Source organism: Chionomys nivalis, chromosome 11 (genome assembly GCF_950005125.1).
Source record: "Chionomys nivalis chromosome 11, mChiNiv1.1, whole genome shotgun sequence".
In the NCBI taxonomy this organism is placed as follows: Eukaryota; Metazoa; Chordata; class Mammalia; order Rodentia; family Cricetidae; genus Chionomys; species Chionomys nivalis.
In genome coordinates, this window is record NC_080096.1 from 10,983 (window position 1) to 113,062 (window position 102,080).

The window sequence follows — 102,080 nt, forward strand, 5'->3', positions numbered from 1 at the left end:
TAATTTCTAGAGTTTTGGATCTCTTGTTTATATATCATTCTAGAGACTTTGAAGGAGTTTAAGAACAAATAGTTATAGTTTTCCTTAATTATGACAAACGGTAAAATAGAGATAAATATTGTAACTATAATTCTTGCTTGATAACTGGTTTGCAACATGTAATCTTACTATATTAAAGTGAAAGCCTTTCTTTTTTGTTTAAACAGAAAAGGGGGAAATGATGGAGGTTGGTCTTGTAGTAATCTGTTGCTTTCATTCGTTAATTAATAAAGAAACTCCCTACGCCCATTTTATAGGCAAACCCTTAGGTGGGTAGAATAAACAGAACAGAAGGCTGGGAGAAAGAAGCCGAGTTAGGGAGTAGCCAAGATTATCACACTCAGGAAAAACGCAGGTTAAAATCTTTCCTGATAAGCCAGCACGTGGTACTACACAGAATATCAGAACTGCGTTACATCAATCTGTAAGAGCTACCCAATAGGAGGCTGGAACTAAGAGGCCAGGCAGTGATGAAAAGAACAGTTTCCATGTAATTATTTTTGGTAAAGCCATGCGGACAGCCGTGTGCCGGGGAAGCAGCCCCGATGCTTGTTATTACAATGAAAATTAATAAAGAAAGACATTAAAGACTTCCTAAAATCAAACTACGAAATGACACTAACATCCAAAACTCTGGAACACCATGGAAACAGTGCTAAGAGGAAAAATCGTGGCATATACAGACAGCTAACACTAGCTACTTAACAATACATATGAATAACCTAGAAGACAAAAAGCGGACATGCACAGAAGTATTAAAGAACAGGAAATTATCTAAATGAGGGCTGAAGTTAATTAAATTAAAGAAAATAAAAAAATGCAATGAATCAATGAGACAAAGAGCAGGTTCTTAGTGAAAAATAACTAAATTGAGAAACCAGTATGCCAAATAATAAAAAGCCAAACGAAAATATACAAACTAACACTCCAAAAATAGAAATGGATACATGACAGCAGACACTAAGGAAATACAGAGAATTCTTAGATCATACCACAAATACCTGCACTACACAAGTTTTGGGGAAAAAAAGAAACGGACAATTTTCCAGTCAGGGACCATATCCCTAAATTAAATCAAGACCAGGTGAGAAATTTAAATAGGCATATACTCTTTAAGGAAATAGAAGGTATCATCAAAAGCAAGAAAAATATCCCAGGACCAAATGGTTTTAATGAAGAATTCTATCAGAACTTCACATACTCCTCAAAGTATTGCACAGAATATAACCAAAAGGAACATAGGCAAACTCTTTTTATGATACTACAGTTAGATTGATACAAAAAACCACAGGAAGACTCATCGAAGAAAGAGAATTAATAACTAATCACACTACTGAACATGAATCCAAAATAACTCAATTAAATACTCAAACCAAATTCAAAAATACACAAAAAATTCTTTCATAATCAAGTCACCTTCAAAACAGAGGTGCAGGGATGGTACTACAGTCATCAATTAACTTAATCCATAATATAAATAAACCTAAAGAAAAAATACACATGACCAATTTACATCTCATACTTGTCTTCAAAGACTGTCCACCTAATGCATTAATCAGACCTAAGATAATATTAATGAAAACTATGAATTAGAATGACCTCTATGTCCAGATTTAAGATCTTTTCTTAAAATTTCCGACATATGGAAAAACCTTTTTGAGCCAGTTTGGCAAAATAATTCAAAATAAATTGATAAATGGGTTACATATGGACACTGAGACAACACCGACTTTTCATCACGACTTGGCAACAGCGCCACCTGCTGGACAATAGGTAATATGGCAGTTTTCATTTCCAACAAGAATGTTACGTTTTTGCTTACCAAAACAATGGGTTATGCCATGCAAGGTTTAGATAACTATGGGGATAACTTAATTTACTGGTTACTAGCTTTCAGTATCCTTTTTAATATTCTATCATTTAAGAAAAATATGGCACTCCTAAGAACCATACAATCTCTACTAGAAACTCATTCAGGTCAGGAAATTCAGGATTAAAAAGCTTGGGAATCAAAGGTGCATAATGGGGACAAAAAAATTGATACCTCAGTGAAATCACTAGAAACTCATGTAAGTCAGGAGATTCAGAATTTAAGAGAGACAATGAAAAAGACTTGAAATGATTGAAGAAATTATTGGAGCTGGTGAACAGAGTAAGAAGGCACAAGGACAGGATACAATGCCACCACCAGCTATTAGAACTGGCTTACCCAGGGTTTTAGCGACATACCCTGTAATTCATTCTAACGAAGCATCAACTTCTAAAGGCTCAAAGGGAGTCACAGAAGCTAGATCTACGCCAATATCAATAAATGATCTAAAAGAAATTAAGCAAGCTATTGTTACCTTTGGCTTGCACTATGCATATGTTAAGGAAATGATAAGGACTTGGGCTTCTTATGCTAGAGCCACGATTTCCATCAGTTAGTGTCTGCAGTTTTAGATAATGGACCTTGCTTGGTGTTTGGAATTGTTTTCAGCGAAGAATCCAAACATATGGAACAGCAAGGAAGAGCAAAAGGTGTGGAGGTTTCTCAAGTTCAAATTCTTGGGGTAGGAGAATATGATGATCCACTGGTCCAAGCTCTTTATGATGATGAAGTACTGTGTTTATGTCACCAAGCAGCTTTAAATGCTTTGAATAGGCTACAAGATCCAGCAAAAAGGGTTGAATCATATACCAGAATTAGGCAGGGACAGAGAGAACCCATTATTGACTTTTTTCAAAGATTAATTAAGGCTCTGTACATTGGTGTTAACAGACCCAGAAGCTAGATGACTACTTCTTGAATCTCTAGCTTTTGAGAATGCAAACATAGAATGCAAAAAGATAATTGGGCCCTAAAAGTTTAGATCAGCACCTATGGATGAACGGATTCAGCATACAATGAACGTTGAGATGTTTAGCTATAATGATGAATCCTGGGTAGGAGAAGCGATTTCCAAAGCAATGAGGAGACATCAAACTGCAAGGTGTTTAAATTGTGATAAATCAGGACATCTGAAAAGGGATTGCAGGCAAAGGATTTCTAGGTATATCCCTTCTGAGAATGAAAAACATAGGAGACCTCGGCCTTCAGGTATATGTAGGAGATGCGTTAAAGGCCGACATTGGTCCAACGAACGCAGGTCAACAACAGAAAGACAAGGCAACCCGATACTGTCGGGAAACTCCTTGAGGAGCCTCTCGCATGCCCCCAAGCCAACAGTGGCCAAGTCATTCACAATAATAGAGAACATGCCTCACCAAGAAAATTAAAAGCTCTATTTTAAGCAAAAAAAAATAGTACTGGTATAAATGATGAATTACGCACAGAGGATGAGTCAAAAAACCCACTGGGACAAAGTAAACATATTTTGGCAGACTTCTATTAATGATCAAAGACCAAAGCTAAGAGTCTGTATAAATAGCACTTTTATTGAAGGCTTCTCAGACACATGTGCGGTTGTAAGTATCATAAACGCCAGAATTTTGGCATCCGAATTGGCCTCTTCAAGAGGTAGATGTTCAGTTCCTGGGAATTGGAACCCTATCTCGTGAAAAACAAAGTACAAGTAGGGTTGAATGCACAGGGCTTGAAGGGCAAATAAAACCATATATTGCCAACATTCCACTAAATTTATGGGGCCGTGACCTGCTACATCAATGGAATACCCAGATCAACATTACTGTAGTTCCAGGAACGCATAAATCTGGAAACGATATGAGATATTATGGGAAAAGGTCATCAGCCATTCATGCTGTATAAGAACATACAGCAAATACCAAACCTTTAGAGGTAACAACAGCCCTACATTTAAAATGGCTAACTGAGAAGCCAATAAGGATCAAACATTGGCCTCTACATGAAGATAAATTACAGGCATTGGAACAGCTGGTGCAGGAGCAACTAGATTCTCACCATATTGAAGAGTCACCAGCCCTTGAAATTCTCCTGTGTTTGTTGTAAAAAAGAACTCCAATAAATGGAGAATGGTGGCAGATAAGAGCTGTCAACAAGGTAATTCAACCTATGGGCCCACTACAATCTGGAATTCCTTTGCCTTCTCTATAACGAATAGAATGGCATCTTATAGTTATTTATTTGAAAGATTGTTATTTAACCATACCGTTACAGGAAAAGGATAGAGTAAAATTTGCCTTCACAATGCATACTTATAATAATTTTCAGCCTAATAGGAGATATTAATGGACTGTCCTCCCACAGGGTATGCTCAATAGTCCAACATTGTGACAATATTTTGTAAGTAGGCGGTTGGAAATAATTCATAAACAATTCCCAATGTCCATAATTTATCATAACATGGATGATATCTTGTTATGTGATTCAAATAAAGATACTTTAGAGTTTCTGTCTCATGTAAAGAGCCATGATAGGGGACAGAAAAAAATATGAGTTTAGAAAACATCCTTGCTTTTCTTCAAATATATCACACTTTTCATTAAATATATGTATCATGCCTTTCATTGAATATATAAACATGTGTGTGTATATGTCTGTATGATTAATGTTTAAGTTTTTCACAGTGAACAATGAGTTTTTCCTGAAGTGACATTTAAAGTTTCCAGGAAGAAGATGGGGACCCATAACATGGACTACTCCTGGTTGACACGACGTCATGATAGCGATAGCACTACGACCAGACCTGTTTTGGGGACCAGCTGCACAAGACAATCCCAACTTACGTAGCTGAAATGGTGCACATCTTATACAACACTCTGGCCAGACCTGCACCAAATACTCAGAGGCTATTTGCAATTTTAAAAGACATTGATCTTGAAATTTAATGATCATTTTACTTTCACAGGTTCACCCAGAAAGAACGTCACCAACATGACAGCTGGAAGTAACTCTAGAGGATGACGTGCCCTCTCCCAGTAAAGTTTGAACTTGGGTTTAGGGACATCATTTATGGCTTGATTATAATTGGTATATGGCTGAGGGCTGGGGAAGGGATTTTATAAGCTCAGGGATCATTAAAAAAAGGGGGATAATTATTTGGTACTTGTTTGTATATGTGAGTTATTGTTTTGAGACAAATGTTTTGGTATCGATTGTTATATATTGACACAAAGTGAAATTATATTGACTATTGTATGCATGCATGTTTCTACCTCAGTTTAAAAACATTTTTATGCATTGACATATATTGCATTTATACATATATATTGTATATACTTAACATATTGCATTGTACATTTCTACCTCTGATTAAGATACTTACATATTGCTTGTATATTGATTTATATTTACCACACTGCAATGTATATTTGTACATTGCTTATATTTGGAGGTCATTGTCCTCGTTTGTTTCACAGTTGTGTATTGTCTTACTCCTTAAGTTAGATAGGTATTGAGAATTATATAGATCAATAGTATTCTAAGCTTGTCATTTATAATTTGACTAATCAGGTTCTTCAGATACATAGAGATTATACTCAGTATCGATAGATAATGTTCAACATCTTCAAAGAGATATTGAAAATGTCCTTTAATCTACCTCAGAGTTTTGTGGCAGTGAACAACAATTGCTCCTGGCAACACAGCGAGAATGTTGAGCACCAAAGACACTCTACCTAGAGCCTTTCTTCTTTGATGAAGTTGCCTTTGGGTAAAGAAATGCCCATACCTCAACCACTGACAGAAATACAGAGTCTCTGTGAATGGAAAAAACAGGACTGTCATATCCTGCAAAGACAGGGTAAGATAGTTTTGAGAAGTTTCTTGACTTTGAAAATGGTATGTCAGTTAATTTAGGCCTTAGCCAAAGTTGGTTGCTTATACGCTGCAAACGTGACCTTGGGTGACTGGACAGATAGCTAGTTGTCTCTGTAATTTGTTGCATGTTTTCGAAGTTGTTTGATTGCACTTAATAATTACTCAGGTAGCATTATTTCCCTTCTCAAATCTTCGATGGGGTTGAAGACTATATAAATGTAGTTAATTTTGACTCATGACTTAGCCAAGCTAATAATTATATAAGACCTAAGCTAGTTAAAATAGGATATTTGAACTTATTGTATATAACTTCATAGTATGTGTAGAACTCTCTTACTTAAACAAAAGGGGGAGGTGTTGTGGGGGGTATTTCTGCTCCTCCAGTCAATAGCCACTGAGATACCAGCCCATGGGGGCTTGGTCTATTTCCCTTTTAAAAAGCGGCTACTTCCCACCTCGCTCTCTTTACTTCCTGCTCTGGTTCCGGAAACCAGACTTCTTCCTAATTTGGCAAAGGGCTGTTGTCAGGGACAGTGATCTGTAAGTTTATTCCCCTTTAAATAAATACCACTGGTGTTGGATTGTTTATGACTTGCGCCCTCATCTGTATGTCCAGATTTTACGTATTATAGCTTAAAAAGCAGTCATTTATAGGGAAAACTCGTTTGGGGAAATATGTAAAATATTAAAGAATAACTGGTCAATCTATTAACACTTGTTCTTAATGGTATATTAACTCTGTGATCTGGTTTATATTACCAGGATGAATCTAACAGAGAATGAAAAGATAAATGGAAGCAGTTTTCTGGCATGGGGATATGGAAGAATCAGTGATGATCGCAATGCCTTCTTCACAGTCCCTACTGCATTACAGATGCATAATTGAAAAATCATAGCTGCCTTATTAAAACCTGGTCATGTTTTTAATGGGTCATTACTTAAAACAGGAACAGAAGTATCCGCTTCTAATGATTGTGTGTCACTAACATATGTATTTTTATTTGGAAGAATCAATTTCACTAATGAAACTAGTTGATGTAGTTAATTGTAATCATGTATTAATTCATCTGTTATGTTTAATACTGAAAATCACTTATGATTAAACAGAAACGCACATATATTTGGCTGCCTATAAACCTAAGTCGTAATTTGCCTCCAGACTCTATAGCTGATATTGTTGTATCACTCTTCAATAAGACATTTGAAAAAATAAAGTTCATGTTAGGTTCAGCAATAGCTGTAATTCTTAACCTTATTGCTGTTGCTGCTACTGCCTATATGGCTGTTACTGCTTTACATACATCCTTGCAGACGAACATTTTCTAGAGCAATGTCATAAAGATTCTCATGAAATGGATTCAGCAAGCTTAAACATATGCTCGACCTCATACACAGATTGATGTACTTTAGCAAACTGCGAGTAGGTTTGTAAAGAAATTTGCATTATTGCAAGAAATAATTACTTCACATTATGATTATAATTTAAACACTTTCGGAAGTAATGATATCTCTTAAAATGATTCTTTGCAGGAATCGAAGGTTATTCTAGGTTATCTTTTGGGCAATGCCTCTTTCAATGATCACTTACATGAAGATACAAAACTTTTGCTAAATCATTTCCTGAGTCAGATGGCTCTAACATTGAACATATTTTTGCCGACAAATTGACAGGATTAGAGTTTCTCACAAAGTAATAGTCATACCCCGGTGATATGATTATTATAATCATGCTTTTAATTTTCTTATGGTGATGTATGTCTTATATTCAAACAAGACAAAATGTTAACATACTTTATGGTTAAAACTAATTATTATAAAAGTATGAAATTGTGGAGACACGGAAATGGGCCAAAATTAAGGCAACTCCTGGGACAGATGAAATGAAGTTAGGAAACAATTGCTTGGGAAACCAAGAATAGACGAAAGCTAACTATGCACATTCCTAAAATGTTCTGTGAGAATCTATACAATGGATAAAGAATTGGCTTGTGAGCTCAGTTCTTCACACTCTACCAGTTATAAAGGAGCACTTTGCTTCTGCATTCTTTTAGCCTGGTTTCTATGTACTTCATTTCGTTTTTATTGAGGTATTGTCTCTTGAAAAGAGAGTCAAAAGTTTCTCATGAACATGTATGTGAGTCAAGGGGGGTTTCAAAGTTGAAGCAATGCTTTTTAGTGTGTATAAAAGGTCATACGAAATTAATCTTATGCAGTTATTCATACACTTCATCCAGTGTCCTAATTTAAATGAAACCAATACCCAGGGACCATAAAGCAATAAATGATAACTGATAACACTAACTATAGTTAAAAACATCTATGAAATTAACTTTAAGCTTTTGTAGAAAAACACTGATGAATACAGCAGGAAATGGAAAGATCTCCCAATGTTCTTGAACAGAGGATTAACATGATATGAATGTTAATCATACCAAAAGCAATCTATATAATTGTAACCCACATCAAAATATCAATAAATTATTAATGTCAGTTTAGATAAAAACAATCACCTTCATCAATAATAAAAAAACCGAAGGTAGCAGACACAATCCTGTAAAGGAAAGGAACTTCCAGAGGCATGACAATCCATCGACCTCCACCACAGAGAGACAGTAATGGAAACAGCTTGGTAATGGTATAAAAACAGAGACTTGACTACTAGAATAAAATCCAAAACACACATAATAATCAACACTGATAAACAGCTCATCTTTTACAAAGAAGGTAAAATTAGCCAACCAAACAAAGAAAGCATCTTCAACAAATGGTGCCGGCATAACTGGATGTCAACATGTAGAAAAATGAAAAAAGATGCATATCTATCAACATGCACAAAACTCAATTACATAGATATACCAAAAATATAAACAACTCAAGAAATTAGACATAAAAAGGGCAAATTATAAAGTCAACTAACCAAAGTTAAAATTAAACACAAAAATAAACAGATCAATCAATGTAGGAATCACAAATGGCTGAAAGCCACAATCTTAAGGAAGGAAACTAGGCCATCAGAATGTGGTTGACAATGGTATGTCTGAGGCAAAATAAGGGGCCACTGGCAGTGTCACTGGAATTTATCTCTACTGCTTTTACTTGCTGTTACGGAAGCTACTAGCTTTGAATGGACACCTTGTTCAATGGAGATATAGTAGAGCGGTCCTTGGACTGTCCCAAAAGAAAGATGCCTTACCTTCTCTGACGACTGGATGGATGTGTTAGGGAAGCTGCTTGTTTGGTCACGGATGCTGATACCTAGGTAACAACACAGAAACCACATTATTTGTAACAGTGATTGTCAATTTGCTTAAGCATATGTCTGACTAAGTCATCATAAATGAACACATCAAAATTAATGTATACTATAACAAGGCTGTGGACTACATTGTGAATTTCCTGCATCTCTCTCCAGCATAACTACATTGTTTTTCTCTTAATAAACCTTCTCTCTGTCAGGATTAACTTCTATTTCCCGAATGACTATCACACAGCAAAGTTAATATCTGAAAGAGATTTCTCATTAAACAACGGAATTAACAGCACACAGAGGGGACTCTGATATGACCTTAAGCATGAGTGAAAGCAGCAAACAGAAATCAGGCACCCAAAAATCTGCTAAGTTTTCTGACCATTCAGAGGTGCTTCTCTCTGGCTAATAAATTTCTCTACCTACCCCATCACAGATAGAGTACAAGGATTCAGATGAACCTGCATGGTGCTGTGGACCATCAACTACTCCATGGTGGAGTGAATACAAGAGAATCAAGAGATAAAATAACTAAGAAAAGGAAGACCAAGAAAAAAATTTCCTAGGTTTCCACAGCAAAGACAGTAACACCAGCCAAGACTTAGCACAGATGTACATGCGTGTAAAACTCCCTCCGACAATCTGAAAGACAGCTTAATAGCATGAGAATCCAGCAAACATACAACAGCAAGAAGGACGCAACACCAAAGCTTTTCCTGCTGCAGAAAATTCAGGACACAATGCGGTCTCTGTGTCTCTTGCTCTCTCTGGGCAAACCTCTCCCCGCACTTATAGGACTTGGAAAACCAAACACAGATTGACAGGTGGGCACTACCCTTAGGTCCACGCATATGCAAGCAGGGTACAATCATTGCGCGATAATAGCATAAGTCAGGACTAGCTGATATTAGGAGTTGATTATCACAGAGAGCACTCGCTTTCGTGATCGCTGAAGGCGGGATCCAGCACCATCTGGTGCAACTCCACATAGGACTCTACACATAGACATCAGGTGTGACTCCACGCGGCTCTCTACAGAGAATCTGAAAACGCTAATCCAAAGGATAAAAAAGAAATGTACATTACAGGTATTTTTATAAAAGAGATAGGGGCCATCAAACAATGTGAAAAAAAAATTTTAAAAAATGGATGAGAAGAATCTCAAAAACTTAAGAAATAAAAAATCACTCAAAGATACCTTAGTAAAAGAAAACAAGAAAAAGGAATCAAAACGGAAATGGAAAGAGTACAAGACTTGAAAACTGAAATGGAGGAAATCTTTAAAAATAAAAAAGGAATGGCTGGATATAGACAATATCGGCAAAAAAACAATGGATCCAGAGACAAGTATAAACAGTAGAATAGAAGAGATAGAAGAATCTCAGAAATCGAAGATAATAGAGGAAATAAACACACTGATGAAAGAAAACAGCAAACATAACAAATTCTTAAAGATAGAAATCCAAGAAATCTGGGACAACACGAAAAGAACAAAAATAACAATAAAGGTAAAAGGAGAAGAAATACAGCTCAAAGACCAAGAAAATAGATCGATAAAAATAAAAGTCTTTCAAAACATGAGGAAGGATATTCCTATTGAGGTACAAGCACATACGGAACACCTAATAGATCAGATTTTAAAAACCACCCTAATTACTAATATCTAACAAGAATTACCTTAAACTTAAAGCAGGCATAAGAGAATAAGATGGACAGTTCATACTCATAGCATGAATCTTTCATCAGAATCAAATATCAATACCAAAAATAAATTTCAGAAAAATAAAAACAAAAATATTACAAGATATCAGAGTATGCCTCAGAACACAATAATAGTAGGAGACACCGCAGCACTCCTCCCTCAACAATAGACAAAACAACCAGACAGAAACCTAACAGCAAATTCGAAGAACATACCTCCTGAGCATCTCACGGTACCTTCTCATATATTGACCCCATACCTGGTAACAAAGTAAACTTAACAGACCAAAATAAGTTTTTGGCCGAGCCCGGTGGATCTCTGTGAATTCGTGACTGGCCTGGTCTAAAAGAGCTAGTCACCGAACAGGAACCAAAAGCAACAGAGAAACCCTGACTAGAAAATGACAAAGGGGAGGGGGGGAATACTTCAATTCCCAGCAACCACAAGGTGGCGCACAACCAACGGTAATTATCTCTGGCGCCCACTTCTGGCCCACAGTCATAAACACTGACAGACTTTTGCAAACATAATCAGTAAATGAAGAAATAAGTAAATAAATCCCTAAAATCTAAAGGAATTTTGGCCACCACATGAGCCTTATCAGATCACCATGGATCAAAGTTAGAATACAACAACAGTTCTAATCCCAGGATACAGAAACCGAACAGTAGACAACTAAACCACCCGTTGTTCTAGGAAGAATTAAAAAAAAAAATAAAGTCTTCATGGAATTCAACGAAAATAAAGACACAACAAAAACAAAATGAAAGTAGCTCTAAGAGGTTAGTTCATCGTACTAAGTGCACACATAACAAAAATAGAAGAAGCTCACATTAAACACTTAACAGCACTGCTAAAAGAGCTTGAAAAAAAAGGAATCTCACACAGGAGTCGAAGGCAGAAAATCATCAACTGAAGGAGTGAAACTAACAAAATTTAAACACAGGAAATACAAAGAAATCAACGAACCAGAGAGCTGGTTATTAGAGGAAAAACAAGATTGACAAGAGGGTATCCAATTTAATAAACAGGCACAGTAAGAGAACATGGAAACTAACTACATAAGTAATGAAATGGGGGAAATAACAGACTCTAAGGAGACCATGAAATAATTTGATCTTGCTAGAAAGGCCCATATGACACAAAGTTGGACAATGTAAAAGAAATGGAACTGTTTGTAGATAAATATCATTTACCAATAATCAAAAAGATGAGGGGAACAATGAAAATAGACTGAGAAGCATTGAGGAAATATAATGAGCCGTAAAAAACTACAAACCAAGAAAAGGACAGGACTAATTTGTTTTAATGAATAATTTTACCAGAAATTTCAAGAGCTGATACTTATACTCCTTAAGCTGTTTCACATAATAGAAACAGAAGAGTCATTGCAAAGCTTTCTATGAAGCTACAGCATTGCCCTGATATCAAAACCTAAATAAAAAAGGGACATACAGAAAACTACAAAACATTCTTGCTTATAAACATAGATGCAAAAACAGTGAAAAACCTAATCAAAGAAAATACAAAGTGAAAATATATCACGATATAAGAGGCTTGATAACAGATGCAGGGCTGACAGGAAACATGAAAACCTATAAATCAAAGCTATTATACATATATACATACAATACAATACATATAAATACACTGAAAGAAAAAGAAACCATACAATAATTTCATTAGGTTCTGGAAAAGCATTTGACACAGTTAAACAATACGTAATGATAAATTGCTGGGAGAGGTTATGTATACAATGATGACATCTAAATATAAAAAAGCTATATAAAGCAAACCAACAGCTGATATAAATTAAATGGAGAGCAACTCAAATCCATTACACTAAAATTAATAAAAAGACAAATCTGTCGACTCATACTATGTCTTAAACATAATGTGTAAAGTTATAACAACAAGTAGACGAAATACAGAGATCAAGGGTATTAGAAGAGGTATGGAAAAAGTAAAACTATCTAAAAAAATGGTATGATCTCATACATCAGTATCTGCAGTGATGTGGCTGGACACAAGATTAAATCAATAGAAATCAGAACAGGGAAATAGAAACTTCATATTTCACAGCAGCCACAGACAGCATAAAGTATCCTGCGGTTACAGTATTCAAAAATTAAAGGTCTATTTGATAAGAATTTAAGGCTTTGAAGAAAGAAACTGAGGAGGATCCAGAGCTCATGAATGAATAGGATCAACATAGTAAAAATGGGAGTTAAAGCAAAGGCAATATATAAATTTAATGCATTACCAATTAAAATCTCAACAAAATTCTTTAAGAACCTTGAAAAAACTTTCTTCAACTCAAAAAAAAAAAAACAAAGATAGCAAAGAAATCATGTAATATTGTGGGCTGGCTATTCGTTGTCACTGTGTCACCCGGTAACCCACAACCAAAAAGCCACAGAGGAAATCAGAGACATCACTAGGTCGTGAGACTAACTCGCCAACTGCCTCATTCTTATTATCTCCTGTAGCTTAAACTCATTACTCTCAGAACCTTAAACTGTGGGACAGGTCAAATATTGTTTCTTCAGAGTCTGTGCTGGAGTGGGGGAGTGTGCTTTCTCCTTTCAAACATGATCCAGTTATCCTCACCATGCATCTACTTCCTGTGTGGTTTAAACGCATTTTCCTCCTGCCTAGACAATCAGCGTTTTACTGAAACTCATGATTGACAGAATACAGATAATCACATAGCACAAATTTACCTATTTTGGTTAAACAGAGGAAAATACAGAGTGCATTTTTGGGAAATGTTAGCATAGCAATACTGGCTAATTCCTTATCATTTACGGGCACTGATAATCCTTTAAGGAAAAAAAACTGTACAGTCATTTCTTTAACATCAGAATGAATCCATAATCTCTCATTTCATGTGAAAACAGAAGAAAATTCTATTCTCCAAACTAACATTCTTTCCGCATTACAAGTTAGTTGAAAATATCTACCTTAGGATTTACTTAGCAGCATTTGTCAACAAATATCTTTTCGCAGAGATTGCTATTCCTCATGAATAAAAAAATTCAAAGATCGAAAAATAACAAAGAGGATAAAGATTCTCTGTGTATTTTCCCTCTTTGAGCGGCTTGATTTTAAATTCTAATTCTTTTATTTTCAATTTTAATTTTTGAGAGAGGCTCTCTGTATATCTTTGGGAAGGAATAACACTGTGGACCATGCTGTCCTTGAACTCACAAAGATCCTGGAACCCCCAAGGTTTGGGATAAAAGGCGTATACCACCAAACCAGAAGTAGGCAAGTCCCTGCCTGCCAGACATTGGGATTAAAGGCCTGTGGTACCACACATACCTTGAAGTCACTGGTGTTAATCTACCTCTGACCCTCGATGTCACAAGGGCAATCTACCTCAGACTGCAAAGTGTTGGAATTAAAGGTGTGTCCCACCGCACACAAATATTTTTAAGAACTTTAAGATCTGCTTATCACAATCACACATGCTTTTATAGAACAGTAACCATTTAGGGATTTTGAGGAACACAGTGAGTCTGGTTGCCAAAGAGATCGTAGTACTTTACTCCAAATACACAGGAGACAGACAGAAAGCCAGATTGCGAAATTCCCCTGAAAATGGTACTTCAAAAAAGCTACTTTCTAGAAGACCTGATCATGCTGCCTACTCAAGCAGGCATAGCCGAGCGATGGGCATGGTCTCAGCTAATTTATCCATTAAGTGATAAGAAACGAGGCACAACCGGAATTTGAACCAGTGGCAGGTCCCAGAAAGCATAGCGTTATCTCTCCTTTTCTGAATAATTGATTTTTTACAGAGATAGTTCAAGCTGTTGGTCTGTAAGCAGAATCAAGCACATTACTTAGCTTTACAACCTCATGTCGGAGTTACATGCTGTGGCCATTTTCATGGGCACAACTATGTGCCATTTAAAACTCAATGCCAGTAAGCAAGGTGAAACTTTAAAATCACAGACCACGCTCATTGGGACTGCCTGCCCATTAGCGTGCATTTGCCATCATAGAATATCACAGAAAACAGTCATTGTAAAACAAAACACACAACTGAAAAAATACAGAAAAATCTCAGGCACAACTTCCCTTTTGTTAAGAAAAGGAAAATACCCATACTACAATTTTTGGGATTGTATTTCCTGCTTGGGATAGGAGCACAGATAATCTTGTAACTAACCAAAGAAAATTTAAAGGTTTTCCACCTAATTAAAAATGGATCAACAGGCTCTCCTTTTCTAGTGAAACAAAAGCAACATCTATCCCTATTTGCCCTTCAAGCCGTATGCATTCAACTCATCTTGTGCCTTGTTTTACACGCGATTGGGTCTGAATTCACAGGAAGTGAACATCTAACTATTGAAGAGGCAAATTTGGATGCCAAGATTCAAGAATGATGATACTTAGATCCGCACCTGTGTATATTCACACAGACTCTGAGCTCTGGTCTTTGATCGGTAATAGAAGTCTGCAGAAAAATGTTTACTCTGTCTTACAGGGTTTTTTGACTCATCCACCTTGCAAAATTCGTATGACCTTTTTCAGCAGAAAATGGAGCTGTTAATTTTCTTGGTCAGTAACGCTATCCATTGTGACTAAAAATGACTGGGCCAATGTAGACTTGGGAGCACGCGAGAGGCCACTCAAGGAATTTCCAGAAGGTATCGGGTTGCCTTGGCTGTCTGTTGTCGACCTGCATTGGTTGGGCCAATGTCAGCAAGAGCAAACCAAGCTGGAAGTGACTATGTGGGCCTGTGTAGTTTCAATCCACGTGGGAAGGCAAACGGTAGGGTGATTGAGGACTAGAAGTCAGTATGAGGTGTCTAAAGCGAAAATACGAAGAACTGAAGAAAGAAAAGCCACAGCGTGGTAATTAATATTAAACTGCAAGCTCAATGCACAAGGCACAGGATACAAAGCACAGGCCAAGGCGAAGGTAGGGAGGGAGGGGGCTCGCAGACAGCCAGCAGGCGAAAGGAGGGATCATAAAACCAAACGTTTTATGTGGGGGGGAATACGGAGATGGCTCAGGTTAAGAGCCCTTGACTGCTCTTCCAAAGGTCCTGACTTCAATTCCTGGCAACCACAAGGTGGCGCACAACCTACGTTAATTATCTTTGGCGCCCTCTTCTGGCCTACAGTCATACACACTGACGGACTTTTGCGAACATAATCAGTAAATGAAGAAATAAGTAAATAAATAAATAAAACCTAAAAGAATTTTTGCCACCACATGAGCAATATCAGATCACCATGGATCAAAGTTACAATATAACAACAGTTCTAATCCCAGGAAACTGATAAACTTATGGAAACCGAACAGTCGACAACTAAACCACCCGTGGGACAGGGAAGAATTAAAAAAAAAGAAAGTCTTCATGTAATTCAACGAAAATAAAGACACAACATAAACAAACGAAAAAAAGCTCTAAGAGGTAAGTTCATCGTAATAAATGACCACATAACAAAAATTGAGGAAGTGTGGTTTCTCCCTTCCAACATGCTCCAGTTATCCTCACCATGCATCTACTTCCTGTGTGGTTTAACCGCATTTTCCTCCTGCCTAGACAATCAGAGTTGTACTGAAATACATGATTGACAGAATACAGATAATTCCATAGCACAAACATCCTTATTTTGGTCAAACAGAGGAAAATACTGACTGCATTTTTGGGAAATGAGTGCATAGCACTACTGGCTAATTCCTTATCATTTAGGGGCACTGATAATCCTTTAAGGAAAAAAATTATAGTCATTTTTCTAACCTCAGAATGAGTCAACAATCTCTCATTTATGGTAAAAAATAATATGCTTTCTGCATTCCAAGGTAGTTGAAAATATCTATCTTAGGATCAACTTAGCAGCACTTGCAAAAAAATATCTTTTTGCAGAGGTTGCTACGTCTCATGAATAAAACAAGTCAAAGATAAAAAATAGCAAAGAGGATAAAGATTCTCTATGTATTTTCCCTCTTTGAGCGGCTTGACTTTAATTTCTAAATCCTTTATTTTAACTTGTACGTTTTGAGAGAGACACTCTGTATATCTTTGTGAAGGAATAACACTGTGGAACATACTGTCCTTGAACTCACAGAGATCCTGGAATGCCCCAAGGTTTGGGATAAAAGGCATGTGCTACCACACCTAGAACTCAGAAATAGACAAGGCCCTACCTGCTAGACATTCCAAAACTGTACATGCAATGGTGTCTGTCTGTCTTCATTCACATGCAATGAATTAATATATGATGGGAAATCACACAGTCACTCACTGTGCCCAATCAGGTCCTTCTTTGAAATGAATACCCATTAAGCTCACTCCCTTAGACTTCATTCTGTGATCTAGTTATTGTCCAGTCTTTTTCCCCTTTCCAGTGTACACAGTATACCGTCTCTACTCCTCTGGTCTGAAGGGAAAAGCCATGTTCCACACAAATGATTATCTCAAGTATCACCATAGAATCTTCATCTGGTGAAGGATGGAGATAAAGACAGAGAACCTTATCAAAGCAGTGGACTGAGCTCCCAAGGTACAGTTGAAGAGCAGAAAAAGGGGGAATATGATCAAGGAAGGAAGTATGGACCACGAGGGGTTGGTCCTCTCACTGAGACAGTGTGACTGGTCTAATGGGAGCTCAGAAAATCCAGCGGGACCAGGAATGAATGAACAGGCAAGCATGAAATCAAACCAGACTCTCTGAATGTGGCTGACAATAAGGGTGACTGAGAAGCCATTGATAAAGGCACTGGGTCTGGTTTCCGCTACATGTACTGCCTTTTTGGCACCCTAGTCTATTTGGATACAAAGCTTCCTAGGCATGGACATATAGGGGAGGGTCTTATACTTCACACAAGGCCTGGTTACCTTCCCTCTCTTAAGAAGGGGAGGGAAGAGGGGGAATGGGGGAGTGAGTGGGGAATGGGAGGAGAGGGGATAGTGTAAATTTCTGAATGAAAAAAAATAATTAAAAGAACAAAATACAAGATAAAAGACTTTTAAGAATCAATATATACCTAAAGCAAATCAGTTTAAAATTGTTTCACAAGCATTTGGTGGGTGGGGGGGTGAGAGGGTTTCTCTGTAGCTTTGGAGCCAGCCCTGGAACTAGCTTTTGTAGACCAGGTTGGCCTGCCTCTGTGTTATGAGTGCTAGGATTAAAGGCATGCACCACCACTGCCTGGGCACAAGCACTTTTGAAAACAAGTTTATTGCTATTTCTTAAAAATCTTTGGACATGAGAATGAATGTTCTCTGCATGTATACAGGATATGGAATAATAGATATTTGTGAGCCTCTCAACTAGAGTGTTGGTATTTTAAATCAGAATATATGAGGAACCACCTACAAAAACATTTTAGCCAATAAACCAAAATCTTTCACAGATTAACAGCGACAAGAAAAACAACCTAAGTAAATGAAGAAGCAAATAAACAATTCTTGGGAACATTATGCTGTGTATAGTAAATTGGAAGCATAAAACGAATATATTTCAATGACGATTTCCAAAAATTTATAACATAAAAAGCTGATTACAAAGCTACAGTCATAGTGGAAACACTCAAGAACTGAGCTGGCCTTGTCTTGTAGTCAGACTGATGAATAACTTAAATATGACCAAAGAACATTCATCCAGCAACTGATGGAAGTAGAGGCAGAGACACGCATCACAGCTCTGGACTGATCTTTCAAAGTCCAATTGAAGAGTGGAAGGAGTGAGAATATGAGCAAAGAGGTCAAGACCATGATGGGTTCACCCACTAAAACAGTTTAACTGAGCTAATGGGAGCTCACCAACATCAGTCAGACTGGAAAGGAACCAGCATAGGTGCAAACTATTCCCTTGGAATATGGTTGACAGTGGTATGGCTGAGGAAGACTGATGGGCCACTGGGAGTGGAACCAGGATTTATCTCTACTGCTTGTACTGGCTTTTTGGGAAACTATTCTCTTTGGATGGATACCTTGTTCAGCCTAGATATAGTAGAGAGGGCCTTGGACCTTCCACAAAGCAATGTGCCTTACCTTCTCTAAGGAATGGATGGGTGGATGCTTGTTTGTTCCCAAGTGCTCAGACCTGAAATAATAACACAGAAACCATATTATTTGCAATGCTGTTTTGTCACAAGAAGGGCCAGCATTAAAACGATTCAAAGAGAGCATAATAACATACAATAACAAGATTCTCTGTGTATTTTCCATCTTTATGTGGCTTTACTTAAAATCTATTTCTTTTATATTTACTTTTTCTTTTTGATACAGGTTCTCTGTATATCTTTGTCCAGGAATGACTCTGTAGACCAGGCTGTCCTTGAACTCAAAGAGATCTTTACCAATAGTGCTGAGATTAAAGGTGTGTGCTACCAAACACCGAACTCACCGAGATCTGCCTGTCCTGTCCTACCAGGCATTGGGATTAAAGGTGTTTCCTGCCACACCTTAAAGGCACAGAGGACAATCTACCTCTGCCCATTGAAGTCACACAGTTAAAACTACTTCTAGCTCCCAAATGTTGGGAATAAAAGTGTTGGAATTAACGATTAAAGCTTGACCTATGAGTGGGGCGGTGGTGGCGCATGCCTTTAATCCCAGCACTCGGGAAGCAGAAACAGGCGGACCTCTGTGAGTTCAAGGCCAGTCTGGTATACAAAGGGAGTTCCAGGACAGGCTCCAAAGCTAGAGAGAAACCCTGTTTCAAAAAACCCAAAAAAAAAAAAAAAAAAAAAAAAAAAAGCTTGACCTATGTACTCAGTTCTTGCACAGATCAATCTTCATTTATAAGCAACACTAAAAGACAGAGATACTGGAGGTCACTCATTAGCTGGTCTATTTTTCTTTCACACAGACCAGTCAAGGCCCAGTACTGAAGGAGTTGCAGGACTACCTACCCAGCACTGGGCAGCAAAGGCAGGATTAGGTGTTTAAAGCAATTTTCAATTACATTGCATGAGGCAACAACATTAGGAGTTGATAGTCACCCATGCTAGTATGGCAAAGCCTACCCCTTGCCCAGGGAATTCACACTCAACAAAGATCAGAGGCCAAGGTTATCACACAAACTAACAGAACCTGTCTGGTTCATGGTCCATTGCTTTCTAAGCAGCTAATAACTAAGTCAAACTGCTCTTACTAGTGCTCCCTTCAGGAGAAAAGGAGAATCCTTTAAAGAACGGGTGCTCCTGATTAGCAAGTAGAGTCCTTCATTAGCTAGAATCACCCATCTGGGATTAAGGACATTAACAGTTAACCTACTGGGTAAACAGATCAAAGATCTCAGAGAGCAAAAGTACTCCAGGTTTGTCCTTCCACACTATGGTGAGATAAGACCCTAATTTGTCGTTTAATAAAATCATCTATTCTCCAAGAGCAATTCATCCAACGCGCAGGGTACTATGTATACACATTCCATTATACGCTCAATGTCCAATGTAGCCAACCCTTTACTTCATAGCTGGGAGGTCCTGCACCCAAACACAGGTCACATTCAAACAATAATTGTTAAAAAGGGGCCTTGGATTAGAACACAATAAAGGGTCCATGGGAACAGTTAGAAGCAAGGCAGAAATTGTGAAAATAATGTAATTACGTTATCAAAAAATTACGGTTAAAAAGTTGAAACAAGCTTCATGGTCAGGTGATGCAGAGGCTAAGGATCTATATTAGAGCACACCAAGTACAACTTACATCATTATGAGGGTATACAGTCGTGTTAGGCAGGACCACATCCTTTTATCTAGTTGTACTAGTTTACTTGAAATACTGTAACTACAGTAAGTTGGTTTAATAATGAGCTCAGTTTTTATACAGATGCTTGAATGCATGGTTTGTAGTGTGTCACTACTCATTGCTCTTTTTATGGAGTTTTTGGTCACCTAAGGATAACCATAACCTCTGAAAGTAGCTTGCTCCAATACAAAGAACCAAGAGGTGAGTGTACAGCCATCCCCCGACACGCACACTTTCTAGGCAATCCATAGTGAGGCAAAACCCTGGACCTCTACCCTGAATGCTTCAGTTTCTCTACCAAATCTACAGAAGAGTTTCCTGCAGATAGGCTGGCACAATACCCACTACCAACCACTGGACGACCACAAGCAACAAACACCATCCTGCAACCAAATTCACCTATCCTTCAACTTCAGTGGAACTCAGAAATACAACTTGCTACAATACTGAGAGGACAAAGATGTGAGTGATCAGGACCCCAGCAGAGGTCCTCACTAACCTGATGCAGGTTATCTATAAAGCCTGGAGGAGAGGTTCTGCTGAGAGGACCAAGAGACGAACTCTAGCTGTGAGAGCAACCCAGGAGAACAGAGCAAGAGAGCAGGCTAAAGGAGACCTCAATGGCTCCCTGAGTCAAAGAGCAGACCGAGAACAGTTCCCAAAGACTCAGACAGCCTTTGGGACTCAGGTCCTTAGAATGGGACCAAGATGCAAAGACAATGTCAGCATCAATTGAAGGAAGTATAACCAAAAGAATAGAAAAGATGGAAGAGAGAATCTCAGGGGTTAAAGATAGCTAGATAAAATAAATTCATCAGGCAAAGAAAACATTAAATCTAACAAATTCTTAACAAAAAACATCCAGGATATCTGGGAAAACATCAAAAGACCAAACCTAAGAATAATAGGGACAAAAGGCACAGAAAATATTCAGGAAAATTATAGACTAAAACTTTCCCAACTTAAAGAAGGATATCCCTCTGAAGGTACAAGAAGCTTAAAGAACACCAAATAGACTGGATAAAAAAAAAATCCCCTCACCATATAATAATCAAAAAACAAAACATACAGAATAAAGAAAGAATATTAAGAGCTGCAAAGGAAAAAGGTCAAGTAACATATATAGGGAAAAGCATCAGAATTACACCCAACTTCTCAATGGAAACCAAGAAAGCCAGAAGGTCCTGGGCAGATGTGCTGCAGACACTAAAATACCACAGATTCAAGAACAGATTCCTCTGCAGCTCGGAAACTAACTTTGTCCCCTGGAATTAAACATCAATGAATCACACCATTGCAACTGGTGGTAGCAGAAAGTTAGAAACATTTTAATCATGCATTGCTAAATCAACAGCACTGTAGTTCTACCAGCTTTTAATCTATTTAAAACATTTGTAAGACAAACTTAAGAGTAGACTGTAATATTCAGAACTTCTAGAAACCATATCGTCAGTTTTATAATCTGTCTTCCCACAGCACACCAAAAGCATGGCTCTGTTTGTACACTGGACAGTGATATAAAAAGCACAATATCCTACCATACAAGGACTGCAGTCTCCCTCTTCCCAGGAAATTCATACACAGGGAGGATCAGAGTATGATATGGTTATAATCTCAAAAAATTATTGTAAATAGTTAAAGCAGGCTTTATGGCCATGTGTTACAGAAAATATGGTAAATTCTTGTACCATTAATTCTATTATCAATTATGCAATCCTACTTCACAGTTTAGCAGTGGGAGTGATACTCTACACAGGAGAAACCATTTACGAGCTCCACAAAATTAACTACAGAGGTATCGTAAACATAAATGCTAAAAGTGATATAATATTCAACCTCACTCTGCAAGTTATGTCTATCCCTGTCTCTATCTTTGGCCCGCCTGCCATGTGTCTCCATGCCTGGTACCAGCCACTACTAGGGGAACCAGCAGCTGTCTCTGCCTGAGACTGGCTGCACTCAGGGCCCACTGCCTGCCACCACATGGCCTGCCGCCACCACTCTGGGAGCGGCAGCCATTTCTGCCTATGACTGGCTGCTCCCAAGGCCTGCTGTCTGCCGCCACATGGCCCGGTACCACCATTTTGGGAACTACAGCTGCCTACTGCCGCCAGGGATCTTGCAGCATTTTTTTAAAAAACTATTTAAAAAAGTGAAGAATTTCTGAAGATACTGGAGAGACCAGTAGTCTCTGAGTTTGGCAAATTTGGTGATAGCTCTCCCCGTAAGACAATATAAGCACGACAACATAAGGCAACACCATTTGTGGATCACAGCGCTCTGCTCTGAGCAGACAAAGCCAGGGCAGAGAAGTTATTCAGAGGCTGCCAGCAGGGTGTTGCAAGGATCACTTAGGACTACTTAGGACAAGGCAGAAACACATTAAACTCTGTGTTTGTCCATTGGATCACAAACAGACAGGGGAAGACGCTCCAGACCGGCTACAAGCCTCAGGAGGCCATTCAATCCTAGTTTTGGGACAGTGACCCCTCACCTGCCAAGCCCAGCCACTCCTCTGCACGTGGGGAGGGCAGCCACGTGCACCAAGGAAGGCCAATCCTCCACACCTGAGAACATTGGCTCCTTACTCACCTCGGCCCACCGCTCCTCCCATCGGTGGAGAGCAAACACTCACCATGGCACAGCTGCTAAGCTGATAAACTCTGTCTCCCAAAAAGGGAGCCCAAGATACAGTGATTGAGAAAAAGATTTCTTCAGAAGTGCTAATCGTAGACCAGGCTGGTCTGGAAATCACAGAGATCCGCCTGCCTCTGCCTCCTGAGTGCTGGAACTAAAGGCGTGCGCCAACACCGCCCGGTGCCAAACTCTTTTTTAGGAGACTACAGTTACCCTGATCACAAAACCACACAGAATCAACCAAGAAAGAGAATTAAAAAATAATCTCACTTATGAACATAGATATGCAAAAATACTCAATAAAAAGCTAGCAAACTGCTCCCTCTCCCCCAGCTCCCGCTGTGCTGTGGGGAAGCCACGCGGCTCGCAACTCCCTCCTGCTCCCACCCTCCTAGCCCGCCAACCCCCCACCCCGCCGCACGACCTTACCACGTCGCCACCCAATGCCGCAGTAACCCCTGCGCCGGCCCGGGAGGCCCGGGCACCCCAGTTCCCGGGGACAGCCTGGAAGCGGCCCGCCAGTGCGGGAAACGGAACTCCGCCCTCTCCCCCTCCGTGAAACAGCACCTCGGATTCCCCCGTGACAATCGCGGCTCCACAAGCGCCAGCAGCTGGAGCTGCCGCGGGGGGGGGGTGGAGAGCGGCGGTTTTTCTTTTTTCTACTTATTTCTCCTTTTCTCTGCTTCTCCCGCGCGCTGGGAGCCAGCTACCAGCCTGGCGGGAGCGGCCTGTCTGTATTTCCCGGGCAGGCAGACAGGAAGGAAGGAGCCTGGGCATGCAGGCCGGGAATCATGGGAGACCGAGTCCTCTCGGACCGGTCCCGGAATACAGGAAAAATGGCCGCAGCCGGGAATCATGGGAGATGAAGTCCCGGACCGGAACCGAGAGAGCATCCACGGGACCGAACACGCCCCGCGGGGACCCCACGCCCGGCCCCCTGCACTCCAGGCACCACGGGTCCCCCAAGGACCCCAAGTGCAGGGTAACCCCAGCCCTGGCGACGCCACAACCCCAGCGGCGCCCACCACTAGCAATGCCCCAACTCTAGACACGCCCTAAGCCTAGCCACGCCATAACCCTAGCCCCCCAGGCCACCCTAAGTGCCCAGTAACCCCGGCCCCACCCACACCTCGCAACGTTCCACCCTCCTAGTGCCGCCCACACTAGCAACGCCCCACCCCTAGCCACGCCCTAACCCTAGGACCGCCCTAACCCTAACCCTGCCCTAATGCTGGCCCTGGAATTCATTCTGTAGATAAGGATGGTCTCAAACTCTGACTCTCAAAATCTGACTGCTTTAACCTCCTGAGTGCTGGGGTTAGAAGTGTGCACAGCAACCAAGCATCTGAAGGTGACTATCACCTCAAATGATCCAGATTAAAGACAGGTCTTTAATTTTAAAAGCTTTAGAAAAATCCCTCATCAGTATACCCATTGGTTTTTAGTTAATTCCAGATGTAGTCAACTTGACTTCCAAGATTAGCCATCACAACAGCCAAGACAGAAGAAATAAGAAAAATTGTTATCAGCAGGAGACAGGGGAAGCATGGAAGTTATTTCCAAAACAATGCTTTTCAAAAACAAAGGAAGCATGTGGATTTTACTAAGGGAGTTTCTACACATTTATGTAGAGTTCTGTGTATTCCTAAGCAGGTTCAGTTAACAAATGCATTTCTGAAAATGATGACAATATAAAAGTGGAGATGTTTAGGGACATTCTCACTTCAAAGTCATGTAAAAACATATAAATTATAAAAATGATGGAAAGAAATGCCTCTGACATGTTTATCTTGTACCACAAGTGTTAGTATTCAGGCATCTGTACTGGTCTGCCATTGGGGTTGTAACAGGATATGTCCTCAGCTTCAGTCACTAAGATCACCTCCTGTGCACATTAAAGGTTTGCCTTGCCCACTTCCTCTATTTCCCTCTCCCTCCATTTCTACCTTTCTGCCCTTTTCTCTTTCTCCTTTTTTGCCTGTCTCTGTCTTTTCCCTCCATCTCTCTACCTCTCTCTTCTCTTCTGCTGCTCCTTTACCTAAAGACTGGTATCCCCACTCTTTTCACATTACCTTTACCATAATTAAAAAAATCACTCCTTGTGAGCTCTCCTTTTGTGATGCTTTTTTAAATTTACAACAACATGGTCTTAGCTGAAAATTAGGTAAAACACACAGAGGATAAGGACTGTTTTGGAGCCTATGTGGCCTGTCGATCTTGATGTTTGATCTAAAAGATAACTATACCAATGCCACAATTCTCACAGATACAAAAGATAGAGAACATAAAAAAAAACTTCAAGGAAAGGTAACTTAGCAGCACTGTACACTCTGTTCTTAGATGGATGGCTATGATGAACTCTATTAACCTAAATAGTTGTATGGGTGTTTTGGTAGCATATGTCTGTGCACAGTACCTACAGAGGCAAGAAGAAGGCAGAAGATGCCTGGGACTGAAGTTAAAGCAAATGGTTAGCTACCATGTAGGTGCTGGGAATAGAACCTTGGGATCGGTAACAACACCCAGTGTTCTTTTTTTAAAAAAAAAAAATTAATTTATTAATTATGTATACAATATTCTGTCTGTGTATAAGCCTGCAGGACAGAAGAGGGCACCAGACCTCATTACAGATGGTTGTGAGCCATCATGTGGTGGCTGGGAATTGAACTCAGAACCTGTGGAAGAGCAGGCAATGCTCTTAACCTCTGAGCCATCTCTCCAGCACTCACCAAGTGTTCTTAATTGTTGAGCCATCTCTCTAATCTCTCTTTGTATTTAAAACTTATTTCCATAATGGTGAGGGGGGTACTTCTATGTGTTAATTATTGGTTAATGGATGAAGAAAACTGGCTTGGTCTATAGCATGGGAGGAGGAAGGCAGAGTTAGGAGAAGCCATGGAGCTGACAGAGACATACACTGGTTGGAATCTAGCCGGTAAGACACAGTCACGCTGCAATCCACAGATTAATAAAAATGTGTTAAATTGATATGTAAGAACTAGCAAATAAGAAGAAAGATCTAATGGGCCAAGCAGTTATTTAATTGATATAGTTTTTGGAGTGATTATTTTCAGTCTAAGCAAGCCAGACAGTCAGAAACCAACTAGCGACCTCCCTAGAACACCATTAAATGATAATTAAAAGATATTGCATCATTTTCCCCTTTTATCTCTTCTTTCCCTCCATTCCCAAATACCTTCCAACGTCTTCCTTGTTAACTCTGGGTGAATACATATGCTGAAAACATGAATACAAACTGATGCATCCATTTTTGTTGATTGTGCATATATGGATAATTGGCTGATCATATTGTATTGGATAAACAGTTAGGGAGCTCATCCCTGCCTGAGACTTATTTTCCCAATTAGAGGAATTTTTTTACTTTTTAACCAGCATCAGGTGTTTGAGCCTGACTAGGCTGCCTTGGACAGTAAAATCAAGAATAGAAAACTTAGTATAGAAAATATCTTACCAGTTAAGAGCACTGAAATTCTGTCAGAGCATACAGATTATATTCCTGGTAGATATAGAAGTTTACTACTATCTGTAACTCTAGTACCAGGGCTTCTGACACCATCTTCTGGCCTCCTTGGCCATGATAAGAACAGGAGATGTAGACCATAAAAATTATTTTCAAGCTATATGTTGGAGTGCATTCTTTTAGTACCTGCAATCTGGACACAGAGGCAGGAAGATCACTATGAGTTTTAAAGCCTGTGCTACATAGTCTACACACACACACACACACAGAGAGAGAGAGAGAGAGAGAGAGAGAGAGAGAGAGAGAGAGAGAGAGAGAGAGAGGGAGAGAGAGAGGGAGAGAGGGAGAGAGGGAGAGAGAGAGAGGGAGAGAGAGAACATAGGAAAAGAACAAAACCTAATAACTTACAAGATAGGAACATTGGAGAATTGGGACATGCAATACCTATTAAAGTCATTTCAAGTGTTTGTCACTGGTTTCCATAGAACCATATTAAAAAAAAATATGGTCAATTATATGAGCACATGCCATTCATTTATCCCAGGCACTGGAAGAATCTGAACATTTGACAGTGGGTCACCAACTTAACAGGAGACACGAGCTGTGTGTTGTTGGGGACACCAGTGAAACAGTAGGACAAGCACAGCAACAATCTATTGTCAAATAGACGTGGTATATAAGATATCAGGACCAAGCTGGGGAACATGAATGCCAACCAGAGTCCCTCATTAGCTAGGACCACCTAGCTGGGATTCAAGACAATAGCAGTTACCACAATCCAATAATGGTAGGTAGTGTTACGTCTTCAGAGGAAGGTGGGATAAGAACTGGAGGTAGAAATCAATTATACAATTTAGGGAAAAAGAAAAACAACTCTAATGGCTCCCTATTGGCTCCCTCATGGCTCACAATCTACTTCCCATTGGTACTCCTGATTGCTAGGCTTGCCCAAAGTCCCTAAGGAGCTAGAATTGCCCAACTGAGCATCAAGACAGTACCAGTTCCCCTACTAGATGAGCAGAAATCAAATGACTAACCCAGCAAAGCCCTTCCCAGCTCTGTCATTCCACCCTAGGGGAACACAGGGATCTAGTCTGGAAAATTGGTTTTTTAATAGAAACTCTTCCAGGCTCTCAGAGCACTTCCTGTTCCTCTTCCAAAATATGGTGTCCCTTGCATGTGTGTTCCATTACAGAGTCACTGACCAGTGTAATCAACCCTTTCCATTATAGCTCAGATATTCTGAAGGCAAACCTAAGTCACATTCAAACAGCAACTCTTGATAAAGCAAAATTCATGATTTTTCTAATTTCTTGAAAGTCTTAGAGGCAAGAAGGTGATGATGTAAATGATGTAATTATAATCCACAAAAATTAATTAAAAAGCTGAAACAGATATTTGGTCATGTGCTCTAAAGTTTAGTGATTTATATTACAGCACACCAAGGATTTTATCTCAGACTGTACATCTTAAATATGTTAAATAACACTTCTTTTAGGCAGTGGAACGCCATTTTATCCAGTTCTATTTTTGTCACAGTAGATCAACTACTGTAATTTGGTTCTTTATCCTGATTCTTTATTCCTTAATCTGTGGATGCAAGAAATGGTCAGTAAGAACATTTAGCAATCATCTAAAATTGATTGACTCACTGCCTACTTCTTATGTGAGCTATGGTATAAGGGGGAAAGATTTCATGCTCCTTCTTGCCGTGCCCATACCTCTCTGTGCTGGGACTATACCTGATTTATAGTTTGTCAGTGAACTCAATTCTTACATGAGTCCCTCTTTATTTGAAAGTTAACAATAAAATACAGATTAGTTGGAGGACACTCATCTATTTTCCTTCTCAGTGACCAATTAAGGACAAGCCTTGAAGCAGAAGCAAGACTTTCTTTCCAGTACTGAGCAACAGAAGTACGATTGGGTGTTCAGAACAATTCTAAACTACAGAGTGTGAGAAAGGTAGTTTCCAAGAATAACCCAGAGTTCCACGAAAAGGCCAGGCATGCGCAGTAGACCTCACTCTGCAAGTCCTGTCTATCCCTGTCTCTATCTTTGGACAGCCTTCCATGTGTCTCCCTGTCTGGGACCAGCCACTACTAGGGAACCAGCAGCCATTTATGCCTGAGAATGGCTGCACTCAGGGCCCACTGCCTGACACCACATGGCCTGACACCACCATTCACGCCACCACTCTGGAAGCAGCAGCCATTTCTGTCTATGACTGGCTGCTCCCAGGGCCTGCTGTCTGGCACCACATGGCCTGCTACCACCATTTTGGGAACTACAGCTGCTTACTGCTGCCAGGGATCTTGCAGTATTTTTTTTTAAATTAAAGAAAAAGTGAGGAACTTCTGAAGATGCTGGAAACACCAGCAGTCTTCTGAGTTTGGCAAATTCGGTGATAGCTCTCCCCGTACGACAACGTAAGAGGTTTACAGAGGAAAAAACAGACCTAGTTTTTAGTAAATGCCCAGTGTCCAGATAGGAACAGAACTCAGGCTCAGCCAACCCCTATCCTGCCAGACTGAACACTACCTGACTGGAATTCCCAGCTTAAGCTCACGACTTCAATTAGAAAACCGAAAACGAAAAAAATAAGTACAAATGGGTCCCATCAAACCCTATAGCAATGACAAGAAAAGGGACTCACCAAGAAGCACTGGCTAAAGTGGGGGTGGACCTAGAGAACAAGAGACAAAAACATCGTGGAAAACCATATATATGAAAGTTTGGCTCATTTTTATCAGGCAGGCTCAATTTAAAAGGTTTTTTTTTAAGAGGCTTACAGGGGCAAAAAAAAGGCCTGGCTTTGTACTGTATGTGCCCATTTAGAGAATTTGAACAACCACGTGGCCTAAGTTTATTTCAGAGCATCCTCCAAAGTTGCTCTTAGGTAAAAAAGGGGTCGCAGAGATTGAATAACCGGCGTCACAATACAAACAGATCTCCGCCTCAGCAAACCCAGATCCCGCAGGATTGGCCACAACCTGACTCAAATTCCCAACGTGAGCACAGGATTTCAAATGGAAATCCAAAAACGACAAAAATAAGTACGAATGGGTCCCCACAAACACTATAGCATAGACAAGAACAGGGACTCACCAAGACGCAGCCACTGTAGCCCAGAAGCAGTTTTTAAGCTTGGCATAGAGAGCTGGAACTGAAGACTAGGGGCATTTCAACATGAAGCCTGCCACGTGGAAAGGACCTGCCCTAGCTAGGTGGGAACCTCCAAATGTTAGAAATATTTCCTAAGCAAGCTCTCTGAGGAAGCAAAAATTGCCAATCAAGCCAAATCAAAACCATACAAATTGAGAAATATCCAGGTTTAAAGGGAGATCTGTGCTATCGGCTGGACCAGAGAGGAAAATGGGAAACCTCAGGAATGCAACACCTGGGAGGAAAAAAGGAAGACCACATGTTTCTCTTGGGGGAGGGGGGGATGACTTAAGTATCCAGGGGAGGGAGGGGTCAGGACCTGGCATGCTGGGATTTGAAGTCCAGAACAGGCCTTTAACTGGGATAGATGCTAAGGTCTGGGGCCTAAGCTCCCAACCTAAATCTTTCTGTGTCTTAATGTCTACAAAGAACGGGTACAACCTTATACCATTAATTCTATTATCAATTATACTCTTCTACATCACTGTTTAGCAGTGGAGTGCTGCTCTACACAGGAGAAACATTTTACAAGCCCATGTAATAAATATTTTCTCAACATATATCACATATCAGCATATATAGCACAATATGCTACCATAACAGGACTGCAGATTTTCCCTCTCCCCAGGAAATCCATACACAGGGAGGCTCAACGTATGATAGTTATAATCTCAAGAAATTATTGTGAAAAGTTGAAGCAAGGTTTACGGCCATGTGTTACTATGGGAAATGCTTATAACATTAATTCTATTATCAATCATGCAATCTTAATTCACAGTTTATGAGTGCTACTCTACACAGGAGAAACCATTTACGAGCTCCACAAAATTAATTACAGAGTAAACGTAAACATAAATGATAAAAGTGTTATGGTATTCAACCTCACTCTGCAAGTCATGTCTGTTTTTCATCTGGGGGACTACATCTCCCAGAAGGGAGCTGTGCGTATAGGCCATAATGTTCCTCCTAACCTGGGAAGACCACATTTCCCAGAATCACACAGCGTTTGAGAAAAGGGCCGCGCATGAGCAGAGTAGAGCTTCTGCCTGCCTGTTCTAAAAGACCACATTTCCCAGAAGCACCCAGAGTTAGACGAAGAGGCCATGCATGTGGACTGTACTGCATCTGCCCACCTGATTTAAAAGACCACATTTCCCAGAATAACCCAGAGTTCCACCAAAAGGCCATGCATGTGCAGTAGACCACACTCTGCAAGTCGTGTCTAGCCCTGTCTCTATCTTTGGCCCGCCTGCCATGTGTCTCCCTGCCTGGGACCAGCCACTACTAGGAAACCAGCAGCCATCTCTGCCTGAGAATAGCTGCTCTCATGGCCCACTGCCTGACACCACATGGCCTGCCACCCCCACTCAGGCCACCACTATGGGCGCAACAGCCATTCATGCCTATGACTAACTGCTCCAAGGGCATGCTGTCTGCCACCACATGGCCCGATACCCCCATTTTGGGACCAACAACTGCATACTGCCGCCAGGAATCTTGCAGCATTTTTTTAAAAATTATAGAAAAAGTGAGGAACTTCTGAAGATGCTGGAGAGACCAGTAGTCTTCTAAGTTTGGCAAATTCGGTGATCGATCTCCCCAGACGACAACATAAGGGTGACAACATAAAGCACCACCTTTCGTGTATCTTAGAACATCCTTATTCTTGCCAGGCAGACAATATTTGGGGATTGATGGGATGGAGACTAAAGAGCTTTACATTCCTGGGGAGACTGCAAAATGGGGGCTGTGTGATACTGTCACTGACAGTTTCAGGAGGAGCAAAAAAAATTAAATAGTAGAAGACCTGGAGGAGGCTGAACCACCACAGAAGAGTGGATACAGAGCACAGCTGGTGCCATCCTACTTAAGTGCACTCTATGCACTGCTCTTTGATATTTGATCCATGGGATTTTGCAAACAATTCTTTCAAAGACAGCTCCATGGAATTATCTGATTAACATAGCCTTACAGTGACTTCACTTCAAGTCTCAGGATCTAACCACAATCTGGATGTCATGACATTGTATGACTTATGGAGGGAAAGCGGTGGTGTATATCTTTAATCACAGCATTTGGGAGGCAGACACTGGCAGATCTCTGTAAGTTGAAAGCAAGAGAAACCCAAACATCAAAAAAAAAATTACATCAAACTATCAAAATTAAGAAATAACCACGCTCTCCTGTGGCCTCAAGGAGAAAACCGGAAAAACACATGGAAGGCGAACCCAGGGAAGAAGAAAGGGAAACCACGTGCTTCTCTTTTGGGGCATCAATTAAGTTCCCGAGGGTTTGAAATAGAGACCAAGCATGGTGGCTGGGATAGAAGCAAAGGACTAGGGAATGAATGTAGCTCAACCGGAAGAGGTAAGGAGTGTAGGCTTGAGGGGTAGGAGAGGGACCGGTGCCTCAGGCAGCATGGTGCTGAGACTGGCTAAGGTAGAGGTGGACCGAGAGAACAGAGACCAAAAAACCATGGACAGAAAACCATATATATGTAAGTTTTGCTCATTTGTATCAGACAGGCTCAATTTAATAGATTTTTTTAAAGAGGCTTACAGAGGCAAAAACAGACCTGGCATTGAACTGCATGTGCCCATTTAGAGAATTTGAACAACCACGTGGCCTAAAGCCATTTCAAAGCATCCGCACTCTGCAAGTCATGTCTGTTTTTCGTCTGGGGCACTACATCTCCCAGAAGGCCACTGTGAGTAGAGGCCATAATGTTGCACCTAACCTGGGAGGACCACATTTCCCAGAATCACACAGCATTTGAGAAAAGGACCGCACATGTGCATAGTAGAGCATCTGCCTGCCTGATGAGTTAGACAAAGAGGTCATGCATGTGGAGAGTAGTGCATCTGCCCACCAGATTTAAAAGACCACATTTGCAAGAATCACCCAGAGTTCCAAGAAAAGGCCACGCATGCGCAGTTGACCTCACTCTGCAAGTTGTGTCTATCCCTATCTTTGGCCAGCTGGCCACGTGTCTCCCTGCCTGAGACCAGCCACTACTAGGGAACCAGCAGCCATTCACTCAAAGTGATCAATAAGATTATAAAAAATAGTACACACACTGACTTCTGGCGGGAAAGTGGTGGTGTACATCTTTAATCCCAGCATTTGGGAAGCAGACATAGGCAGATCTCTGTGAGTTCAAAGACAGAGAAACCCAAAACACAAAAAAAATAAAACGTACTTAAAGGTATAACAATCATGAATGTGAATGATATTTAAGATTAATATTTAGAAAAATATTTAGAAAAGTAAAATACTTAATTTCGACTTTCTGTTAGTAAGAGTTCCAAAGTGAGCTCTTTGAAGACGCAAAGATTAGCAATAAAGCCAAATTTAAAAGATTTTTTTTTGTAAGAAGCTTACAGGGGCAAAAACAGACCTGGCTTTGAACCGTAAATGACCATTTAGAGTATTTGACCAACCACGTGGCCTAACTCCATTTCAGAGCGTCCTCCAAAGTGGCTCTTAGGTCAAAAAGGGATCTTGGAGATTGAAAGCCTGGCATCACAATTCAAACAGATCTCCACATGAGCCAACCCCGATCCTGTAATATTGAGCACAACCTGACTGGAATTCCCAGCGTTAGCTCACAACTTCAAATGGAAATCCAACAAAAAAATAATTACGAATGTGTCCACCAAAAACCTATAGCATAGACAAGGAAAGGTACTCACCAAGACGAAGCCTCTGTACCCCAGAAGCCGGTTTTAAGCATGGTGTAGAGAACTCAAAATGCAGACTAGGGGCCTTTCAACACGAGTCCTGCCACGTGGAAAGGACCTACCCTAGCTTGGTGAAAACCTCCAAATATTAGGACTATTTCCTAAATGAGCTCTCTGACGACGCAAAAATTCCCCATCAAGCCAAATCAAAACCATACAAATTAAGAAATATCCAGGTTTAAAGGTAGATAGGGGCTCTCAGGTGTCCCTGAGGGGGAAACAGGAAGCCTCAGGAATGAGGCCCAGTGAAGAAGAAAGGGAGACCACGTGTTTCCGTTCGGGGGGGGGGGATGACTAAAGTACCCTCAGGAGGGGTTAGAACCTGGCATGCTGGGAAAAGGCATGGTGGCTGGGATAGATGCTAAGGACTGGGGCCTAGGCTCCCAAAAAAACACTTTATGTGACTTATTGTCTCCGAAGAACTGGTAAATCCTTACACCATTAATTCTATTATCAATTCTACTCTTCCACATCACAGTTTAGCAGCGGAGTGCTACTCTACACAGGAGAAACCTTTTACAAGCCACACAAAATTAACTACACATGAATCCTAAACATAAATGTTAAAAGTGCCGAACTTATGAAGACCCAGAAGAGACCACAAGTCTATGAGTTTGGCTCTGTGTATGTCATTTTTTTAGAGTAAGGTGGACGCCCCACAAAAAGAAAAAACAACAACAGGTTTTATCCTCACAGCTTCATGGCATGAACTCTCACAATCTCTGCACTGGATTTCTGACTCTGCCAATCATGGATACCAGTAAAATGCTGACTTATAACCACAAACTAAGAACCCAGCACCTTCAATTTTGATTTTTTCTTGTTTCCAGGACCAGGACGAGTGGTCCTGAAAAGTTTAACTTCTTAATTGATAGACACTAACACACTTGCACCACAGGCATAGCAGGTTTGGTAAAGTTCCTTCATAGAACTAGGAATCACTTTGCTTACTCCTTACATAAATTGAAGGTTTATGTGGATAGAGTCTTTACCCTGGAGCATCTTGCTAGACTTCCATTCCTTGGCAAGGGCCTTCTCTATAATAGTAATAAACTCCTTGAAAATCCCTGCTTATCCTAGTAATAGTTTGCAAACTGAAACTAACTTTTCATTTTCATTTATTTTTTACTGTAGACCTGAATGAATCATCAGTAATAACCATCCAATGAATCCAATATTTAAATAGGAAGGAGAATGTGGATATGACATAATATCAAAAAATTATTTTGAAGAGTTGAAACAGGGTGGATGGTCATGGGCTTCAGTAACTAGAGAACAAAGATTTCTCAAACCTTTTAGCTGAGGGTGTATATTTAAAAGCAGTGATAACAGTCCTGTTAAGACAGGCCACATTTAACTCAGATCTATTTTGGTTGATACTGTAACAATAGCAATTTAGCTTTAGGACAAGATCAGTTTTTATTTGTCAAGATTCTTGATTATAATGGAAAGTGGACAAGAAAAGGCCACCCAGGACTTTTATGGAGCATATACAATTGATTACCTAATTACTAAGTAGGTAATTACTACATAGCTAATCACTGCTAATATCAACTACTGTTTAAGTAGGAACATTCTCCACCACTGTCCTGTCTCTCCCTTTCTGCACTGTGAATCTGCCAGCTTCAAGATGAACATAAGTACTCAGTTCTTGCACAGATCAATCTTCATTTATGGTCAACAATAAAAGACAGAGATAATGGAGGTCACTCATTAGCTGGTCTATTTTTCCTTCTCAAAAATCAGACAGGGTCCCATCATGAAGGAGTTGCAGGACTAGCTACCCAGCACTGGGCAGCAGAGGCAGGATTACGTGTTTAAAGAAATTATCAATTACATAGCATGAGGCAACATTATAAGTTCATAGTCTCCCATGCTAGCATGGCAAAGCCTCACCCTCGACCACGGAATTCTAACTCAACAAAGATCAGAGGCCAAGGGTGACTACCCAGGTCACCAGGCAAACTAACAGAACCTGTCTGGTTCATGGTACATTGCTTTGTAAGCAGCTAATAACTCAGCCAACATTAACTTCCTGGTGATCCCTTCAGCAGAAAGAGTATCCTTTAAAAAACCAGTAAGGTACCGGTGATCCTGATTAGCAAGTAGAGTCCTTCATTACCTAGGGTCACCCATCTGGGCTTCAAGACATTACCAGTTAACCCACTGGGTGAACAGAGATCAAGTATCTCAAACAGCAGGAGTACTCAAGGTTTGTTCTTCCACAATATGGTGAGATAACACCCAAATTTGTAGATTTTAATATATTCTCCAAGAGCACTTCCTGTTCTTCATCCAAGGCACAGGGTCCTATGCATATACACACTATTATACACTCAATGTCTACTGTAGCAAACCCTTTAATTCATAGCTGGGAGGTACTGCAGCCAAACACAGGTCACATTCAAACAGTAACTGTTAAAAACAAGCCATGGAGTATCTCTCTCTGCTCTTTTGGGGTACACACAGGTTTTGTCTCCCCCCCCCGCCCCTCTCTCCTGTGATAAATATTCTCTCTGCATATATATCACATATCAGCGTATAGAGCACAATATGCTACCATATCAGAACTGCAGAGTCTACCTCTAACCAAGGAAATCCATACACAGGGAGGCTCAAAGTATAATAGTTATAATCTCAAGAAATTACTGTGAAAAGTTGAAGCAGGCCACGTGTTGCTATGGGAAATTCTTATACCATTAATTCTATTATCAATCATACAATCTTAATTCACAGTTTACAGTGGGGTGCTACTCTACACAGGAGAAACCATTTACGAGCTCAACAAAATTAACTACAGAGTAAACGTAAAACTAAATGCTAAAAGTGTTATGGTATTCAACCTCACTCTGCAAGTCATGTCTGTTTTTCTTCTGGGGGACTACATCTCCGAGAAGGCCGCTGTGCATAGAGGCCATAATGTTGCGCTTAACCTGGGAAGACCACATTTCCGAGAATGACACAGTGTTTGAGAAAAGGTTCACGCATGTGCAGAGTAGAGCTTCTGCCTGCCTGATCTAAAAGACCACATTTCCCAGAAGCACCCAGAGTTAGACAAAGAGGCCATGCATGTGGAGAGTAGTGCATCTGCCCACCTGATTTAAGAGACCACATTTCCCAGAATAACCCAGAGTTCAAGGAAAAAACAGACCTGGTTTTTAGTAACTGCCCAGTGTCCAGATAGGAACAGAACTCCACCTCAGCAAACCCCTATACCGCCAGACTAAGAGACCACAGGTGCAAGCACAGATATATATACCCTGCAAACATTTCAATCACCATCAATGGAGGCAATGAGATATTCCATGACAAAACCACATTTAAACAACACATAGCCACAAACCCAGCCTGACAGAAAGTACTAGAAGGAAAACCCCAAACCAAGAAAGCTAACAGAACCCACAAAAACTCATAAAACAGATAACCTCGCATCAGCAAAACCAACCTGCAAAGACAATGTATCCAAAAAACAAAAAGTATTTCAAAGATTAACAGCAACAAGAAAACTAAAAATAAGTAAATAAAGAAGCATATAATTAATTTTGGGGAACTTAATACCCAAAAACAAATATGCTGTGTATAGTAAAGTTGCATAATATAATGAATACAATTCAATGACAATTTCCAAAAATTTGTAACAGAAAAGCTGATTACAAAGCTACATTCATAGTGGAAACACTCAGAGTGATCAAAAAGATTATAAAAAAATAGTAAACAGACTGACATAATATGACTTCTGGCGGGAAAGTGGTGGTGTACATCTTTAATCACAGCATTTGGGAGGCAGACACAGGCAGAGACAGAGAAACCCAAACATCAAAAAAAACTTATATCAAGGCTATAACAATCGGGAATGTGAATAATATTTAAGATAAATATTTAGAAAAATATTTAGAAAAATAGAATATTTAAATTCTACTTTGTGTTAGGAATATTTCCCAAGTGAGCTCTTTGACGAAGCAAAAATTACCAATCAAGCCCAATTTAAAAGATTTTTTTTTTTTAAGAGGTTTACAGGGGAAAAAAAACAGACCTGGATTTTTTTTTTTGTAAGTGCCCAGTGTCCAGATAGGAACAGAACTCCCCTCAGCCAACCCTTATCCTGCCGGACTGACCACAACCTGACTCGAATTCCCAGCATGAGCTCACGACTTCAATTAGAAATCCGAATACGACAAAAATACGTACAAATGGGTCCCCCCAAACCCTATAGCAATGACAAGAAAAGGGACTCACCAAGAAGCCGGTTTTAAGCATGGTGTAGAGAGCTCAAAATGCAGACTAGGGGCCTTTCAACACGAGGCCTGCCACGTGGAAAGGACCTGCCCTAGCTAGGTGGGAACATCCAAATGTTAGGAACATTTCCTGAACGACCTTTCTGACGACGTAAAATTTCTCAATGAAGCAAAATAAAAACAATAAAAATTGCCGGGCGGTGGTGGCGCACGCCTTTAATCCCAGCACTCGGGAGGCAGAGGCAGGCGGATCTCTGTGAGTTCGGGACCAGCCTGGTCTACAGAGCTAGTTCCAGGACAGGCTCCAAAGCCACAGAGAAACCCTGTCTCGAAAAACCAAAAAAAAAAAAAAAAAATTAAGAAATATCCAGGTTTAATGGGAGATCTATGCTCTCGGGTGGCCTCAGGAAAAGTGCCCAAAAACAAGGAATCCACATGGAAGGCAAACCCAGGGAAGAAGAAATGGAAACCATGTGCTTCTCTTCTGGGCATCAATTAAGTACCCGAGGGAGGAGTCAGGACCTGGCATGCTGGGATTTGAAATACAGACCAAGCATGCTGGCAGGGATAGAAGCAAAGGACTGGGAATGAATGTAGCTCAACCGGAAGAGGTAGGGAGTGTAGGCTTGAGGGGTAGGGGAGGGGCCAGTGCCTCAGGCAGCATAGTGCTGAGACTGGCTAAGGTGGGGGTGGACTAGAGAACAGAGATCAAAAAACCATGGCCAGAAAAACCATATATGTGTAAGTTTTGCTCATTTGTATCAGACAGGCTCAATTTAATAGATTTTTTTAAAAGGCTTACAGAGGCAAAAACATACCTGGCATTGAACTGTATGTGCCCATTTATGTGGCCTAAATCAATTTCAAAGCATCAGCACTCTGCAAGTCATGTCTCTTTTTCTTCTGGGGCACTACATCTCCCAGAAGGACACTGTGCATAGAGGCCATAATGTTGCACCTAAACTGGGAAGACCACACTTCCCAGAATCTCACAGCGTTTGAGAAAAGGACCGCGCATGTGCAGAGTAGAGCGTCTGCCCGCCTGATCTAAAAGACCACATTTCACAGAAACACACAGAGTTAGACGAAGAGGCCATGCATGTGGAGAGTACTGCATCTGCCCACCAAATTTAAAAGAACACATTTCCCAGAATCAGGCAAAGTTCCAAGAAAAGGCCACGAATGCGCAGTAGACCTCACTCTGCAAGTCGTGTCTATCCCTATCTTTGGCCAGCTGGCCACGTGTCTCCCTGCCTGAGACCAGCCACTACTAGGGAACCAGCAGCCATTCATAGTGGAAACACTCAAAGTGATCAATAAGATTATAAAATATAGTACACAGACTGACTTCTGGCGGGAAAGTGGTGGTGTACATCTTTAATCCCAGCATTTGGGAAGCAGACACAGGCAGATCTCTGTGAGTTCAAAGACAGAGAAACCCAAAACACACACAAAAAAAAAAAGCGTACTTCAAAGGTGTAACAATCATGAATGTGAACAATATTTAAGATAAATATTTAGAAAATTATTTAGGAAAGTAGAATACTTAAATTCTACTTTGTGTTAGGAATACTTCCAAAGTGAGCTCTTTGAAGACGCAAAGATTAGCAATAAAGCCAAATTTAAAAGAATTTATTTTTCGTAAGAAGCTTACAGGAGCAAAAACAGACCTGGCTTTGAACTATAAGTGACCATTTAGAGTATTTGACCAACCACGTGGCCTAAGTACATTTCAGAGCGTCCTCCAAAGTGGCTCTTAGGTCAAAAAGGGATCTTGGAGATTGAAAGCCTGGCATCACAATTCAAACAGATCTCCACCTGAGCCAACCCGGATCCTGTAAGATTGACCACAACCATACTGGAATTCCCAGTGTTAGCTCACAACTTCAAATGGAAATCCGAAAACAATAAAAATAAGTACGAATGTGTCCCCCCAAACCCTATAGCATAGACAAGAAAAGGTACTCACCAAGACAAAGCCGCTGTAGCACAGAAGCAGGTTTTAAGCTTGGCATAGACAGCTCAAACTGCAGGCTAGGGTCCTTTCAACACGAGGCCTGCCACGTGGAAAGGACCTGCCCTAGCTTGGTGAAAACCTCCAAATATTAGGACTATTTCCTAAATGAGCTCTCTGACGACGCAAAAATTCCCCATCAAGCCAAATCAAAACCATACAAATTAAGAAATATCTAGGTTTAAAGGTAGATATGGGCTCTCAGGTGTCCCTGAGGGGGAAACAGGAAGGCTCTGGAATGCGACCCCATGAGGAAGAAAGGGAGACCACGTGTTTCTCTTTTGGGGCATCAATTAAGTACCCGAGGGAGGGGTCAGGAGGTGGCATGCTGGGATTTGAAGTCTAGACCAATCATGCTGGCTGGGATAGAAGCAAAGGACTGGGGAATGAATATTGCTCAACCAGAAGAGTTAGGTAATGTAGGCTTGAGGGGGTAGGGGAGGGGCGAGTGCCACAGGCAGCAGGGTGCTGAGACTGGCCAAGGTGGGGGTGGAATGAGAGCACAGAGAAAAAGAAAACATGGACAGAAAAACCATATGTATGTAAATTTTGCTCATTTGTATCAGACACACTCAATTTAAAAGATTTTTTTTTTAAAGACGCTTACAGGGGCAAAAACAGACATGGCTTTGAACTGTATCTATGCCCAACCACGTGGCCCAAGTCCATTTCAGAGCATCCCCCAAAGTGGCTCTTAGGTCAAAAAAGGGTACAGAATATTGAATGCCCGGTGTTCCGATACAAAATTCTCCACCTCAGCCAACCCCGATCATGCAGGATTGGCCGCAACCTAACTGGAATTCTCAGCATAAGCTCACCAGTTCAAATGGAAATCCGAAAATTACAAAAATTAGTAGGAATGGGTCACCCCAAAACCCTATAGCATAGATAAGAAAAGGGACTGACCAAACGCAGCCGCTGTACCCCAGAAGCCGGTTTTAAGCCTGGCATAGACAGCTCAAACTGAAGACTAGGGGCCTTTCAACACGAGGCCTGCCACGTGGAAAGAATATGTCCTAGCTCGGTGGGAACCTACAAATGTCACGAATATTTCAAAAGCGAACTCTCTGACGATGCAAAAGTTCACCATCAAGCAAAATCAAAACCATACAAATTAAGAAATACCCATGGTTTAATGGGATATCTGTGCACTCAGGTGGCACTTAGGGGGAATGCCACACCCAGGAGGAAGAAAGGAAGACCACGTGTTTCTCTGGGGGGGGGGGGATGACTTAAGTAACAGGGAGGGGTCAGGACCCAGCATGCTGGGATTTGAAGTCCAGGCCTGGTGGCTGGGATAGATGCTAAGAACTGGGGCCTAAGCTCCCAACCTAACACTTTGTGTGACTTAATGTCTACAAAGAACTGATAAATTCTTATACCCAGGAGAGAACACAAGTCTCTGAGTTTGGCTCAGTGTATGTCGTTTTTTTGAGAGCCGGGTGAAGGCACTCCAAAAAGTAAAATAAATTTTAAAAAAAGATAGGTTTTATCCTCACAGCTTCATGGCATGAACTCTCACAATGTCTTCACTGGGTTTCTGACTCTGCCAATCTTGGATGCAAGTAACAATGCTGAGTTGTAACCAAACTCAGAACCCAGTACCTTAAATTTTGATTTTTTTTCTTCTTTGCAGGACCAGCACTTGATGAGTGATCCTGAAAAGTTTAACTTCTTAATTGAAAGAAAATAACACACTTGGACCACAGGCATAGCAGGTTTTGTACAGAAGTTGCTTCCTAGGACTAGGAATCACCTTGCTTACTGCTTACATAAATTGAAGATTTAAGTGGATGGAGTCTTACTCCTGGAGCATATTGCTAGACTTCCATTCCATGGCAAGGGCCTTCTCTATAATAGTAATAAACTCCTTGAAAATACTTGCTTATCCTAGTAATTGGTTGCCACCTGTAACTACCTTTTCATTCTCATTTATTTCAGCCCTTGTTTTCTGTTTACTGTAGACCTGAATGAATCATCAGTAATAACAATCCAACAGATCAAATATTCCAATAGGAAAGAGAAAATGGATATGATATAATATCAAAAAATAATTTTGAAAAGTTGAACAGGATGGAGGGTCATGGGCTTCAGTAACTAGGGATTTATATTAGACAACATCAAAGATTTCTCAAACCTTTTATCTCAGGGTGTATATTTAAAACCAGTAGTAACAGTCCTGTTAGGCAAGGCCACATTTTATTCAGATCTATTTTGGATGAACAACTGTAACTATAGCAATATGGCTTTAGGACAAGATCAGTTTTTTATCCAGATGACCAACCGGGACATTTATGGAGCATATAAAATTGATTACATAATTTCTAAGTAGGTAATTATTACATAGCTAATCACTGCTAATCTCAACTACTGTTGAAGTAGGAAACTTTTCCACCACTGTCGTGTCTCTCCCTTTCTGCACTGTGAATCTACCAGCTTCAAGATGAACCTAAGAACTCAGTTCTTGCACAGATAAATCTTCATTTATGATCAACAATAAAAGACAGAGATACTAGAGGTCACTCATTAGCTGGTCTATTTTTCCATCTCAAAAAACAGACAAGGTACCGTCATGAAGGAGTTCAAGGACTACCTACCCAGCACTGGGCAGCAGAGGCAGGATTAGGTGTTTAAAGCAATTTTCTTTTTTATTGTTAAATATTAATTTATTATGTATACAATTTTCTGTCTGTGTGTATGTCTGCAGGCCAGAAGAGGGCACCAGACCTCATTACAGATGGTTGTGAGCCACCATATGATTGCTGGGAATTGAACTCAGAACCTTTGGAAGAGCAGGCAATGCTGTTAACCACTGAGCCATTAATCCCAGCACTTGGGAGGCAGAGGCAGGCATATCTCTGTGAGTTCGAGACCAACCTGGTCTACAGAGCTAGTTCCAGGACAGGCTCCAAAGCCACAGAGAAACCATGTCTCGGAAAAAAAACAAAAAAAACAAAAAAAAAAAAGCAATTTTCAATTACATGACATAAAGCAAAAACATTTTAAGTTCATAGTCTCACTGTATAGTATGGCAAAGCCTCACCCTCGCCCAGGGAATTCAAACTCAACAAAGATCAGAGGCCAAGGGACACTACCCAGGTCACCACTCAAACTAACAGAACCTGTCTGGTTCATGGTCCATTGCGTTATAAGCAGCTAATAACTCAGCCAACCTGAACTTCCTCGTGATCCCTTCAGCAGAAAAAGAGAATCCTTTAAAAAACAAGTAAGATACTGGTGATCTTGATTAGCAAGTAGAGTCCTTCATTACCTAGGGTCACCCATCTGGGCTTCAAAACATTACCAGTTAACCGACTGGGTGAACAGAGATCAAATATCTCAAACAGCAAAAGTACTCAAGGTTTGTCCTTCCACAATATGGTGAGATAACACCCAAATTTGTAGATTTTAATCTTCTATTCTCCAAGAGCACTTCCTGTTCTTCATCCAAGGCACAGGGTCCTATGAATATACACACTATTATACACTCAATGTCCAGTGTAGTGAACCCTTTAATTCATAGCTGGGAGGTACTGCAACCAAACACAGGTCACATTCAAACAATAACTGTTAAAAACAGGCCATGGACTATCTCTCTCTGCTCTTTTGGGGTGCACACAGGTTTTGTCTTTCCCCCCTCTCTCTCTGCCCCTCTCTTCTGTAATAAATATTCTCTCTGCATATATATCATCTATCAGCATATTTAGCAGAATATGCTACCATATCAGGGCTGCAGAGTCTACCTCTAACCCAGGAAATCCATACACAGGGAGGCTCAAAGTATGATATAGTTATGATCTCGAAAAATTGTGAAAAGATGAAGCAGGCCATGTGTTACTATGGGAAATTGTTATACCATTAATTCTATTATCAATCATGCAATCTTAATTCACAGTTTAGCAGTGGAGTGCTACTCTACATAGGAGAAACCATTTACGAGCTCCACAAAATTAATTAAAGAGTAAACGTAAACCTAAATGATAAAAGTATTATGGTATTCAACCTCACTCTGCAAGTCATGTCTATTTTTATTCTGGGGGATTACATCTCCCAGAAGGCCGCTGTGCATAGAGGCCATAATGTTGATTAACTTAGCCTTACAGTGACTTCAGTTCAAGTCTCAGGATCTAACCACAATCTGGATGCCATGTGGTCACCATCATTCAAAACTCAGAACTAGAGATCTTCTAGGCATCAGGGAAGCACAATATGATTCCATTCAAAGAAGTCAGACTATATGACTGCAAGTTCCTTTTCTTTACTTAATAGGAAGAAAAAACTCAACCTGGGGTCCGTCTGACATGCAAGCTTATTGGTTCCAATAGATGTCTATTAATCAAAACATTATTTTGACTCTGGTTAAACGGTCAAGCATCTTTTAAAGTATTTTACTGTCAGTCTCCATCCTGATTATCTTTGTTATTTACCGTCATTTTATGGAGGTTTTGGACCCCTAAATATAACCTCTGAGAGAAACAAGAGGTGAGTGACAAGCCATCGGGTATGACACCACACTTTTTTTTTTTTTTTTTTTTTTTTGATTTGTCGAGACAGGGTTTCTCTATGGCTTTGGAGCCTGTCCTGGAACTAGCTCTAGCTCTTGTAGACCAGGCTGGTCTCGAACTCACAGAGATTCACCTGCCTCTGCCTCCCAAGTGCTGGGATTAAAGGCGTGCGCCACCACCGCCCAGCGACAACAATCTTTCTAGACCAACCATAGTGAGGCAAAACCGTGGACCTCTACCTTGAATGACTCAGTTTCTCTAGCCAAAAGAATACCCACTCCCATCCATCCACTGGACCCACACAAGCAAAAAACACCATCCTGCACCCAAATTCATTTATCCTGAAACCTCAGTGGTACTCTGAAATACAATACTGAGAGGACCAAGAGGTGAGTGTACAGCGACCCAGCCATGGTCCTCACAACCTGATTTGGGTTACCTAGACAGCCAGCAGGAGAGATTCATGCTAAGAGGACCAAGAGGGGAACTATAAAGCACAAGCTGGGAGAGCAACCCAGGAGAATAGAGCAAGAGAGCAGGCTAAAGGAGACCTCATGGCTGTCTGAGACACAGAGCATACAGTTAACGAAGACTCAGGCAGCCACTGGAAGAATTGGACCAACTGAATAGAAAAGATGGAAGAGAGAATCTCAGGGGTTAAATATAGCTATATGAAATAAATTCATCAGCAAAATAAAACGTTACATATAACAAATTCTTAACACAAAATATCAAGGAAATATGGGAAAACATAAAAAGACAAAAACTAAGAATGATATGGAAAGAAGGAGAAGAACTCCAGCTCAAAAACACTGGAAACACATTCACCAACATCATACAAGAAAATTTTCCAAACTTAAAGAAATATAGCCCTACAAAGATAGAAGAGAACAGAACACAAGATAGACTGGATCAAAATTAAGTTCTATCGCCATATAATCATTAAAACACAAAGCTGTAGAATATAGACAGAATATTATGAGCTGCAGAGGGAAAAGGTAAAGTAAGATAGAAAGGTAGACCTATCAGAATTACACCAGACTTCTCAATGGAAACCAAGAAAGTCAGAAGTTCTTTGATATTCCATATCAAAACCCCATTTAAGCTACCCATAGCCACAGACCCAGCATTACAGAAAGTAATAGAAGGAAACCACAAAGAAAGCTAGCAGAACCCACAAAACTCAAAAAACAGATAACCACGCATCAGCAAAACCCACCTGCAAAGACATTGTATCCAATAAACAAAAAGTATTTCACAGATTAACAGCAACAAGAAAAATAAAAATAAGTAAATAAAGAAACATAACTAATTTTTGGGAACATGATACCTAAAAACAATTATGCTGTGTATAGTAAATTTACAGAAAAAAATTAATACAATTCAATGACAATTTACAAAAATTTATAACAGATAAGCTGATTACAAAGCTACATTCATAGTAGCAACACTCAGAGTGATCAATAAGATTATAAAAAAATACTACACACTGACAATGACTTATGGTAGGAAAGTGGTGGTGTACATCTTTAATCACATTTGTGAGGCAGACACAGGCAGATCTCTGAGTTCAAAGACAGAGAAACTCAAAACTCAAGAAAAAAATTACATCAAAGCTATAACAATCGGAAATGTGAACAATATTTAAGATAAATATTTAGAAAAATAGAATACTTAAATTCTAATTAGGGTTAGGAAAAATTCCCAATCAAGCCCAATTTAAAAGATTTTTTTTTGTAAGAGGCTTACAGGGGCAAAAGCAGACCTGGCTTTTTTTAGTAAGTGCCCAGTATACAGATACAAACAGAAATCTGCCTCAGCCAAACACGATCCCACTAGATTGACCACAACCGGACTCGAATACCCAACATGAGCTCACGACTTCAAATGTAAATCAGAAGACAAAAATAAGTACGAATGGGACCCCCAAACCCTATAGCATAGAAAAGAAAAGGACTCACCAAGATGCAGCCACTGTACCCACAAAGCCGATTTTAAGCATGGTGTAGAGAGCTCAAAATGCAGACTAGGGGCCTTTCAACATGAGGCCACGTGGAAATTACCTGCTCTAGCTAGGAGGAAACCTCCAAATGTTAGGAACATTTCCTGAACGAGCTCTCTGATGATGCAAAAATTCCCAATCAAGAGAAATAAAAACAATCAAAATTAAGAAATATCCAGGTTTAATGGGAGATCTATGCTCTCGGGTGGCCTCAAGGAGAAAACATGGAAGCCATGTGAACGGTGAACCCAGGGAAGAGGAAAGGGAAACCACGTGCTTCTCTTTTGGGGCATCAATTAAGTACCAAGGGAGGGGTCAGTACCTGGCATGCTGGTATTTGAAGTCCAGACCAAGCATGCTGGCTGGGACAGAAGCAAAGGACTAGGGAACAAATGTAGCTCGACCAGAAGAGGTAGGGAGTGTAGGCTTGAGGGGGTAGGGGAGGGGCCAGTGCCTCAGGAAGCATGGTGCTGACACTTGCTAAGGTGGGGGTCTACAGAGAGCACAGAGACCAAAAAACCATGCACAGAAAGCCATATATATGTAAGTTTTGCTCATTTGTATCAGACAGGCTCAATTTAAAAGATTTTTTTAAGAGGCTTACAGGGGCAAAAACAGACCTGGGCTTAAACTGTACGTGCCCATTTAGAAAATATGAACAACCACGTGACCTAAGTCCATTACAGAGATTTGACAAAAGTGGCTCTTAGGTAAAAAAGTGATATCAGAGATTGAATGACCAGCGTCCCAATACAAAAAGATGTCCACCTCAGCAAAAACAGATCCCTCAGGATTGGCCGCAACCTAACTGGAATTCCCAGTGTGAGAACATGATTTCAAAAGGAAATCCGAAAACAACAAAAAGAAAACAACATAAATAAGTACAAATGGATACCCACAAACACTATAGCATAACAAGAAAAGGGACTCACCAAGACGCTGCCGCTGTAGCCCAGAAGCAGTTATTAAGATTGGCATGGAGAGCTGGACCTGAAGACTAGGGGCCTTTCAACAAGAGGGCTTCCAAGTGGAAAGGACCTGTCCTAGCTAGGTAGGAAACTCCAAATGTTAAAAATATTTCCAAAGTGAGTTCTCTGACTATGCAAAAATTCCCAATCAAGCAAAATCAAAACCATGCCAATTTAGAAATATCCTGGCTTAAAGGGAGATTTGTGCAATCAGGTGGCCCCAAGAAGGAAACAGGAAGCTCCAGGAAAGCAACAAGCAGGAGGAAAAGAGGAAGACCACGTGTTTCTCTTTGGGGAGGGGATGACTTAAATACCCTGGGTAGGGGTGCCAGCACCACCCCCAGGGAGGGGTCAGAAACTGGCATGATGGGATTTGAAGTCCACACCAGGCCTGGTGGCTGGGGTAGATGCTAAGGATTGGGGACAAAGCTCACAACCTAACTCTTTGTGTGATTTAATGTCTCCTAAGAACTGGTACATCCTTATACCATCAATTCTATTATCAATTATACTCTTCTACATCACAGTTTAGCAGTGGAGTGCTATTCTACACAGGAGAAACCTTTTACAAGACCCACAAAATTAACTACAGACGAATCGTAAACATGAATGTTAAAAATGCAGAAGTTCAGAAAACCAAGGAGAGACCACAAGTCTCCGAGTTTGGCTCTGTGAATGTCATTTTTTTAGAGTCGGGTGGAGGCCCCACAAAAAGAAAAAACAACAACAGGTTTTATACTCACAGCTTCATGGCATGAACTCTCACAATCTCTTCACTGGGTTTCTGACTATGCCAATCATGGATGCCAGTAACAATGAATGCTGAGTTGTAACCACAAACTCAGAACATAGTAACTTAAATTTTGACTTTTTTCTGGTTTCCAGGACCAGCAGATGATGAGTGGTCCTGAAAAGTTTTAACTTCTTAATTGAAAGACAATAACACACTTGGACCACAGGCATAGAAGGTTTTGTATAGAAGTTGCTTCCTAGGACTAGGAATCATCTTGCTTACTACTTACATAAATGGAAGGTTTAAGTGGATGGAGGTTTAAGTGGAAGGCCCTTCCATGGCAAGGGCCTTCTCTATAACAGTAATAAACTCCTTGAAAATGCCTGCTTATCCTAGTAATTGGTTGCCACCTGTAACTACCTTTCATTTTCATTCATTTCAGGCCTTGTTTTCGGCTTACTGTAGACATGAATGAATCATCACTAATAAACATAAAACAGTTCCAATATTTAAAGAGGAAAGAGAAAATGGATGTTATAATCTCAAAAAATTATTTTGAAAAGTTGAAACAGGATGGATGGTCATGTGCTTCAGTAACGAGGGATTTATATTAGAGAATATCAAAGATTTCTAAATCATTTTGTCTAAAAGTGTATATTTAAAACCAGTGATAACAGTCCTGTTAGGCAGGGCCACATTTTACTCAGATATATGTTGGTTGAACTACTGTAACTATAGCAATTTGGCTTTAAGACAAGATCAGTTTTTTACCCAGATTCTTGATTATACTGGCATGTTGACAAGAAATGGCCACCTGGGACATTTATGGAGCATATAAAATTGATTACCTAATTACTAAGTAGATAATTATTAAATAGCTAATCACTGCCAATCTCAACTACTGCTGAAGTAGGAATCTTCTCCACCAATGTCCTGTCTCTCCCTTTCTGCACTGTGAATCTACTACGAGCTTCAAGCTGAACCTAAGTACTCAGTTCTTGCACATATCAATCTTCATTTATGATCAACAATAAAAGACAGAGATACTGGAGGTCACTCATTAGCTGGTCTATTTTTCCATCTCAAAAAACAGACAAGGTACCGTCATGAAGGAGTTGCAGGACTACCTAACCAGCACTGGACAGCAGAGTTTAAAGCAATTTTCAATTACATAGCATGAGGAAAAAACATTATAAGTTCATGGTCTCCCATGGTAGTATGGCAAAGCATCACCCTCGCCAAGGGAATTCAAATTAAACAAAGATCAGAGGACAAGGGCCACTAACAAGGTCACCACACAAACTAACAGAACATCTCTGGTTCATGGTCCATTGGTTTATAAGCAGCTAATAACTCAGCCAACCTGAACTTCCTGGTGATTCCCTACAGCAGAAAAAGGGAATCCTTTAAAAAAACCAATAAGGTACCGGTGATCCTGATTAGAAAGTAAAGTCCTTCATTACCTAGGGTCACCCATCTGGGCTTCAAGACATTACCAGTTAACCTACTGGGTGAACAGAGATCAAAGATCTCAGAGAGCAAAAGTCCTCCAGGTTTGTCCTTCCACACTATGGTGAAATAAGACCCTAATTTGTAGTTTAATAAAATCTTCTATTCTACAGACAGCCAATGAAAGAATTGGACCAACAGAATAGAAAAGATGGAAGAGAGAATCTCAGGGGTTGAAGATATATGAAATAAATTCATCAGCCAATGAAAACATTATATCTAACAAATTATTAACACAAAACATCCAGGAAATCTGGGAAAACATCAAAAGAAAAAAAAACTAAGAATGATAGGGATAGAAGGAAAATCTAGATAAATGAACAGAAACTATACAGAGGGAGGTATAAACCACCATGATAAAAGAGATAGAAGAGAGAATATCAGGAGTTGAAAAAAGAAAGATAAAATAAATTCATCAGTCAAAGAAAACATTAAATGTAACTAATTCTTAACACAAAACATCCGTGAAATCTGGAAAAACATAAAAATAAAAAACCTAAGAATAATCGGAATGGAAGAACAACTAGAGATCAAAGGCAAAGAAACTATATTCAACAAAATCATACAAAAAAACTTTCCCAATTTAAAGAAAAATATTCATACAAAGGGAGAAACTTAAAATAGACAGGATCAAAAAAGTACTCTCACAATGACTCTAAATATGAATGAACTGAATCCACCTATAAAGAGACACAGGCTAAGAGAATGGATAGGAAAACAAGATCCAGACTTCTGTTGTATACAAGAAACACACCTCAACCTCAAAGACAGACATTACTTCAGAGTAAAGGGTTGGGAAAAGGTTTTCCAATCAAATGGACCTAAGAGACAAGCAGGTGTATCTATCATATTATCTAACATTAAATTTCAAACTAAAATTAGCAGGAGGACACTTTAGACTCATAGAAAGATGAATCTATCAAAATAAAATCTCAATCCTTAACATCTATGCATCTAATACAAGAGCACTCACATATGTAAAAGAAACATTACTAAAGCTTAAAACACACAACAAAATCCACACACTAAGAGTAGGAGACTTGTACACTCCACTGTCCACAATGGACAGGTCAACCAGACAGAAACTTAACAGAGAAATAAGGAAACTAACAGATGCCATGAATGAAATGGACTTAACAGAGACGTACAGAACACTACACCTAAACTAAAAGGAATGTACCTTCTCAACACCTCATGGAACATCCTCGACAATCAAGCACATACTGAACAAAGCAAACACCCACAAATACAAAAAAATTAGAGTAACCCTATGTATCTTAGTGGATCGCCAAAGTTTAAAGTTAGAACATAAGACAACAATACTCTAAGAAATCATAAAAAATCATGGAAATTGAACAGTAACCTACGGTACCACCCATGGGTCAAGGTAGAAATAAATTAAAGACTTCCTAAAATTAACAATGTACCCAAACCTATGGGACAATATGAAAGGAGTACGAAGAGGAAAGTTCGTAGCATATACAGAAAGCTCACGCAAGTGACTTAACACCACATATGAAAGCTCTAGAACAAAAAAGCAAACATGCCCAGAAGGAGCAGAAGACAGAAAACAATCAAATTGAGGACTGAAATAAATTACATAGAAACAATTTACAAAATACAAAGAATCAATGAGACAAAGAGCAGGTTCATTGACAAAAATCAACAAGATAGACGAACCCTTATCCGAACTAATAAAAAAGCAATGAAAGAAAATCAAAAATAACACAATCGAATGAAAAGGGGAACATAACAACATACACTAGGAAAATCCAGATAATCCTTACATAATACTACAAAAAATTGTACTCCACAAAATTAGAAAACAAAAGAAATGGACAATTTTCTGGATGGATAAGTACCATATAACTAAATTAAATCAAGAACAGGTGAGCAATTTAAATAGATGTTTAAACTGTAAGGAAATAGAAGCTCTCATCAAAAGCCTCACAAACAAAAATATCCCAGAGAAAAATGGTTTTAATGCAGAATTCTATACCAACTTCCTATTATCCTCAAAGTGTTCACCATAATAGAATCAGAAGGAACATTGCCAAACTCTTTTTATGAGACTACAGTTAACATGATACCAAAACCACACAAAGACTCAAACAAGAAAGAGAATTACAAACTAATCACACTTATGAACAAAGATGCAAAAATAATCAACAAAATGCATAACACAGAATCCAAGAACACATCAAAAAATCCACCATGATCAAGTAAGCTTCATCCCAGAGATGCAGGGATGGTACAACATAAAAAAAATCTATGTAATCCATCATATAAATAAACTGAAAGAAAAAATCCCTATAACCAACTCATTAGATACTGAAAACGCATTTGACAAAACATAATACCTATTCATGACAAAGATCTTGGAGACAACAGGGATACAAGGAATATATCTAAACATAATTAAAGCAATATACATCAAACTGACAGCCAGCATCTAATTAAATGGGGAGAAAAAGTGATTCCCCTAAAATCAGGAAGAAGATGAGGCTGTCCACTACCTCCATATCTATTATACATTGTTCTTGAAGTTCTACCTAGAGCAATATAAAAACAAAAAAAGGAATCAAGGGGATTCAAATTGGAAAGGAAAAAGTCAAACATTTGTTATTTGCACACACTACGATAGTATGTATAAGTGACCTTAAAAACACTACAGGGGAACTTCTATAGGTGATAAATACCTACGATAATGTGGCAGGATAGATACAAGATAAAATAAAAAAAAAACAGTAGGCTTCCTGTATACAAATGATAAAGGAGCTGAGAAAGAAATCAGAGAAACATTACCTTTAAAAATAGCCACAAATTAAATAAAATATCTTGGGGTACCACTAACCAAATAATTTAAGGACCTTTATGAAATGAAATTTAAGTTTTCGTAGAAAAAAACTGAAGAAAACAACAGGAAATGGAAAGATCTCCCATGTACTTGGATAGATAGGATTACAATAATAAAAATGTCAATCTTACCAAAAGCATTCTATAGATTAGAAGCAATTCACATCAAATTAACAACAAAATTCATCATGGACATTTAGAGAACAATAATCAACTTAATGCAGAAAAACTAAAAACCCAGGATACCAAAAAAAATCCGGTATGAGAATGGAACTTCCAGAGGCATCACAATCCATCAACATCAATTACAAAGCTACACTAATGAAAACAGCTTGGTATTGACATAAAAACAGAGACGTTGAACATTGAAATAAAATCAAAGACCCAGATACTAATCCACAAACCTATGAACACCTGATTTTTGTCAAAGAAGCTAAAATTATACAATGGGGATAAAAGCATCTTCAAAAAATAGTGTTGGCATAACTGGATGGCAACAGGTGGAAGAATAAAAATAGATCCATATCTATCCCCATGCACAGAACTTAAGTCCAAAAGGATTAGAGACCTCAATATAAATCTGACTACTGTAAACCTGATAAAAGAGATAGTGGGAAGTAGCCTTCAATGCATGGGGACAAGAGACCACTTTTTAAATATAACACCAGTAGCATAGACACTGAGAGCAACAATAAATAATAGAACGCCCTAAAAATTAGAACTTACATATAAGACTAGATACAGTAGAGAGGGCTTTGGACCTTCCACAAAGCAATGTGCCTTACCTTCTCTAAGGAATGGATGGGTGGCTGCTTGTTTGATCCCAGCTGCTCAGACCTGAAATAATCACAAAGAAACCATATTATTTGTAATGATGTTTTGTAACATGAAGGGCCAGCATTAAAACAATTCAAAGAGAGCATAATAACATACAGTATCAATATTCTCTGTATATATTCCATCTCTATGTGACTTTACTTAACCTCTTTTTTTTTATATTTACTTTTTCTTTTTGAGACAGGTTCTATTCATCTTTGAACTAGAAGAAATCTGTTGACCAGGCTGTCCTTGAACTCACAGAGACCTGTCCATCCATGCCTCCCACACATTGGAATTAAAGTGTGTCCTGAAGTATCAGAGGTCAATCTACCTCTGGCTCCCAAGTATTGGGATTAAAGGTGTGTACCAACACACCCAAATACTCTGTATTTCCACTTTAAGAACTTTAACCTTTACTCTGCATATGTTTTAAATACACTTTAAACCATTTAGACGTTTTCTTCATATTTGAATCTCTCTTTACTGTATATCTTTTTCTGACCACATGAGTCTTTATGGAGATTAAAGCCATGGCTTTGACAGATGGATCGAGCCCATTCCTTAGCTTTATGTGATTCCAGCCTTGAGGCTGTGGTACAGGCCAAAGCACTGTTCATTGCCTCAACTCTACAGTGTTTCAAGGTAACAGCCAGCAAGCAAACTGCAGTATTCTGCTCACAGACCATACTCAAGTGCTTTCATATTCAGAGTGCCTGCCTGAAAGAATCAGAGTTTGCCATGGCAGAAACACAAAGAAAGCGGCCATTTTAAAACTGCTTAACTTTTTTGCTGCTAACACGGAAACCAGAAAAGCATGCGTTCAGCTCTTCATCAAAACTGTTTAAGTGTTTCCTGGCAGGACCTCTTAAAGAGCTGCAGAATTTTGCAGCTAAAGCAGAGTCAGGAAGCCTCTCTTAGATGAGAGCACTTGCTTGCCTATAAGACACAGAGCCAAGAAATTGCTGCTACCAAGAAAAGATGCTTACCTGTATTTTTTGCAAAGCTTTGTAAGGCTTTCTGTGGATGCAGTTATACACATGAGCGCCATTATGTAACATGAGGGGGACATGCACATTGGAATTTCTGCCCTGCCAAATTAACCAGAACTGGCCAGCCCTTTTATCTGAGAGTGTATATGTAAAACCAGTAAAATAACAGTCATGTTAGGCAGGGGAGGGAAGAGGGGGAATGGCGGAGTGGGTAGGGAATGGGAGGAGAGGAGAAAGTGGAAATTTCTGAATGAAAAAAATTAATTAATTAAAAGAACAAAATACAAGATAAAAGACTTTTAAAGAATCAATATATACCTAAAGCAACTCTGTTTAAAATTGTTTCACAAGCATTTGGTGGGGGTGGGGTTGAGAAAGGGTTTCTCTGTAGCTTTGGAGCCTGCCATGGAACTAGCTCTTGTAGACCAGGTTGGCCTGCCTCTGTGTTATGAGTGATAGGATTAAAGGCATGCACCACCACTGCCTGGGTACAGGCACTTTTGAAAACAAGTTTATTGCTATTTTTTACAAATCTTTGCACATGAGAATGAATGTTCTCTACACGTATACAGAATATGGAATAATAGATATTTGTGAGCCTCTAAACTTGAATGTTGGTATTGGAAATCAAAATATATGAGGAACCACCTACAAAGACATTTTAGCCAATAAACAAAAATCTTTCACAGATTAACAGCAACAAGAAAAACAAAACCTAAGTAAATTAAGAAGCAAATAACCAATTCTTAGGAACATTATGCTGTGTATAGTAAATTGGAAGCATATAATGAATATATTTCAATGACGATTTCCAAAAATTTATAACAGAAAAGTTGATTACAAAGCTACAGTCATAGTGGAAACACTCAGAGTGATCAATGAGGTTATTAAAAAATAATTATGAAAAATAATTTAATATCTGCTTCATGTCACAAGGATTATATCACAAGATACAGATTCTGCACTATCTACCTGACCAATAACATGAACACCTGAGAAACTTTGGTAGTTCCTTTTGTCAACTAGAACTAAAGATCACTGAATCATATCATTGTGGCTGGTGAGAGCAGAAAGTTAGAAGCATTCTAATCATGTATTGCCAAAAGACAATCAACACCACTATAGTTCTACCACCTTTTAAAATATTTGAGACATTTATAAGAAAAACTTGAAAGTGGAATGCAATGTTCAAAAATTTTAGAAAACATATCATCGGTTTTCCAATCTATCTTCCCACTGCACACCAAAAGCATGACCCTGTGTGTAGACTGTAAAATGATTTTACAAGCATAATATTCTACCATACGAGAGCTGCAGAGTCTCCCTCTTCCCAGAAAATCCATACTCACAGAGGCTCAGAGGACAAGGACCACTGGCCAGGTCACTACGCAGAACAACAGAAACATAGCCTGGCTCATGTTCCATCCAAATGTCAGCAGATATGACAGCTCAACAGACCTTATATGAACACCCTACACTCACCATGGCATAGATTGTGGTCTTCCATACAAGTCATTAAAAGAAAAGCAGCGAAGAAACATGAAAAGAACCACCTGTAAGCTAGCACACATTATTATTCCTGCTTACTAAGCCTTCGCAGAGTCCATCACTGGCTAATACCACCCTGCTGGGCCTCAGAATATTATCAGCTCCAATAATGGATGATCAGAGATCAAATTACTAACATATAACAGAACTTTATGTTCTGCCCTTACAGACCAGGAGGCAGGGCCTTTGTCCAGAAGGTTTGTATTTTAGTACGGGTTTCATCAACGTTCCGAGAGCATATCCTGTTCCTCATCCAAACCACAGGGATGTCCTTTGTGTGGACATGCCATTAAACACTCAATGTGCAGTGTAGCCAACCCATCATATAATACCTGGGAAAACCTGCAGCCAAACACAGGTCACATTCACAACTATTGATAAAGTAAAGCAGGCCATAAATTAGAAGGCACTGGAGGGTCATAGTAGGGCTTGGGGACAGAAAAGAGAATGTGGATATGATATAGTTATAATCTCAAGAAATTATTTTGAAAAGTTGAAACAGGATTTATGGCCATGGGCTCCATAATCTAGGGATTTGTAATAAAGCACATCAAAGATATCTAAATCTTTTAACTCAGGGTATATATCTAAAACCAGTAACAGTCCTGTTAGGCAGGGCCACAACATTTAACTATGATCTATTTTGTTTGAACTATTGTAACTATAGCAATTGGGTTTCATAATAAGGTCAGTCAAGATTCTTCATTACCTATTCTGTGGACACCAAGAAATGACCATCAGGACATTTATGGAGCATCTAAAATTAATTACCTAATTCCTAATTAGGCAATCAGTACATAGTTAAACATTGCTAATCTCAGTTACTGTTGAAGTAGGAAAGTTCTCCTGTCTCTCCTTTTCTGTACTGTGAATCTACCAGCTTCAAACTTTGTCTATGCACTCAATTCTTTCACAGATCCGTCTTTATCTACAATCACACAGGAAAAGTCAGAGAGACAGGAGGACACTCATTAGCTGGTTTATTTTGGCTCTCATAGACCAGTCAAAGCCTAATCCTGAAATATAGCCAGCATTGTTTAAAGAAATTCGCAATTACAAAGCATCAGGAAACAATATCACAAGCTCATAGTCTTCCATGCCAGGATGGCAGAGCCTCCACCACACTCAAAAAAGCTCAGAGTTCAAGAGCCACTACCCAGGTCACCACAAAGAACAACAAAACATGTCTGACTCCTGATTCATCCCTATCCAAGCAGTTCTGACAGCTCAGCCAAACTGCTCTTCCTGGTCTGAGGACAGTGGCTCCTAGATTCAACATAGCATGGCTTGTGGTCCTCCAAACAGATCCTTAGAGCAAAACAAGAGAATCAGGAAACAACCTGTAAAGTACCTACTACTGGGATCATGATTGCCAACCACAATAACTCATTAGCTGGAACAACATAGCTGGGATTCAAAACAATAGCAGTTACCAGAATCCATTAATGGTAAGTAGTGTTACCTCTTCAGAGGAAGGTGGGATAAGAACTGCATGTAGAAATCAACTATACAATTTAGGGAAAAATAAAAACAACTCTCATGGCTCCCTATTGGCTCACTCATGGCTAACAATCTACTTCCCATTGATGCTCCTGATGGCTAGGCTTATCCAGAGTCACTCAATAGATAGGATTGCCCAGTTGACCCTCAAGACAGTAGCAATTGTCCTACTAGATGAGCAGAAATCAAATGACAAAGTCAGCACATACCTTCCAAGCTCTGCCATTCCACCCTAGGGGAACAAAGGGCTCTAGTCTGGAAATTTGGTATTTTAATAGAAAGTTCCAGTCTCTCAGAGCACTTCCTGTTTTTTTGAAAAATAGGGTGTCTCTTGTGTGTGTATGTTCCATTACAGAGTCAATGGCCAGTGTAATCAACCCTTTCCTTCATAGCTCAGATATTATGAAGAAAAACCTAGGTCACATTCAAACTGCAACTCTTAATAAAGCAAATTTCATGATTTTTCTCATTTCTAGAGGCAATGGATTAGAACACAATAAAGAGTCCATGGGAACAATTGGAAGCAAGAGACAGATGGTGAAAATAATGTAATATAATTACAATATCAAAAGAATATGGTTAAAATGTTCAAACAAGCTTCATGGTCATGTGCTCCAGAGACTAGGGATCTGTATTAGAGCACACCAAGTACAACTCACATTATTTCTTTCAGGGTATACAGTCATGTTAGGCAGGACCTACCACACCCTTTTACTTAGTTCTTCTAGTTTGCTTGAAATATTGTAATTACAGTAATTTAGTTTAATTATAAGTTTTTATATAGATTCTTGAATGCAAAGTTTGTGGTGTGTCACTACTCATTGCTAATGTCAACTACGGTCCCAGCAGGAAAACTTTCATACTCTTTCCTGCCCATCCATTTTTCCATTGTGACTATGTTTGCTTTACAGTTGGTCAGTGAACTAAATTCTTAAATCGGTCCTACTACACTTGTAAATTCACAATAAAATCTAGAGAAGTTGGAGTGTACTCATTCATTGATCTATTTCTCCTTTCCACAGACCAGTCAAGGTCCATCCTGGTTGGAGTTGAAGGACTATCTTTCCAGCACTGGGTAGCAGAGGCAGGATTAGGTGTTCAAAGCAATTCCCAATTAGATATTGTGAGGTAAGCCTGAGTTACAGGAGACACTGATATAAACCAGTTGTTGTCGATCTTCCTAATGTTGTGATCATTTAAAAGAGTTCCTCCTGATGTGTTGAAACCCAACTAAAAACATATTTTCATTGCTACTTCATAACTATATTTTTGCTACTGTTATGAATTATAATATAAAATATCCGTGCTTTCTGATGGTCTTAGGCCAGTCCTGTGATAGGATCATTTGATCCCCCATAGGAAGCTGTGACCACAAAAGTTAAGAAACCCTGCTCTAAACTGATATAAATAAACAGCACTTAAAAAATGGAATGAAATTCTTAAACTAGAAAACATTGAAAAATATACCAGTAATGCATCTAAATTAAATGTTAAAAATAACGCCAATAAAAGATAATTTAAAATGATAAAAAAATTAATAATAGAACACTTATCTATCCTAAATTTGAAATGGAGTAGTCCCTTCCCTGAGAGAAAGAATGACATTAATAAGAGTCTATGACTTTGTTCCACTAAACAGTACTGAATCATGTCATTGTGGCTGGTGATAGCAAAAAGTTAGAAGCATTATAATTATGTATTGCTAAAAGACAATAAACATCACCATAATACTACCAGCTTTGAAACATTTATAAGACAAACTTGAAAGTGAATGCAATATTCAAAAATTCTAGAAACCACACCATCAATTTTCAAATCTCTCTTCCCACTGCACACCAAGAGCATGACTCTGTTTGTACACTGGACTGTGGTATTACAAGCATAATATCCAGGCTTACAGAGTCTCCCCTTCCTCTCCCCACGGGCGTCCAGGACACCGTGGGCATGGGCTCTGGCGCCCCCTCCCCCCAGCACCATCAGCACATACCTGAAGCCTCTCTGGGCATGGCCCAGGCCCCCGGTGGAGTCCTGGTCGCCTTCTGGGCAGAGTCTGTGGACACTGTGGCCCTCTGGGAATCTTCCTGCAGTCTCCAGCGAGGGATCTCGGGATCCAGGGGCATCTTGAGTCCAGTCAGGGGCCTACAGAGGGCACAGGGGAGACGTGGGGTCAGCGTCTGGGCCGGGCGGACTCTGGCCGGAGTCCGGGGGCCTCCCGAGTGTCCTGTGTCCGCCGGGGAGGGGAGGGGGGGCGCCGGACACTGTGGACGTCTGTCTGGACTTGGGCTGCTGGCTGCTGCCGCTCCCCCAGCCGCCACTGCTGGCGGGAAGCCGTGCGGATGGCTCGCTCCCTCCCCCCTCCCTCCTGGCTCCCTCAATTCGCCCGCCCGCCCCGGTTCCGGCCGGAAGCCCCACGGCTCGCTCCTTCCGCCCCCCCCCACACACCCCCGCCGGCCCCTCGAATTTACCCGCAGAGATCGCGGCTCCACAAGCGACAGCTGGAGGAGGCGGGGGGGGGGGGGGGGGGGAGGAAGCGGCGGTTTCTCTGCTTCTCACGCCTGTTGGGAGACAGCTCCCACCATGGCAGGAGCGGCGGGAAAGCAGGAAGGAAAGAAGGAGCCCGGGCTTCCAGCCCGGGGATCCTGGGAGAACGAGTCCGCCACAGACTGGTCCCGGACTACAGGAAAAATGGCCGCCGAGAAGAATCATGGTAGACGTAGTCCTGGACCGGGAACCGGGTCCCGGAGCCCCGGGGAGGGGGGGGAGGGGGCCACGGGGAGCGGCTGGGCCGTCCCCGCACGACTCGGGGGAGTGTCCACGGTCCCGGACACGCACCGCGGGGACCCCACACCCCGCCCCCCGGCAACACAGTCAACACGAGTCCCCAGGGCCCCTCCCCGGCCCTGGCAACGCCCAACCCCCCGGCACCACCCAACCCTAGCGACGCCCCACCCCTAGCCAAGCCTCAGCCATAGCCAGGCCATAACCACAGCCCCCCCATTCCCCCTAAGGGCCCGCTGACCCAGAGTGCCCGGTCACCCGGGCCCCATCCCCGGCCGTGGCAACGCCCCACCTACCCATAGCGCCGACCACCTCTACCAACGCCCCACCCCTAGCCCATTACAGAATTAGTGACCAGTATAATAAACCCTTTCCCTTATAGTGTAGATAAGTTGGAGGACACTCATCTATTTTCCTTCTCACTGACCACTTAAGACCCAGCCTTGCAGCGGTTACAAGAATTTCTTTCCAGCACTGAGACACAGAAGCAGGACTAAGTGTTCAAAACAATTCTAAACTACATAGTGTGAGAAAAGTTGGTCTATATAAACTCAAGGTCAGCCTGGTCTAAAAGCTAGTTTCAGGACAGCCAAAGCTACACAAAGAAACCTTGTCTTAAACAACAAAAATGTATTAATTTAGTTGTCTGTGATGTGCCCAACTATAATTCAGATACATTGGAGATAAGGTGGGCACATAACGCTGATTCTCTACAAGATTCTAGTCTATACAGTGAGTTCCAGGACAGCCAGAGATTCATAATGAGGCTATTTTTTAAACAAAAAGAAAAAAGAAAAAATTATAAATAAAAGTAATAAACATGATATTTTTGGTATGACTAATTTGGAACACTGATGAAGATATAAGGTGATTAATTTATCCTTGAGGTCCTAACAGGTTTAGATAGATGGCAAGGGATATACACAACTAAGTTAACCCAGCCTTACAAAAAGTACTAGAAGGAAAACCCGAACAAAGGAAGCTCACTTCACCAACAAAAACTAAAGCAATAGATAACCTCACATCAGCAAAACCAAAGGAAGGGAAACACACAACAACTCCCACTGAAAAAGAACAGGAATTAACAACCACTGGTCATTAATAGCACTTAATATCAATGGTGTCAACTCACCTATAAAAGAAAAGAAAAAACCGTATGACCAACTCATTAGATGCTGAATAAGCATTTGACAAAATATGATACCCCATCATGATAAAGGTCTTGGAGAGATCACGGGTACAAGAAAGATATCTAAAAAATATAAAAGCACATGTCAGAATGGCTAAGTCCAAAAACACCAATTATAATGATATAAGCTGAAAAGGATGTGAAGTAACTGTTGGGAATGCAAACTATGCAACCACTTTATAAATAACTATGGCTGTTTCACAGAAAACTGGCAATCAAAACACCCCAAGATCCAAAAATGCCACTATTGGAATTATAACAAAAAGACACGCAATTATACTACAAAGATATATGTTCAACTATGTTCATAGAAGCATTTTTTTGTAATAGTCAGAACCTGGTAACACACTGAATACCCCTCAACTGAAGAATGGATAAAGAAAATGTGGAACATTCACATAGTTAGATTACTACTCAGTGGTAAAACAAAAAGATATGTTAAATTCTACAAGCAAATGGATGGAACTAGAAAACACCATTCTGAGTCAGGTAACTCAGACCCAAAAAGATGAATATGGCATTATGTACTCAATGATAAGTGGATATTAGCTATAAAAAGATGATATTGACCCTATAGTTCATGATCCTAGAAGCTAAGTAACAATGTGAACCCTAAGAAAAACATATAAATCCACTTGGAAATTCAAAATATAAAAGATCAGCTGAAATAAAATGGGAACACAAGGATGGGGAAAAAGAAAGGTAGGAGAAGAGAAGGGGGAAATGGGAGGGGTGAAGAGAACTTGAGGAAATGAGATCATTGAGATAGAGGAAGGTCAGAGATGAGAGCAAGGAAATAGATATCTTGATTGAGGGAGCCATGATAAGGTTAGCAAGAAACATGACTTTAGTAAATTCCTAGGAATCCACAAGGATGACCACAGATAAGACCCTAAGCAATAGAGAAGGGGGGACCTGAGCTGGCCTTGTCTTGTAGTCAGAATGATGAATAACTTAAATATCACCAAAGAACATACATCCATCAAATGATGGAAGCAGAGGCAGAGACACACATCAAAGCTCTGGACTGATCTTTCAAAGTTCAATTGAAGAGTGGAAGGAGTGAGAATATGAGCAAAGAGGTCAAGACCATGATGGGCTCACCCACAACCAACACCACTAAGACTGGGAAGGAACCAGCATAGGTCCAAACTATTCATTTGGAATGTGGTTGACAGTGATATGGCTGAGGAAGACTGATGGGTCACTGGGAGTGGAACCAGAATTTATCTCTACTGCTTGTACTGGCTCTTTGGGAAAGTATTCTCTTTGGATAGTTACCTTGTTACATCCTACCTAGTAGAGAAGGCCTTGGACCTTCCACAAAGCAATGTGCCTTACCTTCTGTAAGGATTGGATGGGTGGATGCTTATTTGTTTCCAAGTGCTCAGACCTGAAATAATGACAAAGAAACCATATTATTAGTAATGCTGTTTTGTAACATGAACGGCCAACATTGAAACAATTCAAAGAGAGCATAACAACATTTAGTAACAAGATTCCCTGTGTATTTTCCATCTTTATGTGGCTTTACTGAACCTGTATTTCTTCTATTTTCACTTTTACTTATAAAGACAGGTTCTCTGTGTATCTTTGTCCTGGAATAACTCTGTAGGCTGTCCTTGACCTCAAAGAGATCTGAGTTAGCAGTGCTGAGATTAAAGGTGTGTGCTACCATGGAGACCTGTCTGTCCAGGCCTCCCAGGCATTGGGATTAAAGGTGTGTCCTGCCAAACCTTGAAGTCACAAAGGTCAATCTTCCTCTGCCCCAAGTGAGACTGAAGTCTCACAACCGATCTACTTCTGGCTCCCAAGTGTTGGGATTAAAGGTGTGTACCACAACAACCAAGTACTCTTTTTTTTCCACTTTAAGAACTTTGAGCCAGGTGATGGTGGTGCACACCTTTAATCCCAGCACTCGGGAGGCAGAGACAGGAGGATCTCTGGGAGTTCGAGACCAGCCTGGTGTACAGAGCTAGTTCCGGGACAGGCTCCAAAGCCACAGAGAAACCCTGTCTCGAAAAACAAAACAAAACAAAAAAAAAAACTTTGACCTTTGCCATGCATATATTTTAAACACACCATAAACCATTTAGTGGTTTTCTTCAGCTTTGAATCTCTCTTTACTGTATATATCAGCTGGATCTAGCACATTCCTTAGCTTTCTGTGATTCTAGCCTTGTGCCTGAGGTACCAGCCAGAGCAGCCTTCATTGCCACAACTCTACAGTGTTTCAAATTTCCAGACAGCAAGAAAGCAGCAGCATTCTGCTCACAGACCATAATCACTTGCATTCTTAGTCAGAATGCCTGCCTGAATCAGAGTTTGCCCTGGCAGGAAGGCATAAAAAGCAAGCATATTAAAATGGTGCAGCTTTTTTTCTGCTGCAGCTGAAAACCGAAAAGCACATGTTCAGGTTTTCATCAACACCATTTAAGTGTTTCAAAGCAGGACCTCTTAAAGAGCTTCAGGGTTTTGCAGCTAAAGCTGAGTCAGGAAGCTTCTCTTGGATGAGAGAGCTTGCTTGCCTCTAGGAAGCAGACCCAAAAAATTGCTGCTACCAAGAAAACATGCTAACTATATTCGTTCCAAACTTTCTCAGGCTTTCTATAGATGCAGTTTACACCATAGACGCCATTCTGTAACATGACAGGGACCTGCATGTTGGGATTTCTTTACTGCCCAGTTCCCCACAACTGGCAAACCCTAAAGAAAATCACACAAAGATCTACATAATATATAAAACTGATTGGTAAATTAGCTCAGGCTACTTATTAGCTCTTGAGGCTTACATTAACCGATTACTCTGATCTATGTTAGCCATGGGGCTCAGTACCTTTCACAGCAGGGCAGATCACATGTTGCTTCTTAGGAGTCTGGGCAGGAGTATGGGAAGAGCTTCCTTCTTCCCAGAATACTCCTGTCCTCATCACCACACCTCTACTTCCTATCTGGTTGACCCGCCTATACTTCCTGCCTGGCCAATCAGCGTTTATTTAAAGTATGATTGACAGAATTCAGACAATTCTCATGCACCACTGTTTGGCATAAGCGTGTTTCTGGCTAACTCACATCTAAGTGGTGGTGCACATCTTTACTACCAGCACTTAGGAGGCAGACACAGGCAGATCTCTGTGAGCTCAAAGCCAGAGAAACCCAAAACTCAAAAAAAAAAGACCTTAAAACAAAGGTATAGCAATCAAGAATGGGATAAATATTAAGGATAAATATTTATAAAAATATTTAGGATAAATATGTATAAAAGTATTTAGGATAAGTATTTATAAAAATACTTAGGATAAATATTTATAAAAATATTTAGAAAATGGAATTTAATTTAGTATCCTGGAACTAAACATCAATGAATCATACCATTACAGCTGGTGGTAGCAGAAAGTTAGAACAGTTTAATCATGCATTGCTAAATCAACAGCACTGTAGTTCTACCAGCTATTAAACTATTTTAAACATTTATAAGACAAACTTGAAAGGAAACTGCAATATTTAGAACTTCATAGAAACCATGTTGTCAGTTTTACAGTCTATCTTCGAACTGCACACAAAAAGCATGACTCTGTTTGTACACTGGACAGTGATATAACAGGCAGAATATCCTACCATACCAGGATTGCAGAGTCTCCATCTCCTCAGGAAATCTATATACAGGAAGGATTAGAGTAAGATATAATTATAATCTCAATAAATTATTGTGAAAAGTTGAAACAGGCTTTATGGCCATGTGTTACAGAAACTAGGATAAATTCTTTTTTTGTTGTTGTTTTTTTTTTTTTTTTTTTTTGGTTTGTTTTTCGAGACAGGGTTTCTCTGTGGTTTTGGAGCCTGTCCTGGAACTAGCTCTTGTAGACCAGGCTGGTCTCGAACTCACAGAGATCCGCCTGCCTCTGCCTCCCAAGTGCTGGGATTAAAGGCGTGCGCCACCACCGCCCGGCTAGGATAAATTCTTATACCATTAATTCTATTAGCAATTATGCAATCCTACTTCACAGTTTAGCAGAAGAGTGCTACTCTACACAGGAGAAACCATTTACAAGCTCCACCATTTGCAGCTCCCAGCAATCTGCTCCCTGCAGACACAGTCCATGCAGTGAAGTTTTTCAGAGGCTGCAAGCAGGGTGTTGCAAGGATCACTTAGGACTACTTAGAAATAGGCAGGAACACACTAAACCCTGACTGTCCACTGGCTCCCACCCAGCCAGGAAAAGACGCACCACACAACAACCACAAGTCTCAATAGGCCACTCCACCTAGTTTGGGAACAGCGACCCCCGACCTCACCCGCCAAGCCCAGCCACTCCTCTGCACATGGGGAGAGCTGCCACGTGCACCAAGACCGGCCATTCCTCCCCACCTGGGGACTTTGGCCCCTCACTCACCTTAGCCCACCGCTCCTCCCATCTGTGGAGAGCAAACACTAACCATGGTGCAGCTGCCGAGCTGATAAACTCTCTCTCCCTACAAGGAAGCCAAAGGGGCAGTGCATGAAAGAGGCTGTGATTTCTTCAGGAAGCACTAAACCGGAAGCCTGGCTCCTGGAAGAACCCTCCCATTTGACTGTAGGGTCTGCTGGAGGCTCTCATTGGTTAGTGAGGTCAGAGTGACAAAACCAGTTGAGCAGAAAGAGACACAGCACAGCATTCGCAGCACTGGCTGCTAATCTAAGGACAGACCTAGCCCAGATTGACTGGAGGTTTCAGTCAAATTCAACAGAAAGTCTCTGGCTAATGTAAATAAATGGGTTCGATTAAAAAGGAAGTATACAAATTCAGAAAGGAGCTAACATATTAATCATGCATTGCTAAATCAGCATCAATGTAGTTCGACCAGCTTTTAAACTATTTGAAACATATATAAGACAAACTTGAAAGTACACTGTAATATTCAGAACTTCTAGAAAACATGTCATCAGTTTTCCAATCTGTCTTCCCACTGCACACAGAAAGAATGACTCTGTTTGTACACTGGACAGTGATATTACAAGCATATGACATCATACCATACCAGGACTGCAGAGTCTCCCTCTCCCCAGGAAATCCATACACAGGGAGGCTCAGAGTACAAGGAGCACTGCACAGGTCATTAAGTAGAGCAATAGAACCACAGCCTGGCTCATGGTCCATCCAAATCCCAGCAGAAATGACGGCTCAACAGACCATCCCTGAACAACCTACACTCACTATGGCATAGCTTGTGATCTTCCTTACAACTAATTACAACAGAAGCAGAGAAGAATCCTGGCAAGAACCACCTGTAAGCTACCTACCACTATTATCCCTGCTTGCTAAGCCATCCCAGAGTCCCTCCCTCACTGGCTAACACCACCCAGCTGGGACTCAGAATATTATCAGCTCCCCTGCAGGGTGATCAAAAATCAAATTACTCAGAAATCACAGAACTTTCTCTTCTGCCCTTCCAGTCCAGTGGACATTGCCCTAAACTAGAAGGTTAGTATTTTAGTAGACATTCCTCCACTTTCCTTGAGCATTTCCTGTTCCTCACCCAAAGCACAAGGTCCTTTGTATGCACATTCCATTACACATTCAATGTGCAGTGCACCCAACCCATCACGTCATATCTGAGATATCCTGCACAATCACAACTGCTGTTAAAGAAAAGCAGGACATGATTTAGAAGACACTGAGGGGTCATGGTAGGGCTTGAAAATAGGAAATAGAATGTGGATGTGATATAATTATAATATCAAGAAATTATTTTGAAATGTTGAAACAAGCTTTATGGACATGTGTTCCAGAAACTAGGGATTTGTATTAGAGCACAACAAAGACATCTCTAACCTTTTAGCTCAGGATGTATATCTAAAACCAGTAAAAGTAACAGCCCTGCTAGTCAGGGCCACAACATTTCACTCTGATCTATTTTGGTTGAACTACTGTAGCAATAGCAATTTGATTTCATGATAAGTTTAGTTCTTTATTCAGATTCTTGATAGCCAGGTCAGTGGGCAACAAGAAATAACCATCAAGACATTTATGGAGCATCTAAAATTGATTACCAAGTTCCACATAGCTAATCTCAGCTACTGTTGAAGTAGGAAAGTTCTCAACCACTGTCCTGTCTCTCCCCTTCTGCACTATGAATCTACAAACTTCAAGCTTGGTCTATGCACTCAATTCTTGTACAGATCCCTATTCATTTATAATCACAAACTAAAAGTCAGAGACACTGGAGGTCACTTATTAGCTGGTTTATTTTTCCTTTTTACTGACCAGTCAAAGCCCAGTCCTGAAGAAGTTGTAGGACTATCTACCAATCACTGGACAGGAGAGGGAAAATTGGGTTTTTAAAGAAATTCTCAATTACATAGCATGAGGCAACAATATCACAAGCTCACAGTATCCCCCACACTCAACAAAGATCAGAGGCCAAGAGCCACTATCTAGGTCACCACAAAGAACAAAAGAACCTATATAGCTCATGGGTCATCCATGTCCAAGCAGCTCTGACAGCTCAGCCAACCTGCTCTTCCAGGTCTGGGGACAGTGACTCCTAAATTCACCATGACATGGCTTGTGGTGCTTACAGCTCCTTAGAGCAAAACAAGAGAACCCTGAAAGAACCTATAAACTACCTCCTACCCTCATTAGCTAAAACTACCCAGCTGGGCTTCAAGCAGAGATCAAATGTCTCAGAAAGCAAAAATCCTCCAGGTTTGTCCTTAAACAATATGGTCAGATAAGATCATAATCTTGGAAATTTGTAGTTTAATAAAAATCTATTCTCACAGAGCACTTCCTGTTCCTCCAACAACAACAACAAAAAAAAAACCGGCCCTATGTGTACATATTCCATTATACACTTAAGGTCCAGTGTAGGCAAACCTTTACTTCATAGCTGGGAAGTACTGCAACCAAATGAAAGTCACTTTTAAAACAGTAATTGTTAAACAACCTCTGAATTATGTTTATTTATTTACTTTTTATTTATTTTACAGACCGACCGCAGTTTCCCCTCCTTCCTCTCCTCCCATACCCTCCCACTCCCCTTTGTGCCCCCAGTCTACTCCTGTTTCTGCTGCATTACTTTTTAAGTTGTCTTTCCTATCCTTGTGAGCAAAATAAAAAATACAACACATAGCCGGGCGATGGTGGCGCACGCCTTTAATCCCAGCACTCGGGAGGCAGAGGCAGGCGGATCTCTGTGAGTTCGAGACCAGCCTGGTCTACAGAGCTAGTTCCAGGACAGGCTCCAAAGCCACAGAGAAACCCTGTCTCGAAAAACCAAAAAAAAAAAAAAAAAATACAACACATAGAGCACACTCCTTGTTTCTTTCCTTTAGCCTTTTCCTCAACTGTTAGATTTCCACAAACACACGTGGAAATGGCCAGTATGAAGGAAGGAATGGAATGTTTTCACATTGGGTATTTAACTGGTAGCAATCCAACTTCCTGATTACACGCTGGGCTTAAAGTTCCTATGCACAGTTTCTTATGTTTGTTTTTCAGGCTATTTAAGACAAATTTCTAAAATGAATATAAGGAGTTTTGTAACCTTTGAGAAAGAAACAAAAATTTGCATACTGCTTTTCAAAGCTTATAAATTGTACACTTCCATCTCTTTTGACAAAGTCAAATCACTGCATCCTCAAAAACATTGGACATTTTTAATGTTATAGTATTTGTGTTTTATTTTATTTATTTATTTATTTTTGGTTTTTTTAGAGACAGGGTTTCTCTGTGGCTTTGAAGCCTGTCCTGGAACTAGCTGTTGTAGACCAGGCTGGTCTCGAATTCACAGAGATTCACCTGCCCCTGCCTCCCAAGAGCTGGGATTAAAGGCCTGTGCCACCACCACCCAGCAGTATTTGTGTTTTCATAAATAAGGTTTTACTGAAGATCAGAAGGCAAATCAGCCACCCTAGTCAGCCCTACAGGCCAGGGAGTGGTGGCACATACCTGTAATCTCAGGAATTAGAAGACAGAGTTAGACAGATTTCTTTGAGTTCAAGGCTTCCCTGGGCAACCCAAAATCAATCCAGAAACAGATCCAGGTGGTGGTGGTTCACACCTTTAATCCCAGCTTTTGGGAATCACACACCTTTAATGGAGAGAGGTGAAAACAGGAGCAATATGACTAGGCAGAGAAAAGAATATTTTTTGTTTGTCTGAGAGTTGGTAGAGATAAGATCTCTCTAGCTGCTTAACTGCTTTGCTTTTCTGATCTTCAACTTGAACCCCAATATCTATCTCTAGGTTTTTATTATTCATGCAACAGAAATTTCTCTTCCTAAAAGAAAATCAATTTAAGCACCAAATGGAAGACTGAAGGACTGTTGGGGGATATCAGGAACAAAGCCCATGTCTCACTCATACTAAACAAATACTCTACACTGAGTCACAGTCTCATTACTCAAATATTTCATTATGAGTTTACACATTTTAAAGGTCACTGCATTTGTCTGTGCTTTCAAACTGTACAAACTTTTAGTCACTTTTCCAGGATCCCCTAATATTAAGTTGCTATTCCTCAACATAAAACTGCTGCTTGACATCCAGAAATTTAGTGTTTATCCAGTCCAAGAAACCTTACTTACTGTAACTTTCCCACTATTTTTTTCTTGAAAAATTCTTTTCCATATTGAAATAGCTATTGATACAGTTTCAGTGCCTTTGTTGAAGATAACATGCATTTCAGACATAGACCTTGGGGAAATAGAGTTGAAACAGACCTGCAACCCTCCTTCCCAAGGACTAGCTCTAGTAGTACCTGAAGATGCTATGCAAGCTGCCTTAGGAAAAGAGGAATCAACAGTCCTACCCAGCTATAAAACTTATGAACCTCAGTGATACCTTCCTGACAAGATACCCCTATGGTAAAATAACAGCACAAGGGTACTTTATCACGGGAATGACCAACATCTGTCTAATAGAACTTAAGGTCTACTCAATAGGAGGGAATGCACACCCAGTACTATAAACTTAGCCAATATCTATGGCTAGAGAGGTCCAAGACCCTAAGGGAGAACCCACAATTGCAAAAATCAATATAATTACTAACCATACTCTAAATGCTTACTTTTTTTTTTATTGAAAAAAAAAATTTCTGCCTCCTCCCCGCCTCCCATTTCCCTCCCCCTCCTCCCGCCCCTCTCCCCCTCCCCCCACTCCTCTTCTCCTCCCTCTCCAGTCCCAGGAGCAGTCAGGGTTCCCTGCCCTGTGGAAAGTCCAAGGTCCTCCCCCCTCCATCCAGGTCTAGGAAGGTGAACATCCAAACTGTCTAGGCTCCCACAAAGACAGAACATGAAGTAGGATCAAAACCCTGTGCCATTGTCCTTGGCCTCTCGTCAGTTCTCATTGTCTGCCATGTTCAGAGAGTCCGGTTTTATCCCATGCTTTTTCAGTCACAGTCCAGCTGGCCTTGGTGAGCTCCCAATAGTTCGGCCCCACTGTCTCAGTGGGTAAATGCTTACTCTTATACCCAAAGATAAGGGTAATTCTCACCCCTCCACAAGAAAACCCTTCTTTTTGTAGTAAATAGAGAACATTATAGAGATATACAACTGGTCCACATGTAGAGAATATGTGACCACAGGTGCTCAGCCCCAACTAGTTTTCCTACAATGTAACTCCTATTCCTAAGGCCCAGAAAAACCATGGAAGGGGGGAAAGAAAGATTGGAAGGACCAGATGACCCAGGACACTTGCTGCTAGTATCTTCTAGACATGACAGAAAACTGTCTCTATGAAATCTCAACCATACAGTTACCTAAACAAGACACCACCAGTCGACATGCCAATGCACATAAGGGAAATTTCACAAAGCCCACCCCTCAATGAAGAGAAGAGCTACGGCCAACTAATGGTGGCTGACAGAGGGAGAATCAGTTTTTCCCAAGAACGAGCATCCAGATAGGTTATCCAATCCCAAGTGGTCAACCCTTAACACGTGTACAGCAATATGGCTAGGATTAAAGTCATGGCTTTGATGGCTGGATCCAGCCCACTCCTTAACTTTATTCTGAGAGTCTAGCCTCATAGCAGAAGTACTAGCTGGAGTCATGTTTATTGCCACAACTCTATGGCATTTCAAGGTCTCTACCACCACCAAAAAGCATGCATTCAGCTTTTCATCAATACCATTTAAGTTTTTCGTGGTATGACCTCTTAAAAGGACTGCAAGCTTTGCAGCTAAAGCTGAGCCAGGAAGACTCTCTTTTTTTTCAAATATTTATTTATTTATTATATATAAGTATTCTGTCTGTGTGTAGTGTATGCCTGCTGGCCACAAGAGGGCACTAGACCAATTACAAATGGTTGTGAGCCACCATGTCGTTGCTAGGAATTGAACTCAGGACCTTTGGAAGAGCAGGCAATGCTCTTAACCTCTGAGCCATCTCTCCAGCCGCAGGAAGCCTCTCTTAAACGAGAGTGCTTGCCTCTAGCAAGCAGAGCCTACATGAGAAAGTGCTACTATCAGCTGTGCTTAAATCTATTCTTTTCTATCTAGAATAACTTGCCAAGCTCTCTAAGGCTTTAAAGTGGATTTAGTCAGCCCCACATTGGCACATCATTCTGTTGACTGAGGTTTGTGTCCTACCAGGTCCCACATCTACTTAGTTCCAAATAAATATATAGAGACCTACATTAATTATAAACTGATTGGCCTAGTAGCTCAGGCTTCTTATTAACTCTTATAACTTATATTAGCCCATAAGACTTGTCTGTGTTAGCCATGTGGCTTGGTACCTTTCTTGACAAGGCAAGCACATCTTGCTTGCTGTATCTGGCTTCCTCTGTGTCTGGATGAAGACTGCAGACTGAAACTTTCCTCTTCTCAGAATTCTTGTTGTTTCCTGCCTGGTTGCACCGCCTATACTTCCTGCCTGTTTACTGGTCAAACACCATTTATTTAAAATACATGTGACAGGGTACAGACCATTGTCCCACAGCACAAACCACTAAACACTAGTTGATAATTGTTTCTGGATAACTTCCTGTTTAACACATGACACCACTCAACTTATCCTTTACCCTGGAAATTGACATCTTTCCTTCTAAAAAATGAGGAGTACGAGGATTCTAAGATAGCTGGAAAAAAAGGAGGCCCTTACATCTTTCTTGATAAAGGCTAATTCACACAAATAGTACTTGTGTAAATATTCAAGGACCACTTCCAGGAGACCACGACATTCTGTTGCTGATATAACTGCAGCAGCACGAGGAGCTGGACATGCTCTACACCTCTAATCCTACACACAAGAAACCGGACATGCTGCATGCCTCAAATTCTGAACATGAAGAGCCAGATATGCTGCATGCCCCTAATCATGCACATGAAGAGCTGGACATGCAGCATGCCTCTAATCCTAGCACTTGGGAGGACAGTGGAGCCCAAGCTAAAGCTTGGCCTCTCCTACACAGCAAGTTCCAGACCATATAGGACATCAGCAAACACCAGCAAAGATAATCAACATGTAAACTCAATGAAGGCAAGACAGTGAGCTGTGGGAAGCACCACCTACCTGCTTTCCATCCAGGGTACACAGCATCTTGACGATGCCTGAATCTAGTTTAATGGGTTCGGTGATATCTGTTAGGACCTGCTCAAAAGAATGGGCAGTCCTTTTATAGAGAAGGATCCACATGGCATTCCTCGGCTTCACTCCACTGCGAATCACAGTCACTAACTTGGGTTTGATGAAGTCCTTGCTTTCTTTCACCTCGCTCTTCACAGCGGCTATGACCAAGGTTCGGGTTGTACCTCCCTTGATGTTCACAGACCAGTTTGAATTAACATTTTTGGTGTAATCAAAATGGTTCATTGAAGGCACACACGTAACTCTCTCCTAAAAAGCAAAAAACAATTTTATTAGCACAATATCAGATCATTGAGCATTGGCCATAATAAGCCTGGATGCATTATGTATAAACAATGGCTTCTGGAAACCTGTAACTCCTAAACTTGTGGTCACAGAAAGGGGGTGCAGTATAATACCTCTTTCCTTTAACATCCACCCCACCTCCCTTTCTTCCAAAGTACCTAGGTTGGTTTTCAGAAAATTACAGGTATAATGTGAAAAGCACTAGGCCCTGAAATGAAGAGTGAGACCTGAGTTTTATTTACCCAAATGTCTCACCTTTGATAAGTCATTACTCCAAACTTTGATTCTCAGGAGCATTAGCTGCAGAATTAAATACATCAAGTAACTAAATTACAAAGTACTTCATGATTCCAAATGCAAACTAATTCATTCTTCATAAAAGGACATCCTAGCCAGCCATGGTGATATGGTAGAATCCTGTAATCCTAGCTACTATGAAGGCTAAAGTGGAAAGATCTGAGTTCAAGGCCAACTTTAACTCAGCCTGAATTGTTACTGCAAAGGGAGAGGGATTGTACTGGGTATGGTAGCTCAAGCTTGTAGTCGTCGGAACAGAGGTTAAGGTAGAAAGATTGGCACCAAGTTTAAGGATACTCTAGGCTATGCAAGGAGTTTCAGGCCCATCTAGGCTACACAGTGAGACCCTGTCTCAGAAATAAACATAAATAGTTCATTCTGGATGAAATAATTGAAACAAATATATTCATAAAAATTAAAATCCTTCTAATTTCAGTCAAACAGAAATCACTACATCCTTACACGGTGGACTTATCATATTCAGTTGTAGTATCATCCATTCAACTACTGAAGCACTGTGAAGTGAAAGGCTTGGCTCCTCAAAGCAGCATACTGCAGGCACTGTTTTCTCTAGAGGAATATAAATTTAAAATAAAACTAAAACGTCAAGTGGACAACTTTTTCTATATCTTCTAAATGGCAGCAGATATTAAGCTAAAATGATACAGTCATTTCTCACAAAGCTTAATCAGGCTTTTGTTTAATTAAGAAGGGCACAGAGGCTATACTGCTTGCCTATCATTTATCGATATCTAAATATTTTACATTCCAAAATTTCTAAAATCCCTACTGAAAAGATGGTACTTTTCCAAGAAGTATATAACTTACTCAATTAGTTTGGTAGTGACTTTTTGACATGGAAGGTTACATGCTAAGATTTAATCTGAGATATAATCACAAAGAACACATTATTCCATATACTTAGTACAAATAGATTCATTCTTGATATAGTAATTATACCAGATGAGTCATAAATGTTTTAACCAAAATAATGAAAAAGAAAGCCTGAGGATAAGCTAATAATGTCAATATTGACTATTACCAAAATGTTCTCCAGGACCTGATTTGTAGAGAACATCAGAGATGACCAAAGGCTCCTGCACAATGAGTGACAGATCAGGGATGTGGAAAAGAATGCTGAGGACATGCCATGTCTTCTGTATAGATGCATTGTTAGGGTTCTGCCTGGGAGATGCAGGAAACCAATTCTAAACTATATTACCACTCCTACAGCAGCACCCTGAAGTCTTCCCCAACCATCATCACCAAAGTTGTCGTCTCCATAGAACCATTTGACAGTAAGAAAATTATACAAAATTTCAAAAGTAGATATCAAATTAATAAAGCCATGCAATGCACATGTATGTATTAGTGAGAAAAATATGATGGTGCTATCATTCAATTTTACAAAAAAAATACAAGCCATATCAAAAAAATTATTGCCATTTTTATTTTTGATGAAAAATTGATGAATGGTCTGACTCAAAATGTGTAATAGAAGACTATATAAAAATAACCTTAGCAAGAGAAAATATTTGTTTCTTAAGACAGGGAGATATTAAGTCAGTGGTAAAGTCTTCTTTTTTTTTTTTAATATTTATTTATTTATTATGTATACAATATTCTGTCTGTGTTTATATCTTCAGGCCAGAAGAGGGCACCAGACCCCATTACAGATGGTTGTGAGCCACCATGTGGTTGCTGGGAATTGAACTCAGGACCTTTGGAAGAGCAGGCAATGCTCTTAACCTCTGAGCCATCTCTCCAGCCCCGTAAAGTCTTCTTAAAAAAAAAAAAAAAAACACAAGGTAAAAAGAAAGTGAGCAGATTTTCTATGTCCATCTCCTTTGATCAACCAGGCCCTGCACAGCTGACAAACCACCCAGGACACACGCTTTTCAACTCATGTCTTAATTTCCGTCTGTGCATGGGCTTGGAAGAACAGAAACAAGAATAAGAGCAAGCCCTTCATGTGATTGTGCAGTTACAGGTAGTTAACTCCTTCCCTGTCCCCCCTTTCCATTCATAATATCCCTACTAGAAACATGTAGACCAATTCTATAATTTGGAAAGTTCTGAGTCAAGGTGTCCACAGAATAGAGCTTCACGCTTCCATGGTGTGCATGTGCACATACAGTTTTCTGCACACTGAGCTTACAAGCTATTGGTTTCTCATCATTCTCTAGTTAGTTAAGAAAGTTTTTTTTTTTTATTTTTAATAAATTAGGTGATCTTGTTCCTTCAGCAGATCCAAGCCTCACCCTGGTCCAGCTGAAACAATCATTAGTAGACAGGTTATAAAAGCATAGGTAAGGTTTTTACTTTCCCTAGTTACTCAAAAAACAAAGCCTGGTTATAATCTAGGACATAGACTAGTGGTTCCCAACCTTCCTAATGCTGTGTCCCTTTAATACAGTTCCTCATGCTGTGTTGACTCCCAACCATAAAATTATTTTCATTGCTACTTCATAAATGATTTTGCTAGTGTTATGAGTCATAAGTAAATATTTTTGTTTTCCAGTGGTCTTAGACACTTAGAATACCCCTGCAAAAGAGTTGTCCAAATTCTAAAGGAATCACAACCCACTAGTTGAGAACTGCTGACGTAGCCACTTCTTCCAACACCTTTGGCTTTATAAAAAATCTCTTCTTCGCCGGGCGATGGTGGCGCATGCCTTTAATCCCAGCACTCGGGAGGCAGAGGCAGGCGGATCTCTGGGAGTTCGAGACTAGCCTGGTCTACAAGAGCTAGTTCCAGGACAGGCTCCAAAGACACAGAGAAACCCTGTCTCGAAAAACCAAAAAAAATAAATAAATAAAAATAAAATTTTAAAAAAATTAAATAAATAATCTCTTCTTCCTGGGGCCCTCAGTTGCTTATGGGGTGAGTGTGAGTACATCCTCCTCCTCCTGAAGTAGAAGCTTTGAAGTTTTCCACTATTGAGAGTGATGCTGGCTGTGGGAGAACTACATATGATTTACAAAGTAGGAAATTCATACACCAGCAGTTTTAGACTACTTGTGTGTAAGTCAATATCGTTCTCACATTTGCTACAATTTAATTATTTAGGTCACTAACTAGTTTATAAATAATCCTGACATTCAAGTCAAATTCTGTGACATGAAATCTGGAGCCCATGGTTTTACTTCATTCTTGTAGAAGGAGCAAGCAGACAACCTTATGAGGAAAACAAAACCTGATTAAGCCTGAAACACAGGCTCTTCACTCCTGGAGAAAATGACGGACATATTGATAGACATGCATTCATCACACTTAAACAAGGGAATGCAGAAGAAAACATAGAAAGACATTTAATATTTAATACTGGTAAATCTTCGGGATTTCAATGCTTTCCTAATTTCCAAATGTAAGGAAAAATTTCCCCAAAAGAATGCAACCAAGGAAAACCACATTCAGTTATGTGTGCTCTTAGTGAAGCCTAACGTGGGTGAGCTTCTGAGTGCATTGTAGTCAAACGTGCTCATTTCCATCAGAAGATGAGTACCCAACATAGTTGCTAAGAAAAATACAGAGTAGGAAAAAGTAAGACCGTTTTATTAGTTTACTGCGTCAAACGATTTAATTGGGTTTTCTAACCAAACTGTGCACTGGCTGAAGTAAAAATTATGGGAAACATCAAGATAACACAAAATCCCCTGCTCCAGCTGCGGTACTATGTGCACTGAACCCCTGTGTCAGGCCCCAGGAGCATCCCTGTCACTTCCATCTGCGGTGGACACAAAAGGAGGTGGGTGACCTCTATGACCACATTTTCAACACATCTGAAAGCTAAGCACAGTCCTCTCCTGAAGATACATCCAACTGTTGGGTTTATGATCCTTTCCACCAGGGAAAGTGCAGAGAAGCTACTGTGGATGCAGATATGAAGAAAGGTATATCTATATACTGAGGTTTCCACATAGAGATATAGGAGTGGGAGCATGATTAATAAAAACTCAGAGACAGGTATTAGGGTTCAACCTGAAGACCAGAAAAGCAAAGCAGTCAGTCACTGACTCTGACCTTAACCTCAGTCTGAAAATGGTGATCCTGCCTCCAGGAAGTCTCAGAATGAGACTGTGACTGAGAGCTGTCTCCTCCCTTTTTATAATCATCTCTAGTTCTGGGATTAAGGGCATGCACCACTACTACTTGGTTTCTACGGTAAACTAGTGTGGCTACTGATTAAAGGTGTATGTCATTGTAACTACTGGGATTTAAGGTGTATGTCATTGTAACTACTGGGATTAAAGTATGCTGCATAGTCAGTAAGACTGGCCAACATGGCTGTTTTACTTTTCCAAGCTTAAGGCAAGCTTTATTTTTTAAAATACAAATAAAACAACACTACAGAAGTTTGTCTTAAGACCTAAGAAATTAGCTAAATGTGAAAACAGAAATTCTACTAATGAGACCAAAAATAATTCTCATGCAGTAGTATAAACTAACAGATCCATGGTCTGCCTTCAGTTCCGCACACCTGGTCAAAGGTAAGATATCCTTAGAGTTCATAATGGGAATTTTAATTTTGTGTTGGTTTTTATGATAAAATGTATGCATCACCCCATTGTGAAATACATCTAAATAACTACTTCTAAATGAAGCACAGCCACACAAATTACTACCCAAAGCTCTAACTCTTTGGGTGCAAGGTATGTAACTTGGACAGAAATTAGTTGGGAAAATAAGATAATACCTAATATAAAGATATGCTCACAGCAAGTTAAGGGCAGAGAACATACAGTTACTAGGAATAGAAGTCAGTTAGCTATATAGCTGGCTCAGTGCATGGCATTCTGAAGGGCATTACATCAATTCTGCACACCAACATAGCATTAAGCACTGAAGGGAACCGTGAATAGCAGTTCAGTTAGCACAAACAGTACCTGCAGTTTTATCCTGCTAACTTACATTTTCACAGGTTGTAAAGGTTGGCCAGTTCTTTCACGGCCACTGTGCTTGGATAGCATTGCAGTATGGAACCTTTGCATATCGTCTTTATATTTATAAATATCTTTAAATTGCAATTCAGTTAGCAATCTCTATCATTTGTATGCAAGATTTTTATGTAGACTGTTTGTTTTACCACTATTGGTGGTGGTGCTCTAGAGCAGTGGATCTCCACCTTATTAAAGCTGTGACCCTTTAATGTAGTTCCTTACGCTGTTGTGACCCCAGACCATATTTCACGGTGTACTGTTATTTTGTTTGTGTTTTAACAAACAAAGCTTGTCTGAAGATTGTAGTGCAGAGCTAAACCACTAGAAGCCGGGGAGTGGGGGCTCACACCTTTAATCCCAGCAATAGGGAGATAGATAGGACTAGACAGGACTATAAGGAGGGAGGAGTCAAGAGCACTGCAGTCTGAAGGTTTAGTGGAGACAGATACAGTCTGGAGATGCAGTCTGAGGACAGGATTGCACCTCAGTTTGAGCCCTGGTAGAGGTAAAAATCTCTAGTGGCTGGCACTCTGCTTCTCTGATCTTCAGCATTAACTCCCAGTATCTGACTCTCGGTTTTTATTATTAATAGCAATTAGAATTCATGCTACATCATTGCTACTTCATAACTGCAATTTTGCTACTGTTATGAATTGTAATGAAAATATCTGATATGCGGGATATCTGATATGTGTCCCCTGTGAAAGGGTCATTCAGCCCCAGGAGGTCATGACCCACGGGCTTAGAACCACGAGCTGGAATCTTGTAAAGCAGCCCTCTACCACTGAGTTAACCCACCTACCTTCCAGCAGCTTGTCCAAGCTGGTGACCTTCCGACTGCCATCTATGGTGTAGATTGTGCGGACGCCCTGAGGCAGGTTCACATTGTCAGACAGCAAGCAGGTAAGCTCTATGAGGAGCACGTCAAAGGAATGGAAGCAATCATTGGAGATGGCAAAGACCAGGCCTCGGAATTAGCGGTCCCCATTTCGGTAGAAGCATGCCTTCTTGGCCTTCTTCTCTGAGTTTAAGTCCTGCAAGTCCGCGTGCAGTAGAAGCTGCAGGATGAGCCCATTGCCCTTGGGGCCAGAGATGCTGCTGGCCCCGGAGGAGCTGGGAGCCCCTCTCCGCGACCCTGGCCGAGGCCTTCTGTCCCGTTCTTCAAAATGCCCCAGCTCAATGCTCCTGGTGCTGGCCATCACGGCTGCTCAGAGATAGCTCTCCACAAATAAATTAATAAAGGAACGTCCCAACAGCCCCAGCCGCAGCGCGCCGTGATCTGGGCGCTCCGGCCTTAAAGCATTGGGACACCTGGCTCGAGCACAGCCATGCTTGCAGGTGGGCCCGCTCAGCAAGCTAAAAGCGGTCGCGGCTTGTAGCTGCCCAGCTCATTGTCCCGCACGCCCTCTCCATCACCGCCGCCAGCTGGGGAGCCCCACGCCCCACGCGCGCATCCTTCGCCCGGCCACGCCTCACAAATAGCGCGCGGGCAGCGGGCCAGGACCCACTAAGTTAAAAGGCCCGAGGCTTGCCCTGGTTCGGATCCAGCCCGCGCTCGCTCTCCGGCGCGCCGAATGGAGGAAGGAAGCTGAGGGGGTGAGGTGGAGCGCGAGCGTTGACGAGGCGCCTCAGGGCTGTGTTGCGCGGCCTGGGGTCCCGGTTCACGGCCAGTGAGCGGCCAGGCTGACCGTGACGATCCTCACCACAGCGCTGGGCCCCTGAGGGAAGAGCGCAGTCGCCTCCCACGGGCGCACGCTTGCGGGCATTCGCGCTCGCGGCCGCCTGGCAGAGCCTGGACCCAGGAGGACACCTTCTGTCCCTCTTAGGATACCACAAACCACAGGGAGAGGGAGGTGGTGAGGAAGAGGGCATTCTTGGAGGCCCTGCCCACCTTGCTGCGTGAGCTACGCGCTCCCGGTTGTGGCGGCGCGCCCCACAGCCGCGCGGGGGGCGGCGCTAGTATAACCAGACTAGCCAAAAAAAAAAAAATACAAAGGAAGGAAACTCAAGGGCAGCAAGCACATCCTTAACCCGCCTCTCCGGGGGGAACCGAAGACAACCTAGGGCAGAAATACAAAAACATAGCACTAGGTTTAGACGTGATGTTTATTTTTTTATAAACGACCTATGCATTGTTTTATTTAGAGATTTGGGGAGAAAATCCTTCACACTTTCTATGGAGATTAGCTAACGCTCTAGTTCCAGTAACTTTGAATGAAAATAATTGACTAGAAGTTATTGGTTTGGGGAAGGTCGATTTAATCAACTATTTGTTGAAAGCTTGCCATTTGACAGGCATTAATCAGTCCCATCATTGGGGATGTTCACGCAGAAAATAGAACCCCTGGGCTCTTCCCCACGTGTTCAATCTGAACTCACAGAAATGGACTGACAAACATCTACCATGCAGAAATCTTTCCCTTAGCGGTGTGTGGTTCACAATAAAAGCGTATTTAGTTATTTCACTTTGGCGTTGAAGATCAAAGACATTTGGCCCTAATCTGACATATGAAATTAATGATTCAGCACCTGGTTCTTCATTGGTGATGGGGAAACTATCCTTTAAGGTAGGATGTCAAAAGAGCTGGAGTCCTGGAACCACGTAAAACAGGAATGGGTGGGAACACAATCTTCAGTACCATCGAAGCTAATCACTTTTCATAAGGGATTTAATGAATATGATACAGATCAAGACCTTGCTGGCCACAACTTGAGAGCTCATGGAGGTAGAGGGAAAAATTGTTCCACGGGCATCCAAGATGACTCAGTAGGTAAGGGTACTTGCTGCCAAGTCTGATCGCCTGGGTACAATGACCAGAACCCACGTGGTGGAAGAAAAGCATATATTCCTGCAAATTATCCTCTGCCCTCTGCATGCATGCCATGGCATAGAGTGCAGTAAATAAATGTAAAAGCTTTTGAAAGAAAAATTGTTCCTGCATTCCATTTCTAATGCAAACAAATTGGGGACAGGTAGGCTTTAAAAGAGACAACGACTAGTTAATCTGGATTGCTTTATGAATTAAAATTTATAGAACCAGAACAGATTTTCCTCTTTCACGAAATTGTAGAATTTCCTTACTAAGATGTTTAGCATTTCCCTTGTTGGGATTTTCCCCTTCTCAGAAACACAGTCTGACGTGCTAATTGTTCACCTGCTGTAGACTGTCTGGCAATTAGGTCACTTTCTGAAAACTGGCAAGTTGACCTTATCTCTCTCTTGGTTGTGAATTTTCTCTATCCTGCTTTGTAACTCCCCTTAGTCTAGCATTTACTTGAATAAAAAAATTGGGGGAAATATTTCAAATACATTTCCATTTCTCAGTTACAGGCAATTTAAGAAATTAAATCTCAAAATATTCCCTACTACCAAAAAAATGACTGGAGTTAACAACCACTGGTCATTAATATCACTTAATATCAATGGACTCAACTCGCCTATAAAAAGGCACAGGCTAAGAGATTGGATATGAAAACAGGATCCAACATTTTGCTGTTTACAAGAAACACACCTCAACCACAAAGACAGACATCTACTCAGAGTAAAGGGTTGAGAAAATGTTTATCAAGCAAATGGACCTAAGAAACAAGCAAGTGTGGCCATACTAATTTCTAACAAAGTTGACTTCAAACTAAAATCAATCAGAAGAGATGGGGAGGAATATTTTATACTCATAACAGGAACAATTCATCAGGATGAAGTCTCAATTCTGAATAGCTATGCCCCTAATAAAAAAAAGCACCCCCTGCCGGGCGGTGGTGGCACACGCCTTTAATCCCAGCACTCGGGAGGCAGAGGCAGGCGGATCTCTGTGAGTTCGAGACCAGCCTGGTCTACGAGAGCTAGTTCCAGGACAGGCTCCAAAACCACGGAGAAACCCTGTCTCGAAAAACCAAAAACAAACAAACAAAAAAGCACCCAATTATGTAAAAGAAACAATACTAAAACTCAAGGCAGTCATCAAACCATACTCACTAATAGTAGGAGACTTCAACACTCCTCTCTCACCAATGGACAGGTCAACCAGACAGAAACCTAACAGAGAAATAAGAGAATTAATGGAGGTAATGAATCAAATGAACTTAGCAGACATTTATAGAACATTCCAACCAAACAGGAAAGAATATACCTTCTTCTCTGCAGCTCATGGAACCTTCTCGAAAATTGACCACATACTCGGTAAGAAAGCAAACTTCCACAGTTACAAAAAATTATTAGTAACCATCTGTGTATTATCAGATCACCATGGATTAAAGTTAGAATTCAAGAACAGTGCTACCCCCAGAAAACCTACAAACTCATGGAAACTGGACAGTCAAATACTGAACCACACCTGGATCAAGGAAAAAATAAAGAAAGAAATTAAAGTCTTTCTTGAATTCAATGAAAATAAAGACTCAACATACTCAAACCTATGGGACACTATGAAAGCAGTGCTAAGAGGAAAGTTCATAGCACTAAGTACTCTCTTAAAGAAAATGGAGAAAGCACACATTGGAGACTTAACAGCCCACCTGAAAGCTATAGAAAAAAAAAGAAGCAGACTCACCTAGGAGGAGTAAAGACTGGAAAAAATCAAACTGAGGGCTGAAATCAACAAAATAGAAACACAGAAAAAAATCCAAAGAATCAATGAAACAAAAAGCTGGTTCTTGGAGAAAATCAACAAGATTGATAAACCCCTATCCGCATCTCATTTCTAAAATGGAAATACTGAAAAACTCAACATAAATATAAGCCATTTTTTGTCAAAAGTATAGATGTTTTTTATGAAATATGTATGCAATATGATCAGTCAGATATACACGAGAATACACATATGCTTCATTGAGCACTATGCATAAAACAGGTAATAATTCAGATTCCAGATTCACAAAGGGTGTGTTTCAAGTTCTTGGTTTTGTGTCTATCCTGTGCCTTATTCTGTCACCATTTTCTCTTCTATGCACTCAAGAGAAGTATGCTCCTGTCTCAGAACTATTCTGAGAGTTAAATGATCTCATATTAGAAAGTGGTTGTCAGAGTGGCCAGCGAGGAGTGAGGGTTGACTTTATAGTAACTTGTTCTCAAATAGTACTGCATAGTCTTAATGACAGGAGGTCTGGATTGATTAATGAGCTAAAATTCCAGATTTGCCAACTATGCACAGAGAGACAACCTATATAATACAGAAATGATACTGGCTTCATATTAGCTGTCAGGATCAAGTGTTATGCTCTTAGTTCAGGACCCAAAGTATTGCACACGGTAAACTTTATATAAGCAATTGCCAAGTCAGGCTAATAAAATTTCACTTCCATTTATATGAAGTCCTAACCAGCACTATCCAGATTTGAGCAACCCAACATCATACCACCATCTACAGATGTGTTGGATCTTATTCACATTCATCCCGAGGCCCTTAGGTTAAGACATGCCTATGCCTCTATCAAGAAAAAACTGTCTCAAACATGGAAACAGCCTAAATGCCCTTCAACCTAAGAATGGGTGAGGAAAATGTGGTACATTTACAAGTACAAGATGGAGTACTACATAGCAGAAAAAAATTAATGACATCTTGAAATTAACAGGCAAATAGATTAACCAGAAAAAATCATGTTGAGTGAGGTAACCCAGAGCTAGAAAGACAAATATCATGTGTACTCACTCATAAGTGCCTTTCAGAGATAAAGCAAAGAAAACCAGCCTGCAAATCACAATCACAGAGAACCTAAACAACACCGAGGACTCTAATAGAGACATACATGGATCAAATCTACATGGGAAGTAAAAAAGACATGATCTCCTGAGTAAATTAGGAGCATGGGGACTTTGGGAGAGGGTTGAAAGGGAGGGGAGCAAAGAAAAATGTGTAGCTCAATAAAATCAATAAAAAAAAAAAGAAAAGAGAAGAAAAATTGTCTCTGTTATTATAAACAAAATGGAGAACTTCTTCAAAGAGGCAGGAGGAGAATTTGAGACTGAAGATATTTTTGTATCATGATAAAAATGGCATTTACTACAACTCACACACATAGAAATAAATACAATTTATAGGTCAGCTATTCTTTAGCAAAAGTGACCAAAAGTTACCAGTGGAAACATTTGTTTATGCAGAATTACACTAAAATTAAAGTTTCAGGGACAACCAACAGAATCTTGCACAAGATCTATCAGGAGGACATACTTCAGATATAGTTGTCCATCATGTTGTTAAGAGCCATGACTTTAAAATCTCATATTGTTAAGTGTTTTCTGAGGAAAGCCTTAGGTATGTGAAAAAGGAATAAACACTTTCCATCAAACCATGAAGAAAATAAGAAATGTGCCCAGCTTATCAAATCATTCTCCAGAATGTTACATGCCTCTTTGGTGAATTAGGGAAACTCCTGTGACCATGGACCTCTGAAATTCTCTGGGTTTGTGACTTAGAAATACCAGAGTAATTGCCTGGGGACAGAACTCACAGGATTTCTTCCCTTTTCTTTTTCTTACCAATAAGAAAAAAACTGAATGAATTTGTGAATGAGCACTAAGAAAAAGTACAGTGTTAAAAGCTTGATTTATATATTGGTACTTTTGAAATTGTTTATTTTTTATTTATTTATTTATTTATTAAAAATTTCCACCTCCTCCCATCCTCACATTTCCCTCCCACTTCCGCCACTCCCCCTCCCCTCCCTCTCCAGTACTAAGAGAAGTCAGGGTGCCCTGCCCTGTGGGAAGTCCAAAGCCCTTGCCCCTCCATCCAGGTCTAGGAAGGTGTGCAGCCAAACAGACTAGGTTCACAAAAAGCCAGTACATGCAGTAGAATCAAAACCTGGTGTCATTATCATTGTCTTCTCAGTCCGCCATCATTGTCAGCTACATTTAGAGAGTCTGGTTTGATCACATGATCGTTCAGTCCCAGTCCAGCTGGCCTTGATGAGAGCTCCAATTAGATCAGTCCTGCCACCTCAGTGGGTGGTTGTATCCCTTACAGTCCTGACTTCCTTGCTCATGTTCTGCATCCTTCTGCTGTTTCATCTGGGCTTTGGGAGCTCAGTCCTGTACTCCAATGTGTGTCTCTGTCTCTATCTCCATCCATTGCCAGATGAAAGTTCTATGGTGATATGCAAGACATTCATTAGTATGGCTATGGGAGAAGGCCAGTTCAGGCACCCTCTCCCCTGCTGACCACTGCTATTGTCTGCAAATAGGATGTATGATTCACTGAGGTTTAATTTGCTTTGGGGGTCTTAAAAAATAAACCAAACAGCAGTATCATTAGATTCCTCAAATTTCATTTGATGAAACCCTCATTATCCATAGGTTAATGCCAGGAATAAAGCAAGCCTCACATGCCATTACTGCATGGGAGGTGAGCAGGCATGCTTGCAGGGAACAACTCTGGGTGAAAAACTCTTGGAAAGAGCACACACAGACCCACATTACAGAGGCTAATTATGAGCCTTCTTTGTTATTATTCTACCTCATTATCACAAAGTATATATTTCTACATTTGCAAAACAACAGGAACATTTTCTGAAATCTGTTCATATAATGTAGAGACACAAACACATATATATACATACAAACATAAATATGTATGTATATATACAGATGCCTTCCTGTACTTGAACTTAAAAGCTTTAATTCACCTCTGCTTACAAATGAGCCTCTTTAAACTCATGTTGCATGCATTTTTGCGCATGTATTTGAGACAATTATGAGAACTAAGTCCCTTGGTATGCCATTGCAATGCATTTTACTATCGTGTAAGATAAACAGAAATGTTAGAAAGGTCCAGAGTTTTGTCTGAGATGATGAGTACACAGTGAGCACTCTTCCCCCTTCCCTAATATTTCCCATTACCTCATTAGTATTTGTTTAGATACAGTAGGCAGAGCATCCCTGTGCAACATCTGTTTGTAGAACACGGTTTTCACTGAATCACAATCAGTCACTGAGAGCTGCAATAAAGAAAATTATGAGAAGATAACTTCTAAAGCTCTCATTTTTTATTTGTTTTCTAACAGTGAATACTCATTTACAACATAGAAATGATAGAAATGAAAGAGACATTAAAAGCGAGTCACACTATCAACTCCCAGGTGTGCAAGTCACTAGCTCCGAGAAGGAGAACATCATTTTCATATTGGATAGTTAAATAACTGCTTACATGATCAATAAGACATTACCTTAAATAATAGCATGAATTCCCAATATCATACACAAAATCAATAAAACACACAAAGGACAGGACTGGAAATTTCCACCGCAACATTTCCTGCTGCTTTGGAAAATAATATTTAGTGGGCTGGGTTTTTGTTGTTGTTGTTTTACTAATTATGATCTCAGTCATAGTTTATTCTACAGTAAATCTGCTGGTGTGAGATTAAACCTGCTATTGAATGGAGTTATGCATCTATGGCGAGGCACTCATCACTGCTGGAGAGTGAACACTGTTGTTATCTCATTTAAAATTTGGCCAGCAAAGCAGCCCATTTGTTTAAAAGGCAATTAAGCTGGTGTCTTGAAGAGAAATTAGTAAGGAGGAGTTCATTTTGGAGGCATAAGAGGTCTGTTCGTAGACACATTAATTCTGCGATTTGGGATGTCAGTGCAATTTGGGACTGGAAGACAGAAGCACAAAAGGGGAGCACTGGGTAAGGCAAGGAGACAGGTAGGTTCTTAACCAAGAGGAATCCTGTCTACCTGCATACAGAGCAGACCTTTAGCACAGCCACTGGTTTTCTAGCAACCAAGAGAAGAATTTAGGATGTGAATTTAAGGAAGATAACTGTGGAGCTGAATCCAAAGGTCAATCATTTTTCATGTAACTGTACCTACCAAACAACCTGATTTTAGAAGAAAATATATAGTAATTTCAATGCTGGGTAATTGTTTTAAAAACACTTTAGTACTGAAATAGTTTTAATTTCATGATGCAATGATTACTATGAAAACAATGGGTGACTATTTGTCATGGAATTTCACATAGCATCAGTTACATGATGCATGAAAGATTTTTTTTCCTTTCTAATAAACAATTGTATTTCTGGATCTCATTTTGGAATGCTGCTTCTAATTCCACACACACAATACTTATGATTATATCCCAAACATAACATTTACAAAAACAAAGACTGTATTTTGCATCACAATGTGAAACATATCCTCAGGTAGAAATAGCAATAAACTGCACTATATGATTGCAAAGAGAAGCAGAGGTTGCAGAAAATGACCTATGTACTAGTGAAAGACCCCGGTAGGGACCGTCCCTCAGGTGGAGACCCCCGGACCCAAAAAAACCAGGCCGAAACCACGGGTCGGATGCAAACTGCAAGAGGTTTATTAAGTAGACACAGGTACCTGCGGGCGGCAAAGTCTTTCGGAGGACTTGCCCAAGCAGACTGGGAGGAGGTCTTTTTATAGGAAAGAGGGCAGCAAAAAGCAAGTTTTACAGAAGCAGAAGCGTGGTTATCGGAATGAGGCGGGGGCATGAATGGTTTTCCTCTCCCAGCATGGATGTCTGGCAGCAGACATCCTGCTCTTATCTTATAGATATCCTACTTTGCAGTCATCCTGCTTTGTGGATGTCCTATCTTATAGATATCCTGTTTTCCTCTCACGAGAGCAGGCTAGCTGCTGATCCTGAGAATCTTTCAAGCAAACAGGACGTTCTCCCGGGGAGCCTGCTAGCTGCGGGTTCTGAGGAGGGGATCTGTAGGGTCTTTCACTAGCAGTAAGAAACAATTGAAATTATGGTATTGGTTCACAGAAACAACAGATTTCTTTTTGATGTCCTTAGTACCATGTATACATCCTCACTTTTGACTTTTCCTGAAGTGATTGTCCTTATGGAAATTGGTGTGCTGCAAAAATTAAACATGTCCTATTTCTCCTTCCTTGATATTTGGTCTGCTCTCAAAGGCAGTAAAAGGAAGAGTTCATTGGAAGGCTTCTGTCTTACATTCACAGACAAAACCTAATCCTAACACTGCAGAGCTTTGAGTTGACTCAGAGGTCTGTAGCTTGAAATTTAACTCTTAAGAGTCTGAATAATTATTTTATGTCACTTTTACTTCAAATCTTTGTAAGATAGACACTTTCATAGCTTGTCGTGTTTACAATATAACTAGTTCAATTTCATACTTGCTATTGAATCCATTTTATCATGATCAACTTTAGTTTTTCATTTGAATTGGGACAGAGAATGACTACCACTGATGTTATCCTTTATGCTTTTCCTAAAAAGAATTCGTCTATTTTCTGTGTATTGTTGTTTTGTCTGTCAGAGTGTCTGGGTACACAATCTTTTCTTATTGTCCACACAAGCCAAAAAAATGGCACTGAATCTTCTGGAACTGTAGGAATAGATGGCTGTGAGCCAAGTGTAGTTGCTGAAAATTGAACTGGGTCCTCTGTCGTTAAGCACCCGGACTGTTCTTCCAAAGTGTTCTCTCCAGCCTTTGACATTACCTTTAAAAGCATTCTACTGTAATGTTAAAAGATTGTCAAAAGGAATGACTCTAAAATGTGACCAGGATTCTTAGCTCTTTCTTTTACTGTGACCCAGTGTTGATCTACTTTGCATTTCAGAAATGTGAGTGAGGGCAGAAAATTTCCTGCTGGAGTTACCAGTTTTAAGATAACTTTTGTTACAGATTTTTAATCATACTCAATTTTTTTTTTTTTTTTTTTGGTTTTTCGAGATAGGGTTTCTCTGTGGCTTTTGGAGCCTGTCCTGGAACTAGCTCTTGTAGACCAGGCTGGTCTCGAACTCACAGAGATCCGCCTACCTCTGCCTCCCAAGTGCTGGGATTAAAGGCGTGCGCCACCACCGCCCGGCCATACTCAATTTTTTAAAGAATAGTTTTAAAAATATTTAAATTTGTGAGGCTGTGTGACATTTGTGCTAATAAAATGTTTCATGTAGTAATGATAATATCTTTAAGTAATAATTTAAATTCTCATCTCAGGACTTACAGATTGTTCATGAGATATGGGTTAAAATCTCTATAATTTATAACAAAATTTGACTTGAAGCAAATGAATAAAGACTTATAATAAAATTTCCATACATCATTGATATATATATATATACAGATATATAGAGAGAGTTCAACTCCTACTTAAAATGCATATACACATATATGACTTAAATTTAACTATATAAGAGCTTATTTAATTACACATATATGTGCTTATAATTAAGATGCAAATATTTTTATATTTTGTAAAGTATAAAGGTTCTGGGTACACCATCTGTGGGGGGGTTGCAAGGATTGAGACATGGAGGGAGGCTGCAATGCTGAAGGAAGAACAACCTTTATTTTGTCCCAAGCTAGAGCCTTTTTATACCTTTAGGCTGGCCAGACATGCTGAGCAGCCACAAGTCAAGATCAGGGCAGAAGGCCAGAAGAACACAAACATCCTTGTTTATTTCAAGGAAGCTTAGCCATAGCTCATGGGGAGGAGGGCAGCCAGATCACAACCTGTGTGTCCCATGAATCCTCAGTGTCTGTCCTCCTCAGCCGCACAGCCTTTACCTCATAGTCCCAAGGCATGTTTGGGCATCATTCAGCTGTGTCAGGGGCCCCCATGCTGCCAAAACATAGATGAAGAGAAACAGGTTACATTATAAGAGCTTGTGAGAAATGAGCCTAAGCTTAGGCTCAGTTACAACCAATCAGAAGTCATTTCGTGAGAGCAGTATTCATTTCCTGCTATATTCTAAATCTTACCCTCATCTTGTTTATGTTTTTGTTGCCATGAAAACACCATGAGCAGGGCAACTTAGAGAAGAGAAAGTCTAGTAGGGGCTGGCTTACTTCCAGAATAGGAAATGTTAAAGGCCAGACCCACTCCTCACCTACTTGCATTAGTCATCTACTTCTACTGCTTCCATTTGATTGATCACACTCCTGAACTGACCTAGTAGGACAGAGCCTAGCTGTTCTCAACCACACAGACTCGGAAAAGGTCAGCAACAGACAGACATCCAATTTGGGCTTTAATGTTTTAAAACTAGATTTCATTTCCCACAGAGGTTTTCAGAGTGGGAATTAGGGAGACCCGGGAGGGGTGAAGGGATGAGAGATCACTTTGGCTGACCTCTAGTGGACTCCACACAACACTGCAGAGAAGGCTGTGATTATTCCTCCAGCTCAGATGCTGCAAGGAGGTAAACTGTTTCTGGCCAGAGTAAATACTCTGACTGGAAACTGAGGAACCCTGCAGAGAGCCTGCAATCAGCAGGAGTGTGCTGCATTCTAATAATATGAAGAATAGAAATTCATCTCTAAATGTGATGTTCTTGAAAGAAAATAAAGAGGCAGAGAACACCCTGTCCTTCACAATTGACCTCCCACTTCTAGGTTTGGGGATACCATGGGAATATTATGTGGGGAGACATAACCTAAGGAATGAGATACTTAGACTACACTAGAGATCCCCAGAAGACTAATAACCAAGCATATTGTTGCCTGGACAATTCCTAGTGATTAACTAACTCAATACTCTGAACTTTCTTTCCCTGGCTGTGGTTGGGAGCCTTGCCAAATGAACAAAAACCCAAAGAGTTCGGAGATCCTGAACTTGTGGTTGCCAGGAATCAAACTTCTGACCTTTGGAAGGGTAACCAATGCTCTTAACCACTGAGCATTCTCTCCAGCTCTTCTTTCTGTAGCCAAAAGAGGGCAAAAGACCTCATTAAAGATGGTTGTGAGCCGTTATGTGATTGCCTGGAATTGAATTCAGGACGTTGGAGGAGCAGGCAATGCTCTTAAACACTGATCCATCTATCCAGCCCCTTTTTCCACTTCTTTTTTTTTTTTTTTTTTTTTTTTTTGGTTTTTTGAGACAGGGTTTCTCTGTGGTTTTGGAGCCTGTCCTGGAACTAGCTCTTGTAGACCAGGCTGGTCTTGAACTCACAAAGATCCACCTGCCTCTGCCTCCCAAGTGCTGGGATTAAAGGCGTGCGCCACCACCGCCCGGCCTTTTTCCACTTCTTTAACTAAACCAGGTTTACACGATGTGGTGTGTGGATCACATCTGTATTCCCCTAACATGTGGAGTACCGGGGTCTCCATGGACCTATTGACCGTTTGTGTACCTCATAGAGGAGGTCTAGATAAATTTTTTCTCTGGCTTTAAATTGTTTAATGTTTTGCTGGTGTTTGTAGTCCTTTGTATGTCTTGGATGTGAGTTCTTTTTCAGGCAAATGAACTTGCCAGTATTTTCTTCTTCTGGCCATCTTGCCTTATTCTCCTTGGTGGTGTCTCTGAAGCACGCTGGCTCACGGTGATGGAGCTGTTAGGCTTTAATCTTCTAACACAAAGTTTTGCCTGATCCAGTCACAACAACGTGTGCCCATGTCCTTTTCCTAGAATTTGAACATCTCATTTCATACTTTTAATGTTTCATTCTGAGTGAATTTTATTGGTGGTGTTTCATGATCACCAGCACTTGTTTTTTTTCACGTGGGAATACCAAATTGCCCCAGAATCATTTCTTGTTGGAAAAAAATTGTCCTGGAACTAGCTCTTATAAACCGTGCTCGCCTGGACCTCATTGAGATTCGCCTGCCCACTTATTTTCGGATTTAGATGGTGTCTATGTGTACTGGATGAGATCTTCACCCATGAAAAGAACTAAGACTGGAACCAGAGTTACAAGCTCATTTAGTTTGGTTTTTTGTTTGTTTTGAGACAGGGCCTCACTGTGTAGCTCTGGCTGTCCTGGAGCTCACTTTGTACCAGGCTGGCTTGAACTCTTTGAAACCCTCCAGCCTCTGGCTTTGGAGTACTGTGATTAAGGGTGTTTACCACCATGCCTGGATAATTGTAAGGCTTTAAAAGTATAAAATAGCTGGACATTGGTGGCTCACGCCTTTAATCCCCGAACTCTGAGTTCAAGCCCAGCCTGGTCAACAGAATGAGTTCCAAAATGATGAGGGCTACACAGAGAAACTGTCTCAAAAAACCAATACCTGTGTGTGTGTGTGTGTTGTGTATATGAAAGGGGAATCTTAAACGCATCAAAGGTACTGTGTGCAGGCAAGGAGAGGTTTGTGGTGGATGGGCAGGTAGGGAGGAAGTTGTGGGGAAGGGGCAGGTGGGGAGATGCAGCCTTGACTTCTCCATCAGTGGAAGGTGGTTCAGGTGCCTTTTGTGTATTAATTTTCTGTAAACCTATTTTGTAACCTAGGTAATTGACAGACTCTCCTCTCTGTATTTTTGGGAGCAAATTTGTAATCCCCATTTTGGCAAAACTTTACTTTTTTAAACATTCTTTCTAAAGTACCTATGTTTGAATCAGATAGCGAAATGTCATCCATGTTATGGTAAATTATAGATTTAGGAAATTTTTATGTATTATTTCCAATGGCTGACTTACAAAGTATTGGCATAGGGTGGGGCTATTAACTGAGTCCAGTCTTTTTTTTTTTCGAGACAGGGTTTCTCCATAACTTTTGGTTCCTGATCACCACCACCTGACCTGAGTCCAGTCTTGTGGCATTGCTTTGTTACTGGAAGGCCATGTTTTGACCATTTCTCTAACAAAGGATGAATGTATTACATAAGATATAATTGCTGATGGCCGGTGGTGGCGCATGCCTTTAATCCCAGCACTCGGGAGGCAGAGGCAGGCGGATCTCTGGGAGTTCGAGGCCAGCCTGGTCTACAAGAGCTAGTTCTGGGACAGGCACCAAAGCTACAGAGAAACCCTGTCTCCAAAAGCAAAAACAAAAAACAAAACAACAAAAAAAGATATAGTTGCTTGTTTAATATCCTTTAGATCAGTCATATGTATGGGCTCCCAGGTATATTCTTTGACTACCTTAGGGTTTTTGGTGCCAGATGTTCTTTCTGATGATATCACCGGAAAGGCAGGTAGAACTCTGGGTAAGCTATCCTGGAGTTTGGCACGTACTGATGAGGTAAATTTTGTTTTTGTACATTTTATTTCTGGTCATCAAATTCGATAAATTCCTCATTTTTTTCAAATCTATTTACCACTGCCTTTTGTAAAGTCTGGATCTCAAGTCCAGTATTCAGCTCTAATGCCCTCACTGAGGATTCCAAGGTGTGAAGTCTGTCCAGTAGAGATAATGTCTCATCCTTGGACATAATTTTTATAGCATGCATAGTTTCTTCCTGGAGAGACATTCTATCAGTCAGTCTATCATAACCCTTCAACAGAGTCCAATTAGTATATTAAACAGTACAGATTCTGTCAGACAATGTCTCGGTACCCTCTGTCATTGACTGGGTTTTGTTTGTCAAATAGGCTGTGTCCTTCTCCAGAATGTTGAATTTTCCTTTCAATAGATTAGTATCAGTCTGTAAAGACTGTACCATTTCCAAAAGTACCCCCATTTGATTGGGTTTTGTTAGTCAAATTGTTCATATCCTTCTCCAGAGTTTCAAATTTTCCTTTTAATTGATCAGTGTCAGTCTGTAAAGACTGTATTATTTCTTGGTCTTATTATCAAACCATGTTTTTAAGGAGAAAATATGGAGTACAAAACTAATCCCCAGAATCAAACATAATGACGTAGGAGGGAAATCGTATAAGTCTTGTATGACTTAATACATGGTATAAATAAAACAGCTATTGAAACCCTGAATAGTTAAGTTGTCTGCAATCTTGTACTTTTAAATTATAAGTTTATAATTTATATTTCAAATTATGAATCTTACTTGTGGTTGATTTTATCTGGAGTAGATGCAATAACCGTTACCTGCCAGTAGATGTCATGGCACACTTGGAGCCACATGGCTGGTCTGAATCTGATTTTAGAGTTAAATGCTAAAAGATATGCTCAGATTAAAAATATTTAGTGTAAAGCACAGACTGTGTGCTCTGCAGATATCCCTGACTGGTCAGCGACCACATGAGCACTAGAATAGCAAATGCAGACAAATTGTTAGAAGCAGCGGAACAGCTGTCTCAGAGCAGGGAAGCTTGTATCTCGCCTGAACCATGGAAAAATTGGACCCAGAGCAGCTCCAAGTTCTCGGGCACCTTGGCCCTCCGTGACTGTGTGGCTCTGAGGCGTTTAATGAGGAAATATGAAGGACCTCAGCTAGCGGCTACTCAGGGCCTCTGGAGGAGCAGTCAGTACTCTTAACCTCTGAGATTCTATACCCAAAACAAATTGCACGGAGTCTGTCCTTGACTGGTCAGAGCTACTGGAGACTCTAGCCTCATGGTCCTGGTTGGGCCCAGCTACAGAGGGCGCATTGCCACTGGCCATGGACCCAGAAGTCAGCCAATAGCCGCTAATCAGAGCCAGGAATTCTATACCCAAACGATGGGAGCCAACTGTTGAATTTAGCTCAATTCAGGAAATAGCCAGGCTAGCTAAAGTGTAAAACAATTATATTTTTATTTATTATAAGGGGAAAACACATGAAACAGAAATGGGAAGTTCAAGTTCTGCTGTGTCTGGTGGGAATCACCCAGAGAGAGATGGCACCTGGTCCATGTATCAGTTTTCTCCCAGGCTCCAGGAAGCCACATCTTAACTAGGTCCACCTCGTAAAGATAATTGGCTAACAAGTCTTTCGCCATCACATAATAATGGCAAATAATTCTTTAAACTGTGCAGATCCCTCCACCTCATGGGAAATTGATTTTATAGGCATTGGCTCCTCTCCCTATAGGAGAGGTATGAATACAGCAAGGGAGGCCTCCAAGCGCCCCCTGTCAGTAAACACTGTAAAAAAAATTGGGGTTAGGCTGAGACAGAAAAAGCTTCGGGGGCCTCCACTCCAGTCAAGAAAAGGAACTCATCCATTTGTGAGGGCCATAATGACAATCAATTTTTCCTGAGAATCCATCAAGGGCTATGGCCATTCTACTATTATTTATCTGAAGCCAGGTAAAATCAGTGATTTTAAATGGAACAATAAGGGAATGAGGTTCTGTGCCAAATGTCCTGACCAAAATATCCCTGCCTTTAATGATACAATCTGCTATCTGATTGGTCATGGAATAGACCCTGGGAACTCCGCTCATTGAGAGGTAAACCCAATGAATAGGTTCCCCCTCCTGTGCTAATAAAGTGGGGCACAAGGTTTCCCCGGGAAAGATATATAGGAAGACAGGTAGGTTAGGATCAAAGCTCCTCAGAGCCGCCATGCCACTGGGCTGTTGGACCTGACGTAAGATCTGTCGATAGTGAGAGGATAAAGTAACGGGATGAGAGGTCCAGGAGCTCAAGCAATGGAGCCAAGTATTCCATGGAAACAGATATCCATAGCCTCATCCAATTTATTTCTCCTAGTAACTTTTGGAGCTGAGGTAAGGTGTGGAAATCCTGAATGTGTAGTTGGGGTTTGGTTGGAGAAACCTAATCAAGGGACAGATGGAACCTAAAATTTTAAAGGGAGGAATAGACTGAACTTTATCTGGAGCCAAATTGAAGTTATTACCCTTTAGAATAGTAAGGCAATTAGCTGTGAGGTGACAAAGGCTTGATGAAGTGGGGCTTCCCAAAATAATATCGTCCATATAAATATAGAATAAAATATTGGGACGTTCCATTAAGGAGGAAAAGATATGTAACATATAATACTGACACATGGGGGTAGGCTGTTTGCTAGTCATCCCCTGGGGTAGCATACTCCATTCAAATCTCCAATCTGGGCCCTGGAAGTTAGCTGAGGGCAGTGAGAATGCAAACTTCTCCATGTCATCTGGATGTAATGTGATGGAGAAGAAGAAATCTTTAATATCAACAATTGTTAGGTAATAAGTGATGGGGGAGAATCTTCTGTTTTGTGTTAATTTTATTGATTAAAGGACTGCCTTGGCCCTTTAATAGGACAGAAAATTAGGTAGGCGGAGTAAACAGAACAAAATGCTGGGAGAAAGAAGCCGAGTCAGTCAGTCACCATGATTCTCCCATCCGACACAGACGCAGGTTAAGAATCTCCCTGGTAAGCCACCAGCTCGTGGGGCTACACAGATTATTAAAAATGGGTTAATCAATATGTAAGAGCTAGCCAATAAGAGGTTATAACTAATGGGCCAGGCAGTGTTTAAAAGAATACAGTTTCTGTGTAATTATTTCGGGTAAAGCTAGCCGGGTGGCGGGATGCAGCTCCGCTGCTCCATACTACAAATAAGTGTTAGGAATGGCAGGTATCCAGGGGAATCCCCTCTGAGGGTCCCAAACAGGATCATCCTCTCATTGATTTTTCTTAAGTCATGTAAAAGTCTCCAGGAGCCTTTAGCCTTTCTTTGTGGATTGGACGCTTAAAAGAAATCCCACACTAGCTCAGAATTGAGAAATAGATGGTATTTATTTAGGGGTAAACTCATAAATCAGAATTCTCTTCTTGAACAGAGATAGAATCCAGCAATCCAAAAGAGCAGATGGGGAAGAAGAAGAGGGGGACACAGGCGCTGCAGCAGCGTATATAAGAGGCCACGCCCCCGTAGGCGGGTAACCACAGACTGTAAGACTTCCTACAGCGTTTCTTATAACAAAGACAGGGTAATTCCAAGGACTTGTGGATGGCCGGGCATGCCCCAATAACAGTTGCTGTTTAACCAGGGTATCAGGTTGTTGTAACTTAAAAGAAGGTAGAGGCCACTGCTCAACCCACATGGGGTCACCAAGTGCCCACTGGATTTTTGGCACTGTGGAGTGAGCAGTGGCCCTTAGGATGGAGGTGAACCTGAGGATTAGGGTGGGCAGCTCATCCCTATTTAAATTGTAACTCATATCCTTCGGTGTAAAAAGCCTTATGGTCAGCCTCCCCGGGGATGTCTTGCCCAAGGAGGTTGGCAGTTAGGTCAGAGACCACCAGGGGGCGCACCTCCCTCAATTACCACTGAATCATTCAGGGCAGCCAGTTCAAGGTCTCACATGATGCAGATTGCCTGCCCACACCAAGTAAAGGTGGCCCTGGGACCAGCTGCCAAGGAGGGGGAGTCTCCTTTTTTCTGATGACCATGTGATCTATAAGAAACCTAAAGGTTCTATCTCCAATTGTTAGGGCCATTTTGGTCTTAGTCCAAGTATCAAAGGCACTGTCCGGTGTGCTTTGACTGCCCTTTTCCCCTTATTTAACGGGGCTAGGGATGGCCCCCGGGGGAGTTTAAAGGCTTCCCATGGAGATTGAACTTGGACCTGCAATCCCTGGCCCAATGGAATCCCCTTCTGCACCGGCAGCATGGGGTGTGTGGCACACCAGACTTGGCGGGAGCTGGCAGACTTAGGACATTCTCTTTTGAAATGGCCTCCCCTTCCACATGCAAAACAAGTCTGCTTTCCCCCTATAGTTACTTGCTGTACGGCGTTAATCAAAGTTGCCATCTCTTCCTTATGTACGACCTGCATGGCAGCGGCCATACTCCTTGATTGGTGAAATATGAAGCCCAAGTCCCAGGAAGCAATGATCCACTTCCCCAAGCTGTGATCCCTAAATCCCGCACATGCTAATTTATGGTCGGCATTCATTCTGTCCCACACCAGTATTTGAACAAACTGGTCCCTAAGTTCCCCAGGGGAAAATTTTCTCTGAAGGCTCTTTCTATAAAGAATGTGAGGTCCTTGTACGGCTTCTGGGCAATCCCTGACACTGGGGTTTCAGTAGGACCCTCCTTAAGTTTCTTCCAAGCCGCTAAACCTAGCGCCCTAACCTATCCTGATGGGGGAGGAGGGGATGGCTGCCTGCTGAAGGCCCGTGGCATACTTGCCAGCCATACCTGAGAGCGTCCCATAAGTGATGGAGATAGCAGGTTTAGCTGCCCAGTTGCACTCAGCTTGGACCCAGCATTCTTCTCTAAAGTAGGCATCCCACTTAAGAAAAAGAGATCCTGTAATCACAGCCCTGGCCAGATCTCTCCAGTCCCCGGCAGTGCAAAATTGATGGGTTAGCCCCTGGAGAATGGTTTCATCCCAGGGTGAATTTGGCCCATCTTCAGCTACAGCTTTCTTAAGATCTTTTTTTTTTTTTATTGAAAAAAAATTTTTCCGCCTCCTCCCCGCCTCCCATTTCCCTCCCCCTCCTCCCGCCCCCCTCCCCCTCCCCCTACTCCTCTTCTCCTCCCTCTCCAGCACCAAGAGTAGTCAGGGTTCCCTGCCCTGTGGAAAGTCCAAGGTCCTCCCCACTCCATCCAGGTCTAGGAAGGTGAACATCCAAACTGTCTAGGCTCCCACAAAGCCAGAACATGAAGTAGGATCAAAACCCCGTGCCATTGTCCTTGGCCTCTCATCAGCTCTCATTGTCCGCCATGTTCAGAGAGTCCGGTTTTATCCCATGCTTAAGATCCTGAGCTTCCCAAGGGTAACAAGCATTAGACCAGTTACCACCTGGGTTAACATTTACAGGAAACAGGTGTGCCACTCCTCCCTCTGTGGCTCCGGAAGTAGCTACCTCCCTTCGGAATCCGGAAGTAGCCAAGTCCCCTCCTAATGCTCCCTCCCCAATCTGAAGCTGGTGGGCAGAGGAGGCTCCCCTATAGGGCGGGTGCCTCCCGCATCAAAGTGGTAGGGCAGAGAGTGCTCAAAATGGGTTTATAGGGGTATCTGGAGGCAAAGGAACCCTTGAGGACCAAGGGGCGCTGTCAAAGGGTTCTAGGGGTGGGTACACTGAACTAAGTTCCAAAGCAGGATTTTGTTTAGTAACGAACTGCCCCATATTTAATGGGGGTACACTCACCCACAGACCAATTGGTCCATTAGCAATTCTTCTGTTCCTCAGACAGGGCACCAGTCTGCCAGGTTCTCTTGCAGAAAGAGCGGGGGCAGAGCCGGACCTGCCGGACTCTCCCTGGGTCTGAGCAGGATGGTGAGTGTTGAATGACCCAGCCCTCTCCCCTGACCACCAGGGAGAAACATACCCACTGAGTCAGGAGTCTATCAAAGCAGGATCTCATTTAATGGTATCAAGCAGGAACAGTTGTGATGGGGTGGAGAAGCTTGGGATGGGTTGAGGCAGAGTAAGGAATAAGGGCCAATAATATTCTGCCACACAGACTGAAAGCAACAATAAATAAACGGGACCTTCTGAAACTGAGAAGCTTCTGTAAAGCAAAGGGCACAGTCAATAAGACAAAAAGGAGCCTACTGAAAAAATCTTCACCAGCCCCACATCAGACAAAGGACTGATCTCCAAAATATATAAAGAACTCAAGAAATTAGACATAAAAATTCTAAATAACCCAATTAAAAATGGGGTACTAAACTAAACAGAGAATTCTCAACAGAAGAATCTCAAATGGCCAAAAGATACTTAAGGACATGTTTAACAACCTTAGCTATAAGGATCCATTGCTGGTGGGAATGCACACTTGTACAACCACTTTGGAAATCAGTATGGCAGTTTCTCAGAAAATTGGGAATCAGCCTGCCTCAGGATCCAGCAATACCACTCTCAGGCATATACCCAAAAGAAGCTCAATCATACTACAACTATGTTCATAAAAGCATTTTTGTAATAGTCATAACCTGGAAACAACCTAGATGCCCCTCAACTGAAGAATGGATAAAGAAAATGTGGTACATTTACACATTACTACTCAGTGCTAAAAAAATAAATAAATAAATAAATGACATCTTGAATTTTGCATGCAAATGGATGGAATTAGAAAACACTATCGTGAGTGAGGTAACCCAGACCCAAAAAGATGAATAATCTTAAGTGAATACTAGCCATAAACAAAGGACATTGAGCCTATAGTTCATGATCCCGGAGAAGTTAAGTAATAAGGTGAACCCAAAGAAAAACATATATAGACCCACCTGGAAATTGGAAACAGATGAGATCTCCTGACAAAATTGGGAGTATGGGGGTGGAGGGGAGAAGGGAAGGTAGAAGGGGAAGAAAAGGGGAGAAGGGGAGGGTTGAGGAGAACTTGAGGGAAAGGGATAGTCAATATGGAGGAAGGACAGAGATGAGAGCAAGGAAAGAGATATCTTTTTTTTTTTTTTGGTTTTTGGTTTTTGGTTTTTCGAGACAGGGTTTCTCTGTAGCTTTGGAGCCTGTTCTGGAACTAGCTCTTGTAGAAGACCAGGCTGAGCTCGAACTCACAGAGATCCGCCTACCTCTGCCTCCCGAGTGCTGGGATTAAAGGCGTGCGCCACCATCGCCAGGCTAGGAAAGAGATATCTTGATTGAGGGAGCCATTATAGGGTCAGCAGAAACCTGGCTCTAGAGAAATTCTCAGGAATCCACAAGGATGACCCCAGCTAAGACCCTAAGCAATAGGGGAGAGGGTGTCTGAATTGGCCTTGCCCTGTAGTCAGATTGATGATTATCTTAAATATCGCCATAGAACATTCGTCCAACAACAGATGGAAACAGAGACAGAGACCCACATCAGAGCATTGGACTGAGCTCCCAAGGTCCAGTTGAAGAGAGGAAGGAGTGAGAACATAAGCAAAGAGGTCAAGACCATGAGGGGTTCACCCACTCAGACAGTTTGCCTGAGCTAATGGGAGCTCACCAACTCCAGCTGGACTGGGAAGGAACAAGCACAGGACCAAACCAGTCCCTCTGAATGTGATTGACAGTTGCATGGCTGAGGCAAACTGAGGGGCCACTGGTGGTGGCACTGGAACTTATCTCTACTGCATTTACTGACTTTTTGGGATCCTGTTCTCTTTAGATGTATACCTTGCTCAGCCTAGAAATAGTAGAGAGGACCTTGGACCTTCCACAAAGCAAAGTGCCTTACCCTCTCTTAGGAGTAGATGGGGGTGGGGCAGGAGGGTGTGTGAAGGAAATGGGAGGAGAGGGGGGAGTGGGAATTTGGATTGGTATTTTTTAAAAAAATCTAATAAATTTTTAAAAAAAGAGGTAACAAACCACAAGCCACATGGTAAAATATAAAACAATAAAAAAAAATATTCTGTCACGCTAGTAGTAGCTAGGCAGAGGCAGGTCTAGGTTGGGATGTTAGGCTTAGGAAGTTATACTGGGCCTCACGCCCCGGCCTCATGAGGCCCAATACTTCCAGAGCACTTCCTGTTCCTCTTCCAAGACACAGGGTCCTATGTGTACACATTCCATTGGCCCAGTATAGCCAACCCTTTACTTCATAGCTAGAAGGTCCTGCAACCAAACACAGGTCATATTCAAATAGTAATTGTTGTTAAACAAAGACAGGCCATGGCTTAGAACACAGGAGGGCTTAGAGGCAGGAAAGAGAGAGAGGAAATAATGTAATGATAGTCCAAAAAAATTCTGTTAAAAAGTTTAAACTGGCTTTATGGCCATATGCTCTAGAGACTAGGGATTTGTATTAGAGCACACAAATGCTACTCACATTTCTCTCGGGGTATACATCTTAAACCGGGAAAATACAGTCATGTTAGGCAGGGCCACACAGATCCAGTTTTTCTATTTTGCTTGAACTAGAGATCAGAGGGTAGAGATACCCACTAGTTGACCATAGAGGCCAGGCAGTGGTGGCACACACCTTCAATCCTAGCACTTGAGAGTTCAAGGCCACCCTGGGGTACACGAGGTCAAATTAGTCTAAAAGAGCCAGGTGGGGGCTGGAGAGATGGCTCGGCGGTTAAGAGCACTGGCTGCTCTTCCAAAGGTCCTGAGTTCAATTCCCAGCAACCACATGGTGGCTCACAACCATCTGTAATGAGATCTAGCGCCCTCTTCTGACCTGCAGGCATACATGGAGGCAGAATGTTGTATATATAATAAATAAAATCTTTAAAAAAAAAAAAAAAGAGCCAGGTGGTGGTGGCTCAAGCTTTTAATCCCAGCACTAGGAAGGTGGAGACAGGAATATAAGGCAGGTGGAGACAAAAATCTTAGCTGCTCATTGAGTCTGATGATTCAGAGAGACGGGATCTCCCCATTCAGTCTGATGATTCACAGAGGTAAGAAGTCTCTGGTAGCTGGCTGCTCTGCTTCTCTGATCTTTCATTTTTCACCCTGGATA

General features: G+C 40.9%; 1 pseudogene; it reads right to left on the reverse strand.

Annotated features, from left to right (window-relative positions):
• Positions 1–8,659: 8,659 nt before the first annotated feature.
• Positions 8,660–79,388, reverse strand: LOC130884061 (serine/threonine-protein kinase DCLK2-like; annotated as a pseudogene).
• Positions 79,389–102,080: the final 22,692 nt, after the last annotated feature.